Source organism: Coregonus lavaretus (assembly GCF_964263955.1).
Source record: "Coregonus lavaretus genome assembly, contig: HAP1_SCAFFOLD_409, whole genome shotgun sequence".
NCBI classification, from domain to species: domain Eukaryota; kingdom Metazoa; phylum Chordata; class Actinopteri; order Salmoniformes; family Salmonidae; genus Coregonus; species Coregonus lavaretus.
Genome location: NW_028156998.1, coordinates 155,671 through 299,849, shown reverse-complemented (window position 1 = coordinate 299,849; position 144,179 = coordinate 155,671). Strand labels below are relative to the sequence as shown.

The window sequence follows — 144,179 nt, the reverse complement described above, 5'->3', positions numbered from 1 at the left end:
AGAGTGAGTGACACATTGACTTTATATAGTGTACCAAGAGTTGTTCCCTCGCTTACGGCCATACCAGCCTGAATACGCCCGATCTCGTCTGATCTTGGAAGCTAAGCAGGGTCGGGCCTGGTTAGTACTTGGATGGGAGACTGCCTGGGAATACTAGGTGCTGTAAGCTTTTTGTCCCAGTAGAGCGTGCTCTTGTGTCATGGAGAAACTGCTTTTTATTTATCACCCTAATAATATCATGGATTGTTATTGGACTAAATGCAGTTTGTGTGCTGCCCTGCCCTGATCAAATCAAATCAAATAATGGACAGTGCGTTTCCCTCAAAATATAGGCAGTACATGCAGCCTTTGTTTTTAGTCTAGGAGACAGTCAATGTCTGTAGTCCATTAGGGCACTATACAATCCCTTCAATGTTTTGCCTGATTCCGTTAATTCCCAAGTTCCCTTTTCTCCGTTTAGATTTCCCCGTTGACCGTTTGTCCCTGTTTTGGCAGGTTTTCGCTCTCAAAAGTACACCTTTTTAATAGCAAAACAGCACAATTGGATGTTCTATGTCCACAACAATGTTTAAACCCTATCAGGTGACCATTTGTGAGGTCTGGGAAAAATGTAAGACATTTAGATGTTGGGGTGTAGTTACCCTTAAATGCAAGCATGCACCAGGAAGAGACCTTTGTTTGGTTAAGCGGTGTTGCTGTAGAACAAATGGCAACTGGAGTGATGCAAATGATCACGGTATAATTCTGCCATGCAGGCATAGGCTACTTTGTAGTTAACATTTACTTGCGAAGGTTTTGGGGAAAGCCATTCCTTCCCTACCAGAAGAAGGTTATCATTAGCATCATCGCTAACGGCTACACAAAGTGTAGACATACGCGCGCACCGCACACATGCACACAGACAGGGGCATTCCTGTGCCGTTTCAGAAAGTTCATGGAAATACGAATCACTGATGCATTTTGTTCATGTCTTATGATTGACTTGGACAAATGAATGCGTTTTCTAACAAGTTGAATAGATTTAGTTGATTTCTTACTAAGTTCAATAAATGTTTGAATATTGTTGAATTTCGGTTTCATGTCTGGATTCCGTGATTCGGTCCGCAACGCCTATTTTATAGGGCCCTAGTCAATGAACTTGTCATAAATCAACATAGGATATGCCCTCTTCCCCCCCCCCCCAACAAGACTCAAATATATATATATATATATTGGAAATGTAAGCAGGGGTTGAGCTTCTTCAGTTTGTGTCACAAAGTGGATACGTTTCTGTGTCCCTTTCAGAGTGAGTGACACATTGACTTTATATAGTGTACCAAGAGTTGTTCCCTCGCTTACGGCCATACCAGCCTGAATACGCCCGATCTCGTCCGATCTCGGAAGCTAAGCAGGGTCGGGCCTGGTTAGTACTTGGATGGGAGACCGCCTGGGAATACCAGGTGCTGTAAGCTTTTTGTCCCAGTAGAGCGTGCTCTTGTGTCATGGAGCAACTGCTTTTTATATATCACCCTAATAATATCATGGATTGTTATTGGACTAAATGCAGTTTGTGTGCTGCCCTGCCCTGATCAAATCAAATCAAATAATGGACAGTGCGTTTCCCTCAAAATATAGGCAGTACATGCAGCCTTTGTTTTTAGTCTAGGAGACAGTCAATGTCTGTAGTCCATTAGGGCACTATACAATCCCTTCAATGTTTTGCCTGATTCCGTTAATTCCCAAGTTCCCTTTTCTCCGTTTAGATTTCCCCGTTGACCGTTTGTCCCTGTTTTGGCAGGTTTTCGCTCTCAAAAGTACACCTTTTTAATAGCAAAACAGCACAATTGGATGTTCTATGTCCACAACAATGTTTAAACCCTATCAGGTGACCATTTGTGAGGTCTGGGAAAAATGTAAGACATTTAGATGTTGGGGTGTAGTTACCCTTAAATGCAAGCATGCACCAGGAAGAGACCTTTGTTTGGTTAAGCAGTGTTGCTGTAGAACAAATGGCAACTGGAGTGATGCAAATGATCACGGTATAATTCTGCCATGCAGGCATAGGCTACTTTGTAGTTAACATTTACTTGCGAAGGTTTTGGGGAAAGCCATTCCTTCCCTACCAGAAGAAGGTTATCATAAGCATCATCGCTAACGGCTACACAAAGTGTAGACATACGCGCGCACCGCACACATGCACACAGACAGGGGCATTCCTGTGCCATTTCAGAAAGTTCATGGAAATACGAATCACTGATGCAGTTTTTTCATGTCTTATGATTGACTTGGGCAAATGAATGCGTTTTCTAACAAGTTGAATAGATTTAGTTGATTTCTTACTAAGTTCAATAAATGTTTGAATATTGTTGAATTTCGGTTTAATGTCTGGATTCCGTGATTCGGTCCGCAACGCCTATTTTATAGGGCCCTAGTCAATGAACTTGTCATAAATCAACATAGGATATGCCCTCTTCCCCCCCCCCAACAAGACTCAAATATATATATATATATTGGAAATGTAAGCAGGGGTTGAGCTTCTTCAGTTTGTGTCACAAAGTGGATACGTTTCTGTGTCCCTTTCAGAGTGAGTGACACATTGACTTTATATAGTGTACCAAGAGTTGTTCCCTCGCTTACGGCCATACCATCCTGAATACGCCCGATCTCGTCCGATCTCGGAAGCTAAGCAGGGTCGGGCCTGGTTAGTACTTGGATGGGAGATCGCCTGGGAATAACAGGTGCTGTAAGTTTTTTGTCCCAGTAGAGCTTGCTCTTGTGTCATGGAGCAACTGCTTTTTATTTATCACCCTAATAATATCATTGATTGTTATTGGACTAAATGCAGTTTGTGTGCTGCCCTGCCCTGATCAAATCAAATCAAATAATGGACAGTGCGTTTCCCTAAAAATATAGGCAGTACATGCAGCCTTTGTTTTTAGTCTAGGAGACAGTCAATGTCTGTAGTCCATTAGGGCACTATACAATCCCTTCAATGTTTTGCCTGATTCCGTTAATTCCCAAGTTCCCTTTTCTCCGTTTAGATTTCCCCGTTGACCGTTTGTCCCTGTTTTGGCAGGTTTTCGCTCTCAAAAGTACACCTTTTTAATAGCAAAACAGCACAATTGGATGTTCTATGTCCACAACAATGTTTAAACCCTATCAGGTGACCATTTGTGAGGTCTGGGAAAAATGTAAGACATTTAGATGTTGGGGTGTAGTTACCCTTAAATGCAAGCATGCACCAGGAAGAGACCTTTGTTTGGTTAAGCGGTGTTGCTGTAGAACAAATGGCAACTGGAGTGATGCAAATGATCACGTTATAATTCTGCCATGCAGGCATAGGCTACTTTGTAGTTAACATTTACTTGCGAAGGTTTTGGGGAAAGCCATTCCTTCCCTACCAGAAGAAGGTTATCATTAGCATCATCGCTAACGGCTACACAAAGTGTAGACATACGCGCGCACCACACACATGCACACAGACAGGGGCATTCCTGTGCCGTTTCAGAAAGTTCATGGAAATACGAATCACTGATGCATTTTGTTCATGTCTTATGATTGACTTGGGCAAATGAATGCGTTTTCTAACAAGTTGAATAGATTTAGTTGATTTCTTACTAAGTTCAATAAATGTTTGAATATTGTTGAATTTCGGTTTAATGTCTGGATTCCGTGATTCGGTCCGCAACGCCTATTTTATAGGGCCCTAGTCAATGAACTTGTCATAAATCAACATAGGATATGCCCTCTTCCCCCCCCCCAACAAGACTCAAATATATATATATATATTGGAAATGTAAGCAGGGGTTGAGCTTCTTCAGTTTGTGTCACAAAGTGGATACGTTTCTGTGTCCCTTTCAGAGTGAGTGACACATTGACTTTATATAGTGTACCAAGAGTTGTTCCCTTGCTTAAGGCCATACCAGCCTGAATACGTCCGATCTCGTCCGATCTCGGAAGCTAAGCAGGGTTGGTCCTGGTTAGTACTTGGATGGGAGACCGCCTGGGAATACCAGGTGCTGTAAGCTTTTTGTCCCAGTAGAGCATGCTCTTGTGTCATGGAGCAACTGCTTTTTATTTATCACCCTAATAATATCATGGATTGTTATTGGACTAAATGCAGTTTGTGTGCTGCCCTGCCCTGATCAAATCAAATCAAATAATGGACAGTGCGTTTCCCTCAAAATATAGGCAGTACATGCAGCCTTTGTTTTTAGTCTAGGAGACAGTCAATGTCTGTAGTCCATTAGGGCACTATACAATCCCTTCAATGTTTTGCCTGATTCCGTTAATTCCCAAGTTCCCTTTTCTCCGTTTAGATTTCCCCGTTGACCGTTTGTCCCTGTTTTGGCAGGTTTTCGCTCTCAAAAGTACACCTTTTTAATAGCAAAACAGCACAATTGGATGTTCTATGTCCACAACAATGTTTAAACCCTATCAGGTGACCATTTGTGAGGTCTGGGAAAAATGTAAGACATTTAGATGTTGGGGTGTAGTTACCCTTAAATGCAAGCATGCACCAGGAAGAGACCTTTGTTTGGTTAAGCGGTGTTGCTGTAGAACAAATGGCAACTGGAGTGATGCAAATGATCACGGTATAATTCTGCCATGCAGGCATAGGCTATTTGTAGTTAACATTTACTTGCGAAGGTTTTGGGGAAAGCCATTCCTTCCCTACCAGAAGAAGGTTATCATTAGCATCATCGCTAACGGCTACACAAAGTGTAGACATACGCGCGCACCGCACACATGCACACAGACAGGGGCATTCCTGTGCCGTTTCAGAAAGTTCATGGAAATACGAATCACTGATGCATTTTGTTCATGTCTTATGATTGACTTGGGCAAATGAATGCGTTTTCTAACAAGTTGAATAGATTTAGTTGATTTCTTACTAAGTTCAATAAATGTTTGAATATTGTTGAATTTCGGTTTCATGTCTGGATTCCGTGATTCGGTCCGCAACGCCTATTTTATAGGGCCCTAGTCAATGAACTTGTCATAAATCAACATAGGATATGCCCTCTTCCCCCCCCCCCCAACAAGACTCTAATATATATATATATATATTGGAAATGTAAGCAGGGGTTGAGCTTCTTCAGTTTGTGTCACAAAGTGGATACGTTTCTGTGTCCCTTTCAGAGTGAGTGACACATTGACTTTATATAGTGTACCAAGAGTTGTTCCCTCGCTTACGGCCATACCAGCCTGAATACGTCCGATCTCGTCCGATCTCGGAAGCTAAGCAGGGTCGGGCCTGGTTAGTACTTGGATGGGAGATTGCCTGGGAATACCAGGGGCTGTAAGCTTTTTGTCCCAGTAGAGCGTGCTCTTGTGTCATGGAGCAACTGCTTTTTATTTATCACCCTAATAATATCATGGATTGTTATTGGACTAAATGCAGTTTGTGTGCTGCCCTGCCCTGATCAAATCAAATCAAATAATGGACAGTGCGTTTCCCTCAAAATATAGGCAGTACATGTAGCCTTTGTTTTTAGTCTAGGAGACAGTCAATGTCTGTAGTCCATTAGGGCACTATACAATCCCTTCAATGTTTTGCCTGATTCCGTTAATTCCCAAGTTCCCTTTTCTCCGTTTAGATTTCCCCGTTGACCGTTTGTCCCTGTTTTGGCAGGTTTTCGCTCTCAAAAGTACACCTTTTTAATAGCAAAACAGCACAATTGGATGTTCTATGTCCACAACAATGTTTAAACCCTATCAGGTGACCATTTGTGAGGTCTGGGAAAAATGTAAGACATTTAGATGTTGGGGTGTAGTTACCCTTAAATGCAAGCATGCACCAGGAAGAGACCTTTGTTTGGTTAAGCGGTGTTGCTGTAGAACAAATGGCAACTGGAGTGATGCAAATGATCACGGTATAATTCTGCCATGCAGGCATAGGCTACTTTGTAGTTAACATTTACTTGCGAAGGTTTTGGGGAAAGCCATTCCTTCCCTACCAGAAGAACGTTATCATTAGCATCATCGCTAACGGCTACACAAAGTGTAGACATACGCGCGCACCGCACACATGCACACAGACAGGGGCATTCCTGTGCCGTTTCAGAAAGTTCATGGAAATACGAATCACTGATGCATTTTGTTCATGTCTTATGATTGACTTGGGCAAATGAATGCGTTTTCTAACAAGTTGAATAGATTTAGTTGATTTCTTACTAAGTTCAATAAATGTTTGAATATTGTTGAATTTCGGTTTCATGTCTGGATTCCGTGATTCGGTCCGCAACGCCTATTTTATAGGGCCCTAGTCAATGAACTTGTCATAAATCAACATAGGATATGCCCTCTTCCCCCCCCCCCCAACAAGACTCTAATATATATATATATATATTGGAAATGTAAGCAGGGGTTGAGCTTCTTCAGTTTGTGTCACAAAGTGGATACGTTTCTGTGTCCCTTTCAGAGTGAGTGACACATTGACTTTATATAGTGTACCAAGAGTTGTTCCCTCGCTTACGGCCATACCAGCCTGAATACGTCCGATCTCGTCCGATCTCGGAAGCTAAGCAGGGTCGGGCCTGGTTAGTACTTGGATGGGAGATTGCCTGGGAATACCAGGGGCTGTAAGCTTTTTGTCCCAGTAGAGCGTGCTCTTGTGTCATGGAGCAACTGCTTTTTATTTATCACCCTAATAATATCATGGATTGTTATTGGACTAAATGCAGTTTGTGTGCTGCCCTGCCCTGATCAAATCAAATCAAATAATGGACAGTGCGTTTCCCTCAAAATATAGGCAGTACATGTAGCCTTTGTTTTTAGTCTAGGAGACAGTCAATGTCTGTAGTCCATTAGGGCACTATACAATCCCTTCAATGTTTTGCCTGATTCCGTTAATTCCCAAGTTCCCTTTTCTCCGTTTAGATTTCCCCGTTGACCGTTTGTCCCTGTTTTGGCAGGTTTTCGCTCTCAAAAGTACACCTTTTTAATAGCAAAACAGCACAATTGGATGTTCTATGTCCACAACAATGTTTAAACCCTATCAGGTGACCATTTGTGAGGTCTGGGAAAAATGTAAGACATTTAGATGTTGGGGTGTAGTTACCCTTAAATGCAAGCATGCACCAGGAAGAGACCTTTGTTTGGTTAAGCGGTGTTGCTGTAGAACAAATGGCAACTGGAGTGATGCAAATGATCACGGTATAATTCTGCCATGCAGGCATAGGCTACTTTGTAGTTAACATTTACTTGCGAAGGTTTTGGGGAAAGCCATTCCTTCCCTACCAGAAGAACGTTATCATTAGCATCATCGCTAACGGCTACACAAAGTGTAGACATACGCGCGCACCGCACACATGCACACAGACAGGGGCATTCCTGTGCCGTTTCAGAAAGTTCATGGAAATACGAATCACTGATGCATTTTGTTCATGTCTTATGATTGACTTGGGCAAATGAATGCGTTTTCTAACAAGTTGAATAGATTTAGTTGATTTCTTACTAAGTTCAATAAATGTTTGAATATTGTTGAATTTCGGTTTAATGTCTGGATTCCGTGATTCGGTCCGCAACGCCTATTTTATAGGGCCCTAGTCAATGAACTTGTCATAAATCAACATAGGATATGCCCTCTTCCCCCCCCCCCCAACAAGACTCAAATATATATATATATATATTGGAAATGTAAGCAGGGGTTGAGCTTCTTCAGTTTGTGTCACAAAGTGGATACGTTTCTGTGTCCCTTTCAGAGTGAGTGACACATTGACTTTATATAGTGTACCAAGAGTTGTTCCCTCGCTTACGGCCATACCAGCCTGAATACGCCCGATCTCGTCCGATCTCGGAAGCTAAGCAGGGTCGGGCCTGGTTAGTACTTGGATGGGAGACCGCCTGGGAATACCAGGTGCTGTAAGCTTTTTGTCCCAGTAGAGCGTGCTCTTGTGTCATGGAGCAACTGCTTTTTATATATCACCCTAATAATATCATGGATTGTTATTGGACTAAATGCAGTTTGTGTGCTGCCCTGCCCTGATCAAATCAAATCAAATAATGGACAGTGCGTTTCCCTCAAAATATAGGCAGTACATGCAGCCTTTGTTTTTAGTCTAGGAGACAGTCAATGTCTGTAGTCCATTAGGGCACTATACAATCCCTTCAATGTTTTGCCTGATTCCGTTAATTCCCAAGTTCCCTTTTCTCCGTTTAGATTTCCCCGTTGACCGTTTGTCCCTGTTTTGGCAGGTTTTCGCTCTCAAAAGTACACCTTTTTAATAGCAAAACAGCACAATTGGATGTTCTATGTCCACAACAATGTTTAAACCCTATCAGGTGACCATTTGTGAGGTCTGGGAAAAATGTAAGACATTTAGATGTTGGGGTGTAGTTACCCTTAAATGCAAGCATGCACCAGGAAGAGACCTTTGTTTGGTTAAGCAGTGTTGCTGTAGAACAAATGGCAACTGGAGTGATGCAAATGATCACGGTATAATTCTGCCATGCAGGCATAGGCTACTTTGTAGTTAACATTTACTTGCAAAGGTTTTGGGAAAGCCATTCCTTCCCTACCAGAAGAAGGTTATCATAAGCATCATCGCTAACGGCTACACAAAGTGTAGACATACGCGCGCACCGCACACATGCACACAGACAGGGGCATTCCTGTGCCATTTCAGAAAGTTCATGGAAATACGAATCACTGATGCAGTTTTTTCATGTCTTATGATTGACTTGGGCAAATGAATGCGTTTTCTAACAAGTTGAATAGATTTAGTTGATTTCTTACTAAGTTCAATAAATGTTTGAATATTGTTGAATTTCGGTTTAATGTCTGGATTCCGTGATTCGGTCCGCAACGCCTATTTTATAGGGCCCTAGTCAATGAACTTGTCATAAATCAACATAGGATATGCCCTCTTCCCCCCCCCCCAACAAGACTCAAATATATATATATATATTGGAAATGTAAGCAGGGGTTGAGCTTCTTCAGTTTGTGTCACAAAGTGGATACGTTTCTGTGTCCCTTTCAGAGTGAGTGACACATTGACTTTATATAGTGTACCAAGAGTTGTTCCCTCGCTTACGGCCATACCATCCTGAATACGCCCGATCTCGTCCGATCTCGGAAGCTAAGCAGGGTCGGGCCTGGTTAGTACTTGGATGGGAGATCGCCTGGGAATAACAGGTGCTGTAAGTTTTTTGTCCCAGTAGAGCTTGCTCTTGTGTCATGGAGCAACTGCTTTTTATTTATCACCCTAATAATATCATTGATTGTTATTGGACTAAATGCAGTTTGTGTGCTGCCCTGCCCTGATCAAATCAAATCAAATAATGGACAGTGCGTTTCCCTAAAAATATAGGCAGTACATGCAGCCTTTGTTTTTAGTCTAGGAGACAGTCAATGTCTGTAGTCCATTAGGGCACTATACAATCCCTTCAATGTTTTGCCTGATTCCGTTAATTCCCAAGTTCCCTTTTCTCCGTTTAGATTTCCCCGTTGACCGTTTGTCCCTGTTTTGGCAGGTTTTCGCTCTCAAAAGTACACCTTTTTAATAGCAAAACAGCACAATTGGATGTTCTATGTCCACAACAATGTTTAAACCCTATCAGGTGACCATTTGTGAGGTCTGGGAAAAATGTAAGACATTTAGATGTTGGGGTGTAGTTACCCTTAAATGCAAGCATGCACCAGGAAGAGACCTTTGTTTGGTTAAGCGGTGTTGCTGTAGAACAAATGGCAACTGGAGTGATGCAAATGATCACGTTATAATTCTGCCATGCAGGCATAGGCTACTTTGTAGTTAACATTTACTTGCGAAGGTTTTGGGGAAAGCCATTCCTTCCCTACCAGAAGAAGGTTATCATTAGCATCATCGCTAACGGCTACACAAAGTGTAGACATACGCGCGCACCACACACATGCACACAGACAGGGGCATTCCTGTGCCGTTTCAGAAAGTTCATGGAAATACGAATCACTGATGCATTTTGTTCATGTCTTATGATTGACTTGGGCAAATGAATGCGTTTTCTAACAAGTTGAATAGATTTAGTTGATTTCTTACTAAGTTCAATAAATGTTTGAATATTGTTGAATTTCGGTTTAATGTCTGGATTCCGTGATTCGGTCCGCAACGCCTATTTTATAGGGCCCTAGTCAATGAACTTGTCATAAATCAACATAGGATATGCCCTCTTCCCCCCCCCCAACAAGACTCAAATATATATATATATATTGGAAATGTAAGCAGGGGTTGAGCTTCTTCAGTTTGTGTCACAAAGTGGATACGTTTCTGTGTCCCTTTCAGAGTGAGTGACACATTGACTTTATATAGTGTACCAAGAGTTGTTCCCTTGCTTACGGCCATACCAGCCTGAATACGCCCGATCTCGTCAGATCTCGGAAGCTAAGCAGGTTTAGGGCTGGTTAGTACTTGGATGGGGGACCACCTTGGAATACCAGTTGCTGTAAAAGCATGTAAGAAGCTATGGCGTGGACTGATAATCTGCGTTATAGGCTGAGATGTGAAGATGTGAAATATGAAGCTATGATATGTAAAAAAATAAGCTGTGAAGATGTGATGTGAAATATGAAGCTATGATATGTAAAAAAAATAAGCTGTGAAGCTATGAGATGTGAAGATGTGATGTGAAATATGAAGCTATGATATGTAAAAATAAGCTGTGAAGCTATGAGATGTGAAATATGAAGCTATGATATGTAAAAATAAGCTGTGAAGCTATGAGATGTGAAGATGTGATGTGAAATATGAAGCTATGATATGTAAAAAAATATAAGCTGTAAAAAGCTATGATGGGTTAATTCTAAAAAAAAAAAAAAAAAAAAAAAAAATACGTCCGATCTCGTCCGATCTCGGAAGCTAAGCAGGGTTGGTCCTGGTTAGTACTTGGATGGGAGACCGCCTGGGAATACCAGGTGCTGTAAGCTTTTTGTCCCAGTAGAGCATGCTCTTGTGTCATGGAGCAACTGCTTTTTATTTATCACTCTAATAATATCATGGATTGTTATTGGACTAAATGCAGTTTGTGTGCTGCCCTGCCCTGATCAAATCAAATCAAATAATGGACAGTGCGTTTCCCTCAAAATATAGGCAGTACATGCAGCCTTTGTTTTTAGTCTAGGAGACAGTCAATGTCTGTAGTCCATTAGGGCACTATACAATCCCTTCAATGTTTTGCCTGATTCCGTTAATTCCCAAGTTCCCTTTTCTCCGTTTAGATTTCCCCGTTGACCGTTTGTCCCTGTTTTGGCAGGTTTTCGCTCTCAAAAGTACACCTTTTTAATAGCAAAACAGCACAATTGGATGTTCTATGTCCACAACAATGTTTAAACCCTATCAGGTGACCATTTGTGAGGTCTGGGAAAAATGTAAGACATTTAGATGTTGGGGTGTAGTTACCCTTAAATGCAAGCATGCACCAGGAAGAGACCTTTGTTTGGTTAAGCGGTGTTGCTGTAGAACAAATGGCAACTGGAGTGATGCAAATGATCACGGTATAATTCTGCCATGCAGGCATAGGCTATTTGTAGTTAACATTTACTTGCGAAGGTTTTGGGGAAAGCCATTCCTTCCCTACCAGAAGAAGGTTATCATTAGCATCATCGCTAACGGCTACACAAAGTGTAGACATACGCGCGCACCGCACACATGCACACAGACAGGGGCATTCCTGTGCCGTTTCAGAAAGTTCATGGAAATACGAATCACTGATGCATTTTGTTCATGTCTTATGATTGACTTGGGCAAATGAATGCGTTTTCTAACAAGTTGAATAGATTTAGTTGATTTCTTACTAAGTTCAATAAATGTTTGAATATTGTTGAATTTCGGTTTCATGTCTGGATTCCGTGATTCGGTCCGCAACGCCTATTTTATAGGGCCCTAGTCAATGAACTTGTCATAAATCAACATAGGATATGCCCTCTTCCCCCCCCCCCCAACAAGACTCTAATATATATGTATATATATTGGAAATGTAAGCAGGGGTTGAGCTTCTTCAGTTTGTGTCACAAAGTGGATACGTTTCTGTGTCCCTTTCAGAGTGAGTGACACATTGACTTTATATAGTGTACCAAGAGTTGTTCCCTCGCTTACGGCCATACCAGCCTGAATACGTCCGATCTCGTCCGATCTCGGAAGCTAAGCAGGGTCGGGCCTGGTTAGTACTTGGATGGGAGATTGCCTGGGAATACCAGGGGCTGTAAGCTTTTTGTCCCAGTAGAGCGTGCTCTTGTGTCATGGAGCAACTGCTTTTTATTTATCACCCTAATAATATCATGGATTGTTATTGGACTAAATGCAGTTTGTGTGCTGCCCTGCCCTGTTCAAATCAAATCAAATAATGGACAGTGCGTTTCCCTCAAAATATAGGCAGTACATGCAGCCTTTGTTTTTAGTCTAGGAGACAGTCAATGTCTGTAGTCCATTAGGGCACTATACAATCCCTTCAATGTTTTGCCTGATTCCGTTAATTCCCAAGTTCCCTTTTCTCCTTTTAGATTTCCCCGTTGACCGTTTGTCCCTGTTTTGGCAGGTTTTCGCTCTCAAAAGTACACCTTTTTAATAGCAAAACAGCACAATTGGATGTTCTATGTCCACAACAATGTTTAAACCCTATCAGGTGACCATTTGTGAGGTCTGGGAAAAATGTAAGACATTTAGATGTTGGGGTGTAGTTACCCTTAAATGCAAGCATGCACCAGGAAGAGACCTTTGTTTGGTTAAGCGGTGTTGCTGTAGAACAAATGGCAACTGGAGTGATGCAAATGATCACGGTATAATTCTGCCATGCAGGCATAGGCTACTTTGTAGTTAACATTTACTTGCGAAGGTTTTGGGGAAAGCCATTCCTTCCCTACCAGAAGAAGGTTATCATTAGCATCATCGCTAACGGCTACACAAAGTGTAGACATACGCGCGCACCGCACACATGCACACAGACAGGGGCATTCCTGTGCCGTTTCAGAAAGTTCATGGAAATACGAATCACTGATGCATTTTGTTCATGTCTTATGATTGACTTGGGCAAATGAATGCGTTTTCTAACAAGTTGAATAGATTTAGTTGATTTCTTACTAAGTTCAATAAATGTTTGAATATTGTTGAATTTCGGTTTAATGTCTGGATTCCGTGATTCGGTCCGCAACGCCTATTTTATAGGGCCCTAGTCAATGAACTTGTCATAAATCAACATAGGATATGCCCTCCCCCCCCCCCCCCCCAACAAGACTCAAATATATATATATATATATATTGGAAATGTAAGCAGGGGTTGAGCTTCTTCAGTTTGTGTCACAAAGTGGATACGTTTCTGTGTCCCTTTCAGAGTGAGTGACACATTGACTTTATATAGTGTACCAAGAGTTGCTCCCTCGCTTACGGCCATACCAGCCTGAATATGCCCGATCTCGTCCGATCTCGGAAGCTAAGCAGTGTCGGGCCTGGTTAGTACTTGGATGGGAGACCGCCTGGGAATACCAGGTGCTGTAGGCTTTTTGTCCCAGTAGAGCGTGCTCTTGTGTCATGGAGCAACTGCTTTTTATTTATCACCCTAATAATATCATGGATTGTTATTGGACTAAATGCAGTTTGTGTGCTGCCCTGCCCTGATCAAATCAAATCAAATAATGGACAGTGCGTTTCCCTCAAAATATAGGCAGTACATGCAGCCTTTGTTTTTAGTCTAGGAGACAGTCAATGTCTGTAGTCCATTAGGGCACTATACAATCCCTTCAATGTTTTGCCTGATTCCGTTAATTCCCAAGTTCCCTTTTCTCCGTTTAGATTTCCCCGTTGACCGTTTGTCCCTGTTTTGGCAGGTTTTCGCTCTCAAAAGTACACCTTTTTAATAGCAAAACAGCACAATTGGATGTTCTATGTCCACAACAATGTTTAAACCCTATCAGGTGACCATTTGTGAGGTCTGGGAAAAATGTAAGACATTTAGATGTTGGGGTGTAGTTACCCTTAAATGCAAGCATGCACCAGGAAGAGACCTTTGTTTGGTTAAGCGGTGTTGCTGTAGAACAAATGGCAACTGGAGTGATGCAAATGATCACGGTATAATTCTGCCAGGCAGGCATAGGCTACTTTGTAGTTAACATTTACTTGCGAAGGTTTTGGGGAAAGCCATTCCTTCCCTACCAGAAGAAGGTTATCATTAGCATCATCGCTAACGGCTACACAAAGTGTAGACATACGCGCGCACCGCACACATGCACACAGACAGGGGCATTCCTGTGCCGTTTCAGAAAGTTCATGGAAATACGAATCACTGATGCATTTTGTTCATGTCTTATGATTGACTTGGGCAAATGAATGCGTTTTCTAACAAGTTGAATAGATTTAGTTGATTTCTTACTAAGTTCAATAAATGTTTGAATATTGTTGAATTTCGGTTTAATGTCTGGATTCCGTGATTCGGTCCACAACGCCTATTTTATAGGGCCCTAGTCAATGAACTTGTCATAAATCAACATAGGATATGCCCTCTTCCCCCCCCCCCCAACAAGACTCAAATATATATATATATATATTGGAAATGTAAGCAGGGGTTGAGCTTCTTCAGTTTGTGTCACAAAGTGGATACGTTTCTGTGTCCCTTTCAGAGTGAGTGACACATTGACTTTATATAGTGTACCAAGAGTTGTTCCCTCGCTTACGGCCATACCAGCCTGAATACGCCCCTTTTTGGAATTTCAGGAAGTGGATGAGCGGCAGGTGTCTGAGTGCTTGAGAGAGGATATCGTTTTTTGGAGGTTTATTTGATTTATAAGTTTGAAAGTTTGTGTGTGATTGTAGTTGATTTTCTTTGAAACTTTTTTGTTATTATCCCCCATCGGCGTGAGCTGTTTGGGGGATAGTGATTAAAATAACCGGATGGACAACATGGCGTCAACATCAAGAATACAAACGACGACGAGAAAGGACAACAGTGAAATCAGAATTTCAAATGAAGAACTGAAGAAAAGAAAGTATGAGAAGGAACTGACGGTGAACGTGGAAATAATTGGAGAAGGGAAAATAACAACGATGGAATTGCTGAGAGGAATAAGGGAAGTTTGTGGAACAATACTTGGATGTAGAATGAGAGACGGAAATAAGTATGAAATAACAATGTCTCATGTAAAGGGAAAAGAAAGACTAATGGACGGGCTAAAGATAAAGAACTGTCAAATCATGGCTAAAGAGCTAGGGAACGATGAGCTTGTGGTGTCCTTTTTGAACTTGCCTGCATACATTACAGATGGGGAGATATATGAGAAACTAAGAGGCTGGAAAGTGAAGTGAAGTGGCCAGGAACAGACATTGTGGACGGGACGAGATTTTGCAAGGTGAAGTTCACAGACAATGTGCAATCCTTGCCATATTCTACCAAATTTAACACTGTCGAGGGATTTGAATATTTTCGTGTAATCCATGACAATCAAGTGAAGGTATGTAGACTATGTATTCAGCCGGGGCACATACTTAAGGAATGTCCAGAATTCACTTGCCATAAATGTAGTGAACAAGGGCATTATGCCAGAGAATGTTTGAACATAGGTAATGTGTGTGAAATGTGTGACAGACCGAAAGTTAGATGTAGCTGTAAGAAGGGAAAAGATCACTTACTTTTGCAAACAATGGACCTCACTTCTGAGGAAGAGGAGGGGAGTGTGTTTATGGAAGGAGAAAAAGAGAGTGACATGGGGAGTGTGACTTCAGAGACAGTGGCAGATATGCCTGAAGAGCCTGTAATGTCTTCTGGCAAAACACGAGACGCAGTTTTGGTCTCTGCTGCTGACAAGGTGGAACAGCAGCACATGATGGGTGAAATACATACACAGGTAGAGATGGTGCAAGGTGCTTCTCAGGTGCCTGAGCCAGTTTCAAGCGTGTGTAAAAATGACACCAAAGAGCGAGCTGGGTCCACTGAAGTCACTGGCACTGTTAAAGCGCACTTTTCAAAAGGCTTCCCTGCCGCTCCAAATCAGGAGACGGAGGATGAAATAGATAGTGAGGATCATCAGTTGTTTGCAAAAAATAAGAGGTCATTGTCGAAAACTAGGGAGATGATGGGATTTGGAAAAAAGAAAAAGTAGGTTTTGAAAGGACTTGTTTTGCTCTGATTATACCTCTGCACACATTACTAATGATTACAGTCGCATCCCTAAATGGTAACAGTTTGAGAAACATGAGCAAATTTGAGCAGGTTTTAGTGTCTGTTAAGGCAGACATGTTGTGTTTTCAAGAGACCAATTGGACAGATTCCAAAATACAGGAGATTAAGAGTAAATGGTCTGATTTAATTTTTTGTAGTCATGGAAGTGATAAAACATGTGGTGTGGCTATTTTGATAAAAAACGATGTGGTTCAAAATGTAAAACAAATATATGCTGACAATGATGGCAGACTTATTGCAATTGAATTTGAAGTGCAAAATGTAGTTTTTCGTTTAATCAATGTTTATGCTTCAAACATTGAATCTGAAAGGAGAGAAATGTTTCACAACTTAAAAACACTGTGCTCAGAAAACTGTATATTGATAGGAGACTTTAATGTGAGGTGTAGTAGAATGGATGCCTCTAGTTGTGCTAGATTCAGATATGACTCTTCTAGAAATGCATTATGGAAACTTATGAATGAGGAGAATCTAGTAGATATATGGAGGGCTGAAAATCCAAACAGAAGAGTGTTTTCTAGAAGGCAGGTGGTGCTAAAGGAATTAAAACAAAGCAGAATTGATTTATGTCTAGCAAAACAAGAATTGGTGCAGCATGTTAAGAAGATGTCATATAACTTTACAGCATATAGTGATCACGCAGTAATGTCATTTCAAATGGGTTTTGGTGTGGAGAGGAGAGGGGGAGGTGTCTGGTGTTTAAATGCCAGTCTGTTAAAGGAGGAAGGATATAGAAATGAAATTGTTGAATGTATTAATGATGAAATGTCTAATGTACTGTTAAAAGAGAATGTGTGTTTATGGTGGGAGGAAGTGAAAGGAAAAGTAAAAAACAGGAGTATTAGGTATGCTAGAAATCACAACCGGTTAGATAAGCAGAAAGAAACAATGCTTAGAAATAGGATGTTGCATGAACTTGAAAAGGCTGATACTGATCCAGACTATGATGTTGTGAATTATTTGAAAATCCATGCAGAGCTGGGTCGTTATGAAAAAAAGAAATGTTTGGGTGCTATTGTTAGGAGTAGGGCACAGTACGCTTTGGAGGGAGAGAAATGTACATCCTTTTTTTTGGGGCTTGAAAAAAGAAAACAAACTAAGAGTTACATTGTAGAGTTGGAAAATGAAAAAGGTGTAAAGGTAAACGATTTTGTTGAGATCTTAGATACAGTTGAATCCTTTTACAGAAATCTTTACAAAAAGAATGATGTAGATAAAGTATGTGTTGAAAAAGTGCTGGATACAATTAGTGCCAAAGTATCTCAGGTAGATAGAATGATGTGTGATGAAGAGATTTCGATTATGGAAATCAAGGAAGCAATTGTTAACACTCAAGGCAATAAAAGTCCGGGTTTGGATGGTTTAACAAACGAGTTCTATAAAGTCTTTGTAGATATTTTGGCACCCATTTTAGGGAAGGTGTTTCATTATATGGAAGAGAATAAGGAAATCCCTGAGTCTATGTCAACTGGTATGTTAACGATTTTATTCAAGAATAGGGGCAGTAGATTCAAGTTAGAAAATTATAGGCCTATTAGTCTTCTAAATTCCGATTATAAGATATTGACTAAAGTGTTAGCGAATAGGATGAAAAAGGTGATTGGGAGTATTATTGCATCAACACAAGCCTACGGTATACCTGGAAGAGATGTTGCAGATGTAATTTGTACAATTAGAGATGTTGTTAATCAAATGAAAAATGAAGGCGGTATAGTATTAAGTTTGGATTTTAACAAAGCCTTTGATAGAGTGGAGCATAGCTTCCTATTACAGACTATGGAGAGGTTTGGTTTTGGGCCAAAGTTTGTAGCTTGGATCAACCTGTTGTACAGCGGGGCTAAAAGTTGTGTCAAATGTAACGGAGTGGTAACAGATACTTTTCCTGTAGAGAGGTCAGTAAGGCAGGGCTGTCCTTTGTCAGCTCTGTTGTACAGTATTTCTACAGAACCGTTAGCTACTTTAATAAATAGTAATAAAGAGGTAAGGGGTGTCGGAATCCCAGGTGGTGGTATCAGTGTTGTACATCAGTACGCTGATGACACTACTTGCACTGTGAAAGATATAGGAAGCATTGGAAGCATTATGAGAATCATAGATATATATGGTAAGGCATCGGGCGCTAAAGTTAATATAGAGAAGACTGAAATAATGTATAAAAATAGAAAATTAAGGTTAAAAGGTAAAGTAATTGTTGCAAATGCTTTGGTATTATCTAAATTTGTGTATGTTTTGGGAGTCCTGGACATGCCTGAGTGGGTGCTAAATGAATTAAATAAGGTGGTGTCTAATTTTATATGGGATGGTAAAGGTGTTAGAATATCTCAGAAAACATTGATAGCTGACTATGTGGATGGAGGTTTAAAACTTGTAGATTTAGATGTCAAAAGAAAAGCTATTAGGATAAAAACAGTAAAGAAATATTTGTATGACAGTGAAGATTATGGCTGGAAACACTTCTTTAAGGTCTACTTAGAGGAGAGTGGTGGATGTGGAGATAATGGTTTATTGATGGGGCTTAAAAGGAAAATGTTTGAAAAGGTACCAGATTTTTATAAAGAGGTGCTAAATGCATGGGCAGAGTTGTTGCCTAATGTATATTATGAATGTGGTCATATTGACCTGATTATGAATCAACCTATATTTCTGAATGAGAAAATCAAGAACAAAGAACAAGTTTTGTATAATAAAGTATTTAGGAGTGCAGGTCTACGACAAATAAAAGATTATACCTATGAGGTAATTCCAGGGTTTTTACCTGAAGAAGCTATTTTTGATATTATCAAGGAATGGGATGAAGAGGTGGGAAGGGGAACAGTGAATAATATGTATGACAAAATAAAGAATAGCATACCAAGCGCATGGGTGGATTTAATAAATAGTGAGGTTGAAAGAGAAAATCTGTTTGTATTTCCTAATTTGTTCATTGGTACCAGTGAGAAGAAAGTACATTTATCTACTATACCAGTGAAAATATTGTATAGAATAATGGTAGGAAAATGTTATAGAAGGCCGGCTGCTGAAAAATTTTGGAAAACAGTTTTTCCAGAATTGGATGAAAAAAAGATATGGGAAAATTTAAATGTAAAATATAATAGTAAGGAGTGTGAAAATAATGATTTTAAGTTAAGACACAATAGAATATTTACAAAGGTGGTGTTACATCAAATTAATTGTGAAGTAAAAAGGGAATGCGATATATGTGGATGTTTCCCAGAAACGCTTATGCATTTGTTTATAGAATGTGAGGAATTAAAAGATATGTTTTGTAAAGTTAAGGAAATGTTAAGTAAAAACTGGGGGGGTGATTTCTTGAAAAAGTATGTGTGGGAGGAACTTGTGTTATTTGGAGTGTCTGGTAAATGTGATGGCGTTAATGTGTGCTTGTTGAATATTGTTTTGAGTTTTGTGAGGTATGCTATTTTTTGTAGGAGGAATTATGGTTTTTTTGACAGGAAGAGGGTGAAGGTGTGGGGTATTTTTATATCACTGTTTAGTAAACACATGGATATGTTGTTTAATTATGGGATGGAAGATTTTGATGAACATTTTGTTGAGGGGTGTGGGTTGATTGCAAAGGTGGATGGTGGAGGAATCACTTATAATTTTTGAAATAATTATTTTGAATATTTTCTTTGTTTATTTTTATTTGATAGGGGGTGGCTTTTATCTGCCTATTTTGTGGGTGGATTTTGTTATGTCTTAGTCATGTCTGGTTTTTTTTGTATAATAGTTTTTTTTGTATTTTTATTTCTTTGGGTTCTTTGATTTGATAGGGGGTGAATTGTTCACCTGCCTATGTTAGGCTAGTGTCTTCTGTATTGTTCTTTGTAATATTGTACTGTAAATATTGTAAAAAATTGAATTTTTTGATAATAAAAAAAAAAAAAAAATAAATAAATAAATACGCCCGATCTCGTCCGATCTCGGAAGCTAAGCAGGGTAGGGCCTGGTTATTACTTGGATGGGAGACAGCCTGGGAATACCAGGTGCTGTAAGCTTTTTGTCCCAGTAGAGCGTGCTCTTGTGTCATGGAGCAACTGCTTTTTATTTATCACCCTAATAATATCATGGATTGTTATTGGACTAAATGCAGTTTGTGTGCTGCCCTGCCCTGCCCTAATCAAATCAAATAATGGACAGTGCGTTTCCCTCAAAATATAGGCAGTACATGCAGCCTTTGTTTTTAGTCTAGGAGACAGTCAATGTCTGTAGTCCATTAGGGCACTATACAATCCCTTCAATGTTTTGCCTGATTCCGTTAATTCCCAAGTTCCCTTTTCTCCATTTAGATTTCCCCGTTGACCGTTTGTCCCTGTTTTGGCAGGTTTTCGCTCTCAAAAGTACACCTTTTTAATAGCAAAACAGCACAATTGGATGTTCTATGTCCACAACAATGTTTAAACCCTATCAGGTGACCATTTGTGAGGTCTGGGAAAAATGTAAGACATTTAGATGTTGGGGTGTAGTTACCCTTAAATGCAAGCATGCACCAGGAAGAGACCTTTGTTTGGTTAAGCGGTGTTGCTGTAGAACAAATGGCAACTGGAGTGATGCAAATGATCACGGTATAATTCTGCCATGCAGGCATAGGCTACTTTGTAGTTAACATTTACTTGCGAAGGTTTTGGGAAAAGCCATTCCTTCCCTACCAGAAGAAGGTTATCATTAGCATCATCGCTAACGGCTACACAAAGTGTAGACATACGCGCGCACCGCACACATGCACACAGACAGGGGCTTTCCTGTGCCGTTTCAGAATGTTCATGGAAATACGAATCACTGATGCATTTTGTTCATGTCTTATGATTGACTTGGGCAAATGAATGCATTTTCTAACAAGTTTAATAGATTTAGTTGATTTCTTACTAAGTTCAATAAATGTTTGAATATTGTTAAATTTCGGTTTAATGTCTGGATTCCTTGATTCGGTCCGCAACGCCTATTTTATAGGGCCCTAGTCAATGAACTTGTCATAAATCAACATAGGATATGCCCCCAATCAAATATTGTGATTGTGGAGGCCAGGTCATCTAATGTATTACTCCATCACTCTCCTTCTTGGTAAAATAGCCCTTACACAGCCTGGAGGTGTGTTGGGTCATTGTCCTGTTGAAAGACAAATAATAATCCCACTAAGCCCAAACCTGATGGGATGGTGTATCGCTGTAGAATGCTGTGGTAGCCATGCTGGTTAAGTGTGCCTTGAATTCTAAATAAATCACAGACAGTGTCACCAGCAAATCACCCCCACACCATAACACCTCCTCCTCCATGCTTTACGGTGGGAACCACACAGCGGAGATCATCCATTCACCTACTCTGCGTCTCACAAAGACACGGTGGTTGGAACCAAAAATCTCCAATGTCCATTGGTCGTGTTACTTTGCCCAAGCAGGTCTCTTCTTCTTATTGGTGTCCTTTAGTAGTGGTTTCTTTGCAGCAATTTGACCATGAAGACCTAATTCACACAGCCCCTCTGAAAAGTTGATGTTGAGACGTCTGTGACTTGAACTGTGAAGCATTTATTTGGGATGCAATTTCTGAGGCTGGTAACTCTAATGAACTTTTCCTCTGCAGCAGAGGTAACTCTGGGTCTTCCTTTCCTATGGCGGTCCTCATGACAGCCAGTTTCATCATAGCGCATGAAGGTTTTTGTGACTGCACTTGAAGAAACGTTAAAAGTTCTTGGGGCGGCAGGTAGCTTAGTGGTTAAGAGTGTTGTGCCAGTAACCGAAAGGTCGCTGGTTCTAATCCCCGAGCCGATTAGGTGAAAAATCTGTCGATGTGCCCTTGAGCAAGGTACTTAACCCTAATTGCTCCTGTAAGTCGCTCTGGATAAGAGCGTCTGCTAAAATGTAAAAATGTTCTTGACATATTCCGTATTGACTGACCTTAAAGTAATGATGGACTGTCTTTGCTTATTTGAGCTGTTCTTGCCATAATATGGACTTGGTATTTTACCAAATAGGGCTATCAACTGATTGGCTCAAACACATTAAGAAGGAAAGAAATCCCACAAATTAGCTTTTAAGAAGGCGCAACTGTTAATTGAAATGCATTCCAGGTGACTACCTCATGAAGCTGGTTGAGAGAATGCCAAGAGTGTGCAAAGTTGTCATCAAGGCAAAGGGTGGCTATTTGAAGAATTTTAAATCTATAATATATTTTGATTTGTTTAACACTTTTTTGGTTAACACATGATTCCATATGTGTTATTTCATAGTTTGGCATCTTCACTATTATTGTACAATGTAAAAAATAGTAAAAATAAAGAAAAACCCTGGAATGAGCAGGTGTGTCCAAACATTTGACTGGTACTGTATATGGAAATACCAAAAAGATTAAAGAACATATAACGGATAAATGCAGTGAAATGTGTTGTTATCTGCCTTGGTCATGGACACATTGACACATTTTTCAGCTTCGGTATTCAAACCAGCGACCTTTCAGTTACTGGCCCAGCGCTCCAACCTCTAGGCTACCTGCCATGAGCCAAGCATGTTTACATGTAGAATGGAATAGGTTATATGACCACTATGATTAATGTCATTGTCAGTTCTACCACCTCAACATTGTCCATTTTAAACAGGGTTAAATATCTAGTTAGGGGGGGCACTGTGTAACTGTCAGAAGATATGTGCTTCAGTCAGAAAATGTTTCTCTCATCTCTTCGGTCTCAGCTAGCTAGCCAGCCAGTAGCTACCGAAACAGCTAGCCAGCCAAGCTAGCTGCAGAAATGAAAACCATCAAATACACTTTTCCTAATATTATGACTTACATCAACATCCTTAGCTTGCCCATTCACTAAATATACTGTTAAATAACTCTGACTGACACCCAATAGCTTAAGGATGCTGAGCTATTTAACGTTATAATGAGAAAGATGTTGTTATTATGAAATAATCTGGTTGCAAGTTATTATGAGAAATAGCTTTATTATGCCGAAACATTAGCATAGGCTACTCGGCAAGCTTGGCTTCCTCTCATGCACAGGTTGACATTATGGCCGGTTTGCTTGAGTTGATCAACTTTTATTTTTGAGGCATTGGGAAATATTAGTGTCATTGAGCAATATAGATGGTGTTGTCAATACTTTACATACATTGCAGAGAATTCTGAGTTCTCTAAGGCTCTACAGACGGAAAAAACAATTGGACCTCCTTGACATAGCATTACTCCTTCTTGATCTAGGCTGACATGGGAAGCTTTATGGATACAAATTAATCTTAAACGCATCCAAGTGGGATATGTGGTGACTCATAACACAGTCAGGTGTTTACTTCATATTCAAGTCCCCAATGGAGTGCGCATTTGTGTGGAAGTCTCTGGGAATGACATTAGCCAGCTAGCTACCTTACCTTCACAAACAAGAAAGACGACATAGAGGAACAGCTTAGCTAGCTAAGTGTCCTTTTTGTCTTGTAATTTCACATTTGGAAGGTGCACTGAAACAAAATTATTATTTCATTTCTAGCACAGCCAACAACTAGCAAGCAAAATATATGAATAATGCGCTGAAATTAGCGACTGAGGGGTCACTATGGTAGTTAGCAATGGCTATTCTCAGGAACAAGCAAGCCCCTATCTGAGAAGCATGTTCGACTGATCGAGTATTCTATTCAATGCATTGTCAATGAACACATGATTTCATAAAAAGTGCATTAGAGTGGCTTGGAAATACAATGACATTGCAAAATGAGGCAAATAATTAGTAGGAAAACATATTTTCATCATTTTGATGTCATCAGATTGACTTTAGGTGCAGTATAACGTTAGCTAGCTAGATAGCTAAGATTTAGGGGAGACCACCGATTTTAGCTAGCTAGCTAACATTAGCATTGATAGCTATTTTTGATTAACTTTGTTAGCTAATGACAACGTTGCCATCCATTTGACGACATGATAATGATGGCAAAGTTGTTTCCTACTAAACATTTGCCTACTTTAGCAATGCCATCATATTTCCAGGCCACTATAGTGTTATTTAGACTAAACAGCCATTAGCTTCCATTTATCACACCACTAAGGCGCCAGTGGGCGGCTTGAGAACGTTCATAACAATGGCATGATGTAACCCAGTGACGGAGGTGCAACCTATGAATAGCAACATTTGTTTTTGCGTTATTCTATTTTACCCAGCTCTCACACTGTGTGTGTATGTGTGTGTGTGTCTATCTGTCCGTCTTGGAGTTCCAGATGTGGCGGCCACTGGAGGGCAACTTTAATACTGGAGCACATGTAGGAGCTCATCGTCATGAAATTAATCTATAACAGCTGATACAAGTATCCTATATTAGATGCCACTACAGTGCTAGCTAACTAGTAAATGTACACCGCAGGCGCATTGGCAACATTTCGTAAGTCCAGCTTGGTGAAGACCCGGGCTCCCTGCAATGACTCGAATGCCGTCAGGGGGAGTGGGTAGCGGTTCTTAACCGTGATGTCATTGAGCGCCTGGTAATCAATGCACGGCCGCTGCCCACCGTCCTTTTTGCCCACGAAGAAGAAGCCCGCGCCCGCGGTGAGGTAGAGGGGGCAGATGAGACCCTTGACGAGTGCCTCGTCGATATACTCCCTCATTGCCAGTGTCTCCGGCAGGGACAAGGAAAACAATTGCACTCGTGTGGGCATGGCGCCCCATGTAAATCCATTACATTAGGATTTCATGTAATGGACATACACAAAATAGTCAAAATTGGTGAAGGGAAATGAAAAAAATTACTTGTTTCAAAAAATTCAACAAAATAAATAACGGAAAAGTTGTGCGTGCATATGTATTCACCCCCTTTGCTATGAAGCCCCTAAATAAGATCTGATGCAACCAATTACCTTCAGAAGTCACATAATTTGTTAAATAAAGTCCACCTGTGTGCAATCTAAGTGTCACATGATCTCAGTATATACAGTTGAAGTCGGAAGATTACATACACTTAGGTTGGAGTCATTAAAACTTGTTTTTCAACCACTCCACACATTTCTTGTTAACAAACTATAGTTTTGGCAAGTCGGTTAGGACATCTTCTATGTGCATGACACAAGTACATTTTCCAACAATTGTTTACAGACAGATTATTTCACTTATAATTCACTGTATCACAATTCCAGTGGGTCAGAAGTTTCCATACACTAAGTTGACTGTGCCTTTAAACAGCTTGGAAAATTCTGTAGCTCAGCTGGTAGAGCACGGCGCTTGTAACGCCAAGGTAGTGGGTTCGATCCCCGGGACCACCCATACACAAAAATGTATGCACGCATGACTGTAAGTCGCTTTGGATAAAAGGGTCTGCTAAATGGCATATTATTATTATTATGTTATCATGGCTTTAGAAGCTTCTGATAGGCTAATTGACATCATTTGAGTCAATTGGAGGTGTAACTGTAATGTATTTCAAGGCATACCTTCAAACTCAGTGCCTCTTTGTTTGACATCATGGGAAAATCAAAAGAAATCAGCCATGACCTCAGAAACAAAATGGTAGACCTCCACAAGTCTGGTTCATCCTTGGGAGCAATTTCCAAATGCCTGAAGGTACCACGTTCATCTGTACAAACAATTGTACACAAGTATAAACACCATGGGACCACACAGCTGTCATACAGCTCAGGAAGGAGATGCGTTCTGTCTCCCAGAGATGAACGTACTTTGGTTCAAAAAGTGCAAATCAATCCCAGAACAACAGCAAAGGACCCTGTGAAGATGCTGGAGGAAACATGTACAAAAGTATCTATATCAACAGTAAAACTAGTCCTATATCGACATAACCTGAAAGGCCGCTCAGCAAGGAAGAAGCCACTGCTCCAAAACAACCATAGAAAAGCCAGACTATGGTTTGCAACTGCACATGGGGACAAAGATCATACTTTTTGGAGAAATGTCCTCTGGTTTGATGAAACAAAAATAGAACTGTTTGACCATAATGACCATCGTTATGTTTGGAGGAAAAAGGGGGTAAATTGCAAGCCGAAGAACACCATCCCAACCGTGAAGCACGGGGGTGGCAGCATCATGCTGTGTGGGTGCTTTGCTGCAGGAGGGACTGGTGCACTTCACAAAATAGATGGCATCATGAGGAAGGAAAATTATGTGGATATATTGAAGCAACATCTCAAGACATCAGTCAGGAAGTTAAAGCTTGGTCGCAAATGGGTCTTCCAAATGGACAATGACCCCAACCATACTTCCAAAGTTGTGGCAAAATGGCTTAAGGAGAACAAAGTCAAGGTATTGGAGTGGCCATCACAAAGCCCTGACCTCAATCCTATAGAAAATGTGTGGGCAGAACTGAAAAAGCGTGTGCGACCAAGGAGGCCTACAAACCTGACTCAGTTACACCAGCTCTGTCAGGAGGAATGGGCCAAAATTCACCCAACTTATTGTGGGAAGCTTGTGGAAGGCTACCAGAAACGTTTGAGCCAAGTTAAACAACTGAAAGGCAATGCTACCAAATACTAAATGAGTGTATGTAAACTTCTGACCCACTGGGAATGTGATGAAATAAATAAAATCTGAAATAAATCATTCTTTCTACTATTATTCTGACATTTCACATTCTTAAAATAAAGTGGTGATCCTAACTGACCTAAGACAGGGATTTTTTACTAGGATTAAATGTCAGGAATTGTGAAAAACTGAGTTTAAATGTATTTGGCTAAGGTGTATGTAAACTTCCGACTTCAACTGTATACACCTGTACCTATGATGAAAACTACAGGCCTCTCTCATCTTTTTAAGTGGGAGAACTTGCACAATTGGTGGCTGACTAAATACTGTTTTTCCCCACTGTAGATGCCCAGGCAGGAGAGGTGAAACGGCGCCAACCGTGCCAACGACGGAGACCCGAGAGGCAACCCCAATAAAAAAAATTGGGGGGGGCACACAGGGTGGATGACGAGGCTACAGGAGGCTAAAAGGGAGAAGAAAAGTGTAGAGGCACGGCGAGAGGAGCTGGTTAGGCAGCAGAAGGAGCGGGGGTTAATAAAGGAACCCAGTCCCGCTCCTCGCACCAAGAAAGTGGTGCATGTCGCTAGTCCGGTCCGGCCCGTTCCTGCTCCCCTCACCAAGCAAGTGGTGCGCGTCGCCAGCCCGGTCCGGCCTGTTCCTGTCCCTCGCACCAAGCCAGTGGTGCGCGTCGCCAGCCCGGTCCGGCCTGTTCCTGCCCCTCGCACCAAGCCAGGGGCGCAACAGGGAGGCGGAGAATCGGTGGTTGTCACGCCCGGAGCCGGATCCGCCTCCGAGGCGGAATGCCCACCCGGCCCCTACCCTCTTATGTTTATGCTGTGCGGTCGGAGTCCGCACCTTTGGGGGGGGGGGGTACTGTCACGCCCTGACTCAGGGGACGCTTATATGTTGATTCAGGCTGTGTGTATTCTTTGTTGTGTTAGTTCTTGTTGTAGAATCTAGTATGTCTATTTCTATGTTGGCCGGTGTGGTTCCCAATCAGAGGCAGCTGTCGCTCGTTGTCTCTGATTGGGGACCATACTTAGGCAGCCTATTGGCACTAGTGGGTTGTGGGATCTTGTTTTGTGTGAGGTATGTTGTTTGTGTACCTTGGACTTCACGTTTCGTTTCTTGTTTTGTCGTTGTGTTTATAAGTCAAATAAACATGTTTGCATATCACACTGCACCTTGGTCTGACCCATTCATCAACGTACGTGACACAGTTGTAAATGAGAACTTGTTCTCAACTGGTTTACCTGGTTAAATAAAGGTGAATGAAAAATAAAAAATAAATACACCAGATTCTCAATTAGATTGAGGTCTGGGATTTGACTAGGCCATTCCAAGACATTTTAATGTTTCCCCTTAAACCACTCGAGTGTTACTTTAGCAGTATGCTTAGGGTCATTGTCCTGCTGGAATGTGAACCTCCATCCCAGTCTCAAATCTCTGGAAGGCTTAAACAGGTTTCCCTCAAGAATTTCCCTGTCTTTAGCGCCATCCATCATTCCTTCAATTCTGACCAGATTCCCAGTCCCTGCCGATGAAAACCATCCCCACAGCATGAATCTGCCACCACCATGCTTCACTGTGGGGATGGTGTTCTCGGGGTGATGAGAAGTGTTGGGTTTGCGCCAGACATAGTGTTTTCCTTGATGGACAAAACCTCGATTTTAGTCTCATCTGATCAGAGTACCTTCTTCCATATGTTTGGGGAGTCTCCCACATGCCTTTTGGCAACCACAAAATGTGTTTGCTTATTTCTTTCTTGAAGCAACTGCTTTTTTCTGGCCACTCTTCCGTAAAGCCCAGCTCTTTGGAGTGTACGGCTTATAGTGGTCCTATGGACATGTACTCCAATCTCCGCTGTGGAGCTTTGCAGCTCCTTCAGGGTTATCGTTGGTCTCTTTGTTGCCTCTATGATTAATGCCCTCCTTGCTTGGTCCGTGAGTTTTGGTGGGCGGCCCTCTCTTGGCAGGTTTGTTGTGGTGCCATATTCTTTCCATTTTTTTATAATGGATTTAATGGTGCTCCGTGGGATGTTCAAAGTTTCTGATATTTTTTTATAACCCAACCCTGATCTGTACATCTCCACAACTTTGTCCCTGACCTGTTTGGAGAGCCACTTGGTTTTAATGGTGCGGCTTGCTTGGTGGTGCCCCTTGCTTGGTGGAGTTGCAGACACTGGGGCCTTTCAGAACAGGTGTATATACATACTGAGATCATGTGACACTTAGATTGCACACAGGTGGACTTTATTTAACTTATTATGTGACTTCTGAAGGTAATTGGTTTCACCTGATGTTATTTAGGGGCTTCATAGCAAAGGGGGTGAATATATATGCACGCACCACTTTTCCGTTATTAATTTTTTAGAATTCTTTGAATCAACATCTTTTTTTTCATTTCACTTCACCAATTTTGACTATTTTGTGTATGTCCATTACATGAAATCCAAATAAAAATTCATTTAAATTACAGGTTGTAAAATAGGAAAAACGCCAAGGGGGATGAATACTTTTGCAAGGCACTGAAAGTAAATCTCTGTATTTCATACTACTGTAATCTACTGTAATATAATCTAGTTATGGTATCAAAGCAAGTACATTTATTGTATTATACTGTACAAAAGTAAATGCCACCATAATCTGAATGAATGAAATTCATTGAGGGGAGGGGGTTTGTATTTCACAGTATTTTACTGTAATTACAAGAGATTGGTGCAAGCAGGGTGGCTGTTAGATAATGTGTTTACACATTACAGCATATCAATGAATATTTGGTGTTATATATCACTTGCACTTGTAGAGTAGGGGTTCCCAACCTTTCTTCCCCAGGGCCCCCTTTTTCACATTTGAAAAATGCCACGAAACACAACAATTCTTTCCCTGCCCACAATATTTTCCCACAATGCGCCATAACTTACAGTATGCTGCAATAAAAAATGTCAGAGTATTTTACTGTTAATATCCAAATTACCGTATAAATTACAGTTTTCCATTACAGTGTGGGCACCAGAGGATTCCAATGCTGCAGATACAACTTGCCTCACGAATGGAACCCTAGGGCTCTGGTCAAAAGTAGTGCACTATCTAGGTAATAGGGTGTCATTTGGGATTCAGGTACAGTCACTTTCAATAGCCATGTAAAAATTCAGCACAGCAGTCTCACATCATCATACCCCTCAGACTCTAAGCAGCAGCACTTCTAACACGTTATAAATATAGCCCGTCTTGAGGTTTCCCCTGACAGTGCCATCTAGCATCTGGGATGTTCACAGACATGTTTCTGGTTTCATTATCACTAACCTTAACCCCTAACTCCTAGCCTAGCTAAAATTAGCCACCTAGCTAACGTTAGCCACAACATATTGTAATTCATAACATATTGTACGAATTGTAATTCATAACATATTGTACGAATTGTAATTCATAACATATTGTACGAATATTGTAATTCATAACATATAATTAGAAATGGATGATGGACATCCATAAATGAATACTGTACATACCATAAGAAACTTAACATATCATACTAATTGGAGTGTCCTGGATTTACGTTTACAATGTTACGTCTACCCTACCCAGAGACATTTTGATTTCTATATAGGCTATTGTTAAAAAAGAGGAGTCTAAGTTTGTAACATTGCTAAAGTTGTTTATCAACTAAAAAATGTGAGCGCAACTGAGCTAGTTAAAATCAAATCAAATTTGGCACATTTTTATTTTACCAGGCAAGTCAGTTATGAACAAATTCTTATTTACAATGACAGCCTACACCGGCCAAACCCGGACGACGCTTGGCCAATTGTGCACTGCCCTATGGGACTCCCAATCATGGCCGGTTGTGATACAGCCTGGAATCAAACCAGGGGGTCTGTAATGACGCCTCAAGCACTGAGATGCAGTGCCTTAGACCGCTGCGTCACTCGGTAGCCCATGCTTCGAATACAACAGGTGTAGCCCTTACAGTGAAATGCTTACTTACAAGCCCTTAACCAACAATGCAAAAAAAAAATGTTTTGTTACAACTGAAGTATCTGATCATCAATAGATTAGAGAAAAAGCTATTAGTTTTTTAACACAGCAGCCGCATTTCATCAGTTAGGTCCTTGTTTAATAGCCTATGACATGTTGTTGTAATGTTGAAACTTCTTACGACAATAGAGTGTCATTGCGGCTCGCAATTCGCCGTTCCTGCATGTGGGCATTCCCGCGGGAAAACAGTGCTCGACAGGCGAAGGCGAAGGACACTGTCTACCATTGACATATCAAGCTCTTCTTCTGTGGGGTTTATCGGCGGTTGGCATCCAATGTTATGGTGCATTACCGCCACCTACTGTACTGGACTGCCCCTGCCTCCTGCCTGTGTAGCGGAGTCCTAGTTTAAAAATGGCCAATAGAAGTATAAAGAGGGGTTCCTGCAGATTGAGGAATGCCCATATGCAATAACGCCCCAAATTGCAGGCCACAAATTCACCCTTCTCTCTTACAATAGCCTACTTCAAAACCAAATGGTACATAGTCACAAAAATAGATAGGGTGTTTGTTAAATTATCTTATATTTTAATATTTTATGAATGGAGTGAATTTGGAGCGGCAGTTGTTTTTCCTGTGAGTGCTGAGCGTTTTTTAGCGGAATGGGGGAAAGGACATTGAGCGCTGGTGCTGTCCGTGAGCAATGAGTGGGATTTCCAACTGTTCAACTCTGATCACATACTCTGGAAGCAATCTCAGACCTGTTGCTTAGATAAACTGTCACGGAATCTGCCGAGGCTGCTCCTCCTCCTTGCTCGGGCAGGTTTCGGCGGTCGTCGTCCCCCGGAGTACTAGCTGCCATCGTTGTATGTTTCATGTTCGTTTGGTTTTGTCTTGATGTTGTACACCTGTTTCTAGTTAGTGCTCATTAGTGTCCTATTTAGTTCTCGTTGTGTGTGTCAGATGTTGTGTGTGATTACGCTTCTGTTTGGTGTTCTGTGCTACGTGTTTCCCTCCGTTGTTTTGGAGAGGTTTTCGCACATGTTAGTGCGCCTTTTGTTTGATGCCTGTGTGCGCCTTTATTTCGCCTCCGGGCCTGTTGTGCTCGTGTACTACGTGAATATTTCACTAAAGTCTTTTGGACTTTGTTTCTGCGTCCTGCGCTTGATTCCTGCACCACACCCACCTTCAGCACTCGTGACATAAACCAAATACTAGTGTACATGCCTCTCTGCTCTAATGCTCTTATTGTTGTTGAATGAAACAGTGTTATCAAAGTGAAAGTATATATCAATGTCCCCGTTTTTTTCTCAGCCAACCATTAACATAATTCACAATAAACAATAAATTGTGTGATTCCTAGGGCCGCTTCAGGATGATATGTCTGGGTGGGCAGCCAGACATTTTCTGTCTGTTTCAAAGCTTTCTTACTGCTATTTTAACCGTTTAACATGATTCTGGCATAATCAATTGGGTGGGCAACATAGGATTTTGGGTTGGCAATGCCCAAGCCACAGTTATGTTTTCTCATTCCCCGGATGCACTCCACCACACTCATTAATATAATATTCTGCCCTGTTTATCAAAAGTGTTGGAAAAACTTGTCAATAATCAACTGACTGGCTTTCTTGATGTCTAAAATATTCTCTCTGGTATGCAATCTGGTTTCCACTCAGGTTATGGATGTGTCACTGCAACCTTAAAGGTCCTTAATGATGTCACCAGTGCCCTCTAAGCAATGTTGTGCTGCTATTGATACGGTAGACAATTCCAATCTTGTGGGCCAACTAAGGAGTATTGGTGTCTCTTAGGGGTCTTTGGCCTGGTTTGCTAACTACGTCTCTCAAAGAGTGGAGTGTATAAAGTCAGAACATCTGCTGTCTCAGCCACTGCCTGTCACCAAGAGAGTACCCCAAGGCTCGATCCTAGGCCCCACGCTCTTCTCAATTTACATCAACAACATAGCTCAGGTAGTAGGATGCTCTCTCATCCATTTACATGAAGATGATACAGTCTTATACTCAGCTGGCCCCTCCCCGGATTTTGTGTTAAATGCTCTACTACAAAGCTTTCTAAGTGTCCAACAAGCTTTCTCTGCCCTTAACCTTGTTCTGAATACCTCCAAAACAAAGGTAATGCGGTTTGGTAAGAAGAATGCCCCTCTCCCTACCGGTGTGATTACTACCTCTGAGGGTTTAGAGCTTGAGGTATTCAACTCATACAAGTACTTGGGAGTATGGCTAGATGGTACACTATCCTTCTCTCAGCACATATCAAAGCTGCAGGCTAACGTTAAATCTAGACTTGGTTTCCTCTGTCGTAATCACTCCTCTTTCACCCCAGCTGCCAAACTAACCCTGATTCAGATGACCATCCTTCCAATGCTAGATTACGGGCACGTAATTTATAGATAAGCAGGTTAGGGTGCTCTCGAGTGGCTAGATGTTCTTTACCATTCGGCCATCAGATTTGCCACCAATGCTCCTTATAGGACACATCACTGCACTCTACACTCCTCTGTAAACTGGTCATATCTGTATACCCATCACAAGACCCACTGGTTGATGCTTATTTAGAAAACCCTCTTAGGCCTCACTCCCCCTTATCTGAGACACATACTGCAGCCCTCAGCCTCCACATACAACACCCATTCTGTCAGTCACATTCTGTTAAAGTTCCCCAAAGCACACACATCCCTGGGTCGCTCCTCTTTTCAGTTTGCTGCAGCTAGCAACTGGATTGAGCTTCAAAAAACATTCAAACTGGACAGCTTTATCTCCATATCTTCATTCAAAGACTCAATCAAGAACACTCTTACTGACAGTTGTGGCTGCTTTGCGTGATGAATTTTTACCTCTACCTTCTTGCCTTCGTGGGGTTGTCTGTGCCCAATAATGTTTGTACCATGTTTTGTGCTGCTACCATGTTGTGCTGCTGCCATGTTGTGTCGCCATGTGGTATTGCTACCATGCTGTGTTTCTGTTATTTTATTTTTTATTTTTTATTTTTGGGGGTAGATCAGCTTTAATATTGCAGATAGATTGTAACTTCCATCAATGTAATTGCCTGCATCACTTCCAATCCCCCATATGTATTTTTTCCTCGCAAATATATATATACACACACTACCGTTCAAAAGTTTGGGGTCACTTAGAAATGTCCTTGTTTTCCATGAAAACATACATGAAATGAGTTTGAATAGGAAATATAGCAAAATGAATAGGAAATGTAGTCATTGACAAGGTTAGAAATAATGATCTTTAATTGAAATAATAATTGTGTCCTTCAAACTTTGCTTTTGTCAAAGAATCCTCCATTTGCAGCAATTACAGCCTTGCAGACCTTTGGCATTCTAGTTGTCAATTTGTTGAGGTAATCTGAAGAGATTTCACCCCATGCTTCCTGAAGCACCTCCCACAAGTATGTCAACTTCTGAAGCTGAAATAAATCAGTGTACATATACAGTATCTACATTTTTGTAAATATTTGAGTATATCTTTTCACTGAAGAAATGACACTTTGCTACAATGTAAAGTAGTGAGTGTACAGCTTGTATAACAGTGTACATTTGCTGTCCCCTCAAAATAACACAGCACACAGCCATTAATGTCTAAACCGCTGGCAACAAAAGTGAGTACACCCCTAAGTGAAAATGTCCAAATTGGGCCCAAAGTGTCAATATTTTGTGTGGCCACCATCATTTTCCAGCACTGCCTTAACCCTCTTGGGCATGGAGTTCGCCAGAGCTTCACAGGTTGCCACTGGAGTCCTCTTCCACTCCTCCATGACGACATCACGGAGCTGGTGGATGTTAGAGACCTTGCACTCTTCCACCTTCCGTTTGAGGATGCCCCACAGATGCTCAATAGGGTTTAGGTCTGGAGACATGCTTGGCCAGTCCATCATCTTTACCCTCAGCTTCTTTAGCAAGGCAGTGGTAGTCTTGGAGGTGTGTTTGGGGTCGTTATCATGTTGGAATATTGCCCTGCGGACCAGTCTCCGAAGGGAAGGGATCATGCCCTGCTTCAGTATGTCACAGTACATGTTGGCATTCATGGTTCCCTCAATGAACTGTAACTCCCCAGTGCCGGCAGCACTCATGCAGCCCCAGACCATGACACTCCCACCACCATGCTTGTACTCCTCACCTAGTTGCCGCCACACACGCTTGACACCATCTGAACCAAATAAGTTTATCTTGGTCTCATCAGACCACAGGACATGGTTCCAGTAATCCATGTCCTTAGTCTGCTTGTCTTCAGCAAACTGTTTGCGGGCTTTCTTGTGCATCATCTTTAGAAGAGGCTTCCTTCTGGGACGACAGCCATGCAGACCAATTTGATGCAGTGTGCGGCGTATGGTCTGAGCACTGACAGGCTGACCCCCCACCCCTTCAACCTCTGCAGCAATGCTGGCAGCACTCATATGTCTATTTCCCAAAGACATCCTCTGGATATGACGCTGAGCACGTGCACTCAACTTCTTTGGTCGACCATGGTGAGGCCTGTTCTGAGTGGAACCTGTCCTGTTAAAGCTGTAATGCATCCTGATGTCTTTGCTTGCTGGGTCAGTAGGGCACCTCAGAGACAACTACAGGTCTTGACAGGTGGTCATGTAGTCAGCAACCATCTTCTGGTAGACAGACTGCTCACTTTGAACAAGCAGGAGATGCTGCACTTGTTTTTTCAGATTGGCAGATCTGAAGACCTGATAGTTGTTCCTCTTGCACTGCCAGCACAGGTCTGTCCTGGGCTTAGTGCTTGAGACGTGGGGTAGCAATTGTCACCACAGAGTCTTGAAGGAAGACAGCCCGACTGCACGTACCTCTGGAAAATACACAAATAATGTAAGATCAATAAAAATAGTGCCAATCATGTTGCCGGTAAATGCAATAATAAAAAAGGGTTTGTTTATGCTTTACATACTTTACAAGTGTTGTCATTGATTCCTTGTAGAGACGCCACACCGCTATTTTTGTCACATGAGATGGCAGCAGCTTTCCACCAAAGTGTTTGTGTCCTGGGTGGCGTCCTGGTAATACTATTGCATTATCCTCTGCATAGTTGTTGATGAAGTTCATAACTCGCTGCAAGTCCTCATGCTTCAGGTGTAACCTGCGCTTGCTTGGGCCATCTATTTTTGAATTAGACCATTCTTCTTGTATGACTTGTGGAGGAGAGTCAGGCGTGTTCTATTGATGCTGAAAAACAAATTCCAGTTACAAATATTTTAGCAATAAAAGATGAGGCTTACCCAGACACAATTCTCTAAATTGACATCTAGCTAAGTGGATGGGTCTCTATTGTCTAGACCTGTTCACATGTTCATGAAATACAATAGATGGGCGTAATCACCCCCAGACACACCTGGCTAACTTGATGGGTCATGTAATCATTGGGTAAAGTGAAGTATTTTGTTTAGATATGTAAATTAGCTAGATAGCTAGCTAGCAAAACAATGAACCATTATCCCAATCTATACAGTACTAGGAATACAAACCAATTGCCATAGCTAGCCACGACGCATGAAATGCTGTAGTATGAATCTGCAGGTAGCTAAAGCTAACCAACTAGGTTCCATTTTAGCTATCTAGCTAACATTAGGCTATAACTAGCAATGCAAATGATTTTTTTAGATATATATAATATTACTAAGCAGATCATGTAATCATCTGGCGAAGTGGAGTCTTTTGTTTAGACATGTAAATTAGCTAGCTAGCTAGTTAAACAATGAAAAATTATCCCAACCAATACAGTACTAGCAATACAAACCGATTGTCATAGCTAGCCACCATGCATGAAATGCTGTAGTATGCTGAAATAATAGATCCCAGAAATGACTATATGCACAAAACGCTTATTTCTCTCAAATGTTTTGCACAAATATGTTTACATCGCTGTTAGTGAGCATTTCACCTTTGCCAAGATGATCCATCCACCTGACGGGTTTAATCCGGCCCGCGAGATGATTTAAAAAATACAAATATTTTTTTATTTTTTATTTTTATTTTTTAAGTATAAAAATGCGCTGCAATTTTTCAATAAAATAAACTGCTGTTCCAATTTCGTCCACTGGATGGCGCAATAGCAATTGTGTTAAGCAAGCAAACTGTTTATACCGGGGCAGAGCAAGTAGGTCAAGCACGTGCAGCCAATGAGCTACTTTGTTTTGCCCGCGATATTTATTACGGCTTCTACAACACAATGCTACAGATGTCTCAAGTTTTAAGGGAGAGTGCAATTGGCATGTTGACTGCAGGAATGTCCACCAGAGCTGTTGCCAGAGAATTTAATGTTCATTTCTCTACCATAAGCCACCTCACCAGGGTCTTGATCTGACTGTAGTTCGGCATCGTAACCGACTTCAGTGGACAAATGCTCACCTTCGATGGCCATTGGCACGCTGGAGAAGTGTGCTTTTCACAGATTAATCCCGGTTTACACTGTACCGGGCAGATGGCAGACAGCGTGTATGAGGTTGTGTGGGTGAGCGGTTTGCTGATGTCAACGTTGTGAACACCCCATGGTGGTGGTGGGGTTATGGTATGAGCAGGCATAAGCTACGGACAACGAACACGATTGCATTTTATTGATGGCAATTTCAATGCACATAGTTACCGTGACGAGATCCTGAGGGCCATTGTCGTGCCATTCATCCGCCGCCCTCACCTCATGTTTCAGCATGATAATGCACAGCCCCATGTCGCGAGGATCTGTACACAATTCCTGGAAGCTGAAAATGTCCCAGTTCTTCCATTGCCTGCAAACTCACCATAAATGTCATCCATTGAGCATGTTTGGGATGCTCTGGATCGACGTGTACGACAGTGTGTTCCAGTACCTGCCAATATCCAGCAACTTCGCACAGCCATTGAAGAGGAGTGGGACAACATTCTACAGGCCACAATCAACAGCCTGATCAACAGCCTGATGCAAGAGGCAAATGGTGTTCACACCAGATACTGACTGGTTTTCTGATCCACGCCTCTATCTTTTTTTAAAGGTATCTGTGACCAACAGATGCATTTCTGTATTTCCAGTCATGTGAAATCCATAGATTAGGGCCTAATTATTTTATTCAATTAACTGATTTCTTTATTTGAACTGTAACTCAGTAAAATTGTTGAAATTGTTGCATATGGCGTTTATATTTTGTTCAATATTATCAGTTGAACATCATCATTGTCATCAACCCCGTATCCATCTTCCTTTCCTCCCTTCTCCCGCATTTTGAGAAAGGGGAAAGCAGAGATGACATGAGGAATCACCCAATTACAATTGAGGGTCACCCAGGGTTCGCAATCGGCATTCCTGATGCTGCTTTGAGATGGAACAATGTAGTAGTGTCACCTGTCATGTGTACTGTAGCTAACTGCCTTTATGGAAATTCGAAGTAAGCTTTATTTAAAAATGGCTTTTCAATGGCTGTATTGTTAAGTGGGTTATTTTGTAAAAAAAAACATATACATATTATTAGTGTAATCATGTATTATTATTATTATGAAAGAATATGAAATGATGTCAACACCAGGTTATGAAGGTTTTTCATTCCACATTCACAAATGTTTCCAAATTACCATGACTCTCTGTTGCTATGTATGGAGGCATATAGCTGTCGATGTAATTTGCATGTCATTGTCTTCACGCAGTCAGAAGCGCTGTTCACAAGTGTCACCGCAGTGAACAAGTCCATATCTTTGGCCTGTAGTAGTCTGTTAGGCGGCTCGAAAAGTGACAACAGTTTCATAACAAGGTGCGCAATGAAAAGAAAACTGCGCTGCGTAATGGCACGAAGCAGCCCGGTAGCCTCGACGCGCACCTCCGCTCCAAGGCCTCGTGTGTTTTCCACCTCGGTCAGTAATGTGGATATGTCGTGAAAACTCTTCACCACAACTTTGACCGTTGTCAAGTGGCCAGTCCATCTCTGGTTCAAGAGACGTTTCAGGGTATCGCCTTTGTACAGAATAGCCACGGTTGGCTTCCTGATGAAGTTGTACAGCATGTTGCATACTCCAAAAAAATAATCGACAGCTGCTTCACTGGACATGGCATGAATCACAACCAGATGAAGTTGGTGATTAAAGCAGTGAATATATGGTATGTTATGATCCAGCTTGTTTTGGAGCAATTTCTGCACACCACCATGCCTGCCAGACATGAGTGATGCGCCATCATAAACTTGACTCAGGATTTTGTCCGTGCTGAGTCCGGCGCTGGTGAGCTCATCAATGATGACACCTGTCAGAGCCTCTGCATCACTTTTCTCAGATGTGGCCATTACCAAGAGGCGCTCACACAGACCATAGTGTTTGTCAACAAAACGCACAACTACAGATATGTTTTCTTGGCTTAAAGGATCCCGTGTGACATCCACTTTAATACCAGCTATCGCCGACTTGTCTCACTATCTCCTCTGTCACGAGATTGCTCATCATTTCGAGAATCTCGTTTTGTATCTGTGGGCTGGTATAGCGTGCATTCTGTGGGATTGTTTTTGTAATCCGTGTCAGTTCAGGATCTTTGCGCATGGTGTACTCAAAGAGAGACAAAAACAGCCCCATTGAGCTATTATCATCTAGCACACTGGCAAAACCAGCATTATCTCCACGTAACGGCAATTGATTCACCACTAAAAACTCCAGCATATCAATTACAGCTGACATGTAGTATCTGTTGCGAGCCAGTTGCTCTAAATTTAAGAGTGGAAATCTCTTTTCCTGTCTCTCTACGTTTTTCTGAATCTCTCCACATTGCTTCACAGGCTAACTGTTCTTTTGAAGCTGCATGCTTATTTAAGCCCTTGCCTGTTCCAATTGCATGCTTCCAATCATTACATCCCTTAATGGAGAAGTTCGCGTCCGATGATACAGATTTGAATTTCCTGCACGCATAACAAAATGCGGAGTCCTTTTCCACCGAGTACTCAAGCCAGTCCCTGTTCAAATACCAGCTAGAGCAGGGGTGTCAAACGTACAGCCCGCGGGCCGGATCAGGCCCGCAAACGGGTTTAATCCGGCCCGCGAGATGATTTAAAAAATAAAAATATTTATATTTTTTTATTTTTTAAGTATAAAAATGCGCTGCAATTTTTCAATAAAATAAACTGCTGTTCCAATTTCGTCCACTGGATGGCGCAATAGCAATTGTGTTAAGCAAGCAAACTGTTTATACCGGGGCAGAGCAAGTAGGTCAAGCACGTGCAGCCAATGAGCTACTTTGTTTTGCCCGCGATATTTATTACGGCTTCTACTTTTAACATTATGTGCTTTGGCACCCTCATTGCCCCAATATGTCTCTGTCAAAAAAGAGAAAAGTGGACGCAGAGTGCAGAGTGTTCCAAGAAAAATGGTCATCCTATTTAATCACGGAATTGAATGGGAAAGCTGTATGTTTGGTGTGTTCAGAGCATGTTGCAGTGCTGAAAGAATATAACCTTCGTCGCCACTATGTGAGTCTTCATGCCGACAAATATGACAACTTTCAAGGACAGCGGAGATGAGAGAAGGTGAATGAACTGTTGGCGGGTCTGAAGAAACAGCAGTCTGTGTTTACTCACAGCCGAGACATCAGTGACGCTGCAGTGAAAGCTAGCTACCTCATTGCTAATGAAATCGCAGTGGCTTCAAAACCATTTAGTGAGGGTGAATTTGTAAAAACATGCATGATGAAGGCAGCTGAGATTTGGTGCCCTGAAAAGCGGCAGGCTTTTGCAAATATCAGCCTGACAAGAAACACAGTTGCAGACAGGATTTCCGATCTTTCAGTGGATTTGGACAGCCAGTTGAAGCAAAAAGTAAAGTCATTTATTGCGTTTTCGGTTGCAATTGATGAAAGCACGGACATTACAGATGTTGCACAACTGGCCATTTTTTCATCCGCGGAGTTGATGACACATTGACCGTCACCGAGGAGTTCGTGGAGTTGGTGCCGATGACAGATACAACGACAGCAGCTGATATTTTTACCGCACTGGTCGGCGCGCTGATCAGGGTCGGAGTGGACTGGTCCCGATCCCGTCAGCCTGGCTACAGAAGGTGCGCCCTCAATGATCGGGAAAAAAGCAGGCGTTGTGACAAAGTTCAGAGAGAAAGTGCAATCTGCAAATGGAGGACGTGATTTTTTGACTTTTCACTGTATTTTGCACCAGGAGGCTTTGTGTTGCAAGTCATTAAAGATGGATAACGTCATGAAGGTGGTCATCCAAACTGTTAATTTCATCCGATCCAGAAGCCTGAATCACCGTCAGTTTGACAGCCTTCTCAGAGAGAAAGACCACATATATGGCCTGCCATACCACACTGAGGTAAGATGGTTAAGCCGAGGTGCTGTGCTGAGGCGTTTCTTTGATTTACGAGAAGAAATTGAACAGTTCATGGAAGAAAATGGCAAACCAGTGTTAGAATTTCATTCCGCAGAATGGATGCCGGACCTTGCATTTATGGTGGATGTTACAGAGCACCTGAATAACTTGAACAAACAGCTGCAAGGGCGCAACAAAGTTGTCACGCAGTATTATGACAGCATACGTTCTTTCAAGTTGAAGCTGTCATTGTGGGAGACGCAACTTGCCGGTGGTGATGCAGCTCACTTCCCCTGTCTGAAAAATGTGTGCGCGACCCAACATGTGGCAGACATGAAGCGGTTCAAAGATAAAATAACTGGACTGTTACGGGAGTTTGAGCAACGCTTTCAGATTTATGTTTATATGTTTTTATGTTGATGTGCTATTGTTTTTAATTGATTTTATTTTATTTGTATATTTAACCTATTCTTGACTCTGTGGTTCTTGCACTTGTTTGGGGAACAGGATTTCATTATTTTTATCTACATTTCTGCCTGAGAAATGACACCCTGATATAGTTCTGTGATCTGTGAAACAGTTCTGTTAATCACTGAGGCATTGTGTGTTTGTGTGTTCTTTTTCTTTAAAATTTTCAAATAAACTTGACGTGTTTTATGATTAATAGTGATGTTGTGCTTGTACTATTTTGGACACACTGTCCTCAGGCTCCAGCTTTATGTTGTATGTTGATCGTATTAAAACAAAGAAAACAATCTGAAGTTGTTGTTTTTAAGTTATATATACCATGATTTTTCCGGTCCGGCCCACTTGGGAATAGATTATCCTCCATGTGGCCCCTGATCTAAAATGAGTTTGACACCCCTGAGCTAGAGGAAAATGATCGTTTTTTTTAACCAAACATTTTGACTGAATATTTCCTCAACACAACCTGTTTGGGTTTGTCCATGCCGAGGTCACTCATACCCACTGATTCAACAGGCAGTTGTGGCCCAAATGCTGCCCCGGACTCCACGGAGCTACTAGCATCAGGCTCAGACTGTCGTCCAGGGTCTCCTTCTCCAACTACAACATCAGGAAGCGTCGGTGTCGTATCCAATTTGGCAGAGGAGACTGTTGGTGGGCTTTTCAACCACTTACGGATATATATGACGAACTGAAGCGAGTAAGCCGGCGAAAACTCATCCAGCTTTCAAAAATGCGCGGTAACTGTTGAGCGGCTACACTGACGTAGGCTACGTCACGTACGTAGCCTAACTTTCTTTTTATTAAGGCCGTGATAGGCTGTTGCAGTGTAGATTCCCATCAATCAAACAAAATCACACCATTGTTTCTTTATATTTTTTATGTTTTAATGATAAAGAATGCAACATTAATGCAACACAAAATTAGCAACTATTATAATATATATATATATATATATTTTTTTTTTTTACATTTACATTTACATTTACGTCATTTAGCAGACGCTCTTATCCAGAGCGACTTACAAAATTGGTGCATTCACCTTACAGCCAGTGGATAACCACTATCCAACCATTTTATTTTTTATTTCTTTTGTGGGGTGAGGTAAGGGGGGGGTAGAAGGATTACTTTATCCTAACCCAGGTATTCTTTAAAGAGGTGGGGTTTCAAGTGTTGTTCCACCATTGGGGTGCGAGAGCAGCGAACAGTTTTGACTGGGCTGAGCGGGAACTGTGCTTCCACAGAGGTAGGGGGGCCAGCAGGCCAGAGGTGGATGAACGCAATGCCCTCGTTTGGGTGTAGGGACTGATCAGAGCCTGAAGGTACGGAGGTGCCTTCACAGCTCCGTAGGCAAGCACCATGGTCTTGTAGCAGATGCGAGCTTCAACTGGAAGCCAGTGGAGTGTGCGGAGGAGCGGGGTGACGTGAGAGAACTTGGGAAGGTTGAACACCAGACGGGCTGCGGCATTCTGGATGAGTTGTAGGGGTTTAATGGCACAGGCAGGGAGCCCAGCCAACAGCGAGTTGCAGTAATCCAGACGGGAGATGACAAGTGCCTGGATTAGGACCTGTGCCGCTTCCTGTGTAAGGCAGGGTCGTACTCTCCAAATGTAGTAGAGCATGAACCTACAGGATCTGGTCACCGCCTTGATGTTAGCGGAGAACGACAGGGTGTTGTCCAGGGTCACGCCAAGGCTTTTTGCACTCTGGGAGGAGGACACAACAGAGTTGTCAACCGTGATGGCGAGATCATGGAACAGGCAGTCCTTCCCCGGGAGGTTCAGCTTGACGTGGTGATCCGTCATCCACACTGATATGTCTGCCAAACATGCAGAGATGCGATTCGCAACCTGGTTATCAGAAGGGGGAAAGGAGAAGATTAGTTTTGTTTCGTCTGCGTAGCAATGATAGGAGAGGCCATGTGAGGATATGACAGAGCCAAGTGACTTGGTGTATAGCGAGAATAGAAGGGGGCCTAGAACTGAGCCCTGGGGGACACCAGTGGTGAGAGCACGTGGTGCGGAGACAGATTCTTGCCACACCACTTGGTAGGAGCGACCTGTCAGGTAGGACGCAATCCAAGAGTGAGCCGCGCCGGAGATGCCCAACTCGGAGAGGGTGGAGAGGAGGATCTGATGGTTCACAGTATCAAAGGCAGCAGACAGGTCTAGAAGGACAAGAGCAGAGGAAAGAGAGTTAGCTTTGGCAGTGCGGAGAGCCTCCGTGACACAGAGAAGAGCAGTCTCAGTTGAATGACCAGTCTTGAAACCTGACTGGTTTGGATCAAGAAGGTCATTCTGAGAGAGATAGCAAGAGAGTTGGCTAAAGACGGCACGCTCAAGAGTTTTGGAGAGAAAAGAAAGAAGGGAGACTAGTCTGTAGTTGTTGACATCGGAGGGATCGAGTGTAGGTTTTTTGAGAAGGGGTGCAACTCTCGCTCTCTTGAAGACGGAAGGGACATAGCCAGCGGTCAAGGATGAGTTGATGAGCGAGGTGAGGTAAGGGAGAAGGTCTCCGGAAATGGTCTGGAGAAGAGAGGAGGGGATAGGGTCAAGCGGGCAGGTTGTAGGGCGGCCGGCCATCACAAGTCGCAAGATTTCATCTGGAGAGAGAGGGGAGAAAGAAGTCAAAGCATAGGGTAGGGCAGTGTGAGCAGGACCAGCAGTGTCATTTGACTTAACAAACGAGGATCGGATTTCGTCAACCTTTTTTCAAAATGGATTCAGCAGGGAGGTGAAGGTGGTAAAGAGCTTCCTAGGGTTAGAGGCAGATGCTTGGAATTTAGAGTAGTAGAAAGTGGCTTTAGCAGCAGAAACAGAGGAAGAAAATGTAGAGAGGAGGGAGTGAAAAGATGCCAAACCCGCAGGGAGTCTAGTTTTCCTCCATTTCCGCTCGGCTGCCCGGAGCCCTGTTCTGTGAGCTCGCAATAAGTCGTCATGCCATGGAGCAGGAGGGGAGGACCGAGCCGGCCGGGAGGATAGGGGACATAGAGAGTCAAAGGATGCAGAAAGGGAGGAGAGGAGGGTTGAGGAGGCAGAATCAGGAGATTGGAGGGAGAAGGATTGAGCAGAGGGAAGAGATGATAGGATGGAGGAGGAGAGAGTAGTGGGAGAGAGAGAGGGAAGGTTGCGACGACGCATTACCATCTGAGTAGGGACAGAGTGAGTAGTGTTGGAGGAGAGCGAGAGAGAAAAGGATACAAAGTAGTGGTCGGAGACATGGAGGGGAGTTGCAGTGAGATTAGTAGAAGAACAGCATCTAGTAAAGATGAGGTCAAGCGTATTGCCTGCCTTGTGAGTAGGGGGGGACGGTGAGAGGGTGAGGTCAAAAGAGGAGAGGAGTGGAAAGAAGGAGGCAGAGAGAAATGCATCAAAGGTTGACGTAGGGAGGTTAAAGTCACCCAGAACTGTGAGGGGTGAGCCATCCTCAGGAAAGGAACTTATCAAGGCGTCAAGCTCATTGATGAACTCTCCAAGGGAACCTGGAGGGCGATAAATGATAAGGATGTTAAGCTTGAATGGGCTAGTGACTGTGACAGCATGAAATTCAAATGAGGAGATAGACAGATGGGTCAGGGGAAAAAGAGAGAATGTCCACTTGGGAGAGATGAGGATTCCTGTGCCACCACCCCTCTGACCAGATGCTCTCGGGGTATGCAAGAACACATGGTCAGACGAGGAGAGAGCAGTAGGAGTAGCAGTGTTTTCAGTGGTAATCCATGTTTCCGTCAGCGCCAAGAAGTCGAGGGACTGGAGGGTAGCATAGGCTGAGATGAACTCTGCCCTATTGGCCGCAGAACGGCAGTTCCAGATGCTGCCGGAGACCTGGAACTCCATGTGGGTCGTGCGCGCAGGAACCACCAGGTTAGAGTGGCAGCAGCCACGCGGTGTGAGGCGTTTGTATAGCCTGTGCGGAGAGGAGAGAACAGGGATAGACAGACGCATAGTTGACAGGCTACAGAAAATGGCTATAATAATGCAAAGGAGATCGGAATGAAATGAACTAAACATCTGGGAAAGCGAGAGAGCGGGGCCTCCTTCACTTACGTTTCACTGAAATATAACTCTCCCAACTTCCACCTCAGAAAGATCCACCTCACTTTTTAAGAGATCTGTGCCTCAAGTGGGGGTTGCCAAGCATTTTTGGGGGCGGGCCCGGCCCCCTATGGCCCGCCCATAGCGACGGGTGTGGTCCTCTTAAGCACATTATTTCAATATTTCCTAGCTCTGAATTGACGCAGGTTACACTTTTGCAAAACTACTCGGTTAAAAATAAGAGCATGAATGACAATAAAGGTATGACTTTAATTATATGCATAATGATGTAGTAAACAACATCGCTCAGCGTGGGAACTTTTGGTGGGGGGGAAGTAGCCTTTATAAGTCTCCATGGTGGGTAAAGACCATCACTTCGTTGTCTTGTTGGGAATAGTAATAATTTGTGACAGTACGCATTGTATTAGTCTAAGAGTTGTTTTTCATTTTATTTCTCACATTAAAAAGACATTTGAGAAGGATTTGAGAAGCGAATTGCTTGCAGTTGTACATATGACGCACAGACACACTAAAGCTGTACAGTGTAGTTAGAAAAGACAGTTTACATTATTTGCAGATGTGTTCCCTTTTATTTACAAATCGAAAAATTTAACATTTGAAATGAATGTGGCAGAACAGTTAAGCCAAGAGTTCCTGTGGGAGTCTTCTCCTTCAGTCTTTTTGCCTCCTATGCCTCGTTTCCCATTAGATGGGATTTTCCCAATGCCAACTTCACCTGAGACAGCCGCTATCCAGTGTCATGTGTTGCTGAATTACAGATCTCGCTATCCCAATGTCGCTGCTGTCCATGGTACTGAAATATCCAATCTCGGCTATTTGCATACATAGGACCATTCACACTTGACACCACACACACAAGTTAATGCTTTTTCTCTCACACACTTTTGAACATTGTACAACCTGCAACAAGACACTGAAACAACACTTAATTTCAAGTTTGTTTCTTTCTGAATAAAGATTAAATCAATGTGTGGAAGGAGATTGGATAATGTATAGGCATTCCCTATAGCTGTTTTTGACTGGAGCATGATCCGATTGCTTTGTTTGAGCCAGAATGGAAATTTGGTCTGAGAAACGACGCCCATTATAGCATGACTATTTCAGAGAGAATTAACTTTATGTTATATGTAAAAATATAAATAAGGCAGTGTTTATATGACCCCCTTTCAAACAGTCACTTATTTATCACTTTCTTGCAGATATACAGTGCATTCAGAAAGTATTCATACCCCTTAACTTATTCCACATGTTGTTTTCTTACAGCCTGAATTCAAAATGGATTCAATTATAATATTTTCTCTCACGCAGCTACACACAATACCCCATAATGACAAAGTGAAAACACGCTTTTTAAATTTCTGCAAATGTATTGGAAATTACATACAGAAATATCTCATTTACATAAGTATTCCCACCCCTGAGTCGATTAAAGCTGTGTCTTTCTGGGTAAATCTCCAAGAGCTTTGCACAACTGGATTGTAAAATATATGCAATATACATTATATAGACAGCCATTTTTTTTTTGCCATAGGTTTTCAAGCCGAATTAAGTCAAAACTGTAACTAAGCCACTCAGAAACATTCAATGTCGTCTTGGTAAGCAACTCCAGTGAATATTTGGCATTGTGTTTTAGGTTATTGTCCTGCTGAAGAGGGAATTTGTCTCCCAGTGTTTGTTGGAAAGCAGACTGAACCAGGTTTTCCTCTAGGAATCTGCCTGTACTTAGCTCTATGCCGTTTATTTTTATCCTAAAAAAGTATCTAGTCCTTGCCAATGACATGCATACCCATAACATGATGCAGCCACCACCATGCTTGGAAATATGAAGAGTGGTACTCAGTGATGTGTTGTGTTGGATTTGCCCAAAACATTACGCTTTGTATTCAGGGCATGAAGTTCATTTCTTTGCCACATTATTTGCAGTTTTACTTTAGTGCCTGATTGCAAACACAATGCATGTACAGGTTTCCTTCTTTTACATTTACATTTTAGTCATTTAGCAGACGCTCTTATCCAGAGCGACTTACAGTTAGTGAGTGCATACTCTGTCAATTAGGTTAGTATTGTGGAGTAACTACAATGTTGATGATTCATCCTCAGTTTTCTCCTATCAAAGCATTAAACTTTCTTACTGTTTTAAAGTCACCATTGGCCTCATGGTGAAATCCCTGAGCGTTTTCCTTCCTCTCTGGCAGCTGAGTTAGGATGGACACCTGTATTTATGTGGTGACTGGGTGTATTGATACACCATCCAAAGCGTAATTAATACCTTCACCATGCTCAAAGGAATATTCAATGTCTGCTTTTTTTGTACCCATCTACCAAAAGGTGCCCTTTTTTGCGAGGCATTGGAAAACCTCCCTGGTCTTCATGGTTGAATCTATGTTTGAAATTCACTGCTCGACTGAGGGACCTAATAGATAATTGCATGTGTGGGGTACAGAGATTGTGTAGTCGTTCAAAAATCACTATTATTGCACACATAGTGAGTCCATCTAACTGATTATGTGACTTGTTAAGCACATTTTTACTCCTGAGCTTATTTAGGCTTGCCATAACAAAGGGTTGAAAACTAATTGATTAGATTACTAGATACTAGACTCTGTCAATATGTTTTTGGAAGTGGCTCTGCATTTCTTGCATACATATCATATTTATTTAAGGATTATGACGACTTTCTAAAAGGACAAAGCTGTTTCTGTGTGCTCCCTTGTCTCCACTGTCACTCACCACATCCCTCGATGCGTGCAAACAGAGCATCTATATTAGGGATGGGCAACTCCAGTCCTCGGGACCTGATTGGTGTTAAACTTTTTCCCCAGCCCCAGCTAACACGTTTGACTCTAATAATCAAGTACTCATGGGTTTCAGTTTAGAATGCAATAAGTTTAATCATCTGTGTTTGCTAGGGATGGGGAAAAAGTGTGACACCCCTCCGACCCCCAAGGACTGGAATTGTCCATCCCTGATCTATATGGTAGGACCAGTACCAGACCTGAATGAATGTGTCTGTTTTGAATATTCACGGAGACAGAATGATGTGGTTGATAGCAGAGACGTCATGCCAAAAGGGGGCACAGGGTCACTTGCCCCCTCAGATTTGTGATGTTTAAATTTGTCTTGTTATATTTTCTCTGTCATACTACTAACCATGAAGTTGGCTTTAGCTAGCCCAGATAGGATCCCAATCTCCCAACCTAATAACTACACTGAACAAAAATATAAACGCAACATGTAAAGTGTTGGTCCCATGTTTCATGAACTGAAATAAAAATCCCAGAAATGTTCCATTCACACAAAAAGCTTATTTTTCTCAAATTGTGTACACAAATTTGTTTACATCCCTGTAAGCGAGCATTTCTCCTTTGCCAAGATAATCCATCCACCTGACAAATATGGCATATCAAGAAGCTGATTAAACAGCATGATAATTACACAGGTGCACCTTGTGCTGAGGACAATAAAATGCCACTCTAAAATGTGCAGTTTTGTCACATAACACAATGCACAGATGTTTCAAGTTTTGAGGCAGCGTGCAATTGGCTTACGGACTGCAGGAATGTCCACCAGAGCTGTTGCCAGATACGTTTATGTTTATTTCTCAACCATAAGCCAAGGCGGCTTTAGAGAATTTGGCAGTACTTCTAACTGGCCTCACGACTTCAGACCACTTGTAAAGCAGCGTATGGGCGAGCTGTTGGCTGATGTCAACGTTGTGAATGCTCCATGGTGGCAGTGGGGTTATGGTATGGGCAGGCATAAGCTACGGACAATGAATACAATTGCATTTTATCGATGACAATTTGAATGCACAGAGATACCGTGGGATAGTGTACGTGCACAAAGTGAATTTGTAACATGTATATCATTCTTACTTGTTGTTCTTTATATTTACTACCATTGCCTATTGTAAGTTGCCTCTCTGTGTTTTACTGTGTTGTGTAATACTCCGCAGGTAGCATTATGCCATTAATACAGCCCTTCCTTTGTTAATAGCGTTGTTGCTCTACTTGTGCTATCAGTTATTGGGCATATTCATTACCCCTGTTATCTGTCCATTACAGGACCACTATCATTCCACTACCTTTCCATGTCCATTTCATCCGTGTGTGTCAATAAAGTATCCTTGAATGTAACTCTGAGGTTGCCTTATTCCCCTCTTACCAGGGGAGGTGAAAGCGCAACCTGGTCTCAGAACATTTCGTATTATTCTGTATGTACAAAGCTGTGATCAAGGCAAAGGGTGGCTACTTTGAAGAATCTCACATCTCAAACATATTTTGATATGTGTAACACGTTTTTGGTTACTACATGATGCCATATGTGTTATTTAATAGTTTTGATGTCTTCACTATTATTCTACAATGTAGAAAATACACAAGACACAGAGGAGGAGAAACTATCCAACACCCTGGGAGAGAGAACGAGTGACCTCAGTCGAACTCACAGCCAGAAAGATGGGTTAGATACAGGAGAGGAGGAGGTTACCCCGGATGCCATCACCCCTGCTCCTGTGAGCAAGGAATGAGAGGGGAAGCCTTCTAATCAGGCCAACGGGCAGGCGGAGCGAGAGGTCATAGTGATAGTGATTCACACCCAGAGAGAGACAGACAACCCATACAACCTCTTGGCTGAGATTAACCACACAGAGGTAGAGGCAGAGGGCCTTCAGGGCAAGCCAGTCAGCCTGCCTGCTCTGATCCTCAAGTCAATTGTATTTAAATTCATATTCATTAAAGATTTTTAGTCAAGACTTGAAAAGTGCCATTTATTTCAAATGATAATTATTCAGTGTCTGCAACCCTCAAGAACCAGGGTGAGTCTGGGTCGCCCTTTAACTGGGCAAACACAACTTGCATATCGTCATAGACTAGACCGAAACGTTAATCTTTTAACCTTGCTTAAATAAAACAATGCATTTTTAATAGTGAGCAAGAGTTTTCTATGATGATTAAAGTTTTTTTTGTCGCGCCCTCCACTTTTTTGTCAAATAATACATCTAAAAAAAATTTAATAAGTTAATTATTAAAAGCATTAAAATTGCGATTGGGATGTTTCCCACTTATTTATACAACCTACTCCACAAAGTTTAGAGAAATGTTCTGAAATTAATTAAGAATTAAACAGAAGAAAATCAGAATTGAAGGCAACTATAATGCAAAGAATTTAATGGTCTATGGTTCAATCCTGTTTCTGGTCTAATGAATAGTTAATATTGTTCCTCCTCTTCCTTGTGGCAAGCGCAGCAGCACACTGCCCTCCAAAGCCTGCAAAAAAAACGCTGGACTGCCCCTTTCCTCGCCCTGCATGGAACATCCAGGGTCACGTCCTTGGTGACGTGTGGGGTGACGTCCAGGGTGACCACAGCAACATCCTCTGGAAAGGGACAAAAGCAGGACAGAATGTAAATAAATGCAAACCGTAGGTTCTAAACACTGGCCAGTTGAATGGGATCTTTTATTTCAGCTCATGAAACATGGGACCAACACTTGACATGTTATCATGATGAACGGCACCTGTCAGAGTGCTTTCTATAAGTCTTACTCACCTGCTTGGATGTCAGATGGCAGAGTGGCGTAGACGGCCACCATGAGAGGCTTTTCTTCAGGTGTGACGTCCACAACCTCCAAGAGTGAAGAAGCAGGGTATGCATCTGTGTTAGGGGTGAGGTCCACAAGCTCCAGGTGGGAAGAAGCAGGATCTGCCTCTGTGTTTGGGGTGATGTCCACAACCTCCAGGTGGGAAGATGCCAGGTGTGCCTCTTTGTTAGAATTGATGTCCGCAATCTCTAGGTGGGAAGAAGCCGGGTCTGCCTCTGTGTTTGGGGTGATGTCCACAAGCTCCAGGTGGGAAGAAGCCGGGTCTGTCTCTGTGTTAGGGGTGGTTTCCACAACCTCCTGATAGGAAGAAGCCGGGTCTAACTCTGTGTTAGGGGTGATGACCACAAACTTCAGGTGGGTAGAAGCCGTCTCAGCCTCTGTGTTAGGGGTGATGTCCACAAGCTCCTTGTGGGAAGAAGCCAGGTGTGCCTCTTTGTTAGGGGTGATGTCCACAACCTCCAGGTGGGAAGAAGCAAGGTGTGCCTCTTTGTTAGGGGTGATGTCCACAACCTCCAGGTGAGAAGAAGCCGGGTCTGCCTCTGTGTTAGGGGTGATGTCCACAACCTCCAGGTGGGAAGATGCTGGGTCTGCCTCTGAGTTATGGGTGATGTCAACAACCATACGGTGGGAAGAAGCAGGGTCTGACTCTGTGTTAGGGGTGATGTCCACAAACTTCAGGTGGGTAGAAGCCGTCTCAGCCTCTGTGTTAGGGGTGACGTTCACAACCTCCATGTGGGAAGAAGCCAGGTGTGCCTCTTTGTTAGGGTTGATGACCGCAATCTCTAGGTGGGAAGAACCCGGGTCTGCCTCTGTGTTTGGGGTGATGTCCACAAGCTCCTGATGGGAAGAAGCCAGGTGTGCCTCTGTGTTAGGGGTGATGTCCTCAACTTCCAGGTGGTAAGATACTGGGTCTGCCTCTGTGCTACGGGTTTTGTCAGCAACCTCCAGGTGGGAAGAAGCCAGGTGTGCCTCTGTGTTAGGGGTGATGTCCAAAACCACTATGTGGGAAGAAGCCGGGTCTTCCTCTCTGCTACGGGTGATGTCAACAACATCTAGGTGGGGAGAAGCTGGGTCAAACTCTGTGTTAGGGGTGAATCCCTCAACCTCCAGGTGGGCAGAAGCCGGGTCTTTCTCTGTGTTAGGGGTGATGTCCACAACCTCCGGGTGGGAAGAAGCTGGGTCTGCCTCTGTGTTATGGGGGATTTCCACAACCTCCAGGTGGGAAGAAGCCTGGTCTGCATCTGTGTTAGGGGTGACAATTAAAATCCTGATTGGCTCTACTACTACAAGGCACCAGGATGTCATGACAAAAGGCATCTGTCAGAGTGCTTTCTATGAGTGCTACTCACCTGCTTGGATATCAGCTGGTAGTGTGGCGGAGAAGGCCACCACTAGGACAGGGGGAACTCGCAGGGTGTCTGCAGTAGGCTGGAAGTAGCTTTTCACCTCGTCCGCCACAAAGGCACAGACAGAGCTCATAAAAAAAGGGGTCTTGAGGTCATCCAGGGAGAAGGACTGGCTGATTCTCCCGAGGATCGACCTCACAGAGTCAAAAGCAGCAGCCCGGGAGAAAGGGGTGTAAGGAGAAGAGGCCTTCAACGTGTTGGAGAGCTTCTCCCCTACGGCCACCACCAAACTCACAGCCATCCCGCTTAGGAGGATGGGGTGATCTGAATGGCCTTCCTCTGGCTGAAGCCACAGGGCCAGGAGGATCCTGGGCACCAGCTCCACCACCACCTGGGATGGGCTGAGCAGGTTGCTACAGGGCTTATTGGACAGCTTGTCCAGAATGCTCCTCACAGCTCTCTCCACGATGATGTGGACCTTGGGGTCGCTGAAATCAACAAAAAGCAGCAGAGAACGCTAAATGATGTGCAATGTTCACACAGAGAACACTGCCCTAGTTATTTTCTGCATAGCTCCAGATGTGTAGATGAATGGAGCAAGCTGTATGCAGGGCAATACATGGAACTCACATGTCAGCGCCAGCTGGAGAGGTGGTGTGCATAGAGCGGCGGAGCTTGCAGACAGCCTTGTGCTCCATGTCAATCATTTTTAGGCAGGTGTTTACTTCCCAGGTCTGCCGTAGGAAACAGGAAGTCCCATTAGTGTAATTTCACAACAGATATATTCTGCTGTACTGACTAGTTGTTGAAAGGCTAGAAAGGAGCTCACTGACTAATAGTCTAAGTCTCTAACTCTCATTCTCTTACCAGCCGAGCGAGTTCGTTCCCCTCCTCCAGGGTTTCCTTCCACACCCTTCAAATAAAACACAAAGCATTTCAACTTTCCTGGCTTCCTATTGATCTGTTGTTTATTTTACCCACACCTCCTGGAGTGCTGCTGGTGACAGAGAATGGCAGTGAAGGTGAGAGCTGACGTGGTACTCACCTCTCCCTAAGGGATTTTTTGCCCTGAGACACCAGCCAGTCGCTCATGTGCTCCATGGTGACATGGGGCGAGACCTGGCCTCGACTCTGGAGCAGCAGATAGTGGACCATGAACTTCTTCTGCAAGATGAGGTAAGGTGTGAGACCGTGCCACTAAAGACCATATAATGTGCTTTCAGAAGGGCCTCATTTCACAACTGCTCATGTCTCACAATTTGCAAGTGATATTAAAAACTCTTATGACCATCTTCTCTAAACTGTCTTGAAATAAAACTCTTGTTTTGGGATTAAATCTATCTCTTTTTTTCTGTGGTTACTTTTTTTGTGGGATGAATCTTACCTGTTTATTGTAATATGCTTCCTCCCAGCAGGCCTGCAGAGTCTGAAAATAAAGGCTGCTTCTACAGAATTCCTTTGAAGATAATTAAAACAATTATGCTTTATTAGGTACATTATGCACAGGCATTTACAGTATGCCAAAAGGAATATCTCCTAAGATTACCTTAGTGGGACCATAAGTGAACTCAGGAATGCTCCCAACCCTATCCATGGTCAGAGGGGGACGAAATGCAGCGCTATAAATATACGGGATGCTCTAGAGATAACAGGAATGACTTAAAGTCGCGAATGATCAATGCCTGTGGAGTCGTCCAATATGCTGCGCTGAGAATTGAGTTGTAGGCGATATTTGGATATGTTTGGCGCAATTTACATGTTTACATTCTATTGCCATGGAGAAATTGAGCTTCTAGAACCTGTTTTCTTCTATGTCTTTATTTCGTGAAATATTAAGATCTTTATTTTGTCATAATGTGTATATGAGGACGTTGGAGCCCGTTCCGATTCATGACGCGGTTATCCAGGTGCATGTTGCATAGACCTACTAATCCAACCTTGGCTTACAAGTTAAATTAAATTAGTATATATGCCTATACAAATCTATTGACCACATCCATTTAAATCAATGATTGTCAATTGAAAATGTGGTAGTTGTGTTATCCTGTTGTGCGTGTCAGGGCTCCTCTTAAGCACGTTATTCCAATATTTCCTAGAATTGACGCAGGTTACACTTTTGCAAAACTACTAGGTTAAAAATAAGAGCATGAATGACAATAAAGGTATGACTTGAATTATATGTGTAGTAGTGTGATGTTGTTCCCCTAGATTATGCACCAAATTGCACACAAGGACAGTTCAAGTAGGCCAGGTCAAGAGGGGATGTTAATAAGTTAATAATAATAATAATTCAATGTGGTTTCTTAATTTAATTAAAGCTGCATAGCTAATGTTATTTTTTGTGGTGTGCAAACATTTTTATGTATCTATATTGCAAATACACCTAATTGTAAAAGTTGTGTATATTTTGGTTTGGTCCATCGCGGGTTATCTCTATTTATGTACCCTCTTATTGTTCTCTTTTGCCTGACCTTCAACTAGCAAGGTATGTTGTCCTTGGCGCCGTAATTTGTCGATATAAAACTGTGGTAAAGTTACACAAAGTGCTGTTACGCAACTACAGGTTTTGTTACAATGTGGACAATATAACGATGTATGTTAACAACTTTCACCGAGCTCGCTAATTAGGGTACCTATTGTAACTCGGGAGTATTTGGGTCAGTGTTTGAGTGAGTTTCTATGTGCTCACGCAGGTGCCCGAGAGCTGTGGCTGCACCAAGGGCTAAGCTATTGTGTGTTGTCTCTTCGTGTACAGGTATGTCATTTATTTTTGTCAGAATTATGTTGTATATCATTTTACTTGTATTGTATAGTGTGTTGTTAGGCACTGAATGTGTGCATGCAGCACCTGTTCATTTTTGCCTGACCTTCAACTAGCAAGGTGCCCGAGAGCTGTGGCTGCACCAAGAGCTAACATATTGTGTGTTGTCTCTTCGTGTGCAGGTCGAATAAAAATTATCCAACCATCAGAATTCCAGTTGTGGCAGTGTCCTGTGGCAAGCCGACCGCCGGAGCTGTGCATGTGGATGAGGTGCACGACCTGCGCATGTGAATTTGTTGATGGCTTACTGTAAGTGAATATATACTGTAAACAGTGAAAGTGAATCTAGCATATTCATTAGATACAGGTATTCGTGCTTATTTGTATGTTTTGGATGAATTTGTTTATTGCATAAATTTTTTTTGGTATTTGAATGCACTAAATTACATTGTATTTTAGTGCTCTGTTGAGCCATGGAAGATTCTCAAATCCATAAGACGTGTTATGCTGTGGATTTTAGTGTGGGTAGAGGGAGGGGTGTCCTTCCATTTACACCAATTGTACATTCAGCTCCTGGGAGTAGAGCGTTTGCTAGTCCTGAGTTTGCAAACACTGGAAGGGGTAGGCTGTTTGTTCCACCTGACCAGGGTATCCCACCTCTGTCTTTTGATGTACCATCATCCACAGTACTCGGTGATAATGGGACGCCTCCGAGTCAGCTTAGTGACCTTATTAAGCAGATTGGTTCAGAGATAGGAGAATCTATCAGAGCGAGTTTACTGCAGCCTGGGGTTTCAAGTCTTTCTCCTGCCCGTCCCCCTCACCAACCCCAGCAGTTTCCCCTGCCTGAGCAGTGTGGGTCAACCTTTATTGATGCGTCCAAGCTGAATCTGGTTGTGAAGTCAGATGTTAGTGCTCCACCTCTTTTTAGGGGTGATGGCTCAGATAAGTACTCTGTCCTGGAGTGGGAGGAGTTAATGGAAGTCTACCTAGAGAAGAGGGGTTACACTGGGTCTGGGAATGTTGGGGAGGTGATGTCTAGGCTCATGGGGAGGGCACGTGATGTGACCAAAGTCTGGAAGCGTAACAACCTTGTTGTCACAGATGTTAAGGCGGTGTTCAGTGTTTTCAAGCAACACTTTGGGGATACTGTCTGCTCAGGTATGCCATTAGCTGATTTCTATTCAATCAAACCATATGCTAATGAGGGTCCAATAGATTTCTGGATTAGGCTTAACAAAGCTGCAGAGGCAGCCGAACAGTACCTTGTGAGTGAGGGCAGGACCTTACCCAATCAGTGCTCAGAGTTGGCAGTCATGTTTGTACGCAACTGTCCTGATAAAGAGTTGGCCCAAGTGTTCAAGAGCAAACCCATTCGTGACTGGACAGCCAGTGAGGTACAGGATCGGTTGGATGAACTGTTAAGGGAACGTAAAGCATGTAGAACACAACTTTCACAGCAGGTTGCTGCTGTTTTTGACTGCCCTCAGGAGGGAGTGGGTCCTGTGAAAAGACCTAATGTGTCATCTTTTTCTCAATGTGGCCGTGAACCAGACCAGGCATCATCTGTATCTGAGGGTGGGACATTAAATAAAATTTTGACTTTGTTAGAGAAGGCTCTGGTCAGCAATACTCAGCAATACTCAGTCTGTGAGTGGCACAGTGGTCTAAGGCACTACATCGCAGTGCTAGCTGTGCCACTAGAGATCCTGGTTTGAATCCAGGCTCTGTCGTAGCCGGCCGCGACCGGGAGACCCATGGGGCGGCGCACAATTGGACCAGCGTCGCCTAGGGTAGTGGAGGGAATGGCCGGCTCAGTTCGTAGTGCATGGTGTTTGCAACGCCAGGGTTGTGGGTTCGATTCCCACGGGGGGTATGAAAAAATAAAAATAACGTATGCACTAACTGTAAGTCGCTCTGGATAAAAGCGTCTGCTAAATGACTTAAACATGTTAAATGTAGAGGGCCCCGTAAACAGTTCCACAAACGTCAGCATGAGTGCGCTGACTGTGGAAGCACTAATCACTGGACCAAAGCTCACTGTCAGATGCACCAGCTGTGCGTCAAGTGCTTTTCTCCGGGCCACATGAGCTTTGACTGTAGTGAGGCTGGGCAGCGACAGAACCCTGGATGTGGACAGACTGGCAGGTCTCAGGAAAACTAGAAAGCCTCCGTTCTGAGGAGGGCAATGTGGGGCATTCTTATTTTTCCTCCACTGATGATGATATCCAATCTGTTTATTCTTACTTTTGTGAGTCAGTACCCAAGAACAACACATTCATTTTTCAGAACACAATGAGAATTACTCAGAATGACAGTTTGTTTTACACCACTGTGCTAGTACAGGATAAAGTTGAGCTGAAGGGGATGTTAGATAGTGGGTCCATGGCTACTACTCTGCGCGCAGATATTGTACCCCGGTTGAGGGAGGCAGGAGTGGTAGAGGGGAACTTTCTAGCTCCTTCAGACATCATCCTGGTGGGTTGTGGTGGGAACAAACTAGCCCAGTGGGCATGTGTGACTTAAAAATGCAACTTTATGGCTTCTGTTATGTAGTCCCAGTGCTTATTGTTGATGGGCAGGTTGATGAACTCATTGTGGGAACTAATGTGTTGAAGTCTCTGATTAGACAGTGAGTTTCTATGTGCTCACGCAGGTGCCCGAGAGCTGTGGCTGCACCAAGGGCTAAGCTATTGTGTGTTGTCTCTTCGTGTACAGGTATGTCATTTATTTTGTCAGAATTATGTTGTATATCATTTTACTTGTATTGTATAGTGTGTTGTTAGGCACTGAATGTGTCCCCTGTCGGTCTGTCCCCCTGTCGGTCTGTCACCTGTTTTTCTGTCTGTGTCCCAGGAGCCAGAGTAAATGCCAAAGACAACAAGTGGCTCACTCCTCTGCACCGGGCCTTGGCTTCCTGCAGTAAGGTACGTGTACTGATACTGTCAGCCCTCACACACACTCCTGTGCATATGTGTTTGACTGTTAAGTGTGTTGTGATTTTTAAATGCACTTTAAACAAAGTTGAACATGATTTGTTCAACTTTGGACTGTGGTCCTCTGTAGCTCAGCTGGTAGAGCACGGCGCTTGTAACGCCAAGGTAGTGGGTTCGATCCCCGGGACCACCCATACACAAAAATGTATGCACGCACGACTGTAAGTCGCTTTGGATAAAAGCGTCTGTTAATGGCATATTATTATTATTATTTGAACTGTGTTCCTGTAGGAGGCTGTCCAGGTGTTATTGAAACACTCTGCTGATGTGAACGCCAGGGACAAGAACTGGCAAACGCCGCTCCACATCGCTGCGGCCAATAAGGCAGTCCGCTGGGCCGAGGCCCTGGTCCCTCTCCTCAGCAACGTGAACGTGTCAGACCGGGCCGGGCGCACGGCGCTGCACCATGCAGCCTTCAGTGGACACCAGGAGGTTAGCAATTAGCATGGACATGATTACACACTGTAGTCTACACTTTATACCTGTCCTATCCCCATGTTGAGCTTACTGTGCATCCGATTACTTACAATGGTTGAATGTAGGGCTGTGACGGTAATTGGATAACCGTGACATTGACGGTTTTGGATGAAGAACACCATGAAAATAAAATTACCGTCAAAACCAAAAAGAAGTATGATTTTCTCTCCATAAAATGTTTTATCACCTTTATTTTAATGTAGATATACTTTATCCATAGCGGGAGTGTTAACTATTGATTATATGGTATTGTTTTGCTGACTTAGTTGGAGGAGATATAGACAGTTTAATAGATGGACTATCTTTTGATGCACCGCAATCACCAAATCTGCTCTATGCGCGAATAGGAGAGAATCTTTGAAGGTCAATTCAGGTTAATTGAAAAGGGGGGGGGGGGGTGAGGTGAAAAGTGGGGACCGGGGGTAACTATAGTACCTCTAGATCTATAACCTACAGGCTGGGGGTGGGTGGGTAGCCTCTGACCTCTGACCTTCACCTCTGACCTTTTTCATTGTTACAGTAGATCAGAGGAGTGAGGTGAAAAAGATGGCTCTCATAGCAAAAAAAAAAACATAACAACCTGTTTGGGCACATTTCAGTTTCACACCTAACGACGATGGAGAACCAGATGACTTGGCCAGCCTGTTTGCAGAATATGCGCAAAACCCATAGGCTACCTACTAAGAATTCCAGCACCACAAACGGGACACCGATAAGTGGCGAGCACTGCCAGACACTGGAACTCGTTATTTAGTCATAGGAATGGTGCCTTTACGAACGGTGGAGAAACCCGCCTTCAAATAAATGCTCTGGAAATTTGACAGACTATACGAGTTACCGGGGAGAAAGTATTTGTCTCAAACAGCGGTCCCTACCTTGTTCAACAAGGTGAAGGGGGAGGTTCAGGCATGTCACGGTTTCGGCCGAGGCGGCTCCTCCTCCTTGTTCGGGCAGGTTTCGCCGGTCGTCGTCTCCGGAGTTCTAGCTGCCACCGCTCGATGTTTCTTGTTTGTTTGGTTTTGTCTGTTAGTCACACCTGTTTTGTGTTAGGTCTCATTTAGCACCCTATTTAGTTTCCTTGTTGTTAGGTTTGTGTTGTGTGTGATTGTTCGTGTCGTGGTTGCGCTACCCGTGTCGGTACGCTATTTTTCCTGAGCTTCCTCCTCGTTTTGTGAGGAGAGATTTACGCACCTGTGTGTGCGCTTGTATTTTACGCCTGTGTGCGTCTTTTGCCTCCGGGCTGTTTTGGATTAATTTTCGTGCTCAGTAAAGTCTTGTTGGACTTACCCTCTGCTGCCTGCGCCTGATTCTACACCACACCCATACACAGCACCGTGACAAGGCAGAGCTAAAGGACGTAGATTTGTTTATTTTTGCACTGAATATGGACATGTGGTCAAGTGTAAATATGACTCCTTACATGAACCTAACAGTGCACTATCTGACGAAAGACTGGACACTGAAATCCAACTGTTTGGAAACAACCTACATTCCGGAATTCCTTGACTGGGCCCTTGACGAAAATCTAATGTCCTGTATCGCCACAGACAACAGGGCCAACATTGTGGCTGAAGTGAGGCAACTGAACTGGCCTTGGCTAAATTGCTTTGGCCACAATCTCCATCTCGCTGTCACCATCAATGTGAAGCCAGAGCACAGGCCGTGTTCTAGGCCTATGTAGAACTCTGGTGGGCACTTTTTAGCAGAGCTGGCGATTTAAAAGAGGGACCTAGTAAGGCCCAGACCGAGCTGAACCTCCCAATTCACAACCTCATTCTTGTGAGAAATTAAGTTTTAATAACTAAGCTGTAATAACCATTTATAGGCTATTCAATGTTAAAAGAATAAGCTATGCAAAATTATTGTTCATGAATAATTGTAATTCAGATGCCCGAGCAAATAAACAAACAAAATAGGCTAGTTTCCTTGAATCACTTAATGTTGCATTACCATAGGCCCATTGTTTTATTTAGCCAATCATACTCTAATTAAACCACTGATTATAATGAGTTAATAATGAGAATATAGAACATATTCTGGGAATCCTACATGTTACGTGTGTATACTATACCAGAAAGCATGATCATTAGCTTCTTCTGGATTGTTTTAAATCGCGTAGCCTGTCGGAAGGCAGCGGGTGCGGCGAATAGGCTTCCAAATAGATGACTGTTGAGTTGTGAATGTCAGTGAAAGAGAGGCTCAACCAGGCATATCGCAATTTTTCAAAATACAATGGAGGGAAAACAGTTTGGAAAGCAATTGGCTTATTGCTTCAAAGAGAAGAAGATGAAAATACTAATGTCTTTTTAATGATCAAAATCCTCAACTTAATTGAGGGAACAGTATTATTGGCATCGGCTATATCCCCGGTGAGTGTGCATATTCACTGTCTTTATCACTGGGTCAGTGCCACTTGAAAGTCGTGTTGAAAAAGATTCTGCTAATCTCTCTAGTCATATAAAGTGTAGTAGAATTGCGTGATTTTAAAATAATAAAAGGCCACATTTTTCCAGTGAAAAGAAACCTACTCCACCACCCGCTGCATTGAACAGCCTGTGATTGAGTTATATTATTAGCCTAAATTATGACTATCCAATTTACTAATCACATTAGGAATAGTCAGCTATTTTACATAAGTTCCGAGCTGGTCATGGGTGCACTTCAGCCACGCTCAAGGTCCTAAACGATATTATAACCGCAATTGATAATAGACAGTACTGTGCAGCCGTCTTCATCGACCTGGCCAAGGCTTTCGACTCTGTCAACCACCGCATTCTTATTGGCAGACTAAATAGCCTTGGTTTCTCAAATGACTGCCTCGCCTGGTTCACCAACTACTTCTCAGATAGAGTTCAGTGTGTCAAATCGGAGGGCCTGTTGTCTGGACCTATGGCAGTCTCTATGGGGGTGCCACAGGGTTCAATTCTTGGGCCGACACTTTTCTCCGTGTATATCAATGATGTCGCTCTTGCTGCTGGTGACTCTCAGATCCACCTCTACGCAGACGACACCATTTTGTATACATCTGGCCCTTCATTGGACACTGTGTTAACAAACCTCCAAACGAGCTTCAATGCCATACAACACTCCTTCAGTAGCCTCCAACTGCTCTTAAACACTAGTAAAACTAAATGTATGCTTTTCAATCGAACGCTGCTGGCACCCGCCCACCCGACTAGAATCACCACTCTCGACGGGTATGACCTAGAGTATGTGGACAACTACAAATACCTAGGTGTCTGTTTAGACTGTAAACTCTCCTTCCAGACTCACATAAAGAATCTCCAATCCAAAGTTAAATCTAGAATCGGCTTCCTATTTCGCAAACAAAGCCTCCTTCACTCATGCTGCCAAACATGCCCTCGTAAAACTGACTATCCTACCGATCCTTGACTTCGGCGATGTCATTTACAAAATAGCCTCCAACACTCTACTCAGCAAACTGGATGTAGTCTATCACAGTGCCATCCGTTTTGTCTCCAAAGCCCCATACACTACCCACCACTGTGACCTGTACGCTCTTGTTGGCTGTTCCTCACTACATGTTCGTCGTCAAACCCACTGGCTCCAGGCCATCTATAAATCACTGCTAGGCAAATCCCCGCCTTATCTTAGCTCATTGGTCACCATAGCAGCACCCACCCGTAGTCTGCGCTCCAGCAGGTATATCTCACTGGTCATTCCCAAAGCCAACACCTCCTTTGGCCGCCATTCCTTCCAGTTCTCTGCTGCCAATGACTGGAACGAATTGCAAAAATCTCTGAAGCTGGAGACTCTTATCTCCCTCACTAACTTTAAGCATCAGTTGTCAGAGCACCTTACCGATCACTGCACCTGTACACAGCCCATCTGAAATTAGCCCACCCAACTACCTCATCCCTATATTGTTATTTATTTTGCTCTTTTGCACCCCGGTATCTCTATTTGCACATAATCTCTTGCACATCTAGCATTCCAGTGTTAATACTATTGTAATTATTTTGCACTATAGCCTATTTATTGCCTTACCTCCATAACTTGCTACATTTGCACACACTGTATATATATTTTCTGTTGTATTTTTGACTTTATGTTTTTTTACCCCAAATGTAACTCTGTGTTGTTTTTATCGCACTGCTTTGCTTTATCTTGGCCAGGTCGCAGTTGTAAATGAGAACTTGTTCTCAACTGGCTTACCTGGTTAAATAAAGGTGAACAAATTTTTTTTTTTTAAATAAGTTTGCAAATGTGATGATGCATGGAATGCTTGATATTTTTCATGGAGAAAATTAGCTTCCCCAAACTTGAGAGCAAGACTGGCCTAAACGCGCTAATGTTTTCCTTTGCTAATGTCCGTCCCGCCCCCCTGTCAGCTGTCAGTTTTGTCGATGACCACGTACATAAGACACGCCAATCACCGACACCTGAAGTTCCATGACCATCACAGCCCTAGTTGTATGCTTGAGTTTGTTCAGAGGAGGCTTTTAATAAAATCCGATCTGAGTGTGAAATGCCTTACTGAGGGTAAATGGAAGCTCCTCTTGTGCCCGGCTCAGCCTTATACAGTTTAAGGTACTTTACCGTATCCATTTCAGTAAGGCCAGATTGTCCAAATTCTACCCAAATATTGATGGTACATGTGACAGGTGTAAAAGCTCCTTGGCGGACTTGACCCACATGTTCTGGTCCTGTCCCCGTCTGGCAGATTATTTGTCCACTATTTAAAACCCTTTCTGAAGCATTTGATATAAAGTTGCAGCCTAGTGCAGAAATTGCTATTTTTGGAGTACCAAACAACAATCCTTCTCTGACCAATAGACAGCTAGATGCCATTGCCTTTGCCTCCATGTTAGCCCGCAGAAGGATTTTATTGGATTGGAAATCTATCAATCCTCCCTTAGCCTCTCTTTGGCTCAAAGATCTGAAGCTGTTCCTAAAATGAGAAAAAATGAAGTTACCATTCGAGGGTCAACCAACTCATTTTATTCCTCCTGGGACCCGATGATATCCTATTTTGAACAGCTCCAAACACTTCCTCCAGATTAGTACTCTTGGCCCCACCTTGAGATTACTGCTATATAGGCCTATAAAATCACTTAATCACCTGAAATTGTTAGGCTATTACATTTTAGCTTGAAGTAACGTTGTTGTATACTTTTGTTTTGTTTTCTGACATGTAACTCAATTACTTTCCCTTGCTTTTTAAATGTGTTTGGAGGCATTCTGGGGGGAGGGGGAGGTCAAAGGGGGACTAAAAGGGGAGAAATGTACCATGTCGTTACATGTTATCTTTCATTCATTGTGAATACAAAATATATAATTTTAAAGGGAAGGCTTTGAAGCCAGATTTAGCGGATTTTGCTGTTTAGTTTTCCTCAACCTGTGTTTTGTTTCTCTCTCCTCTCCCTGTTAGATGGTGAGGCTGCTTCTCTCCAGAGGAGCCAACATTAATGCCTTTGACAAGAAGGATCGCCGAGCAATCCACTGGGCTGCTTACATGGGTGATGAGTTTACCACATCATTTACATTCTGACTAATGTCCTTTATACCAATGAATGAATGAATGAATGGACTGTGTGTTAGTCTCACAGCTCAGCTGTATGAGCCACGTCTAGTGTGTTATTATGTCAGAATCATGTACTAAGTAGGTTGATTAGATGTTTTCAGTTGTACTAACATGATGTAGGTGTTGCTTATGGTGCTGTGTACCACAGTAAACTAATCTATCTCTCCCTCTCTCTGCCTATCTCTCTGTGTTTGTATCTCTGTTTCTCTCTTAACCCCCTTACTATCTCCCTCCCCTCTCTCTCTCTCTCTCTCTCTCTCTCTCTCTCTCTCTCTCTCTCTCTCTCTCTCTCTCTCTCTCTCTCTCTCTCTCTCTCTCTCTCTCTCTCTCTCTCTCTCTCTCTCTCTCTCTCTCTCTCTCTCTCTCTCTCTCTCTCTCTCTCTCTATTTATCCCTCCCCCTCTCTCTCTACCATAGGGCACATTGAGGTGGTGAAACTGCTGGCCTCTCATGGATCAGAGGTGTCCTGTAAAAACAAGAAGGCCTACACCCCTCTCCACTCTGCAGCCTCCAGTGGAATGATCAGTGTGGTCAAGTACCTCCTGGACCTTGGTGTGGATGTGAGTCAACAAGCATTCAAATGTGTAGGGGGTTTTCATAATAGTAATGAAGAGAGAGAGGTTAGAGCCAGTGATTTGGACCAGGGGGTTTTCATAACCAAGTAATGAAGAGAGAGAGGTTGGACCAGGGGGTTTTCATAACCAAGTAATGAAGAGAGAGAGGTTGGACCAGGGGGTTTTCATAACCAAGTAATGAAGAGAGAGAGGTTGGACCAGGGGGTTTTCAGAACCAAGTAATGAAGAGAGAGAGGTTGGACCAGGGGGTTTTCATAACCAGGTAATGAAGAGAGAGAGGTTGGACCAGGGGGTTTTCATAACCAAGTAATGAAGAGAGAGAGGTTGGACCAGGGGGTTTTCATAACCAAGTAATGAAGAGAGAGAGGTTGGACCAGGGGGTTTTCAGAACCAAGTAATGAAGAGAGAGAGGTTGGACCAGGGGTTTTTCATAACCAAGTAATTTACATTTACATTTTAGTCATTTAGCAGACGCTCTTATCCAGAGCGACTTACAGGAGCAATTAGGGTTAAGTGCCTTGCTCAAGGGCACATTTACGTCATTTAGCAGATGCTCTTATCCAGAGCGACTACAAACACCCTATAGCCAGTGGGATAACCACTTTACAATTATACTTTTTTTTTTTTTTTTTTTTTGGGGAGGGGGGGGGGGGGGGGGTAGAAGGATTACTTTATCCTATCCCAGGTGTTCCTTAAAGAGGTGGGGTTTCAAATGTCTCCGGAAGGTGGTGAGTGACTCCGCTGTCCTGGCGTCGTGAGGGAGCTTGTTCCACCATTGGGGTGCCAGAGCAGCGAACAGCTTTGACTGGGCTGAGCGGGAACTATGCTTCCGCAGAGGAAGGGGAGCCAGCAGGCCAGAGGTGGATGAACGCAATGCCCTCGCCTGGGTGTAAGGACTGATCAGAGCCTGAAGGTACGGAGGTGCCGTTCCCCTCACTGCTCCATAGGCAAGCACCATGGTCTTGTAACGGATGCGAGCTTCAACTGGAAGCCAGTGGAGTGTGCGGAGGAGGGGGGTGACGTGAGAGAACTTGGGAAGGTTGAACACCAGACGGGCTGCGGCATTCTGGATGAGTTGTAGGGGTTTAATGGCACAGGCAGGGAGCCCAGCCAACAGCGAGTTGCAGTAATCCAGACGGGAGATGACAAGTGCCTGGATTAGGACCTGTGCCGCTTCCTGTGTAAGGCAGGGTCGTACTCTCCGAATGTTGTAGAGCATGAACCTGCAGGATCGGGTCACCGCCTTGATGTTGGCGGAGAACGACAGGGTGTTGTCCAGGGTCACACCAAGGCTCTTCGCACTCTGGGAGGAGGACACAACGGAGTTGTCAACCGTGAATGCGAGATCATGGAACGGGCAGTCCTTCCCCGGGAGGAAGAGCAGCTCCGTCTTGCCAGGGTTCAGCTTGAGGTGGTGATCCGTCATCCATACTGATATGTCGGCCAGACATGCAGAGATGCGATTCGCCACCTGGTTATCAGAAGGGGGAAAGGAGAAGATTAGTTGTGTATCGTCAGCGTAGCAATGATAGGAGAGGCCATGTGAGGATATGACAGAGCCAAGTGACTTGGTGTATAGGGAGAAAAGGAGAGGGCCTAGAACTGAGCCCTGGGGGACACCAGTGGTGAGAGCACGTGGTGCGGAGACAGCTTCTCGCCACGCCACTTGGTAGGAGCGACCGGTCAGGTAGGACGCAATCCAGGAGTGAGCCGCGCCGGAGATGCCCAGCTCGGAGAGGGTGGAGAGGAGGATCTGATGGTTCACTGTATCAAAGGCAGCAGACAGGTCTAGAAGGACAAGAGCAGAGGAGAGAGAGTTAGCTTTAGCAGTACGGAGAGCCTCCGTGACACAGAGAAGAGCAGTCTCAGTTGAATGACCAGTCCTGAAACCTGACTGGTTTGGATCAAGAAGGTCATTCTGAGAGAGATAGCAAGAGAGTTGGCTAAAGACGGCACGCTCAATAGTTTTGGAAAGAAAAGAAAGAAGGGATACTGGTCTGTAGTTGTTGACATCAGTGGGATCGAGTGTTGGTTTTTTGAGAAGGGGTGCAACTCTCGCTCTCTTGAAGACGGAAGGGACATGGCCAGCGGTCAAGGATGAGTTGATCAGCGAGGTGAGGTAGGGGAGAAGGTCACCGGAGATGGTCTGGAGAAGAGAGGAGGGGATGGGGTCAAGCGGGCAGGTTGTTGGGCGGCCTGCAGTCACTAGTCGCAAGATTTTATCTGGAGAGAGAGGGGAGAAAGAAGTCAAAGCATAGGGTAGGGCAGTGTGAGCAGGACCAGCAGTGTCATTAGACTTAACAAACGAGGATCGGATGTCGTCAACCTTTTTTTCAAAGTGGTTGACAAAGTCATCCACAGAGAGGGGGGGATTCAGCAGTGAGGAGAATGTGGCAAAGAGCTTCCTAGGGTTAGAGGCAGATGCTTGGAATTTAGAGTGGTAGAAAGTGGCCTTAGCAGCAGAAACAGATGAAGAAAATGTAGAGAGGAGGGAGTGAAAAGATGCCAGGTCGGCAGGGAGTCTAGTTTTCTTCCATTTCCGCTCAGCTGCCCGGAGCTCTGTTCTGTGAGCTCGCAATGAGTCATCAAGGCACAGAGCTGGGGGGGAGGACCGAGCCGGCCGGGAGGATAGGGGACACAGGGAGTCAAAGGATGCAGAAAGGGAGGAGAGGAGGGTTGAGGAGGCAGAATCAGGAGATTGGAGGGAGAAGGATTGAGCAGAGGGAAGAGATGATAGGATGGAAGAGGAGAGAGTAGTGGGAGAGAGAGAGCGAAGGTTGCGGCGGCGCGTTACCATCTGTGTAGGGGCAGAGTGAGTAGTGTTGGAGGAGAGCGAGAGAGAAAAGGATACAAAGTAGTGGTCGGAGACATGGAGGGGAGTTGCAGTGAGATTAGTAGAAGAGCAACATCTAGTAAAGATGAAGTCAAGCGTATTGCCTGCCTTGTGAGTGGGGGGGGATGGTGAGAGGGTGAGGTCAAAAGAGGAGAGGAGTGGAAAGAAGGAGGCAGAGAGAAATGAGTCAAATTTAGACGTGGGGAGGTTGAAATCCCCCAAAACTGTGAAGGGTGAGCCATTCTCAGGAAAGGAACTTATCAAGGCGTCAAGCTCATTGATGAACTCTCCAAGGGAACCTGGAGGGCGATAGATGACAAGGATATTAAGCTTAAATGGGCTAGTGACTGTGACAGCGTGGAATTCAAATGAGGAGATAGACAGATGGGTTAGGGGAAAAATTGAGAATGACCACTTAGGAGAGATGAGGATTCCTGTTCCACCACCCCTCTGACCAGATGCTCTCGGGGTATGCGAGAACACATGGTCAGACGAGGAGAGGGCAGTAGGAGTAGCAGTGTTTTCAGTGGTAATCCATGTTTCCGTCAGTGCCAGGAAGTCGAGGGACTGGAGGGTGGCATAGGCTGGGATGAAGTCAGCCTTGTTGGCGGCAGAACGGCAGTTCCAGAGGCTGCCTGAGGTGTGTGGTGCGTGCAGGGACCACCAGGTTAGAGAGGCAGCAGCCACGCGGTGTGGGGCGTTTGTGTAGCCTGTGCGGAGAGGAGAGAACAGGGATAGGCAGAGGCATAGTTGACAGGCTGCAGCAGATGGCTACAATAATGCAGAGGAGATCGGGATGAAATGAACTAAACATCAGGGAAAGGAGAGAGCAGGCCTCCCTCACCAAAAAAAAAAATATATATATAACTCTCCCAACTTCCACCTCAGAAACTATAATTGTTTCACTGAACCACCCGAGTAAAACTCTCCCAACTTCCACTTTAGAAATTAGAATTGTTGTAAACTACAGCAGACTGTTATCAGTAGCTATAATTAAGTACAGCAGCTACCAACCACCTAACGTTAATGCCTCGGATGAGGTTAGAAAAACAGCTGAATGGTAGCAGCTAGCTGGCTCAATCACAGGTACTCTTAACCATGAAATAACATTGGAAACAATTAACCATAGTTGCAAAGAGTTACCAGTAGCTACCCGCTAGCTAGCTAGCTAGCTTTGTTGGTCCAAGTAGTGGGTAGGCTAGCCTCGTGCTTCGCCGGAGTCCGCCGAATACAGTCCTTACCTACAATAATTACCTACAATAACCTTCAATAACTACCTGAGTAAGCTACCTATAATACCAAACTACAATACCTACCTACAATCTAAATACATGGTTTAAGCTTAACTCAACACCATATAAGAAGCCAAGCTTACCTTTCATAACGCAGCAACGATTAAACGTTGGGTAGCTAGCACAAAGATATTGTATTTAGCTACCACAGCCTGCTGGTAGTGTTGGCTGGCTAGCAATGGCTACTGTGTTGACTTTGTTTGAAAAACGGCGTCGCTGCGAACGAATGTAGCTGGCTAAAAGGATATTGTTTTTAGTTGCAACCGTTGCTATTAGCAACTCACCAGCTAATCCAGGAGGTGAGTTAGCTAGCTAGCTTAGTAATGAAGAGAGAGAGGTTGGACCAAGGGGTTTTCATAACCAAGTGATGAAGAGAGAGAGGTTGGACCAGGGGGTTTTCAGAACCAAGTAATGAAGAGAGAGAGGTTGGACCAGGGGGTTTTCATAACCAAGTAATGAAGAGAGAGAGGTTGGACCAGGGGGTTTTCATAACCAAGTAATGAAGAGAGAGAGGTTGGACCAGGGGGGTTTCAGAACCAAGTAATGAAGAGAGAGAGGTTGGACCAGGGGGTTTTCATAACCAAGTAATGAAGAGAGAGAGGTTGGACCAGGGGGTTTTCAGAACCAAGTAATGAAGAGAGAGAGGATGGACCAGGGGGTTTTCATAACCAAGTAATGAAGAGAGAGAGGTTGGACCAGGGGTTTTTCAGAACCAAGTAATGAAGAGAGAGAGGTTGGACCAGGGGGTTTTCATAACCAAGTAATGAAGAGAGAGAGGTTGGACCAGGGGTTTTTCAGAACCAAGTAATGAAGAGAGAGAGGTTGGACCAGGGGGTTTTCAGAACCAAGTAATGAAGAGAGAGAGGTTGGACCAGGGGGTTTTCATAACCAAGTAATGAAGAGAGAGAGGTTGGACCAGGGGGTTTTCAGAACCAAGTAATGAAGAGAGAGAGGTTGGACCAGGGGTTTTTCAGAACCAAGTAATGAAGAGAGAGAGGTTGGACCAGGGGTTTTTCATAACCAAGTAATGAAGAGAGAGAGGTTGGACCAGGGGTTTTTCAGAACCAAGTAATGAAGAGAGAGAGGTTGGACCAGGGTGTTTTCAGAACCAAGTAATGAAGAGAGAGAGGTTGGACCAGGGGGTTTTCATAACCAAGCAATGAAGAGAGAGAGGTTGGACCAGGGTTTTTTCAGAACCAAGTAATGAAGAGAGAGAGGTTGGACCAGGGGGTTTTCATAACCAAGTAATGAAGAGAGAGAGGTTGGACCAGGGGGTTTTCATAACCAAGTAGTGAAGAGAGAGAGGTTGGACCAGGGGGTTTTCATAACCAAGTAATGAAGAGAGAGAGGTTGGACCAGGGGGTTTTCATAACCAAGTAATGAAGAGAGAGAGGTTGGACCAGGGGGTTTTCAGAACCAAGTAATGAAGAGAGAGAGGTTGGACCAGGGGGTTTTCATAACCAAGTAATGAAGAGAGAGAGGTTGGACCAGGGGGTTTTCAGAACCAAGTAATGAAGAGAGAGAGGTTGGACCAGGGGGTTTTCATAACCAAGTAATGAAGAGAGAGAGGTTGGACCAGGGGGTTTTCAGAACCAAGTAATGAAGAGAGAGAGGTTGGACCAGGGGGTTTTCAGAACCAAGTGACCTGATCAGGAATGTATTGTTCTGTTCTCTCCCCCCCCCCCTCTCTCTCTCTCCACTCTTTTCCCTCCCTTGCTCCCTCCAGATAAATTAGCCCAATGGGTACGGTAACACCCCCCTCCACGTGGCATGCTACAACGGGCATGATGTGGTGGTGAATGAGCTGATCGAGTGTGGCGCCAACGTGAACCAGGTGTACGAGAAGGGTTTCGCCCCACTCCACTTCACGGCCGCCTCGCGCCATGGGGCGCTCTGCCTGGAGCTGCTGGTGGGCAACGGGGCCCTCGTCAACATCAAGGTGAGGAGACCGGATGACCAACACTGTGTCTGAACTAAATAACACCCTATTCCCTATGTAGTGCACTACTTTTGACCAGGGGCCCATAGAGCAAGGAGCCGTGATGACACTGTCTATGTCCCAAATGGCACCCTGTTCCCTTTATAAGTACACTACTTTGGTTCAAAAAGTAGTGTACTTATAAATAGGGTGCCATTTGGGACGCACACACTGACGCAGCACATGGCTTAGTATTTGGCCCTGGTCTACATTCAAATACCAATGGAATAGGCCTAACAATGCAAACTAAATGCCATCAAGCGCTCCTCCAATACGTGTTTGATTTTGCCTGTGGTCAGCAGCACAGACTGCCGTGTGAACCATCTTTGTCTTTCTATCTGCAGAGTAAAGATGGAAAGACCCCCCTCCACATGACGGCCATCCACGGACGCTTCTCCAGATCTCAAGCCATCATCCAGAATGGTGAGTCGCTGTGAATGCTCTCAACTGAATATATATGAACCAGTAGGCTCTTCAGCATTGTCTTTTGTCTTCAAACCATGATTCACTGGCACAGAGCAATGTTACTTGCAATGTGGTTGAACATGAAGCTTCATGAGGCCTCTAGGGTCAAGTGGTTGACGTGTGTGTGTGTGTCTGTGTGTGTGTATGTGTGTGTGTCTGTGTGTGTCTGTGTGTGTGTGTGTGTGTGTGTGTTCTGTAGGTGCTGAGATCGACTGTGAAGAAAAGAATGGAAACACACCTCTGCACATCTCTGCTCGCTACGGCCATGAGTTACTCATCAATACACTCATCACGAACGGAGCTGACACAGCCAAGTGAGAACACACACAGTTTCCAGCAAAAATGCAACATGCATCTGCAATTCTGTCATTGACCGAATTCCCGCTTGGAGACTATGCTCAACACATTGTGGTGTGTGGGGGGTTGATAGACAGGGCATTGCAGCATGCTGATGTGTTGATCTGCTGTGGGGTTTAATGAGGACTGTGATGTGGTGCTGTTTCCAATCTTAGCTGAATCAACTGTAAGTCGCTCTGGATAAGAGTGTCTGCTTAAAGTCTAAAATGTAAAAATGTGTTGCAGGCGAGGCGTCCATGGGATGTTCCGCCTCCACCTGTCTGCTCTCAGTGGGTTCTCTGACTGCTGTCGGAAGCTCCTCTCATCAGGCTTTGATATAGACACCCCTGACGACTTTGGAAGGACCTGTTTACATGCTGCAGCAGCTGTTGGGTGAGTGGACTGGTCCAGGCTTTACACCAAGGAATATTTAGTTCATGAACTGGAAAGCCACCAGAAAGAACAAACACATATTCACACTCTTACATTTCACATTGTTTAGCAGTATAAAAAAATCGTATAGATCATTAGTGCAGTATAATTTCTGTATAATGTGGTTCCATGCCATGGTGGTATTGACTTGCGCTCTGGTCTAAATTGTCTTTATATCTTCTTGAAAGAGAAGAGAAACCTGCAAACTGCTCTTGCTAGTATCACTTTTTATTATTGCTTTTATTAGCATTATAAAAACAGTGATACTAGCAAGAGCAGTGTACGGGTTTCTCTTTTCTTTAAGGTTCTCATTGTTACCATCCACCTGATAGCTCAGATGTGAAAGGGCCTTTCTGAACTTGATATCTTGTTACCATCCACCTGATAGCTCAGATGTACGAGAGCCTTTCTGAACTTGATATCTTGTTACCATCCACCTGATAGCTCAGATGTACGAGAGCCTTTCTGAACTTGATATCTTGTTACCATTCACCTGATAGCTCAGATGTACGAGGGCCTTTCTGAACTTGATATCTTGTTACCAGGAACCTGGACTGTCTGAATCTGCTGCTCAACACAGGGGCAGACTTCAACAGAAAGGACAGCTTCGGAAGGTCTGTCTGTGGCATCAAATAACTTTCATATGTGATCTTTATGATAATGGGGAATATAGTATAGGGGCATATAGGAATTATTATGGGAAATATTGTGCGGCAGGTAGCCTAGCGGTTAAGAGCGTTGGGTCAGTAACCGAAAGGTTGCTGGTTCAAATCCCCTAGCTGACTAGGTGAAAAATGTGTCTATGTGCACTGCAGCAAGGCACTTAACCCTAATTGCTCCTGTAAGTCGCACTGGATAAGAGTGTCTGCTAAATGACGTAAATGTAAAATGTAAATGTTTTACAGCTCCAATAAGTTGTTTCTGTTGTTGATGTTGAATGGTTTCTGTGCGTTCTTCTAGGAGTCCTCTGCATTATGCGGCAGCCAATTGTAACTACCAGTGTCTGTTTGCCTTGGTGGGGTCTGGGGCCAGTGTGAACGATCTGGATAAAAGGGGTTGCACCCCGCTCCACTACGCTGCTGCCTCCGACACAGACGGAAAGTACGTCTCACACCTCTCTTACTGTTGTGTGTGTTGTGGTGCCATGACCTTTCACATTTCACTGTAGTCTGGAGAGTATGTTGTGGTGCCATGACCTTTCACATTTCACTGTAGTCTGGAGAGTATGTTGTGGTGCCATGACCTTTCACATTTCACTGTAGTCTGGAGAGTATGTTGTGGTGCCATGACCTTTCACATTTCACTGTAGTCTGGAGAGTATGTTGTGGTGCCATGACCTTTCACATTTCACTGTAGTCTGGAGAGTATGTTGTGGTGCCATGACCTTTCACATTTCACTGTAGTCTGGAGAGTATGTTGTGGTGCCATGACCTTTCACATTTCACTGTAGTCTGGAGAGTATGTTGTGGTGCCATGACCTTTCACATTTCACTGTAGTCTGGAGAGTATGTTGTGGTGCCATGACCTTTCACATTTCACTGTAGTCTGGAGAGTATGTTGTGGTGCCATGACCTTTCACATTTCACTGTAGTCTGGAGAGTATGTTGTGGTGCCATGACCTTTCACATTTCACTGTAGTCTGGAGAGTATGTTGTGGTGCCATGACCTTTCACATTTCACTGTAGTCTGGAGAGTATGTTGTGGTGCCATGACCTTTCACATTTCACTGTAGTCTGGAGAGTATGTTGTGGTGCCATGACCTTTCACATTTCACTGTAGTCTAGAGTATGTTGTTGGCCGTGTTTGAATACATACTAGTGTTAAATCTGCAGTGTGAAAGCTTGGCCACGTCTCCTTTGGGAAAGTGTCTCTGCTTGCTTATCTGTCTGTCTTGATGTTGGTATAATGATTAGTGAACTCTTGACCTCTGACCTCTAGGTGTCTGGAATATTTGCTGCGAAACGACGCTAACCCAGGGATCAGGGACAATCAGGGCTACAACGCAGTCCATTACGCGTCTGCGTACGGACACCGCCTCTGTCTGGAGCTGGTGAGTCAGAACCACAGGGGACTAGACGCCCTGCATTCACAGACCATTTTGTCTGCGTCCCAAATGGATGTAGGGCCCATAGGGCTCTGGTCAAAAGTAATGCACTATATAGGGAATAGGGTGCCATTTGGGACAGACGTTGATATTCAGTAGGTTTTAAGGTGTGGTTGCATGTTTGTCGTGGCCGCATCGTCACTCTTGATGTTCTTTTTCCAGATTGCAAGTGAAACACCTTTAGATGTGGTAAGTACCAGTTGGTTACTTTTCCTCACACTAGCTTGTTTAAGATACGAATGCAACACCCCAGTATGTCTGCAGGGGCTGGTCACTGAGATTTACAACATGAAACATGCTACTAGACTAACCTTCAAAGTAAATATGTTACAAGTCTAAACTGGCCCGTCCTTGTCTTTCCCCAGCTAATGGAAACCTCAGGGACAGACATCCTGAACGACTCTGATGTCAGAGCTCCCATCAGCCCCCTACACTTAGCTGTGAGTAAAGCCTACCTGCTCCTGTAGGGGTCTCGCCACATGACAAATGGCACCCTATTCCCTATTTAGTGCACTACTTTTGACCAGAACCTTATGGGCCCAGATCAAAAGTACTGCACTACATGGGAAATAGGGTGCTATCTGGGATGCAGGCATGGTGTTGTTTTTCCACGAAAAGTTGATTGTCCAGACACTCACACACCATGTTCCTATCTGTTCCTGATTAGTGTAAAATACATGCATATTTTGACACGGTGATGATGAGGATGATTTCCTTATTTTGCCATTTGAGTTAATCAACCTCCAACAGAGGAGTAGTAGTGTGTTTGTTTCTAAATCTCACGCTTGGCAGGGACCTTCGATGTTGATGCTGGGCGGGAGAAAAAATGGGCACCCGATTTGAGAGACACTGGTCTACTTTAGAGGTCTAGGACTGTTTCTGTTCAGGCATACCACTGGTCTACTATAGGACATTGATTATATTAAGAGTGTATATCTGTTCAGGCATACCACTGGTCTACTATAGGACATTGATTATATTAGGAGTGTATTTCTGTTCAGGCGCACCACTGGTCTACTATAGGACATTGATTATATTAGGAGTGTATATCTGTTCTGGCATACCACTGGTCTACTATAGGACATTGATTATATTAGGAGTGTATATCTGTTCTGGCATACCACTGGTCTACTATAGGACATTGATTATATTAGGAGTGTATATCTGTTCAGGCGCACCACTGGTCTACTATAGGACATTGATTATATTAGGAGTGTATTTCTGTTCAAGCGCACCACTGGTCTACTATAGGACATTGATTATATTAGGAGTGTATATCTGTTCTGGCATACCACTGGTCTACTATAGGACATTGATTATATTAGGAGTGTATATCTGTTCTGGCATACCACTGGTGTACTATAGGACATTGATTATATTAGGAGTGTATATCTGTTCTGGCATACCACTGGTCTACTATAGGACATTGATTATATTAGGAGTGTATATCTGTTCTGGCATACCACTGGTCTACTATAGGACATTGATTATATTAGGAGTGTATATCTGTTCTGGCATACCACTGGTCTACTATAGGACATTGATTATATTAGGAGTGTATATCTGTTCTGGCATACCACTGGTCTACTATAGGACATTGATTATATTAGGTGTGTATATCTGTTCTGGCATACCACTGGTCTACTATAGGACATTGATTATATTAGGAGTGTATATCTGTTCTGGCATACCACTGGTCTACTATAGGACATTGATTATATTAGGAGTGTATATCTGTTCAGGCATACCACTGGTCTACTATAGGACATTGATTATATTAGGAGTGTATATCTGTTCTGGCATACCACTGGTCTACTATAGGACATTGATTATATTAGGAGTGTATATCTGTTCTGGCATACCACTGGTCTACTATAGGACATTGATTATATTAGGAGTGTATATCTGTTCTGGCATACCACTGGTCTACTATAGGACATTGATTATATTAGGAGTGTATATCTGTTCAGGCATACCACTGGTCTACTATAGGACATTGATTATATTAGGAGTGTATATCTGTTCTGGCATACCACTGGTCTACTATAGGACATTGATTATATTAGGAGTGTATATCTGTTCTGGCATACCACTGGTCTACTATAGGACATTGATTATATTAGGAGTGTATATCTGTTCAGGCATACCACTGGTCTACTATAGGACATTGATTATATTAGGAGTGTATATCTGTTCAGGCATACCACTGGTCTACTATAGGACATTGATTATATTAGGAGTGTATATCTGTTCAGGCATACCACTGGACTTTGCTTCAGACTGTGTGTTTGTTTCCATTCAGGCGTACCACGGCCACCACCATGCTATGGAGGTCCTGGTTCAGTCTCTGCTGGATCTAGACGTGAGGAACAGCCAGGGGCGCACCCCTCTGGACCTGAATGCCTTTAAAGGCCATGTGGAGTGTGTTGACGTCCTCATCAACCAGGGAGCCTCCATCCTGGTTAAAGACTTCACCCTGAAGAGGACCCCCATCCACGCTGCAGGTACGCATAGGATATCACGTAAGACCTAGAGATTCTGTAATTCAAAAGTTTTCCTTACCAAGATGGACATTTGTTTGGTCATGTTGCTAGGACGCCAATGTCCACTCTAGGGATATTATATAGCATAGTGTGAAAATGCCCACTACACACTGATCTAAGGTCATTTTTTGTCATTATTGCTGAGGATCTGGGGAGGGTAAGCTGATCCTAGATCAGTGCACAGGGGGACTTCTATCCAGAGCCAGGTACACAGCTAGCAGGTGACAGGCTTCGAGGGCCTCAGCCCCAAAATGTTTTATTATCTGCTGTGTTAACATCATGAGGATGTCATCTACCAATACCACTGTTCTAGAAATCTGTCTGTTCATGTGAAGGTAATAGTCGTCCAGCAATCAGCTTATATCCTCTCTGTTTAGCCTCCTCTAGCTACCAACGGTCAATCATCTCACATTCTTATATCCTCTCTGTTTAGCCTCCTCTAGCTACCAACGGTCAATCATCTCACATTCTTATATCCTCTCTGTTTATCCTCCTCTAGCTACCAACGGTCATTCGGAGTGTTTGCGTTTGCTGATTGGAAATGCTGACCTCCAGAGTGCAGTGGACGTTCAAGACGGGAATGGACAGTAAGTCAATTGGGTTTTGGATACAATTCCTGAAATAAAGAGATTTTGACACTAGGTCTACGTCCCAAATGGCACCCTATGCCCTACTTGGTGCACTACTTTAAACCAGAACCCTATGGGCTCGGGTCAAAAGTAGTGTACCATATAGGGAATAGGTTGCCATTTGGGACTCAGCCTGGTTATTACCAGTTTGTAATATGACCTTGTTGTCTTGTGTATCAGAACCCCTCTGATGCTGTCGGTGCTGAGCGGACACACAGACTGTGTGTACTCACTGCTCAACAAGGGAGCCAGCGTAGAAGCCAAAGACAAGTGGGGCAGAACAGCGCTACACAGAGGGGTGAGGAGGAGAGCTGGCTGTATACGCTCACACACAGAAAGAGACGGGGAGGCTCAAATATACATATTATCTTCAGAAAAGTAGTTGTCCATGGGTAGTGGTGTATTCATCCCTGTAGGGGGACCTGCCTCCAGACATCATTTGTAATAATTGATGATTCATTATTATATCATTGATTATTAGTTATTCAAATCCATTCTTGTCTCCCCGCCCTTCCTCCCAGGCGTTGACGGGTCATGAGGAGTGTGTGGAGGCCCTGCTGCAGCACAGCGCCAGCTTCCTGGTTCGGGACTGTAAGGGGCGGACCCCTGTCCACCTGGCGGCGGCATCCAGACACATCGGGGTGCTGGGGGGGCTCCTACACGCCGCCCAGTCAGTGGAGACCCTCCCCGTCATCACAGACAACCAGGGCTACACGCCACTACACTGGGCCTGCTACAACGGTACGTACTGGACTAACGGAACACTAGATCTTTTCTGATTTTCTCTCTTCAGCACCGTAAACATGTCCCTGAATTAGGCAGGCCATACAACTAGGGGTGTAACGATTCGATTTGTATCACGATTCGTGGTTGTCGATACGATTCAAGGACGATATTGGTTCATTTAGAACGATACGATCCGAAACGATTCAGTGACTTGAAATCGATTCAGTAACCTTTTAGCCAAAAATTCAACCAGTGTGACTGAAATAAATACCTGGATACTGGACAGTGCAGGTGAAGTTTCCTAGATTCCTGTTCCTTGTAAGGACCGCAATGGTGGCTTGATAATTTCTCGCTCGTCGGCTTCTCCTCTGTCGTCCGCCATGCTATGTTTTGTTGTCTTTGCGCCTTTGCGCTGCTGCTGGCGTGGGGCGATGACGTCACGGATAGGCAGACTGAATCGAGTAATGTTTAAAGCCTTTATCATTAAAAGTGCTAAGAAAAAACATCCATATAAAGTCTGACGTGCTTAAATCCAATGGGTTATTTCCTAGTATCGATACAATCGATTTATTACATTTTAAAACGATGTTAGAGTGATATATGTTGTCCAAAAGGCCAACTCGCCGAGCACAGATCGATGTAGTTGGATCATAGGAATATAAATCGATACATCGATGTAGTAGATGGATCGTTACACCCCTACATACAACGGTACGTACTGACTAACTGGACTGTAGCTCTGTTCTCTCCTCCATGAAGTGTACACTCATTCACTCCCTCTTGTGGCTTGAAAAGCATTCGATTGGTGTGGACGGAGCCATGTGGGGGAATGAACAAGACTACAACAGAATTAGGGGGTTATGACTCTCAGTGGAGGACCTTACACTGAAACAGGACTTTGTCAGGGATTGACATAGCATATGTTGTAGCTAAAACATATTTTGTGACTTCCCCATTGTCAGATGTGTAGCTTTCTCTGAGAGTATTGTTGTGGTCTGCAGCGACGTCATCTTTTTCCGGTATGAATCAATCTTCCACTAGGCCATGACACGTGTGTAGAGGTGCTGCTGGAACAGGAGGTTTTCCACAAGACCGAGGGCAACTCGTTCAGCCCCCTCCACTGAGCTGTGATCAATGACAACGAGGGGGCTGCAGAGATGCTGATTGACACTCTGGGGCCGGCCATTGTCAACGCCACTGACACCAAGAACCGGTAACTACAGCACATGACAAAGTCCTTTTCTTCTGGAGAATAATGTTGTCTTGGGAATAAAATGACCTCTGGGGTTGGATGAGGGATTGTAGATTACTTTTAATACATCTATTAGTGATTTTATATTTCTATGGTATAAACAGGGTTAATTGAACAAACTTGTTTACAACAGTCCTACATGATATCGGTGAAATAAGTTTCCTCTCTCTCCAGGACCCCCCTGCATGCGGCGGCTTTCACGGACCACGTGGAGTGTCTTCAGCTGCTGCTAGGCCACAACGCCCAGGTCAACTCCCCCGATGCCTCCGGGAAGACCTCCCTCATGATGGCTGCTGAGAACGGACAAACCAACGCTGTCGGTACGCAGCCCCCTCTCCTCCGCTTTGCCTCGCCCAGCCGGCTTAAGTTCAACATGTCTGTTTTACATTTTAATAAGTCGCTTAATTTCCTAATTGAGTTTCTTTATGTTTCTCTGTCTGTGTCAGAGCTGTTGGTGAGCAGTGCCAAAGCAGAGCTCACCCTGCAGGATGCAGTCAAGAACACTGCTCTTCATCTGGCCTGCAGTAAGGTGAGCATCCCCACATGAAGATGACGTTCATCTGAACAGTTGGCTCTCTCTGGTTGAAATTTTGGTCTGACATGTTTGACTCTGGTTTTTAAAGGGGCATGAAACCAGTGCTTTGTTGATATTGGAGAAGATTACAGACAGGAACCTCATCAACTTGACTAACGCAGCCTTACAGACGTACGTATGGTTCAGCTGTATTAATTGGGCCAGAAGAATTAGAAGAAGTGCACTATATAGGGAATAGTCTGGCATTTGGGAGGTATCCTCATTTGCTGCTGGCTAATCTAACGGGACTTTCTCCTCAGGCCGTTACACGTTGCAGCCAGAAATGGTCTGACGGTGGTGGTTCAGGAGCTACTAGTGTGCTCGCAGTCGATGAGAATGGTAAGATCCATAACGCTAACACCGTTTTCTTCTGTACTTCTCTTCTCAATGTGTCCACAAATGTTTCTCTCTAGTCCACTGCTTGGTTATTGTCTTAACTTTGTATCTCCTAGCCTGGTGTTATTTCATGTTTTTCACCAAAAGTGTTATAGTAAACGGTGATGCTCCTGAAGTGACCCTCTGCTGTTCTGTTTGAACCCCTCAGGTTACACACCTGCCTTGGCCTGCGCCCCCAACAAAGACGTGGCGGACTGCCTGGCGCTGATCCTGGCCACCATGATGCCCGTGTCCCCCTGCAACCCGGCGCCCAGCCTGTCCTTCAGTGCCATTAACCACTACACCACCAGCCCCTCCAAGAGTGTGACCTTCGACAGCCTGCCCGTGCTGCGCAGCGAGCACAGCTCCTACTGCAGCTTCAACAACATCGGCCACCGCGACCACGATGGAGGCTTCTACAAGGATGAGGAACTCAACGACTCAGACTCAAAGACATACTGAGGGGGGTGGTGGTCGCTGCCCAGGAGGGGAGCCAAGGGCAGGCGGATGGACAGTGAAGTGGGGCAGAGGCCACAAACAAATCCACACATACACACCGTGTCTTAAATCACCACAGCCAGCTTTGGGAGGGCACGAGCCGAGACAGTCCGCACAGGAGCCTTAAGAGTCCCGCAGTTGGAGAGAGAGAAATGGAGGGAGGGAGGGAGGGAGAGGGGGAGGCACAACAGGCTGGCTGGCCACACTCATCCTCTCATACCACCAGGTGTCCTTCCAGCAGATACTGGACTTCAGAGGAACTGCTGCTGCTATACCCCACCTTTACCTTTACCCACAAAGGTCCTAAACGGTAGAAACTGTCCAGCCAACAGACAGACGGACACCTTATGACGGCAATAACCTGTAGTCCAAGGGGATAGTAGCACTTCACTGAGTGAAAAACAGACATGGACCAAAAGATGTGGAAGAAGCCTTTTCAAAACCTGTTTTGACAGTAGAAATGGGATTGAGCGTTTTGGCCTGAGAAAAAACATAAGGAGTGATGTTTCATTTAAGTTTTATGAGAGTGATGGTCATGTTTATCTGCACACTAAGACAGTCAGAACGCACCTAGCCTCTTGTCTGTAATCCATGTGGGAGGAGGGGAAATCATTTATTTTTTATGAACAAACATTTTAATAAAATCATTAATGTCTTAAGCTCCTGACCCTCTGTGGGAACCAAAGAATCGTAGTATTTGCTCTCATGAGTAATTTCAAAGAATGTCCATCCCCAATGGCACCCTATTCCCTTTATAGTACACTACTTTTGACCAGGGCCATAGGGTTCTGGTCAAAAGTAGTGTACTCTATAAAGAATAGGGTGCCATTTAGATTTTGCATTTGTATGTGAGCGACAGGACTTTTTACATTTGCGTTATTAAACCTACCTGTCCTTTGCCCTCTAGAAAATATTTTAGAAAGTAAATTATTAATTCATGTATTCTTTCTTGTGATATTTATGTCATCATTTTGTGCCTTCTTTAGTTACTGAGGGGAGGTTAGGAGAGTAGGGGCAGCTGTATGAGCGAAAACAATGATGCACACTAAGTACTACAACGTTTGTGAAAAGCACTGATACTATTCCGAGGCATACGAGGGGGAAAACATGCCTCCCTTGGAGAGGAGAAACACTGTAAACCAATGGTAGGACAGCAGCATTTAGATTTTCTTCTGTTGAAAAAAATATATATATATTATTTGTCTTGGTCTTATAATCAATGTATTTTGACAGGTTTTGCTTGCTTAACTTCTTCAAAAAAATGAAACCACTCAATCCTTTTATGTGATTGCTTGTTCAAACCCCCGTTTTTGTCTCTTTTTGAAAATAATTTTAACTGGAAATATGTACAATACATATGCTATGTTCGTCAAATCAGGATCAGGAGGTTCACAGGTTTTTTCGTGTCCTTTTTTTTCTTTAAAAGGATGAAACTAGCATGTACATATGAAATAGTGACTGAATTCGAAACTCCCATGAATTATTTCAGTATCTGAAGATTGCTGTATATTTTATGAGTAATAAAATAAAGAAATGAGTTATGTTATTTAATAATGAACTATGGGTTATCTGTTTTATGTGACAACCGCAGTATCAATTTCTAGGTGACAGTGGTGCTAATCCCAAAAGAAAGGCTACATACAACAAGGAACAAGAAGTCTATTGGCAAAGTGATGAATATTGCATGTACCTTGGCCTAACGGTGTGGGTTATGTATTTTATTTTTCATGGCGTCCTCAACATTACAGTTTTAAGGGCAACAATAGCCTACATTTGTTTACAACTCGCAGGATTTCCATACATGAGCTTTCAACAACACAGAGTGTTGCATCAGCACGAGATCGAAAGTGCGTCAAATCTGTACAGGTCATTGTTACGTCATCACTGATAAATGTTGAAACTGATCAAAAACCGCTGGAGCAGTTCAGTCTAATCCTCCCTAGTGCTGGAGGATTGCGTTTGTTTTCGCTCTGGATGCGCGTTCATTTTGGCAAGGAAATGTGCTGATTTTGCAAGGAGATGGAGAATAAAGAGTTCAAGGTAGACATGTTATTTATTTTTAAATCTTCAATTATATTAATTACTGTGGATTAAATATTGTTTAACAAATGAAATAATGTGCTATTCATGCTGTAATATCAAACTAGAAAGTATATGGCCGGGGAGTCATGAGAGTTGGCTAAAGGTACAGTAGGGTCAAATGGGGGTCAAAGGTTATGACAGCACCTTCATAAATTCGTCCAAAATGGCACCCTATTCCCTATGTAGGCTAGTGTACTACTTTTGACCAGGAGCCATAGAAGGGTTGGCTGACGTCACGAAAATGATGCTCGCGCATCGATGGCCGGAAGTCGTGTATCTTGTTATGATTCTGTACCTCAGCTAACAACAAGCTGCCATGTGGGGAATCGTAGCTCTATGGCATGTTTCAGCTCGTTGTATGGTGTTATTGATACCATGTCTTGTTTTGAGGTGTTTTGACTGATATCATGTCTATGCAATGACTAAAATTCGCTACCTAGCTAACCAACAACAACTGTAACAATGTATTTGAGACGAGTTCATTGTTCAAATGTATTTATGTTTGCATTAAACATTTAGAGACTAAATATAGTTTACATGTTGTCTAAGTCAAACCCTGTCTATTTTGCCCCATAGTTGCATGCCAGTTTTGTTGCTAAACAACCAACCCCTCTATAGAGTGTTACAGTGGAGGTGTGATAATACCCATAAATCCTAGCGGTCAAACAGGGAAATGGTTCCAATCGTTTTTCCACCATTAATTTTTCCCATAGGCGATTTTAGAAACACATAAAATAAGGGCTGTATTTCGTGTAGGCTTTTATTTTTATTTTATTTTTATTTATTTCACCTTTATTTAACCAGGTAAGCCAGTTGAGAACAGGTTCTCATTTACAACTGCGACCTGGCCAAGATAAAGCAAAGTAGTGCAATAAAAACAACACAGAGTTACATATGGGGTAAAAAAACATAAAGTCAGAAATACAACAGAAAATATATATACAGTGTGTGCAAATGTAGCAAGTTATGGAGGTAAGGCAATAAATAGGCTATAGTGCAGAATAATTACAATAGTATTAACACTGGAATGCTAGATGTGCAAGAGATTATGTGCAAATAGAGATACTGGGGTGCAAAAGAGCAAAATAAATAACAATATAGGGATGAGGTAGTTGGGTGGGCTAATTTCAGATGGGCTGTGTACAGGTGCAGTGATCGGTAAGGTGCTCTGACAACTGATGCTTAAAGTTATTGAGGGAGATAAGAGTCTCCAGCTTCAGAGATTTTTGCAATTCGTTCCAGTCATTGGCAGCAGAGAACTGGAAGGAATGGCGGCCAAAGGAGGTGTTGGCTTTGGGAATGACCAGTGAGATATACCTGCTGGAGCGCAGACTACGGGTGGGTGCTGCTATGGTGACCAATGAGCTAAGATAAGGCGGGGATTTGCCTAGCAGTGATTTATAGATGGCCTGGAGCCAGTGGGTTTGACGACGAACATGTAGTGAGGACCAGCCAACAAGAGCGTACAGGTCACAGTGGTGGGTAGTGTATGGGGCTTTGGAGACAAAACGGATGGCACTGTGATAGACTACATCCAGTTTGCTGAGTAGAGTGTTGGAGGCTATTTTGTAAATGACATCGCCGAAGTCAAGGATCGGTAGGATAGTCAGTTTTACGAGGGCATGTTTGGCAGCATGAGTGAAGGAGGCTTTGTTGCGAAATAGGAAGCCGATTCTAGATTTAACTTTGGATTGGAGATTCTTTATGTGAGTCTGGAAGTTGAGTTTACAGTCTAACCAGACACCTAGATATTTGTAGTTGTCCACATACTCTAGGTCAGACCCGTCGAGAGTGGTGATTCTAGTTGGGTGGGCGGGTGCTAGCAGCGTTCGATTGAAAAGCATGCATTTAGTTTTACTAGTGTTTAAGAGCAGTTGAAGGCTACTGAAGGATTGTTGTATGGCATTGAAGCTCGTTTGGAGGTTTGTTAACACAGTGTCCAATGGAGGGCCAGATGTATACAAAATGGTGTCGTCTGCATAGAGGTGGATCTGAGAGTCACCAGCAGCAAGAGCGACATCATTGATATACACGGAGAAAAGTGTCGGCCCAAGAATTGAACCCTGTGGCACCCCCATAGAGACTGCCATAGGTCCAGACAACAGGCCCTCCGATTTGACACACTGAACTCTATCTGAGAAGTAGTTGGTGAACCAGGCGAGGCAGTCATTTGAGAAACCAAGGCTATTTAGTCTGCCAATAAGAATGCGGTGGTTGACAGAGTCGAAAGCCTTGGCCAGGTCGATGAAGACGGCTGCACAGTACTGTCTATTATCAATCGCGGTTATAATATCGTTTAGGACCTTGAGCGTGGCTGACGTGCACCCGTGACCAGCTCGGAAACCGGATTGCATAGCGGAGAAGGTACGGTGGTATTCGAAATGGTCGATGATCTGTTTGTTAACTTGGCTTTCGAATACTTTCGAAAGGCAGGGCAGGATGGATATAGGTCTGTAGCAGTTTGGATCTAGAGTGTCACCCCCTTTGAAGAGGGGGATGACCACGGCAGCTTTCCAATCTCTGGGGATCTCAGACGTTATGAAAGAGAGGTTGAACAGACTAGTAATTGGGGTTGCGACAATTTTGGCGGCTAGTTTTAGAAAGAAAGGGTCCAGATTGTCTAGCCCAGCTGATTTGTAGGGGTCCAGATTTTGCAGCGCTTTCAAAACATCAGCTGTCTGAATTTGTGTGAAGGAGAAGCGGGGGGGGCATGGGCAAGTTGCAGCAGAGGGTGCAGAGTTGGTGGCCGGGTTAGTGGTAGCCAGATGGAAAGCATGGCCAGCTGTAGCAAAATGCTTGTTGAAATTCTCGATTATTGTAGATTTATCGGTGGTGATAGTGTTTCCTAGCCTCAGTGCAGTGGGCAGCTGGGAGGAAGTGCTCTTATTCTCCATGGACTTTACAGTGTCCCAAAACTTTTTGGAGTTAGTGCTACAGGATGCAAATTTCTGTTTGAAAAAGTTAGCCTTTGCTTTCCTGACTGCTTGTGTATATTGGTTCCTAACTTCCCTGAAAAGTTGCATATCGCGGGGGCTATTTGATGCTAATGCTGTACGCCACAGGATGTTTTTGTGCTGGTCAAGGGCAGTCAAGTCTGAGGAGAACCAGGGGCTATATCGGTTCTTAGTTCTGTATTTTTTGAATGGGGCATGTTTATTTAAGATTGAGAGGAAATTACTTTTAAGGAACAACCAGGCATCCTCTACTGACGGAATGAGATCTATATCCATCCAGGATACCTGGGCCAGGTCAATTAGGAAGGCCTCCTCGCTAAAGTGTTTTAGGGAGCGTTTGACAGTGATGAGGGGTGGCCGTTTGACCGCGGACCCGTTACGGACGCAGGCAATAAGGCAGTGATCGCTGAGATCCTGGTTGAAGACAGCTGAGGTGTATTTAGAGGGTATGTTAGTCAGGATGATATCTATGAGGGTACCCATGTTTACGGATTTAGGGTTGTACCTGGTAGGTTCGTTGATAATTTGCGTGAGGTTGAGGGCATCTAGCTTGGATTGTAGGATGGCTGGGGTATTAAGCATATCCCAATTTAGGTCACCAAGCAGTACAAACTCTGAGGATAAATGGGGGGCAATCAATTCACATATGGTGTCCAGGGCACAGCTGGGGGCTGAGGGGGGTCTGTAGCAAGCGGCAACAGTGAGAGACTTATTTCTGGAAAGGTGGATTTTTAGAAGTAGAAGCTCAAACTGTTTGGGCACAGACCTGGATAGTATGATAGAGCTCTGCAGGCTATCTCTACAGTAGATTGCAACTCCACCCCCTTTGGCAGTTCTATCTAGACGGAAAATGTTATAGTTGGGGATGGACATTTCAGAATTTTTGGTGGCCTTCCTGAGCCAGGATTCAGACACTGCTAGAACATCAGGGTTGGCAGAGTGTGCTAACGCAGTGAATAACTCAAACTTAGGAAGTAGACTTCTGATATTTATGTGCAAGAAACCAAGACTTTTGCGATTACAGAAGTCATCAAATGATAGCGCCTGGGGAGTAGGAGCGATACTGAGGGCTGCAGGGCCTGGGTTAGCCTCTACATCACCAGAGGAACAGAGGAGGACTAGAATAAGGATACGGCTAAAGGCTTTAAGAACTGGTCTTCTAGTGCGTTGGGTACATAGAATAAAGGGGGCAGATTTCCGGGTGTTATAGAAAAGATTCAGGGCATTATGTACAGACAAGGATATGGAAGGATATGAGTAAAGTGGAGGTAAACCTAAGCGTTGGGTAACAATGAAAGAGATAGCATCGCTGGAGTCATCAATTGAGTCGGTCTCCGCGTGTATAGGGGAAGGTGCAAAGGAGCTATCTAAGGCAGGTTTAGCTAGGCTGGGGGGTCTACAGTGATATAGTACAATTAGAAATAACCGAAACAACAATAAACTAACCATGTTTGGGCTGAGGCTAAACTTAAACAGGATGTAGTACCGTAAAAAGGAACAGTCCAGCAGATATCAGCTGTATATCTGAGTTATCATAAGGTCCGGTGGTGAAGCACTAGTAAGAGGCCACGGCTAGCGTGTGCTAGCGGGCCAGGGCTAGCAGATGGATGGAATCTTCGTGGTTAACGTCGTAACCACATCAGACGATTTCGTCGGCAGACCAGTCGTGTAGGATCGGCGGGGCTCCGTGTCAACACTAGGTGGTCCCGTCCGGTTGACAGAGAGGTAGATAGCCGGGAGATGGGCGATGGGCCTAGCTCAGGATGATTAGCCAGACCACAGCGTCCGTTTTGTTGTAGCTGGCTGGTGGTAGCTAGCTGGTAGCGATGAATCCGGAGTTAAAGGTCCAGTGATTCAGTGATTCCGGCGGAAAAACTGATATGTTCTGGGTCGATAACGCGCTGTGCAGACTGGCCGAATATCCGGTGATCAATGTCCAGTGATTAAAATTAATCCCGCGGAAAAAAATCCAATGTTCTGGGTGAAACACCGCTAGCTGTGGCTAATAGCAAGTAGCTAGTTAGCTGGCTAGCTAGTTTCAACTGGAGATTCTAGATTCTAGATAAAGGTAAGTCGATAATAGAATCCGTTCCACATTGAGTGAGGCGGGTTGCAGGAAAGTATATTTTGTAGAAGGATGAAAAGTCTGATAGGGAAATATGTACGAAAAATACAAAAAACTGGGTATTTACAGGCTATTTACAGACACACGACAGAAACAGGACTGCACTACTTCGCCATCTTGGAAAAAAGTGGCGTGACGTTTTTGTAACCATGTAAATCTCTCTCGGACAAGTTGATGTATTTGATGTATTTTTCTATTACATGTATGACATTTCATTGAGATATTTTGTGTTTTAATGACGCAAAATTGAATTACAGCCTAACTCTGCTTTCTGTTGTCGCCATCAGGCTGCAGTGGTGACCTTCACTACCGTGACCCACAAGGATGAAACTTCCCAGACCAGCCTCACCCTCAGCAGGGGAAAGAGAAGCTACCCAGACCTACACACCTTTGTGCAGGACATGAAGGACGAGTAAGTTGCTCTTTGGCTTCCCCATGCATCCCCTAGATATGTTCCCTATCTCAATTGCATACTCCTCGTGTCCTCTCTTCTCAAAACCCATTGGATGAGAAAGCCAGAGGTCCCGCCCTTCTGACCTTCTCATCCAATGGGTTTTGAGAAGGAGGCGAGGAGATTGAGAGTCTCCCATAGTCTCGGGCCAATACAAAGGACTCAACGGACCAAATAACCAATCAGGGATGTCTGGGTGTGGCCTAGTTCCATAGAGGTCCATCCATAACGTAGTCTAAGATAATAGAGGTAATGTCCATCCATAACGTAATCTAAGATAATAGAGGTAATGTCCATCCATAACGTAATCTAAAATAATAGAGGTAATGTCCATCCATAACGTAATCTAAAATAATAGAGGTAATGTCCATCCATAACGTAATCTAAAATAATAGAGGTAATGTCCATCCATAACGTAATCTAAAATCATAGAGGTAATGTCCATCCATAACGTAATCTAAAATAATAGAGGTAATGTCCATCCATAACATAGTCTAAGATAATAGAGGTAATGTCATGTAGTTCATTGTGTACTTGCATTTATTTACTTTTCAGCCATTGGAATCTGCTGAGTGAGAATATGCGTGCCGGGGTGAGTTATAGTCACCTCTAAAGTAGTTAATGTTGGTAAAATGGACCAAACATTCATTTGTGGAAATCCTGCAGGACCTTTAATCCTGAACCACTGCTTTAATTGACTAGCTTGAGTAAATGGTTCTACATTTTATATCAGTGCAGCCCCTTTAACAAACTAACTCTGTATGGTCTTTTAACATTGCAGATGAGCAGACATGAGTTTAGTGCCAAGTGCATGGATATTGTAGCATGGGTGATGGAGTCTACATCCACTGTGGTTGTTCCCGCCCTTGACCTCACCATGCAGATAGAGCTCTCTGATTCGCCAAGCTCTTCTGGATCAGGAAGTAATGAGGCAGGAGAGGTGACCTCTCTTGGCCGCAGCGTCAGATTCAGCTGTAGTGGAGGACCCAGCAGGTGCACCAGCGCCAGAACTGCCTGCAGCACACGCACTCCCACGCCTTTCCCCTCCTCTCACAGGTACCTAGCCCTATCCCCTCCTCTCACAGATACCTAGCCCTATCCACGCATCTCACAGGTACCTAGCCTTATCCACGCCTCTCACAGGTACCTAGCCCTATCCATGCCTCTAACAGGTACCTAGCCCTATCCATGCCTCTCACAGGTACCTAGCCCTATCCGCTCCTCTCAAAGGTACCTAGCCCTATCCTCTCCTCGCACAGGTACCTAGCCCTATCCCCTCCTCTCAAAGGTACCTACCCCTATCCCCTCCTCTCACAGGTACCTACCCCTATCCACGCCTCTCAAAGGTACCTAGCCCTATCCCCTCCTCTCACAGGTACCTACCCCTATCCACGCCTCTCAAAGGTACCTAGCCCTATCCCCTCATTTCACAGGTACCTAGCCCTATCCCCTCCTCTCACAGGTACCTACCCCTATCCACGCCTCTCACAGGTACCTAGCCCTATCCCCTCCTCTCACAGGTACCTAGCCCTATCCCCTCCTCTCACAGGTACCTAGCCCTATCCCCTCCTCTCACAGGTACCTACCCCTATCCCCTCCTCTCACAGGTACCTACCCCTATCCACGCCTCTCACAGGTACCTAGCCCTATCCCCTCCTCTCACAGGTACCTACCCCTATCCACGCCTCTCACAGGTACCTAGCCCTATCCCCTCCTCTCACAGGTACCTAGCCCTATCCCCTCCTCTCACAGGTACCTAGCCCTATCCATGCCTCTAACAGGTACCTAGCCCTATCACCTCCTCTCACAGGTACCTAGCCCTATCCACGCCTCTCACAGGTACCTAGCCTTATCCATGCCTCTCACAGGTACCTAGCCCTATCCATGCCTCTAACAGGTACCTAGCCCTATCCATGCCTCTCACAGGTACCTAGCCCTATCCCCTCCTCTCAAAGGTACCTAGCCCTATCCTCTCCTCTCACAGGTACCTAGCCCTATCCCCTCCTCTCAAAGGTACCTAGCCCTATCCTCACCTCTCACAGGTACCTACCCCTATCCCCTCCTCTCACAGGTACCTACCCCTATCCACGCCTCTCAAAGGTACCTAGCCCTATCCCCTCCTCTCACAGGTACCTACCCCTATCCACGCCTCTCAAAGGTACCTAGCCCTATCCCCTCCTTTCACAGGTACCTAGCCCTTTCCCCTCCTCTCACAGGTACCTACCCCTATCCACGCCTCTCACAGGTACCTAGCCCTATCCCCTCCTCTCACAGGTACCTAGCCCTATCCCCTCCTCTCACAGGTACCTAGCCCTATCCCCTCCTCTCACAGGTATCTAGCCCTATCCCCTCCTCTCACAGATACCTAGCTCTATCCCCTCCTCTTTTTGCAGGTATTTCCTGTTATAGGTACAAATATCCATTCCAGATCCACTTAGTGAGAAATACTACTTAGATACTACACAACCACTCTAAAACGTTTACTCTGAATGTTAATGTTTGCTCTGAGTGTGGTTTGAGATGGTTCACAATGCTTCCTTTGAATAATAATAACAAGGTTGAGTTTGTGTCCCAAATTCTTGGATCATATTTTTTATTTTGTTACCATATACTATTCATTTATGTTGTGCATTCTGCAGGTCCATGACCTCTTTGCTAAGTGAGAACGAAGAGCGATATGTCTCCTCACCTGAGGGTGGCGATAGAGAGATGAGACACAGACAACACTCAGCACCACTGAGATCTGTGTTTGGCATCTCTGAGGACTCTGTCTTCGACATGGTCCAGAGCGGCCAGTCGCAGGGTGACATCGTACCGCTGCCCAAACGGAGTAGACAGGAGAAATACAGACCTAGCAAAATGTCAACGGACGGCAAGTTTATGATGGGTATTGTCGAGTTGGTTATAAACCTTCTCAACTCCAGATTGGCTGAGCTAATGCGAAGTGTCAGTCAGGGAACTCTAGTTCTGCTGACTGGAAGTATCTCAGCAAGTCAACAGTTTGCCCAAGAGATGCTAAGCATGGCGACTTCTAAGATGTATTCCCATGCCATAGAGCATATTGCGCTCGGCCACAAGTCTCCCCTTGAGTTAGAGAGGGAGCTTGAGGCCATCTTGGGTCCTCTGGCTGGACAGGTCATAGTCATCATCATAGATAGCATCATCAAGGCTAAAGCCAACGGAGGAAATGAGGGGAGAGCGTCCAGCCCCTTGACCTATTTTCTAACTGCCATTTCGGCAGAAATACAAAGCCTAGTGGTTCACAGATCGGCTAGCAGACCATCCACCAGACTGTCCAACAACGACCCACTGCTGAACATTTCCAAGTCAAAGGTCTTAAGATCAGTTCTGCTCAAAATGGCAGAGCTCTTTGGCCAAGGTCCAAGTGAAACCTGTCTAGTTCCACTAGTCCAGAGTCAGTCCAACAACTCCATTTGCGACTGGACTGTGAATGCAGGCACCATTCATCCAAGTACATTTCTGTCCGACAACAGAGTGACAGAAGTGTCATCCGATGTTGTGGATCTTGTACTTGAGGTTTTTTGGATAACAGGATTTTTGGATAACAGGAACCCGTCAAGGCCACAGAGTGCCTGCTCCCACAACTCAGCTAGTGGAGCAATAGATATGAGAGCTCTTGCTGGGGACTTGGTCAGACAGGTGTCTGTCAAACTCAGCCCATTTGTCTCTGAGAGTCAACTCTCCACCATGTCCATGACAGATCTGTCATCATCTTTTTCTGACTCCACCTTGAAGCAGTTGTGTTCTCGCTCTGTTGTTGCTCTGGCAACTGCCTGTCAAGCAATCAAAACAGAGCTTGAGAACCAGAGACCTACCAACCTGGCAGCCAGAGACCTACTATCGTCTCTGGTAGAGACCATTGAGGACATGGATATCTCTGACATCCTCCAGGGCCCGTCGGCCATTTTGGAGGAGGCTGCTGTGATAAAGCACCCAGAGATGTCCACCTCGACAATATACAGATCTCTGCTTCTCGACTCATCTCTCGCCTCCTCTAAGATGGTCACTGAGAGCATTATCTTCAACAACCCATGCCCATCAGAGGAGAATGTGAGTATTCAGAAGGAGCTCCCTGCTGATAAAGTTGACATCCTCCATGGTCAACCAGTGGAGGAGTATATTGTCAAAGCTGAGCAATGCATCACTCAGGTCATTCAGGATGCAGCTGTGACATATACTGCTGCGCTGGATAAAACCGACACTTGTGGGAAACTGTCGGAAATCCTATCTGTCCATGTTTCCTCAGAGAATATTGAGGAGGCATCCTCTGATCTCTTTGGTGGAATTATTTCCGACCTGCATGAGGTATCTGAGGTCAATAAGGCCTCCATGCGTACGAAATCAGGTCGCAAAATGTTCTGGGTGGAAGTGAGTTCAGGTTCCCAGAAGATTTATACCAAAACCCTGGACAAACTAAGGAAGCTGTTCACCTCCCACCATCTCACTGAGGGAAAAAATACTCCTGTGCAAATCGAGCTTTCTGCAACTGGACTACTTGTAACTGAGGCCACTGTGCAGGAATCTCCTGTAACTGAGGCCACTTTGGCAGTGTCTCCTGTACAGAAGACAGACAGTAAGACCTTTCTAAGTCCCCAGCCTCAGCCTACCAGCTCACCCTCGACACCTGCACTAAAGGGGTAATCAAACAGGTGATCTCGGTGCTGAGGGTGGACACTTCAAAGGAAGACTGCTCCGCTTCCGTTGGGGAGAGCACGTCAAATTCATCCTTCGACTTCAACCAGAAGTTGGACTCGATAATTTCGAAATTGGAGGACCTCACCATTTCGAGTGATGTGACATCAGCCGAGATTGCCACACTCACGCGATCTCTTAGTGCAGCCAGCAGAACCTCTAACATTTCCATCCAGAGCTTTCACAGTGCTGAGTTCCGAGCTAAGGCCAAACACATTGTGAGTGAGACCATTCTCAGAGCTGCTAGCAAAGCCAGCCATTCTTTGCTACAGAGCATGCCTAGCACCACCTTCTCACACCATGCGGTTTCTACAGCCGAAGATATAGTAAATATTATCATGCAAGACCTTGAAAGTGTATCCCAGTACACTGTGGACGACGCAGACTCCTTCCCACTAGGAGAGAAAAAGCTGGAGTTCCAGCTCAAACCCAGAGTTGTCTTTGACAACTTATTGGATGCTGCTCAAACCATGTACCACAGAGTAAAGGATAGACTGAACATCTTTTTCTCTTTTCCACCAGTGTCAGTCACCACAGCCAAATATGTGCTGGACTCCGCCCCTGTGGAGACACTCAGACATTCTAAGTCCGCTGACACTGCTCTTGTTGAGGACAGGAGCCGCCCTCCGTCTGTGAGAAGTGAGAAGCCTTTGTCAAAAGTCTGTTTGGCTAAAAGGTCTAAAGCCCTTGTGTCTTCGAGTGGCTCTTCAACAGACCACCATATAATTGACACATGCAGTGAGGATGTCACTCTGCCCACCAGGAGTATGTCAGTTGTGAGCAACAACAGTTTGAAGAGAGCCTCTCCTCTCCACGGCAGTGGATTGAGTGAAAGTTGCAAACCTCTTGTGGCTCTAAAAGACGTAACAGTGGCAGTCAGCCAAGAAGGCTTTAGCAAAACTGCAAAGAAGACGCTCAGCTTGATCCTAAATGTGATCAAGTGTAGAGTGGCCAACTCTGAGAGTTCATCTGTTGGGCAGATTGCAAGTGAGGAGTGTCTGATAGCCACTAACATGTTAGACTCGACCAGTTGCCTGACATGAGCGCTGCCGATGAAATCACAAGGACAGAATCCCATACCTCTATCGCAATGGACGAGACAGGTTCACGGTCAACGCTTGTGAGCCAACAAGAAATAAACATATCTGACACCAATATCATAGTGAAAACTATAATGGACACATTGAAGACGGACGACCCAGAGATGACTTCAGCAGAAGAACATCTGGATAGGCTCCTGTCAGTTGAAGCCCTTCAAGGTGCATCTGGCAACCTGATCGCAAAGGTCCATGGTCTCATTCAGGAGATAACCATAAACCGCCAGCTTCAATCCATGGTTGGCCACAGAAGCCTCTCTCAACCAGCGCTGCCTAAACCAGCCCTGAGGAAGCTGTCAAAGGACGATGCCTCAGAGCTCATTTACAACTTTGCCCAGACTTCTGTTAGGAGACTCCTGGGGCAGTGTATGGGAAGGCCTATGCCACCATCGGCTGAAATGGTTTTGGATCAGGTCATCAAGTTGATGACAGACGTGGTGATGGACAGCCTGACTTATGTGTCCAAGTCTACAATGGAGGATGGTAAGTGAAAGTACCTATTTTCATCTGCATAGGACTTAATTGTAACATGATGCTCAATACATTGCGTTTTATGATGTGAAATTCACTGGTTGTGTCCAAAATGGCACCTTCTTCCATATTTAGTGCACTACTTTTGACCAGACCCTATGGGCCCTGGTCAAAAGTAGTGCACTATAAAGTGAAGAGAATGCCATTTGGGATGCAGTGACTGACTTCAATGGCTGCGTCCTCTTCTCCCAGTTATTGTACACAGGTCGGTCACACTAGCGTGCTCTTCTCACTCAGACACCAGCAATGCCACAAGTGACATCACTCATGGTGTTGTAGCTGACCTTAATGCTACTGAGGAATTCCCTGCCAGGAGCCTTAGCCCGGCTGATGTAAAGGCTGACGGCATGGCCCGTCTTCCCTCTGCCAGAGGGGAAGAGACTAAGAAGAACAGGAAGTGGCGTTTCCTACCGAAAATGCATAAGTTTCCAAAGATCATGATTAAGGTAGGGTGCTCTGTGTTTTGAGATTACCTCTGTAAGGCAGGGCTGAAATTTACCCTACAGATTCACTACACCCCTATTGTCTCTCAGCATTAGAACAAAACTGTTGTCATTGTCTTTAGGAGGTTGAGTGAGGACGCTGTAATGCAATCCTAATACACATGGGAGAGTCCCAAATGGCACCCTATTCCCTATATAGTGCACGACTTTTTACCAGAGCTCTCTGGGCCCTTGTCAAAAGTAGTGCCTTACGTAGCGAATAGGGTGCCTTTTAGGATGCACACTCTGTATTTTACACAGGCTCAGTTGTCCTGATGTGTTTTGTCAACAGCTGTTCAAGACAAAAGGGGAACCGAAGAGACACCCTGAACAGGATGCGCTGCCTACCAAACATCTCATACCAAACATAAAAGTACCGTTTATGATTATTGATTGTGGAAATACACATAATACAGAAAAGTTGTTGTCACATATAAAGACAGACATAAAGGAGAACTCCGTAGACCAGTCACATTCTCAAGCCATAACTAAATCCATGAATGGATCTCCTATAAGATGACAGGAGAACATTTGTAACACTTTCTATGAAGCCTATATCTATAATGCATACACTCAAGTCATTTACATTTTACATTTTAGTCATTTAGCAGAAGCTCTTATCCAGAGCGACTTACAGTTAGTGAGTGCATACATTTTTTTTTTCATACTGTCATACACTCATAATGACTTAACTGAGTTAAGTGTTAAGTAAAGTGCAGTTATAAACACATAATGAGGGCTTATTATGTATTTCTTGCAATAAAAAAAGAAAAATGCTACTAGTTTATTAAATATTCATGACTGCTATTGCACGGCTCATGTCCACACTTCTGTACAATAGGGGGCAGTAATGCACCATAACGTTGGATGCCAACTGCCTATAAACCCCACTGAAGAAGAAAAAGCTACTCATGTAATGCATGCTGGAAAGCAGACAAAACTAATGATTTGCAAGAGATCTAAACACGATTTATAAGCTACTGAACAACAAGTCCAAGAAATCATTGCTAACCGCGTTTGCACTTTGAACAGATTTCTCGACAATAATAATGGAAGATGTGACTGGGGCTCAGCTCATTGCAGAGGCACTAAAAGCTCAGGTGAAGTGTGTGCAATATATATAAAACAGTGTTATACTGTGTAACCGTGTTGCTAATAATATATTAGTCACTGATCATGTCCTTGGCAGTGAGAATGTAACACTATGAGTTGTGAAAGTGTGCCATAGGTCATTGCACTGGTATAGCTAACTATTAATATTGTTGTAGAAAAACATTTAGATGTTTATGTGGAATAGTATATGTTAACACCCTTGTTGATGCATGCCAATGTGTGTGTCAATGCAAAGAAAATCTAAACTACATTGTAACAATTCATATACAATTCAGTATGAAAATGTATGCACTCACTAACTGTAAATCGCTCTGGATAAGAGCGTCTGCTAAATGACTAAAAATGTTTAAAAAAAGGTAAATATACTGTATCTACATGTAACTCTCTACAGAATGTAGAATATATGTTTGGAATAGTTGGTGTTCCAGTCATTGAAGTAGCTAAGGCAGCTCAAGCCTCAGGAATCAAGTATGTGGGAATGCGCAATGAACAAGCCATAAGCCACCTTTTTATTACTAAACCAGCTCTCCCCAAATCATGTGATATTAACTACCCGTACATAGACTACAGGAGCGTGTAGTGTGTGAGGGTCAGTTTCATAGCTTTTTTGCATTGCTAATTATGTCTGCCTGTCTGTCTGACCCTTTGTGTGTCTGTCTGCCTGTCTTCCTGTCTGTCCCTCTGTCTGTCTGTTCCTCTCCAGTCCAGGTGCGTGTCTGGTTGTGTCTGGACCGGGACTCATCCATGCACTTGGTGGAATGGCCAACGCTAACATGAACTGCTGGTATGCTAGAACTCCACAAACAGAAGACCCTACTACTCATACCTCTCTCTCTGTAGGCCTGTGATTGTTATTGGAGGCTCCTCCGATCAAAACCAAGAGACCACTGGGGCGTTTCAAGAGTTTCCACAGGTACCGATTGAACCATGATATTTATGACTTTTGAACATTAGGGGGTTGTTTCCCAGGACACAGATTAAGCCTAGTCATGGCCTAAAAAGCAAACTCAATAGAGAATCTCTGTCTGGGAAACTGGCCCTAGCAGTTTAATTGCTGAAAGAGGAAATAATTTGTTATTTGTGGTCCTCTTTCTCTGTCAGGTGGAGGCATGCAGATTGTACAGTAAGTTCTCTGCTAGGTCTAGCAGTCTGGATATGATCTCCTCAGTCGTAGAGAAGGTATACAGTCTACTCTGACTCCCTCTGTGTAGTCCTCTTCATATCATTTGGTATCACCTGCAATTGTCTTTTTTCTGACCTCTAATTTTCCAGCTTAGCAAGGTACCTTAACTGCTTCATAAGAGCACAGCACAGCCTTAATTGATCTGAATTTAAGGGTGTTTGGTATGTCTAAGGCAGCACGCACTAGCATGTATGGACGTCCAGGTGCTGTATACGTAGACATATCTGGGGACATGGTCAATGCTAAATTGGACAGGAGCAGAGCCAGGTTAGTGGCCATCACTGTCTTTCATCCATTTAAAATGTATACTAATGTGTTACTGTTGAATATGTATACCTCTGAATTCACATCACCGTAGTCATTTTTATTTTATCTTGTTATACCTTTTAACGTCTGAAGTGAACCAGAAATTAAATTACTTAGAAAATATAGCACTATACCAAAATATTCTCATCAGAGAATAGCAATAAGCCTCGATAGACCTTCATGGTTTATTTACATATGCAATAAAGTTGCTAGGTAACATGTTTAATGTTTGACCTATTATTTATTATTTCCTTTGTCAGAGAGGTGCCCTGTAGTCCACCTCCTCCTGTGAGTATGGCTGACCATATGGTGATCACAGAAGCACTGGCGGTCCTGAAAGGAGCCAAACGGACTTTACTCATCATTGGCAAAGGTAGGCATTGCTTTTTTAATAGCCAGATAATCTGGGGGAAACAGAACTAAAATCTTGCATAATTGCGTCAGATACTTGGATAAGGTCTGGGGAGATGTTAAGAGAAAGATACTAACGCCACTTGCGAACTCTCCACCCCCCTAAACGGAAACTCTCTGCAAGTTTCCGGCAAGTTTATGGGCCAAATGTCCCCTCCCGTTCTGAAATTGAAAAGATGCGAGCACCTGCGAAATCGGGATTTGTCCAAATGATTAGTGGTGAAAAATCAGCGTACCGGAACAAAGTTGTCACATCCCATTCTGTTGACAGACGCTACTTCCAGTTATGTTACGTGCGTCTGTCCAAGAGAGATCAATAGCCAGCTGAGACGCACTGTAACACATATAGCACTGTACCACGGTTCAGTTGAAAACTGGGCCACGTTCAGTCGACAAATGTTGTTGACATGATTTCTCATTCTACCTGTCTGAGAGGCACGTTCGTTCTACATGCTATATTTCTATCTGAACGTTGCACAACGTTTTGCTCAGCTGAATGCATCCCAGTTGTGAAGACCAGTCTGTTGAAATCCGTGTGGCAGTGCCCTCTGTCTGTGTCCCTCTGCAGGTGCAGCCCATTGAAGAGCAGAGGGGGCTCTGAAGGAGCTGGTGGAGGGGTGTGACCTGCCCTTCCTGCCCACCCCCATGGGTAAAGGGGTGCTGCCTGACGATCACCCCAACTGTGTTGCTGCTGCCCGCTCCAGGTCAGCCTCTCCTTCTCTCAGCTGGCATCATATTCATGTACAGACCATTGACTGTATAAGTAGGACCAAAGAATTTCCCTGACCATTTGAACGGACCACGAAACTCCTGAAATCCCTATCTATAACTAGTCTCTCCTGGCCAGGTCATGTCAATGTAAACTGGTGTCAATCAAACAACTACACTACTCCTATAACTAGCCTCTTTTCATTACATTTTGTTTTGTCCCTGCTCTCCTCCTCCTCTCTTCCTATCCTCCTCCTCCTCTCTTCCTATCCTCCTCCTCCTCTCTTCCTCCTCCTCCTCCTCTTCCTATCCTCCTGGTTCTATGGTCTTGGTGGGGACTGCAGAGCTCTGCTCCAGTCTGATGTTGTGGTCCTACTTGGTGCCAGACTCAACTGGATCCTGCACTTTGGCCTTCCCCCCAGGTTTGACACCCAAGTAAAGGTCATCCAGCTAGGTCAAAGGTCACCAGTAGGGTTTCTTTTTTTTCCTTCTTTTTTTCGGATTCCAGATTTTCTGCTTATTCCGTTCTGATTTCTGGCATCTTCCAACAGGGATTTCTGGGAATTTGGGGAAAGTAACTGTAATTTTGCAACCCTAGTCACAGGTCATTTCATAGTGAACTACATTTCATTGTAACCAGGTATAAAGGTATTTGACTCAGTCTATTGGATTTAGTCTATCAATTATATAGCTTCTCTATAAGTCTTTGTGGTCTCTCCAAATAATGTCATGGCTGTCTTAGTGCTGTACAGTACATCTATATTTAAGCAATAAGGCCCGAGGGGGTGTGGTATATGGCCAATATACCACGTCTAGGGGCTGTTCTTAAGCACGATGCAACGCAGAGTGCCTCGACGATACAGCCCTTAGCCGTGGTATATTGGCCCTATACCACAAACCCCAGAGGTGCCTTATTGCTATTATAAACTGGTTACCAACGTAATTCGAACAGTCAAAATAAATTTCAAATCAAATCAAATCAAATTTTATTGGCCACATGCGCCGTAATACAACAGGTGCAGACATTACAGTGAAATGCTTACTTACAGCCCTTAACCAACAGTGCATTTATTTTAAACAAAAAAGTAAAAATAAAACAACAACAAAAAAAGTGTTGAGAAAAAAAGAGCAGAAGTAAAATAAAATAACAGTAGGGAGGCTATATATACAGGGGTACCGGTGCAGAGTCAATGTGCGGGGGCACCGGCTAGTTGAGGTAGTTGAAGTAATATGTACATGTGGGTAGAGTTAAAGTGACTATGCATAAATAATTAACAGAGTAGCAGCAGCGTAAAAGGATGGGGTGGGGGGGCAGTGCAAATAGTCCGGGTAGCCATGATTAGCTGTTCAGGAGTCTTAAGGCTTGGGGGTAGAAGCTGTTGAGAAGTCTTTTGGACCTAGACTTGGCACTCCGGTACCGCTTGCCGTGCGGTAGCAGAGAGAACAGTCTATGACTAGGGTGGCTGGAGTCTTTGACAATTTTGAGGGCCTTCCTCTGACACCGCCTGGTATAGAGGTCCTGGATGGCAGGAAACTTGGCCCCAGTGATGTACTGGGCCGTACACACTACCCTCTGTAGTGCCTTGCGGTCGGAGGCCAAGCAGTTGCCATACCAGGCGGTGATGCAACCAGTCAGGATGCTCTCGATGGTGCAGCTGTATAATTTTTTGAGGATCTGAGGACCCATGCCAAATCTTTTCAATCTCCTGAGGGGGAATAGGCTTTGTCGTGCCCTCTTCACGACTGTCTTGGTGTGTTTGGACCATGATAGTTCGTTGGTGATGTGGACACCAAGGAACTTGAAGCTCTCAACCTGTTCGACTACAGCCCCGTCGATGAGAATGGGGGCGTGCTCAGTCCTCTTTTTTTTCCTGTAGTCCACAATCATCTCCTTTGTCTTGGTCACGTTGAGGGAGAGGTTGTTATCCTGGCACAACACGGCCAGGTCTCTGACCTCCTCCCTCAACGTGACCCATGTTATACGGTCAGATATACCACAGCTTTCAGCCAATCAGCATTCAGGGCTCGAGTCACCCGGTTTATAAAAGGGAACGTGTGTGTGTCAGCCTTAGCATTATGTGGTGGTGCCTGGTTATTTCTGTTGTGTTTAGCTTGAGGTTTGGCCACTCCTCCAGCTGCTGTTACATGTGTCACGCATGGCGCTCTTCCTGTCGTGTCGTTGCTGGTATGTTGTAGTAACGTTCCACATACGTTATTTATGTCAAGGTCAATGTCAAGGTTGATCTGTGTGCTGAGGAGATGGGGAACAACGTGCAACCTGCTGCTGCTCTCCTGGGGGACATCAATACTATTGTCAAGCAGGTAACACAACACAGTCCTGGGGGACTGGAGATCCTGGTTTGAATCCAGGCTCTGTCGTAGCCGGCCGCGACCGGGAGACCCATGGGGCGGCGCACAATTGGACCAGCGTCGCCTAGGGTAGTGGAGGGAATGGCCGGCTCAGTTCGTAGAGCATGGTGTTTGCAACGCCAGGGTTGTGGGTTCGATTCCCACGGGGGGTATGAAAAAAAAAAGTTACGTATGCACTAACTGTAAGTCGCTCTGGATAAGAGCGTCTGCTAAATGACTTAAACATGTTAAATGTAGAGGGCCCCGTAAACAGTTCCACAAACGTCAGCATGAGTGCGCTGACTGTGGAAGCACTAATCACTGGACCAAAGCTCACTGTCACATGCACCAGCTGTGTGTCAAGTGCTTTTCTCCGGGCCACATGAGCTTTGACTGTAGTGAGGCTGGGCAGCGACAGAACCCTGGATGTGGACAGACTGGCAGGTCTCAGGAAAACTAGAAAGCCTCCGTTCTGAGGAGGGCAATGTGGGGCATTCTTATTTTTCCTCCACTGATGATGATATCCAATCTGTTTATTCTTACTTTTGTGAGTCAGTACCCAAGAACAACACAGTCATTTTTCAGAACACAATGAGAATTAATCAGAAAGACAGTTTGTTTTACACCACTGTGCTAGTACAGGATAAAGTTGAGCTGAAGGGGATGTTAGATAGTGGGTCCATGGCTACTACTCTGCGCGCAGATATTGTACCTCGGTTGAGGGAGGCAGGAGTGGTAGAGGGGAACTTTCTAGCTCCTTCAGACATTATCCTGGTGGATTGTGGTGGGAACAAACTAGCCCAGTGGGCATGTGTGACTTAAAAATGCAACTTTATGGCTTCTGTTATGTAGTCCCAGTGCTTATTGTTGATGGGCAGGTTGATGAACTCATTGTGGGAACTAATGTGTTGAAGTCTCTGATTAGACAGTGAGTTTCTATGTGCTCACGCAGGTGCCCGAGAGCTGTGGCTGCACCAAGGGCTAAGCTATTGTGTGTTGTCTCTTCGTGTACAGGTATGTCATTTATTTTGTCAGAATTATGTTGTATATCATTTTACTTGTATTGTATAGTGTGTTGTTAGGCACGGAATGTGTGCATGCAGCACCTGTTCTCTTTTGCCTGACCTTCAACTAGCAAGGTGCCCGAGAGCTGTGGCTGCACCAAGAGCTAACATATTGTGTGTTGTCTCTTCGTGTGCAGGTCGAATAAAAATTATCCAACCATCAGAATTCCAGTTGTGGCAGTGTCCTAATTACGTGACCTGCCGACTGGTCAGCTCAAGCCGACCGCCGGAGCTGTGCATGTGGATGAGGTGCACGACCTGCGCATGTGAATTTGTTGATGGCTTACTGTAAGTGAATATATACTGTAAACAGTGAAAGTGAATGTAGCATATTCATTAGATACAGGTATTCGTGCTTATTTGTATGTTTTGGATGAATTTGTTTATTGCATTAATTTTTTGGGGTATTTAAATGCACTAAATTACATTGTATTTTAGTGCTCTGTTGAGCCATGGAAGATTCTCAAATCCATAAGACGTGTTATGCTGGGGATTTTAGTGTGGGTAGAGGGAGGGGTGTCCTTCCATTTACACCAATTGTACAGTCAGCTCCTGGGAGTAGAGCGTTTGCTAGTCCTGAGTTTGCAAGCACTGGGAGGGGTAGGCTGTTTGTTCCACCTGACCAGGGTATCCCACCTCTGTCTTTTGAAGTACCATCATCCACAGTACTCGGTGATAATGGGATGCCTCCGAGTCAGCTTAGTGACCTTATTAAGCAGATTGGTTCAGAGATAGGAGAATCTATCAGAGCGAGTTTACTGCAGCCTGGGGTTTCAAGTCTTTCTCCTGCCCGTCCCCCTCACCAACCCCAGCAGTTTCCCCTGCCTGAGCAGTGTGGGTCAACCTTTATTGATGCGTCCAAGCTGAATCTGGTTGTGAAGTCAGATGTTAGTGCTCCACCTCTTTTTAGGGGTGATGGCTCAGATAAGTACTCTGTCCTGGAGTGGGAGGAGTTAATGGAAGTCTACCTAGAGAAGAGGGGTTACACTGGGTCTGGGAATGTTGGGGAGGTGATGTCTAGGCTCATGGGGAGGGCACGGGATGTGACCAAAGTCTGGAAGCGTAACAACCTTGTTGTCACAGATGTTAAGGCGGTGTTCAGTGTTTTCAAGCAACACTTTGGGGATACTGTCTGCTCAGGTATGCCATTAGCTGATTTCTATTCAATCAAACCATAAGCTAATGAGGGTCCAATAGATTTCTGGATTAGGCTTAACAAAGCTGCAGAGGCAGCCGAACAGTACCTTGTGAGTGAGGGCAGGACCTTACCCAATCAGTGCTCAGAGTTGGCAGTCATGTTTGTACGCAACTGTCCTGATAAAGAGTTGGCCCAAGTGTTCAAGAGCAAACCCATTCGTGACTGGACAGCCAGTGAGGTACAGGATCAGTTGGATGAACTGTTAAGGGAACGTAAAGCATGTAGAACACAACTTTCACAGCAGGTTGCTGCTGTTTTTGACTGCCCTCAGGAGGGAGTGGGTCCTGTGAAAAGACCTAATGTGTCATCTTTTTCTCAATGTGGCCGTGAACCAGACCTGGCACCATCTGTATCTGAGGGTGGGACATTAAAGAAAGTTTTGACTTTGTTAGAGAAGGCTCTGGTCAGCAATACTCAGTCTGTGAGTGGCGCAGTGGTCTAAGGCACTACATCGCAGTGCTAGCTGTGCCACTAGAGATCCTGGTTCGAATCCAGGCTCTGTCGTAGCCGGCCGCGACCGGGAGACCCATGGGGCGGCGCACAATTGGACCAGCGTCGTGGAGGGAATGGCCGGCTCAGTTCGTAGAGCATGGTGTTTGCGACGCCAGGGTTGTGGGTTTGATTCCCACGGGGGGTATGAAAAAATTTAATAACGTATGCACTAACTGTAAGTCGCTCTGGATATGAGGGCAATGTGGGGCATTCTTATTTTTCCTCCACTGATGATGATATCCAATCTGTTTATTCTTACTTTTGTGAGTCAGTACCCAAGAACAACACAGTCATTCTTCAGAACACAATCAGAATGACAGTTTGTTTTACACCACTGTACTAGTACAGGATAAAGTTGAGCTGAAGGGGATGTTAGATAGTGGGTCCATGGCTACTACTCTGCACGCAGATATTGTTCCTCGGTTGAGGGAGGCAGGAGTGGTAGAGGGGAACTTTCTAGCTCCTTCAGACATCATCCTGGTGGGTTGTGGTGGGAACAAACTAGCCCAGTGGGCATGTGTGACTTAAAAATTCAACTTTATGGCTTCTGTTATGTAGTCCCAGTGCTTATTGTTGATGGGCAGGTTGATGAACTCATTGTGGGAACTAATGTGTTGAAGTCTCTGATTAGACAGTTCAAATCAAATGACAGCTACTGGCGGGTGGCGGGTACACCAGGTTCCTCTAGCCAGTGTGATGTCAAATCTGGAGAGATGGAGAGGAGACTCCATCCCAGATAAAGTGGGCACCATTAAGTTGAAGATAGCAGTAACGCTCCAACCCATGAGTGAGCATCTGGTGTGGGGCCGCCTACCGCCAAAGACAAAACTCTCTGTGGGCAGTACTGTTGTTGTCGAGCCCAGCACGTCTCGTTGTGTGAATCGACACATACTAGTGGGGAGAGTAGTTACGCCTCTGTGGGGGGATGGATGGCTCCCTGTGAAGATTGTGAATCCAACAACATCGGCAGTTACCCTGAGACGAAATGCTAAAGTGGCGGATGTGTACCCTTGCATTGCATTGGAGTATTTTAATGATGTCAAGCAGCAAGCAGCTCATCAGAATGTGGCAAAGGCTCAATGTGACAGATCACATGGCAGTCTGACAGCTAAGAGTTCAGTTGGTGGCAGTGTAGATAATGGCAACAGTACACTGAGGAATCTTGGACTTCAAGGCCTGTCTGTTGAGGAGTGTCCAGTTTCACAGTTCTGGAAAGATAAACTTGTCAACTTAATTGGGAAGTATGACACAGTGTTCTCTAGACATAGCCTAGATTGTGGCGAGGCAAAGGAGTTCTGCCTTCGCATACGGCTGACTGATGACCGCCCATTTCGATGACCTTATCGTAGGCTGTCTCCAGCTCATTACCAAAAACTCAGGGAAACACTGGATGATATGGAGGAAAAGGAAATCGTCAGAAAATCCAGCAGCGAGTATGCCTCACCATTGGTGCTGGTATGGAAAAAGAATGGGGACTTGCGCCTATGTACTGACTTCAGGTGGTTAAATGCCCGCACAGTAAAGGATGCTCATCCCCTGCCTCATCAGGCTGATGTACTGGCCGCGCTGGGAGGTAATGCCTTCTTCAGCACAATGGATTTGACGTCAGGGTATTACAACGTGCCACTGCATGAAGAGGACAAGAAATACACTGCCTTTTCCTCCCCTTTAGGTCTGCACGAGTACAATCGGTTACCTCAGGGCCTCTGCAACAGCCCGGCTACTTTTATGAGAATGATGCTGACCATCTTTGGTGACCAAAACGTTCTAAGTCTCCTTTGTTACTTGGATGATCTGATGGTTTTTGCTAAGACGGAGGAAGAGAGTCTGCAGAGACTTGAGATGGTTTTTCAGCGGTTGCAGGTGCACAACCTTAAACTGTCTCCGTCTAAGTGCAAGTTTCTGAGGAGGTCTGTAAAGTTTTTGGGCCACATCATTTCTCAGGAGGGTGTAGCCACTGACCCTGCTAAAGTTCAAACCATTTTGAATGTGACTGAGAGTGAAGCTGAGAGTGAAGCTGATGGTGTCACACCGTCTCCTATCAAAATAGGTTCTTTCCTTGGTATGGTAGTATACTATTAGCACTACATTGAGAATTGTTCCATGGTTGCTAGGCCATTGTTTCAGCTAACTACAGGTCAGAAGAAGCCTAGGAGAGGCAAGGGTAGGAAGAGGCCTGGTCCCCCTCGCAGGCTCACTGCTGCAGACTGGACTGCCGAATGTCGACTCGCTTTTGAAGCTTTGAAATCAGCACTAGTTGACCAGGCACTGCTGGTTCATCCAGATTTTTCTCAGCCATTTCTACTTTCCGTGGATGCATCTACTAGTGTTTTGGGAGCTGTACTATCACAAGTGCAAGATGGGAAGGACATAGCCAGGCCGATAGCTTTTGCTAGTAAATCTCTTAATCATGCACAATCCAAGTATCCTGCTCACCGGCTGGAATTTCTAGCCATGAAATGGGCCATTCATGATAAATTCAGCCATTGGCTGCGAGGGCATAAGTTTACTGTGTGGACCGACAACGATCCACTCAAATATATTCTTACAAAGCCGAGACGATGCATGCGAGCAGAGATGGGTTGCAAAGCTGGCACCCTTTGAGTGGCGCAGTGGTCTAAGGCACTGCATCGCAGTGCTAGCTGTGCCACTAGAGATTCTGGTTCGAATCCAGGCTCTGTCGTAGCCGGCTGCGACCGGGAGACCCATGGGGCGCCGCACAATTGGCCCAGCGTTGTCCAGGGTAGGGGAGGGAATGGCCGGCAGGGATGTTGCTCAGTTGGTAGAGCATGGCGTTTGCAACGCCAGGGTTGTGGGTTCGTTTCCCACGGGGGGCCAGTATGAAAAATAAAAATGATGTATGCACTCACTAACTGTAAGTCGCTCTGGATAAGAGCGTCTGCTAAATGACTAAAAATGTAAAATAAAAATGATATCCAGTACATACAGTGGGGAGAACAAGTATTTGATACACTGCCGATTTTGCAGGTTTTCCTACTTACAAAGCATGTAGAGGTCTGTAATTTTTATCATACATACACTTCAACTGTGAGAGACGGAATGTAAAACAAAAATCCAGAAAATCACATTGTATGATTTTTAAGTAATTAATTTGCATTTTATTGCATGACATAAGTATTTGATACATCAGAAAAGCAGAACTTATTATTTGGTACAGAAACCTTTGTTTGCAATTACAGAGATCATACGTTTCCTGTAGGTCTTGACCAGGTTTGCACACACTGCAGCAGGGATTTTGGCCCACTCCTCCATACAGACCTTCTCCAGATCCTTCAGGTTTCGGGGCTGAGATCCCCAAAGCCTACAAGAATTCTGATAGTGAAACTCCACTCAGCTGGGATGGTGCTGTGCCTGATGTTGTTAACTTGGTTGCAGATGCTTTGTCAGTCTGGTCTGTGACAATCTACCAGGATTCTGATCAGTCGTCTGACACTACTAGTGTTGAGTCGGAAATTGAAAGTGTGCTGGCTCCGGATATGCTGATCTGTAGTACTCCCCAACCTGAGGTTAGACCTTTGAGCACGGTTGGTGCTGTCCGTGACATTCCTGCTAGGTTTTTGGGTGAGGGTGTTCGGACTAGACTAGGTAGATTTATTAATCCAGTGAATAGGCTAATCCAAACTATGTCTACACAGGAAATGAAACAATTCTTGGTTTCTCAGTGACGGTAGGATATTGCCTACCTTTTCTTTGTTGTGTGTATGTGGTAATCTAAGTGGGTCTTAGAGTGATTTGTGGGTTTGTCTAATATTTTTGACAATTCATGTAACTTTGTGTGTAGTTCATCAGCATAAAATGTATTTGGCATTTTTTGTATAGGGTTGAATAAGGGATTAGCTACCTCTTATTTTTCCTAATCCTTCACGGGATAGCTTTCCAGCTGATCGACCATTTGTGGGTCTAGAATTAAGGGACTACACTGGGTTACTCTGTCGCCCTGTGGGTGTGGAATGTTTTTTTTCTTTCTTTGCTTTGTTACCTTCGAGGTTATGTGTTTTGTTTTGTGTTTATAATATAGTGTAAAACAGTAGGGGTGAATGTAGTAGTGTGATGTTGTTCCCCTAGATTATGCACCAAATTGCACACAAGGACAGTTCAACTAGGCCAGGTCAAGAGGGGATGTTAATAAGTTAATAATAATAATAATATTAATTCAATGTGGTTTTTATTTAATTACAGCTGCATAGCTAATGTAATTTTTTGGTGTACAAACATTTTTATATATCTATATTGTAAATACACCTAATTGTAAAAGTTGTGTATATTTTGGTTTGGTCCATCGCGGGTTATCTGTATTTATGTACCCTCTTATTGTTCTCTTTTGCCTGTCCTTCAACTAGCAAGGTATGTTGTCCTTGGCGCCGTAATTTGTCAATATAAAACTGTGGTAAAGTTACACAAAGTGCTGTTACGCAACTATAGGTTTTGTTACAATGTGGACAATATAAAGATTTATGTTAACAACTTTCACCAAGCTCGCTAATTTGGGTACCTATTGTAACTCGGGAGTATTTGGGTCAGTGTTTGAGTGAGTTTCTATGTGCTCACGCAGGTGCCCGAGAGCTGTGGCTGCACCAAGGGCTAACCTATTATGTGTTGTCTCTTCGTGTACAGGTATGTCATTTATTTTGTCAGAATTATGTTGAATATCATTTTACTTGTATTGTATAGTGTGTTGTTAGGCACTGAATGTGTTTATGCAGCACCTGTTCTCTTTTGCCTGACCTTCAACTAGCAAGGTGCCCGAGAGCTGTGGCTGCACCAAGGGCTAACATCATTTTTTTGTCTCTTCGTGTGCAGGTCGAATAAAACTTATCCAACCATCAGAATTCCAGTTGTGGCAGTGTCCTAATTAAAAGTACACAACGCAGAACGAACCACGCTGCATATGCATAATGATGTAGTAAACAACATCGCTCTGCGTGGGAACTTTTGGTGGGGGGGAAGTAGACTTTATAAGTCTCCATGGTGGGTAAAGACCATCACTTCGTTGTCTTGTTGGGAATAGTAATAATTTGTGACAGTACGCATTGTATTAGTCTAACGGTTGTTTTTAATTTAGTTTCTCACATTAAACAGACATTTGAGAAGGATTTGAGAAGCGAATTGCTTGCAGTTGTACCTATGACACACAGACACACTAAAGCTGTACAGTGTAGTTAGAAAAGTCAATTTACATTATTTGCAGATGTGTTCCCTTTTATTTACAAATCGAAAAATGTAACATTTGAAATGAATGTGGCAGAACAGTTAAGCATAGAGTTCCTGTGGGAGTCTTCTCCTTCAGTCTTTTTGCCTCCTATGCCTCGTTTCTTATTAGATGGGATTTTCCCAATGCCAAGTTCACCTGAGACAGCCGCTATCCAGTGTCATGTGTTGCTGAATTACAGATCTCGCTATCCCAATGTCGCTGCTGTCCATGGTGCTGAAATATCCAATCTCGGCTATTTGCATACATAGGACCATCCACACTTGACACCACACACACAAGTTAATGCTAATATCACACACACTTTTGAACATTGCACAACCTGCAACAAGACACTGAAACAGCACTTAATTTCAAGTTTGTTTGTTTCTGAATAAAGATGCGAAGAATGAAATCAATGTGTGGAAGGAGATTGGACAATGTATAGGCATTCCCTATAGCTATATTTGACTGGAGCATGATCAGATTGCTTTGTTTCAGCCAGAATGGAAATTTGGTCTGAGAAACTATGCCCATTATAGCATGACTATTTCAGACAGAATTCACTTAATATTGTCTGTAAAAATATAAATAAGGCAATGTTTATATGACCCCCTTTCAAACATTCACATATTTATCATTTTCTTGCAGATATACAGTACATTCAGAAAGTATTCATACCCCTTAACTTATTCCACATGTTGTTTTCTTACAGCCTGAATTCAAAATGGATTCAATTATAATATTTTCTCTCACGCAGCTACATACAATACCCCATAATGACAAAGTGAAAACACGTTTTTGAAATTTTTGCAAATGTATTGGAAATGAAATACAGAAATATCTCATTTATATAAGTATTCACACCCCTGAGTCGATTAAAGCTGTGTCTTTCTGGGTAAGTCTCCAAGAGCTTTGCACAACTGGATTGTAATATATATGCAATATACATTATATAGACAGCCATTTTTTTTTTGTTGCCATAAGTTTTCAAGCCAAATTAAGTCAAAACTGTAACTAAGCCACTCAGGAACATTCAATGTCATCTTGGTAAGCAACTCCAGTGAATATTTGGCCTTGTGTTTTAGGTTATTGTCCTGCTGAAGAGGGAATTTGTCTCCCAGTGTCTGTTGGAAAGCAGACTGAACCAGGTTTTCCTCTAGGATTCTGACTGTACTTAGCTCTATTCTGTTTCTTTTTATCCTAAAAAAGTCTCTAGTCCTTGCCAATGACATGCATACCCATAACATGATGCAGCCACCACCATGCTTGGAAATATGAAGAGTGGTACTCAGTGATGTGTTGTGTTGGATTTGCCCCAAACATTACACTTTGTATTCAGGACATAAAGTTAATTTCTTTGCCACATTATTTGCAGTTTTACTTTAGTGCCTTATTGCAAACACAATGCATGTAAGGTTTCCTTCTTTTACATTTACATTTTAGTCATTTAGCAGACGCTCTTATCCAGAGCGACTTACAGTTAGTGAGTGCATACTCTGTCAATTAGGTTAGTATTGTGGAGTAACTACAATGTTGATGATTCATCCTCAGTTTTCTCCTATCAAAGCCATTAAACTTTCTAACTGTTTTAAAGCCACCATTGGCCTCATGGTGAAATCCCTGATAGTTTTCCTTCCTCTCCTGCAGCTGAGTTAGGAAGGACGCCTGTATTTTTGTAGTGACTGGGTGTATTAATACACCATCCAAAGCGTAATTAATACCTTCACCATGCTCAAAGGAATATTCAATGTCTGCTTTAATTGTACCCATCTACCAAAAGGTGCCCTACTTTGCGAGGCATTGGAAAACCTCCCTGGTCTTTGTGGTTGAATCTATGTTTCAAATTCACTGCTGGACTGAGGGACCTTATAGATAATTGTATGTGTGGGGTACAGAGATTATGTAGTCATTTGAAAATCACTATTATTGCACACATAGTGAGTCCATCTAACTGATTATGTGACTTGTTAAGCACATTTTTACTCCTGAGATTATTTAGGCTTGCCATAACAAAGGGGTTGAAAACTAATTGATTAGATTACTAGATACTAGACTCTGTCAATATGTTTTTGGAAGTGGCTCTGCATTTCTTGCATACACATCATATTTATGTAAGGATTATGACGACCTTCTAAAAGGACAAAGCTGTTTATGTGTGTTCCCTTGTCTCCACTGTCACCACATCCCTCGATGTGTGCAAACAGAGCATCTATATCAGGGATGGGCAACTCCAGTCCTCGGGACCTGATTGGTGTTACACTTGTTCCCCAGCCCCAGCTAACACATTTGACCAGTGGCGGCTCCTGAAAAAATTCTCAGGAGGGGCAATTTTTCTGATGATTTAGGTGACCTACACACATTTAAAAAAAGATATGTCCAGCAACAACATGAAGACAGGGGCAGCATATAAGTCAATACCAGAAGCATTTATTGACTGATCTGGGGAGATGGATTCCAGTTTCTGTGACAGATTATAAATAATCTCTGATGCCTTTGTTATATTAGCTTTTGGTTGAATGTACTGTCGTAGTAAATATATAATGTTATAGCTTGGTCTGACTAAAATCTTGTGCATGACCCATTTTGTGTTGGGCCTTTGTATTCAATACAATGAACAAGAGTCCTATCTTGTCAGCCTTGTCAGCAGGTGGCTAAGGATAACACCCACGCCATAGGTCTCTCAGTTCTTCCAACTCACGAGTTCTTGCCCTGAGGACACACACACACACACCCACACACACACACACACACACACACACACACACACACATCATCACTGATAAACACACACACACACACACACACACACACATCATCACTGATAACAAACACACACACACACACACACACACACACACACACTGATAACAAACACACACACACACACACACAAATCCTCTTCTCTTAGGCTGAACATCTGAAGACAGAGAACCCGACTCAGAGCCAATGCAACAGTGACACTAGCCTGGAGGTGACCTCTCCCAACTCATCAGGACCAATCAGAAGATCAGAACTACTAGATTCAACCTACTTCATTTTATTGTATAAAATGTCAGCACACAATGTTTAGGGGCTCTTCTGATAAACTCCCTACGAGTTTGACGAACGGGTCCGTGCACGCGATTCCAGATATCTTTACCTCTGAATAAACTGCCTTATATTATACAATTATCCACCTTGTCCAAAAGTCTCTACTTGGTCTCCGTTCTCCAGTAAACTTGTTTTATCAACAATAGTAAGGTTCAATGACACAGAAAGCAGTTCAATGTCGGGGTACAGAGTCGCTCTCTTACCAGGATCGCGGTCCGCTCTGACCAGGGTGAAGGTGGCCGGCTCCACTTCTCTGTCCGGGACTCTGTCATCCAGCCAAGTCTCCCAGCTGTATTGGGATTCAGCTGCCAGCAGCGTTTTCATTATTTAGTCCGTTCGTAGCGGGTATGTACACGATCAACAAGATCAGTCCAAAACCGAAGATCAGTCCAAAGCAGAATGTTTGCAGAATGTTTGTAAACTAAGTCTACAAATTAAAAACATAAAATAACGCCACACTGCAGGTCGCAATAGAGACGCTGCTAGCCGCCATTGTCTTAGTTACGTTCAACGTTACGTCACGTATGACGAAAGCGCGTAAGTGCAAGCCCACAGACACCCATAGAGAATGTATTGAAAGCTTTGAAATGTGAAAAAAATAGATTTTACATGACAGGCTATGAGAGACTTCTGGGCGATTTTCAACCTGACTGAAATCGCCCAAAAAACGGGCGGGGCCATTTGAAGCACGACTTTAGCCTGATTTGACATTTAGTGGCTGGCAGATCAGACGTGAACACTGATAACTGCTGTTGCCGTGATATAATTGATTAGAAAAAAAATCCCTTCCTTTTCCCGTTTGGCAGTGCGTCGCCCATATCGCCCTATTGAACAAGCCGTCCCTGCATTTGACTCTAATAATCAATTACTCATGGGCTTCAGTTTAGAATGCAATAAGTTTAATCAGCTGTGTTTGCTAGGGATGGGGAAAAAGTGTGACACCACTCCGACCCCCAAGGACTGGAATTGTCCATGCCTGATCTATATGGTAGGACCAGTACCAGATTAATATGGAGGCGAAAGAAACGCACACCTATTTAGGCGAGGTGCTGGCTATCGGAGTAGAACACTTGAAAAAGAAAAGGAGAGCCGCACACTCTAGGAGCTCAGATGCAATAATTTAATAACTTAATAACCAACGTCAGGATACCCTGATGAAGACAGCTTGTCTGTCGAAACTTTGGTTATTAGGTTATTAAATTATTGCATCTGAGCTCCTAGAGTGTGCGGAAAAAGTGTGACACCACTCCGGCCCCCAAGGACAGGAATTGTCCATCCCTGATCTATATGGTAGGAACTGTACCAGACCTGAATGAATGTGTCTGTTTTGAATATTCACGGAGACAGAATGATGTGGTTGATAGCAGAGACGTCATGCCCAAAGGGGGCACAGGGTCACCTGCCCCCTCAGATTTGTGATGTTTAAATTTGTCTTGTTATTTTTTCTCTGTCATACTACTAACCATGAAGTTGGCTTTAGCTAGCCCAGATAGGATCCCATTCTCCCAACCTAATAACTACACTGAACAAAAATATTAACGCAATATGTAAAGTGTTGGTCCCATGTTTCATGAGCTGAAATAAAAGCGTGAAATATTTTGTTCGCACAAAAAGCTTATTTTTCTCAAATTGTGTGCACAAATTTGTTTTCATCCCTGTAAGCGAGCATTTCTCCTTTGCCAAGATAATCCATCCACCTGACAAATATGGCATATCAAGAAGCTGATTAAACAGCATGATAATTACACAGGTGCACCTTGTGCTGAGGATAATAAAATGCCACTCTAAAATGTGCAGTTTTGTCACACAACACAATGCACAGATGTTTCAAGTTTTGAGGCAGCGTGCAATTGGCTTACGGACTGCAGGAATGTCCACCAGAGCTGTTAACAGATATGTTTATGTTAATTTCTCAACCATAAGCCAAGGCGGCTTTAGAGAATTTGGCAGTACTTCTAACTGGCCTCACGACTTTAGACCACTTGTAAAGCAGCGTATGGGCGAGCTGTTGGCTGATGTCAACGTTGTGAATGCTCCATGGTGGCAGTGGGGTTATGGTATGGGCAGGCATAAGCTACAGACAATGAACACAATTGCATTTATCGATGACAATTTGAATGCACAGATATACCGTGGGATAGTGTACGTGCACAAAGTGAGTTTGTAACATGTATATCATTCTTACTTGTTGTTCTTTATATTTACTACCATTGCCTATTGTAAGTTGCCTCTCTGTGTTTTACTGTGTTGTGTAATACTCCGCAGGTAGCATTATGCCATTAATACAGCCCTTCCTTTGTTAATAGCGTTGTTGCTCTACTTGTGCTATCAGATATTGTGCATATTCATTACCCCTGTTATCTGTCCATTACAGGACCACTATCATTCCACTACCTTTCCATGTCCATTTCATCCGTGTGTGTCAATAAAGTATCCTTGAATGTAACCCTGAGGTTGCCTTATTCCCCTCTTACCGGGGGAGGTGAAAGCGCAACCTGGTCTCAGAACATTTCGTATTATTCTGTATGTACAAAGCTGTGATCAGGGCAAAGGGTGGCTACTTTGAAGAATCTCAAATCTGAAATATATTTTGATATGTGTAACACATTTTGGGTTACTACATGATGCCATATGTGTTATTTAATAGTTTTGATGTCTTCACTATTATTCTACAATGTAGAAAATACACAAGACACAGAGGAGGAGAAACTATCCAACACCCTGGGAGAGAGAACGAGTGACCTCAGTCGAACTCACAGCCAGAAAGATGGGTTAGATACAGGAGAGGAGGAGGTTACCCCGGATGCCATCACCCCTGCTCCTGTGAACAAGGAATGAGAGGGGAAGCCTTCTAATCAGGCCAACGGGCAGGCGGAGCGAGAGGTCATAGTGATAGTGATTCACACCCAGAGAGAGACAGACAACCCATACAACCTCTTGGCTGAGATTAACCACACAGAGGTAGAGGCAGAGGGCCTTCAGGGCAAGCCAGTCAGCCTGCCTGCTCTGATCCTCAAGTCAATTGTATTTAAATTCATATTCATTAAAGATTTTTAGTCAAGACTTGAAAAGTGCCATTTATTTCAAATGATAATTATTCAGTGTCTGCAACCCTCAAGAACCAGGGTGAGTCTGGGTCCCCCTTTAACTGGGCAAACACAACTTGCATATTGTCATAGACTAGGCCGAAACGTTAATCTTTTAACCTTGCTTAAATAAAACAATGCATTTTTAATAGTGAGCAAGAGTTTTCTATGATGATTAAAGTTTTTTTGTCGCGCCCTCCACTTTTTTGTCAAATAATACATCTAAAAAAAATGTAATAAGTTAATTATTAAAAGCATTAAAATTGGGATTGGGATGTTTCCCACCTATTTATACAACCTACTCCACAAAGTTTAGAGAAATGTTCTGAAATTAATTAAGAATTAAACAGAAGAAAATCAGAATTGAAGGCAACTATAATGCAAAGAATTTAATGGTATATGGTTCAATCCTGTTTCTGGTCTAATGAATAGTTAATATTGTTCCTCCTCTTCCTTGTGGCAAGCGCAGCAGCACACTGCCCTCCAAAGCCTGCAAAAAAAACGCTGGACTGCCCCTTTCCTCGCCCTGGATGGAACATCCAGGGTCACGTCCTTGGTGACGTGTGGGGTGACGTCCAGGGTGACAACAGCATCATCCTCTGGAAAGGGACAAAAGCGGGACAGAATGTAAATAAATGCAAACCGTAGGTTCTAAACACTGGCCAGTTGAATGGGATCTTTTATTTCAGCTCATGAAACATGGGACCAACACTTTACATGTTATCATGATGAACGGCACCTGTCAGAGTGCTTTCTATAAGTCTTACTCACCTGCTTGGATGTCAGATGGCAGAGTGGCGTAGACGGCCACCATGAGAGGCTTTTCTTCAGGTGTGACGTCCACAACCTCCAAGAGTGAAGAAGCAGGGTATGCATCTGTGTTAGGGGTGAGGTCCACAAGCTCCAGGTGGGAAGAAGCAGGATCTGCCTCTGTGTTTGGGGTGATGTCCACAACCTCTAGGTGGTAAGAAGCCGGGTCTGCATCTGTGTTAGGGGTGATGTCCACAAACTCCAGGTGGGAAGAAGCAGGATCTGCCTCTGTGTTAGGGTTGATGTCCACAACCTTCAGGTGGGAAGAAGCCGGGTCTGCCTCTTTGTTAGGGGTGATGTTCACAACCTCCAGGTGGGAAGAAGCCAGGTGTGCCTCTTTGTTAGAATTGATGTCCGCAATCTCTAGGTGGGAAGAAGCCGGGTCTGCCTCTGTGTTTGGGGTGATGTCCACAAGGTCCAGGTGGGAAGAAGCCGGGTCTGTCTCTGTGTTAGGGGTGGTTTCCACAACCTCCTGATAGGAAGAAGCCGGGTCTAACTCTGTGTTAGGGGTGATGACCACAAACTTCAGGTGGGTAGAAGCCGTCTCAGCCTCTGTGTTAGGGGTGATGTCCACAAGCTCCTTGTGGGAAGAAGCCAGGTGTGCCTCTTTGTTAGGGGTGATGTCCACAACCTCCAGGTGGGAAGAAGCAAGGTGTGCCTCTTTGTTAGGGGTGATGTCCACAACCTCCAGGTGAGAAGAAGCCGGGTCTGCCTCTGTGTTAGGGGTGATGTCCACAACCTCCAGGTGGGAAGATGCTGGGTCTGCCTCTGAGTTATGGGTGATGTCAACAACCATACGGTGGGAAGAAGCAGGGTCTGACTCTGTGTTAGGGGTGATGTCCACAAACTTCAGGTGGGTAGAAACCGTCTCAGCCTCTGTGTTAGGGGTGACGTTCACAACCTCCAGGTGGAAAGAAGCCAGGTGTATCTCTTTGTTAGGGTTGATGACCGCAATCTCTAGGTGGGAAGAACCCGGGTCTGCCTCTGTGTTTGGGGTGATGTCCACAAGCTCCTGATGGGAAGAAGCCAGGTGTGCCTCTGTGTTAGGGGTGATGTCCTCAACTTCCAGGTGGTAAGATACCGGGTCTGCCTCTGTGCTACGGGTTTTGTCAGCAACCTCCAGGTGGGAAGAAGCCAGGTGTGCCTCTGTGTTAGGGGTGATGTCCAAAACCACTATGTGGGAAGAAGCCGGGTCTTCCTCTCTGCTACAGGTGATGTCAACAACATCTAGGTGGGGAGAAGCTGGGTCAAACTCTGTGTTAGGGGTGAATCCCTCAACCTCCAGGTGGGCAGAAGCCGGGTCTTTCTCTGTGTTAGGGGTGATGTCCACAACCTCCGGGTGGGAAGAAGCTGGGTCTGCCTCTGTGTTATGTGGGATTTCCACAACCTCCAGGTGGGAAGAAGCCTGGTCTGCATCTGTGTTAGGGGTGACAATTAAAATCCTGATTGGCTCTACTACTACAAGGCACCAGGATGTCATGACAAAAGGCATCTGTCAGAGTGCTTTCTATGAGTGCTACTCACCTGCTTGGATATCAGCTGGTAGTGTGGCGGAGAAGGCCACCACTAGGACAGGGGGAACTCGAAGGGTGTCTGCAGTAGGCTGGAAGTAGCTTTTCACCTCGTCCGCCACAAAGGCACAGACAGAGCTCATAAAAAAAGGGGTCTTGAGGTCATCCAGGGAGAAGGACTGGCTGATTCTCCCGAGGATCGACCTCACAGAGTCAAAAGCAGCAGCCCGGGAGAAAGGGGTGTGAGGAGAAGAGGCCTTCAACGTGTTGGAGAGCTTCTCCCCTACGGCCACCACCATACTCACAGCCATCCCGCTTAGGAGGATGGGGTGATCTGAATGGCCTTCCTCTGGCTGAAGCCACAGGGCCAGGAGGATCCTAGGCACCAGCTCCACCACCACCTGGGATGGGCTGAGCAGGTTGCTACAGGGCTTATTGGACAGCTTGTCCAGAATGCTCCTCACAGCTCTCTCCACGATGATGTGGACCTTGGGGTCGCTGAAATCAACAAAAAGCAGCAGAGAAAGCTAAACGATGTGCAATGTTCACACAGAGAACACTGCCCTAGTTATTTTCTGCATAGCTCCAGATGTGTAGATGAATGGAGCAAGCTGTATGCAGGGCAATACATGGAACTCACATGTCAGCGCCAGCTGGAGAGGTGGTGTGCATAGAGCGGCGGAGCTTGCAGACAGCCTTGTGCTCCATGTCAATCATTTTTAGGCAGGTGTTTACTTCCCAGGTCTGCCGTAGGAAACAGGAAGTCCCATTAGTGTAATTTCACAACAGATATATTCTGCTGTACTGACTAGTTGTTGAAAGGCTAGAAAGGAGCTCACTGACTGATAGTCTAAGTCTCTAACTCTCATTCTCTTACCAGCCGAGCGAGTTCGTTCCCCTCCTCCAGGGTTTCCTTCCACACCCTTCAAATAAAACACAAAGCATTTCAACTTTCCTGGCTTCCTATTTATCTGTTGTTTATTTTACCCACACCTCCTGGAGTGCTGCTGGTGACAGAGAATGGCAGTGAAGGTGAGAGCTGACGTGGTACTCACCTCTCCCTAAGGGATTTTTTGCCCTGAGACACCAGCCAGTCGCTCATGTGCTCCATGGTGACATGGGGCGAGACCTGGCCTCGACTCTGGAGCAGCAGATAGTGGACCATGAACTTCTTCTGCAAGATGAGGTAAGGTGTGAGACCGTGCCACTAAAGACCATATAATGTGCTTTCAGAAGGGCCTCATTTCACAACTGCTCATGTCTCACAATTTGCAAGTGATATTAAAAACTCTTATGACCATCTTCTCTAAACTGTCTTGAAATAAAACTCTTGTTTTGGGATTAAATCTATCTCTTTTTTTCTGTGGTTACTTTTTTTGTGGGATGAATCTTACCTGTTTATTGTAATATGCTTCCTCCCAGCAGGCCTGCAGAGTCTGAAAATAAAGGCTGCTTCTACAGAATTCCTTTGAAGATAATTAAAACAATTATGCTTTATTAGGTACATTATGCACAGGCATTTACAGTATGCCAAAAGGAATATCTCCTAAGATTACCTTAGTGGGACCATAAGTGAACTCAGGAATGCTCCCAACCCTATCCATGGTCAGAGGGGGACGAAATGCAGCGCTATAAATATACGGGATGCTCTAGAGATAACAGGAATGACTTAAAGTCGCGAATGATCAATGCCTGTGGAGTCGTCCAATATGCTGCGCTGAGAATTGAGTTGTAGGCGATATTTGGATATGTTTGGCGCAATTTACATGTTTACATTCTATTGCCATGGAGAAATTGAGCTTCTAGAACCTGTTTTCTTCTATGTCTTTATTTCGTGAAATATTAAGATCTTTATTTTGTCATAATGTGTATATGAGGACGTTGGAGCCCGTTCCGATTCATGACGCGGTTATCCAGGTGCATGTTGCATAGACCTACTAATCCAACCTTGGTTTACAAGTTAAATTAAATTAGTATATATGCCTATACAAATCTATTGACCACATCCATTTAAATCAATGATTGTCAATTGAAAATGTGGTAGTTGTGTTATCCTGTTGTGCGTGTCAGGGCTCCTCTTAAGCACGTTATTCCAATATTTCCTAGAATTGACGCAGGTTACACTTTTGCAAAACTACTAGGTTAAAAATAAGAGCATGAATGACAATAAAGGTATGACTTGAATTATATGTGTAGTAGTGTGATGTTGTTCCCCTAGATTATGCACCAAATTGCACACAAGGACAGTTCAAGTAGGCCAGGTCAAGAGGGGATGTTAATAAGTTAATAATAATAATAATTCAATGTGGTTTCTTAATTTAATTAAAGCTGCATAGCTAATGTTATTTTTTGTGGTGTGCAAACATTTTTATGTATCTATATTGCAAATACACCTAATTGTAAAAGTTGTGTATATTTTGGTTTGGTCCATCGCGGGTTATCTGTATTTATGTACCCTCTTATTGTTCTCTTTTGCCTGACCTTCAACTAGCAAGGTATGTTGTCCTTGGCGCCGTAATTTGTCGATATAAAACTGTGGTAAAGTTACACAAAGTGCTGTTACGCAACTACAGGTTTTGTTACAATGTGGACAATATAACGATGTATGTTAACAACTTTCACCGAGCTCGCTAATTAGGGTACCTATTGTAACTCGGGAGTATTTGGGTCAGTGTTTGAGTGAGTTTCTATGTGCTCACGCAGGTGCCCGAGAGCTGTGGCTGCACCAAGGGCTAAGCTATTGTGTGTTGTCTCTTCGTGTACAGGTATGTCATTTATTTTGTCAGAATTATGTTGTATATCATTTTACTTGTATTGTATAGTGTGTTGTTAGGCACTGAATGTGTGCATGCAGCACCTGTTCATTTTTGCCTGACCTTCAACTAGCAAGGTGCCCGAGAGCTGTGGCTGCACCAAGAGCTAACATATTGTGTGTTGTCTCTTCGTGTGCAGGTCGAATAAAAATTATCCAACCATCAGCATTCCAGTTGTGGCAGTGTCCTAATTACGTGACCTGCCGACTGGTCAGCTCAAGCCGACCGCCGGAGCTGTGCATGTGGATGAGGTGCACGACATGCGCATGTGAATTTGTTGATGGCTTACTGTAAGTGAATATATACTGTAAACAGTGAAAGTGAATGTAGCATATTCATTAGATACAGGTATTCGTGCTTATTTGTATGTTTTGGATGAATTTGTTTATTGCATTAATTTTTTTTGGTATTTGAATGCACTAAATTACATTGTATTTTAGTGCTCTGTTGAGCCATGGAAGATTCTCAAATCCATAAGACGTGTTATGCTGTGGATTTTAGTGTGGGTAGAGGGAGGGGTGTCCTTCCATTTACACCAATTGTACATTCAGCTCCTGGGAGTAGAGCGTTTGCTAGTCCTGAGTTTGCAAACACTGGGAGGGGTAGGCTGTTTGTTCCACCTGACCAGGGTATCCCACCTCTGTCTTTTGATGTACCATCATCCACAGTACTCGGTGATAATGGGACGCCTCCGAGTCAGCTTAGTGACCTTATTAAGCAGATTGGTTCAGAGATAGGAGAATCTATCAGAGCGAGTTTACTGCAGCCTGGGGTTTCAAGTCTTTCTCCTGCCCGTCCCCCTCACCAACCCCAGCAGTTTCCCCTGCCTGAGCAGTGTGGGTCAACCTTTATTGATGCGTCCAAGCTGAATCTGGTTGTGAAGTCAGATGTTAGTGCTCCACCTCTTTTTAGGGGTGATGGCTCAGATAAGTACTCTGTCCTGGAGTGGGAGGAGTTAATGGAAGTCTACCTAGAGAAGAGGGGTTACACTGGGTCTGGGAATGTTGGGGAGGTGATGTCTAGGCTCATGGGGAGGGCACGTGATGTGACCAAAGTCTGGAAGCGTAACAACCTTGTTGTCACAGATGTTAAGGCGGTGTTCAGTGTTTTCAAGCAACACTTTGGGGATACTGTCTGCTCAGGTATGCCATTAGCTGATTTCTATTCAATCAAACCATATGCTAATGAGGGTCCAATAGATTTCTGGATTAGGCTTAACAAAGCTGCAGAGGCAGCCGAACAGTACCTTGTGAGTGAGGGCAGGACCTTACCCAATCAGTGCTCAGAGTTGGCAGTCATGTTTGTACGCAACTGTCCTGATAAAGAGTTGGCCCAAGTGTTCAAGAGCAAACCCATTCGTGACTGGACAGCCAGTGAGGTACAGGATCGGTTGGATGAACTGTTAAGGGAACGTAAAGCATGTAGAACACAACTTTCACAGCAGGTTGCTGCTGTTTTTGACTGCCCTCAGGAGGGAGTGGGTCCTGTGAAAAGACCTAATGTGTCATCTTTTTCTCAATGTGGCCGTGAACCAGACCAGGCATCATCTGTATCTGAGGGTGGGACATTAAATAAAATGTTGACTTTGTTAGAGAAGGCTCTGGTCAGCAATACTCAGCAATACTCAGTCTGTGAGTGGCACAGTGGTCTAAGGCACTACATCGCAGTGCTAGCTGTGCCACTAGAGATCCTGGTTTGAATCCAGGCTCTGTCGTAGCCGGCCGCGACCGGGAGACCCATGGGGCGGCGCACAATTGGACCAGCGTCGCCTAGGGTAGTGGCGGGAATGGCCGGCTCAGTTCGTAGTGCATGGTGTTTGCAACGCCAGGGTTGTGGGTTCGATTCCCACGGGGGGTATGAAAAAATAAAAATAACGTATGCACTAACTGTAAGTCGCTCTGGATAAAAGCGTCTGCTAAATGACTTAAACATGTTAAATGTAGAGGGCCCCGTAAACAGTTCCACAAACGTCAGCATGAGTGCGCTGACTGTGGAAGCACTAATCACTGGACCAAAGCTCACTGTCAGATGCACCAGCTGTGCGTCAAGTGCTTTTCTCCGGGCCACATGAGCTTTGACTGTAGTGAGGCTGGGCAGCGACAGAACCCTGGATGTGGACAGACTGGCAGGTCTCAGGAAAACTAGAAAGCCTCCGTTCTGAGGAGGGCAATGTGGGGCATTCTTATTTTTCCTCCACTGATGATGATATCCAATCTGTTTATTCTTACTTTTGTGAGTCAGTACCCAAGAACAACACAGTCATTTTTCAGAACACAATGAGAATTACTCAGAATGACAGTTTGTTTTACACCACTGTGCTAGTACAGGATAAAGTTGAGCTGAAGGGGATGTTAGATAGTGGGTCCATGGCTACTACTCTGCGCGCAGATATTGTACCTCGGTTGAGGGAGGCAGGAGTGGTAGAGGGGAACTTTCTAGCTCCTTCAGACATCATCCTGGTGGGTTGTGGTGGGAACAAACTAGCCCAGTGGGCATGTGTGACTTAAAAATGCAACTTTATGGCTTCTGTTATGTAGTCCCTTTGCTTATTGTTGATGGGCAGGTTGATGAACTCATTGTGGGAACTAATGTGTTGAAGTCTCTGATTAGACAGTGAGTTTCTATGTGCTCACGCAGGTGCCCGAGAGCTGTGGCTGCACCAAGGGCTAAGCTATTGTGTGTTGTCTCTTCGTGTACAGGTATGTCATTTATTTTGTCAGAATTATGTTGTATATCATTTTACTTGTATTGTATAGTGTGTTGTTAGGCACTGAATGTGTCCCCTGTCGGTCTGTCCCCCTGTCGGTCTGTCACCTGTTTTTCTGTCTGTGTCTCAGGAGCCAGAGTAAATGCCAAAGACAACAAGTGGCTCACTCCTCTGCACCGGGCCTTGGCTTCCTGCAGTGAGGTACGTGTACTGATACTGTCAGCCCTCACACACACTCCTGTGCATATGTGTTTGACTGTTAAGTGTGTTGTGATTTTTAAATGCACTTTAAACAAAGTTGAACATGATTTGTTCAACTTTGGACTGTGGTCCTCTGTAGCTCAGCTGGTAGAGCACGGCGCTTGTAACGCCAAGGTAGTGGGTTCGATCCCCGGGACCACCCATACACAAAAATGTATGCACGCACGACTGTAAGTCGCTTTGGATAAAAGCGTCTGTTAATGGCATATTATTATTATTATTTGAACTGTGTTCCTGTAGGAGGCTGTCCAGGTGTTATTGAAACACTCTGCTGATGTGAACGCCAGGGACAAGAACTGGCAAACGCCGCTCCACATCGCTGCGGCCAATAAGGCAGTCCGCTGTGCCGAGGCCCTGGTCCCTCTCCTCAGCAACGTGAACGTGTCAGACCGGGCCGGGCGCACGGCGCTGCACCATGCAGCCTTCAGTGGACACCAGGAGGTTAGCAATTAGCATGGACATGATTACACACTGTAGTCTACACTTTATACCTGTCCTATCCCCATGTTGAGCTTACTGTGCATCCGATTACTTACAATGGTTGAATGTAGGGCTGTGACAACCGTGACATTGACGGTTTTGGATGAAGAACACCATGAAAATAAAATTACCGTCAAAACCAAAAAGAAGTATGATTTTCTCTCCATAAAATGTTTTATCACCTTTATTTTAATGTAGATATACTTTATCCATAGCGGGAGTGTTAACTATTGATTATATGGTATTGTTTTGCTGACTTAGTTGGAGGAGATATAGACAGTTTAATAGATGGACTATCTTTTGATGCACCGCAATCACCAAATCTGCTCTATGCGCGAATAGGAGAGAATCTTTGAAGGTCAATTCAGGTTAATTGAAGGGGGGGGGTGAGGTGAAAAGTGGGGACCGGGGGTAACTATAGTACCTCTAGATCTATAGCCTACAGGCTGGGGGTGGGTGGGTAGCCTCTGACCTCTGACCTTCACCTCTGACCTTTTTCATTGTTACAGTAGATCAGAGGAGTGAGGTGAAAAAGATGGCTCTCATAGCAAAAAAAAAAACATAACAACCTGTTTGGGCACATTTCAGTTTCACACCTAACGACGATGGAGAACCAGATGACTTGGCCAGCCTGTTTGCAGAATATGCGCAAAACCCATAGGCTACCTACTAAGAATTCCAGCACCACAAACGGGACACCGATAAGTGGCGAGCACTGCCAGACACTGGAACTCGTTATTTAGTCATAGGAATGGTGCCTTTACGAACGGTGGAGAAACCCGCCTTCAAATAAATGCTCTGGAAATTTGACAGACTATACGAGTTACCGGGGAGAAAGTATTTGTCTCAAACAGCGGTCCCTACCTTGTTCAACAAGGTGAAGGGGGAGGTTCAGGCATGTCACGGTTTCGGCCGAGGCGGCTCCTCCTCCTTGTTCGGGCAGGTTTCGCCGGTCGTCGTCTCCGGAGTTCTAGCTGCCACCGCTCGATGTTTCTTGTTTGTTTGGTTTTGTCTGTTAGTCACACCTGTTTTGTGTTAGGTCTCATTTAGCACCCTATTTAGTTTCCTTGTTGTTAGGTTTGTGTTGTGTGTGATTGTTCGTGTCGTGGTTGCGCTACCCGTGTCGGTACGCTATTTTTCCTGAGCTTCCTCCTCGTTTTGTGAGGAGAGATTTACGCACCTGTGTGTGCGCTTGTATTTTACGCCTGTGTGCGTCTTTTGCCTCCGGGCTGTTTTGGATTAATTTTCGTGCTCAGTAAAGTCTTGTTGGACTTACCCTCTGCTGCCTGCGCCTGATTCTACACCACACCCATACACAGCACCGTGACAAGGCAGAGCTAAAGGACGTAGATTTGTTTATTTTTGCACTGAATATGGACATGTGGTCAAGTGTAAATATGACTCCTTACATGAACCTAACAGTGCACTATCTGACGAAAGACTGGACACTGAAATCCAACTGTTTGGAAACAACCTACATTCCGGAATTCCTTGACTGGGCCCTTGACGAAAATCTAATGTCCTGTATCGCCACAGACAACAGGGCCAACATTGTGGCTGAAGTGAGGCAACTGAACTGGCCTTGGCTAAATTGCTTTGGCCACAATCTCCATCTCGCTGTCACCATCAATGTGAAGCCAGAGCACAGGCCGTGTTCTAGGCCTATGTAGAACTCTGGTGGGCACTTTTTAGCAGAGCTGGCGATTTAAAAGAGGGACCTAGTAAGGCCCAGACCGAGCTGAACCTCCCAATTCACAACCTCATTCTTGTGAGAAATTAAGTTTTAATAACTAAGCTGTAATAACCATTTATAGGCTATTCAATGTTAAAAGAATAAGCTATGCAAAATTATTGTTCATGAATAATTGTAATTCAGATGCCCGAGCAAATAAACAAACAAAATAGGCTAGTTTCCTTGAATCACTTAATGTTGCATTACCATAGGCCCATTGTTTTATTTAGCCAATCATACTCTAATTAAACCACTGATTATAATGAGTTAATAATGAGAATATAGAACATATTCTGGGAATCCTACATGTTACGTGTGTATACTATACCAGAAAGCATGATCATTAGCTTCTTCTGGATTGTTTTAAATCGCGTAGCCTGTCGGAAGGCAGCGGGTGCGGCGAATAGGCTTCCAAATAGATGACTGTTGAGTTGTGAATGTCAGTGAAAGAGAGGCTCAACCAGGCATATCGCAATTTTTCAAAATACAATGGAGGGAAAACAGTTTGGAAAGCAATTGGCTTATTGCTTCAAAGAGAAGAAGATGAAAATACTAATGTCTTTTTAATGATCAAAATCCTCAACTTAATTGAGGGAACAGTATTATTGGCATCGGCTATATCCCCGGTGAGTGTGCATATTCACTGTCTTTATCACTGGGTCAGTGCCACTTGAAAGTCGTGTTGAAAAAGATTCTGCTAATCTCTCTAGTCATATAAAGTGTAGTAGAATTGCGTGATTTTAAAATAATAAAAGGCCACATTTTTCCAGTGAAAAGAAACCTACTCCACCACCCGCTGCATTGAACAGCCTGTGATTGAGTTATATTATTAGCCTAAATTATGACTATCCAATTTACTAATCACATTAGGAATAGTCAGCTATTTTACATAAGTTCCGAGCTGGTCATGGGTGCACTTCAGCCACGCTCAAGGTCCTAAACGATATTATAACCGCAATTGATAATAGACAGTACTGTGCAGCCGTCTTCATCGACCTGGCCAAGGCTTTCGACTCTGTCAACCACCGCATTCTTATTGGCAGACTAAATAGCCTTGGTTTCTCAAATGACTGCCTCGCCTGGTTCACCAACTACTTCTCAGATAGAGTTCAGTGTGTCAAATCGGAGGGCCTGTTGTCTGGACCTATGGCAGTCTCTATGGGGGTGCCACAGGGTTCAATTCTTGGGCCGACACTTTTCTCCGTGTATATCAATGATGTCGCTCTTGCTGCTGGTGACTCTCAGATCCACCTCTACGCAGACGACACCATTTTGTATACATCTGGCCCTTCATTGGACACTGTGTTAACAAACCTCCAAACGAGCTTCAATGCCATACAACACTCCTTCAGTAGCCTCCAACTGCTCTTAAACACTAGTAAAACTAAATGTATGCTTTTCAATCGAACGCTGCTGGCACCCGCCCACCCGACTAGAATCACCACTCTCGACGGGTATGACCTAGAGTATGTGGACAACTACAAATACCTAGGTGTCTGTTTAGACTGTAAACTCTCCTTCCAGACTCACATAAAGAATCTCCAATCCAAAGTTAAATCTAGAATCGGCTTCCTATTTCGCAAACAAAGCCTCCTTCACTCATGCTGCCAAACATGCCCTCGTAAAACTGACTATCCTACCGATCCTTGACTTCGGCGATGTCATTTACAAAATAGCCTCCAACACTCTACTCAGCAAACTGGATGTAGTCTATCACAGTGCCATCCGTTTTGTCTCCAAAGCCCCATACACTACCCACCACTGTGACCTGTACGCTCTTGTTGGCTGGTCCTCACTACATGTTCGTCGTCAAACCCACTGGCTCCAGGCCATCTATAAATCACTGCTAGGCAAATCCCCGCCTTATCTTAGCTCATTGGTCACCATAGCAGCACCCACCCGTAGTCTGCGCTCCAGCAGGTATATCTCACTGGTCATTCCCAAAGCCAACACCTCCTTTGGCCGCCATTCCTTCCAGTTCTCTGCTGCCAATGACTGGAACGAATTGCAAAAATCTCTGAAGCTGGAGACTCTTATCTCCCTCACTAACTTTAAGCATCAGTTGTCAGAGCACCTTACCGATCACTGCACCTGTACACAGCCCATCTGAAATTAGCCCACCCAACTACCTCATCCCTATATTGTTATTTATTTTGCTCTTTTGCACCCCGGTATCTCTATTTGCACATAATCTCTTGCACATCTAGCATTCCAGTGTTAATACTATTGTAATTATTTTGCACTATAGCCTATTTATTGCCTTACCTCCATAACTTGCTACATTTGCACACACTGTATATATATTTTCTGTTGTATTTTTGACTTTATGTTTTTTTACCCCAAATGTAACTCTGTGTTGTTTTTATCGCACTGCTTTGCTTTATCTTGGCCAGGTCGCAGTTGTAAATGAGAACTTGTTCTCAACTGGCTTACCTGGTTAAATAAAGGTGAACAATTTTTTTTTTTTTAAATAAGTTTGCAAATGTGATGATGCATGGAATGCTTGATATTTTTCATGGAGAAAATTAGCTTCCCCAAACTTGAGAGCAAGACTGGCCTAAACGCGCTAATGTTTTCCTTTGCTAATGTCCGTCCCGCCCCCCTGTCAGCTGTCAGTTTTGTCGATGACCACGTACATAAGACACGCCAATCACCGACACCTGAAGTTCCATGACCATCACAGCCCTAGTTGTATGCTTGAGTTTGTTCAGAGGAGGCTTTTAATAAAATCCGATCTGAGTGTGAAATGCCTTACTGAGGGTAAATGGAAGCTCCTCTTGTGCCCGGCTCAGCCTTATACAGTTTAAGGTACTTTACCGTATCCATTTCAGTAAGGCCAGATTGTCCAAATTCTACCCAAATATTGATGGTACATGTGACAGGTGTAAAAGCTCCTTGGCGGACTTGACCCACATGTTCTGGTCCTGTCCCCGTCTGGCAGATTATTTGTCCACTATTTAAAACCCTTTCTGAAGCATTTGATATAAAGTTGCAGCCTAGTGCAGAAATTGCTATTTTTGGAGTACCAAACAACAATCCTTCTCTGACCAATAGACAGCTAGATGCCATTGCCTTTGCCTCCATGTTAGCCCGCAGAAGGATTTTATTGGATTGGAAATCTATCAATCCTCCCTTAGCCTCTCTTTGGCTCAAAGATCTGAAGCTGTTCCTAAAATGAGAAAAAATGAAGTTACCATTCGAGGGTCAACCAACTCATTTTATTCCTCCTGGGACCCGATGATATCCTATTTTGAACAGCTCCAAACACTTCCTCCAGATTAGTACTCTTGGCCCCACCTTGAGATTACTGCTATATAGGCCTATAAAATCACTTAATCACCTGAAATTGTTAGGCTATTACATTTTTGCTTGAAGTAACGTTGTTGTATACTTTTGTTTTGTTTTCTGACATGTAACTCAATTACTTTCCCTTTCTTTTTAAATGTGTTTGGAGGCATTCTGGGGGGAGGGGGAGGTCAAAGGGGGACTAAAAGGGGAGAAATGTACCATGTCTTTACATGTTATCTTTCATTCATTGTGAATACAAAATATATAATTTTAAAGGGAAGGCTTTGAAGCCAGATTTAGCGGATTTTGCTGTTTAGTTTTCCTCAACCTGTGTTTTGTTTCTCTCTCCTCTCCCTGTTAGATGGTGAGGCTGCTTCTCTCCAGAGGAGCCAACATTAATGCCTTTGACAAGAAGGATCGCCGAGCAATCCACTGGGCTGCTTACATGGGTGATGAGTTTACCACATCATTTACATTCTGACTAATGTCCTTTATACCAATGAATGAATGAATGAATGGACTGTGTGTTAGTCTCACAGCTCAGCTGTATGAGCCACGTCTAGTGTGTTATTATGTCAGAATCATGTACTAAGTAGGTTGATTAGATGTTTTCAGTTGTACTAACATGATGTAGGTGTTGCTTATGGTGCTGTGTACCACTGTAAACTAATCTATCTCTCCCTCTCTCTGCCTATCTCTCTGTGTTTGTATCTCTGTTTCTCTCTTAACCCCCTTACTCTCTCTCTCTCTCTCTCTCTCTCTCTCTCTCTCTCTCTCTCTCTCTCTCTCTCTCTCTCTCTCTCTCTCTCTCTCTCTCTCTCTCTCTCTCTCTCTCTCTCTCTCTATTTATCCCTCCCCCTCTCTCTCTACCATAGGGCACATTGAGGTGGTGAAACTGCTGGCCTCTCATGGATCAGAGGTGTCCTGTAAAAACAAGAAGGCCTACACCCCTCTCCACTCTGCAGCCTCCAGTGGAATGATCAGTGTGGTCAAGTACCTCCTGGACCTTGGTGTGGATGTGAGTCAACACGCATTCAAATGTGTAGGGGGTTTTCATAATAGTAATGAAGAGAGAGAGGTTAGAGCCAGTGATTTGGACCAGGGGGTTTTCATAACCAAGTAATGAAGAGAGAGAGGTTGGACCAGGGGGTTTTCATAACCAAGTAATGAAGAGAGAGAGGTTGGACCAGGGGGTTTTCATAACCAAGTAATGAAGAGAGAGAGGTTGGACCAGGGGGTTTTCAGAACCAAGTAATGAAGAGAGAGAGGTTGGACCAGGGGGTTTTCATAACCAGGTAATGAAGAGAGAGAGGTTGGACCAGGGGGTTTTCATAACCAAGTAATGAAGAGAGAGAGGTTGGACCAGGGGGTTTTCATAACCAAGTAATGAAGAGAGAGAGGTTGGACCAGGGGGTTTTCAGAACCAAGTAATTTACATTTACATTTTAGTCATTTAGCAGACGCTCTTATCCAGAGCGACTACAAACACCCTATAGCCAGTGGGATAACCACTTTACAATTATACTTGTTTTTTTTATTGTTTTTTTGGGGGGGGGGGGTAGAAGGATTACTTTATCCTATCCCAGGTGTTCCTTAAAGAGGTGGGGTTTCAAATGTCTCCGGAAGGTGGTGAGTGACTCCGCTGTCCTGGCGTCGTGAGGGAGCTTGTTCCACCATTGGGGTGCCAGAGCAGCGAACAGCTTTGACTGGGCTGAGCGGGAACTATGCTTCCGCAGAGGAAGGGGAGCCAGCAGGCCAGAGGTGGATGAACGCAATGCCCTCGCCTGGGTGTAAGGACTGATCAGAGCCTGAAGGTACGGAGGTGCCGTTCCCCTCACTGCTCCATAGGCAAGCACCATGGTCTTGTAACGGATGCGAGCTTCAACTGGAAGCCAGTGGAGTGTGCGGAGGAGGGGGGTGACGTGAGAGAACTTGGGAAGGTTGAACACCAGACGGGCTGCGGCATTCTGGATGAGTTGTAGGGGTTTAATGGCACAGGCAGGGAGCCCAGCCAACAGCGAGTTGCAGTAATCCAGACGGGAGATGACAAGTGCCTGGATTAGGACCTGTGCCGCTTCCTGTGTAAGGCAGGGTCGTACTCTCCGAATGTTGTAGAGCATGAACCTGCAGGATCGGGTCACCGCCTTGATGTTGGCGGAGAACGACAGGGTGTTGTCCAGGGTCACGCCAAGGCTCTTCGCACTCTGGGAGGAGGACACAACGGAGTTGTCAACCGTGAATGCGAGATCATGGAACGGGCAGTCCTTCCCCGGGAGGAAGAGCAGCTCCGTCTTGCCAGGGTTCAGCTTGAGGTGGTGATCCGTCATCCATACTGATATGTCGGCCAGACATGCAGAGATGCGATTCGCCACCTGGTTATCAGAAGGGGGAAAGGAGAAGATTAGTTTGTATCGTCAGCGTAGCAATGATAGGAGAGGCCATGTGAGGATATGACAGAGCCAAGTGACTTGGTGTATAGGGAGAAAAGGAGAGGGCCTAGAACTGAGCCCTGGGGGACACCAGTGGTGAGAGCACGTGGTGCGGAGACAGCTTCTCGCCACGCCACTTGGTAGGAGCGACCGGTCAGGTAGGACGCAATCCAGGAGTGAGCCGCGCCGGAGATGCCCAGCTCGGAGAGGGTGGAGAGGAGGATCTGAGAAGGACCTAGACCTAGGATCTAGAAGGACAAGAGCAGAGGAGAGAGAGTTAGCTTTAGCAGTGCGGAGAGCCTCCGTGACACAGAGAAGAGCAGTCTCAGTTGAATGACCAGTCCTGAAACCTGACTGGTTTGGATCAAGAAGGTCATTCTGAGAGAGATAGCAAGAGAGTTGGCTAAAGACGCCACGCTCAATAGTTTTGGAAAGAAAAGAAAGAAGGGATACTGGTCTGTAGTTGTTGACATCAGTGGGATCGAGTGTTGGTTTTTTGAGAAGGGGTGCAACTCTCGCTCTCTTGAAGACGGAAGGGACATGGCCAGCGGTCAAGGATGAGTTGATCAGCGAGGTGAGGTAGGGGAGAAGGTCACCGGAGATGGTCTGGAGAAGAGAGGAGGGGATGGGGTCAAGCGGGCAGGTTGTTGGGCGGCCTGCAGTCACTAGTTGCAAGATTTTATCTGGAGAGAGAGGGGAGAAAGAAGTCAAAGCATAGGGTAGGGCAGTGTGAGCAGGACCAGCAGTGTCATTAGACTTAACAAACGAGGATCGGATGTCGTCAACCTTTTTTTCAAAGTGGTTGACAAAGTCATCCACAGAGAGAGAGGAGGGGGGGGGGGGGGGAGGATTCAGGAGGGAGGAAAATGTGGCAAAGAGCTTCCTAGGGTTAGAGGCAGATGCTTGGAATTTAGAGTGGTAGAAAGTGGCCTTAGCAGCAGAAACAGATGAAGAAAATGTAGAGAGGAGGGAGTGAAAAGATGCCAGGTCGGCAGGGAGTCTAGTTTTCTTCCATTTCCGCTCAGCTGCCCGGAGCTCTGTTCTGTGAGCTCGCAATGAGTCATCAAGCCACAGAGCTGGAGGGGAGGACCGAGCCGGCCGGGAGGATAGGGGACACAGGGAGTCAAAGGATGCAGAAAGGGAGGAGAGGAGGGTTGAGGAGGCAGAATCAGGAGATTGGAGGGAGAAGGATTGAGCAGAGGGAAGAGATGATAGGATGGAAGAGGAGAGAGTAGTGGGAGAGAGAGAGTGAAGGTTGCGGCGGCGCGTTACCATCTGTGTAGGGGCAGAGTGAGTAGTGTTGGAGGAGAGCGAGAGAGAAAAGGATACAAAGTAGTGGTCGGAGACATGGAGGGGAGTTGCAGTGAGATTAGTAGAAGAGCAACATCTAGTAAAGATGAAGTCAAGCGTATTGCCTGCCTTGTGAGTGGGGGGGATGGTGAGAGGGTGAGGTCAAAAGAGGAGAGGAGTGGAAAGAAGGAGGCAGAGAGAAATGAGTCAAATGTAGACGTGGGGAGGTTGAAATCCCCCAAAACTGTGAAGGGTGAGCCATCCTCAGGAAAGGAACTTATCAAGGCGTCAAGCTCATTGATGAACTCTCCAAGGGAACCTGGAGGGCGATAGATGACAAGGATATTAAGCTTAAATGGGCTAGTGACTGTGACAGCGTGGAATTCAAATGAGGAGATAGACAGATGGGTTAGGGGAAAAATTGAGAATGACCACTTGGGAGAGATGAGGATTCCTGTGCCACCACCCCTCTGACCAGATGCTCTCGGGGTATGCGAGAACACATGGTCAGACGAGGAGAGGGCAGTAGGAGTAGCAGTGTTTTCAGTGGTAATCCATGTTTCCGTCAGTGCCAGGAAGTCGAGGGACTGGAGGGTGGCATAGGCTGGGATGAAGTCAGCCTTGTTGGCGGCAGAACGGCAGTTCCAGAGGCTGCCTGAGGTGTGTGGTGCGTGCAGGGACCACCAGGTTAGAGAGGCAGCAGCCACGCGGTGTGGGGCGTTTGTGTAGCCTGTGCGGAGAGGAGAGAACAGGGATAGGCAGAGGCATAGTTGACAGGCTGCAGCAGATGGCTACAATAATGCAGAGGAGATCGGGATGAAATGAACTAAACATCAGGGAAAGGAGAGAGCAGGCCTCCCTCACCAAAAAAAAATATATATATATATAACTCTCCCAACTTCCACCTCAGAAACTATAATTGTTTCACTGAACCACCCGAGTAAAACTCTCCCAACTTCCACTTTAGAAATTAGAATTGTTGTAAACTACAGCAGACTGTTATCAGTAGCTATAATTAAGTACAGCAGCTACCAACCACCTAACGTTAATGCCTCGGATGAGGTTAGAAAAACAGCTGAATGGTAGCAGCTAGCTGGCTCAATCACAGGTACTCTTAACCATGAAATAACATTGGAAACAATTAACCATAGTTGCAAAGAGTTACCAGTAGCTACCCGCTAGCTAGCTAGCTAGCTTTGTTGGTCCAAGTAGTGGGTAGGCTAGCCTCGTGCTTCGCCGGAGTCCGCCGAATACAGTCCTTACCTACAATAATTACCTACAATAACCTTCAATAACTACCTGAGTAAGCTACCTATAATACCAAATTACAATACCTACCTACAATCTAAATACATGGTTTAAGCTTAACTCAACACCATATAAGAAGCCAAGCTTACCTTTCATAACGCAGCAACGATTAAACGTTGGGTAGCTAGCACAAAGATATTGTATTTAGCTACCACAGCCTGCTGGTAGTGTTGGCTGGCTAGCAATGGCTACTGTGTTGACTTTGTTTGAAAAACGGCGTCGCTGCGAACGAATGTAGCTGGCTAAAAGGATATTGTTTTTAGTTGCAACCGTTGCTATTAGCAACTCACCAGCTAATCCAGGAGGTGAGTTAGCTAGCTAGCTTAGTAATGAAGAGAGAGAGGTTGGACCAAGGGGTTTTCATAACCAAGTGATGAAGAGAGAGAGGTTGGACCAGGGGGTTTTCATAACCAAGTAATGAAGAGAGAGAGGTTGGACCAGGGGGTTTTCAGAACCAAGTAATGAAGAGAGAGAGGTTGGACCAGGGGGTTTTCATAACCAAGTAATGAAGAGAGAGAGGTTGGACCAGGGGTTTTTCAGAACCAAGTAATGAAGAGAGAGAGGTTGGACCAGGGGGTTTTCATAACCAAGTAATGAAGAGAGAGAGGTTGGACCAGGGGTTTTTCAGAACCAAGTAATGAAGAGAGAGAGGTTGGACCAGGGGGTTTTCATAACCAAGTAATGAAGAGAGAGAGGTTGGACCAGGGGGTTTTCATAACCAAGTAATGAAGAGAGAGAGGTTGGACCAGGGGGTTTTCATAACCAAGTAATGAAGAGAGAGAGGTTGGACCAGGGGGTTTTCAGAACCAAGTAATGAAGAGAGAGAGGTTGGACCAGGGGGTTTTCAGAACCAAGTAATGAAGAGAGAGAGGTTGGACCAGGGGGTTTTCATAACCAAGTAATGAAGAGAGAGAGGTTGGACCAGGGGTTTTTCAGAACCAAGTAATGAAGAGAGAGAGGTTGGACCAGGGGGTTTTCAGAACCAAGTAATGAAGAGAGAGAGGTTGGACCAGGGGTTTTTCATAACCAAGTAATGAAGAGAGAGAGGTTGGACCAGGGTTTTTTCAGAACCAAGTAATGAAGAGAGAGAGGTTGGACCAGGGTGTTTTCAGAACCAAGTAATGAAGAGAGAGAGGTTGGACCAGGGGTTTTTCAGAACCAAGTAATGAAGAGAGAGAGGTTGGACCAGGGGGTTTTCATAACCAAGTAATGAAGAGAGAGAGGTTGGACCAGGGGGTTTTCATAACCAAGTAATGAAGAGAGAGAGGTTGGACCAGGGTGTTTTCAGAACCAAGTAATGAAGAGAGAGAGGTTGGACCAGGGGTTTTTCAGAACCAAGTAATGAAGAGAGAGAGGTTGGACCAGGGGGTTTTCATAACCAAGTAATGAAGAGAGAGAGGTTGGACCAGGGGTTTTTCAGAACCAAGTAATGAAGAGAGAGAGGTTGGACCAGGGGGTTTTCATAACCAAGTAATGAAGAGAGAGAGGTTGGACCAGGGGGTTTTCATAACCAAGTAATGAAGAGAGAGAGGTTGGACCAGGGGGTTTTCATAACCAAGTAATGAAGAGAGAGAGGTTGGACCAGGGGGTTTTCAGAACCAAGTAATGAAGAGAGAGAGGTTGGACCAGGGGGTTTTCATAACCAAGTAATGAAGAGAGAGAGGTTGGACCAGGGGTTTTTCAGAACCAAGTAATGAAGAGAGAGAGGTTGGACCAGGGGGTTTTCAGAACCAAGTAATGAAGAGAGAGAGGTTGGACCAGGGGTTTTTCATAACCAAGTAATGAAGAGAGAGAGGTTGGACCAGGGTTTTTTCAGAACCAAGTAATGAAGAGAGAGAGGTTGGACCAGGGTGTTTTCAGAACCAAGTAATGAAGAGAGAGAGGTTGGACCAGGGGTTTTTCAGAACCAAGTAATGAAGAGAGAGAGGTTGGACCAGGGGGTTTTCATAACCAAGTAATGAAGAGAGAGAGGTTGGACCAGGGGGTTTTCATAACCAAGTAATGAAGAGAGAGAGGTTGGACCAGGGTGTTTTCAGAACCAAGTAATGAAGAGAGAGAGGTTGGACCAGGGGGATTTCATAACCAAGTAATGAAGAGAGAGAGGTTGGACCAGGGGGTTTTCATAACCAAGTAATGAAGAGAGAGAGGTTGGACCAGGGGGTTTTCATAACCAAGTAATGAAGAGAGAGAGGTTGGACCAGGGGGTTTTCATAACCAAGTAATGAAGAGAGAGAGGTTGGACCAGGGGGTTTTCATAACCAAGCAATGAAGAGAGAGAGGTTGGACCAGGGTTTTTTCAGAACCAAGTAATGAAGAAAGAGAGGTTGGACCAGGGGGTTTTCATAACCAAGTAATGAAGAGAGAGAGGTTGGACCAGGGGTTTTTCAGAACCAAGTAATGAAGAGAGAGAGGTTGGACCAGGGGGTTTTCAGAACCAAGTAATGAAGAGAGAGAGGTTGGACCAGGGGGTTTTCAGAACCAAGTGACCTGATCAGGAATGTATTGTTTTGTTCTCTCCCCCCCCCCCCCCTCTCTCTCTCTCTCCACTCTTTTCCCTCCCTTGCTCCCTCCAGATAAATTAGCCCAATGGGTACGGTAACACCCCCCTCCACGTGGCATGCTACAACGGGCATGATGTGGTGGTGAATGAGCTGATCGAGTGTGGCGCCAACGTGAACCAGGTGTACGAGAAGGGTTTCGCCCCACTCCACTTCACGGCCGCCTCGCGCCATGGGGCGCTCTGCCTGGAGCTGCTGGTGGGCAACAGGGCCCTGGTCAACATCAAGGTGAGGAGACCGGATGACCAACACTGTGTCTGAACTAAATAACACCCTATTCCCTATGTAGTGCACTACTTTTGACCAGGGGCCCATAGAGCAAGGAGCCGTGATGACACTGCCTGTGTCCCAAATGGCACCCTGTTCCCTTTATTAGTACACTACTTTGGTTCAAAAAGTAGTGTACTTATAAATAGGGTGCCATTTGGGACGCACACACTGACGCAGCACATGGCTTAGTATTTGGCCCTGGTCTACATTCAAATACCAATGGAATAGGCCTAACAATGCAAACTAAATGCCATCAAGCGCTCCTCCAATACGTGTTTGATTTTGCCTGTGGTCAGCAGCACAGACTGCCGTGTGAACCATCTTTGTCTTTCTATCTGCCGAGTAAAGATGGAAAGACCCCCCTCCACATGACGGCCATCCACGGACGCTTCTCCAGATCTCAAGCCATCATCCAGAATGGTGAGTCGCTGTGAATGCTCTCAACTGAATATATATGAACCAGTAGGCTCTTCAGCATTGTCTTTTGTCTTCAAACCATGATTCACTGGCACAGAGCAATGTTACTTGCAATGTGGTTGAACATGAAGCTTCATGAGGCCTCTAGGGTCAAGTGGTTGACGTGTGTGTGTGTCTGTGTGTGTGTATGTGTGTGTGTCTGTGTGTGTCTGTGTGTGTCTGTGTGTGTCTGTGTGTGTGTGTGTGTGTGTTCTGTAGGTGCTGAGATCGACTGTGAAGAAAAGAATGGAAACACACCTCTGCACATCTCTGCTCGCTACGGCCATGAGTTACTCATCAATACACTCATCACGAACGGAGCTGACACAGCCAAGTGAGAACACACACAGTTTCCAGCAAAAATGCAACATGCATCTGCAATTCTGTCATTGACCGAATTCCCGCTTGGAGACTATGCTCAACACATTGTGGTGTGTGGGGGGTTGATAGACAGGGCATTGCAGCATGCTGATGTGTTGATCTGCTGTGGGGTTTAATGAGGACTGTGATGTGGTGCTGTTTCCAATCTTAGCTGAATCAACTGTAAGTCGCTCTGGATAAGAGTGTCTGCTTAAAGTCTAAAATGTAAAAATGTGTTGCAGGCGAGGCGTCCATGGGATGTTCCGCCTCCACCTGTCTGCTCTCAGTGGGTTCTCTGACTGCTGTCGGAAGCTCCTCTCATCAGGCTTTGATATAGACACCCCTGACGACTTTGGAAGGACCTGTTTACATGCTGCAGCAGCTGTTGGGTGAGTGGACTGGTCCAGGCTTTACACCAAGGAATATTTAGTTCATGAACTGGAAAGCCACCAGAAAGAACAAACACATATTCACACTCTTACATTTCACATTGTTTAGCAGTATAAAAAAATCGTATAGATCATTAGTGCAGTATAATTTCTGTATAATGTGGTTCCATGCCATGGTGGTATTGACTTGCGCTCTGGTCTAAATTGTCTTTATATCTTCTTGAAAGAGAAGAGAAACCTGCAAACTGCTCTTGCTAGTATCACTTTTTATTATTGCTTTTATTAGCATTATAAAAACAGTGATACTAGCAAGAGCAGTGTACGGGTTTCTCTTTTCTTTAAGGTTCTCATTGTTACCATCCACCTGATAGCTCAGATGTGAAAGGGCCTTTCTGAACTTGATATCTTGTTACCATCCACCTGATAGCTCAGATGTACGAGAGCCTTTCTGAACTTGATATCTTGTTACCATCCACCTGATAGCTCAGATGTACGAGAGCCTTTCTGAACTTGATATCTTGTTACCATTCACCTGATAGCTCAGATGTACGAGGGCCTTTCTGAACTTGATATCTTGTTACCAGGAACCTGGACTGTCTGAATCTGCTGCTCAACACAGGGGCAGACTTCAACAGAAAGGACAGCTTCGGAAGGTCTGTCTGTGGCATCAAATAACTTTCATATGTGATCTTTATGATAATGGGGAATATAGTATAGGGGCATATAGGAATTATTATGGGAAATATTGTGCGGCAGGTAGCCTAGCGGTTAAGAGCGTTGGGTCAGTAACCGAAAGGTTGCTGGTTCAAATCCCCTAGCTGACTAGGTGAAAAATGTGTCTATGTGCACTGCAGCAAGGCACTTAACCCTAATTGCTCCTGTAAGTCGCACTGGATAAGAGTGTCTGCTAAATGATGTAAATGTAAATGTTTTACAGCTCCAATAAGTTGTTTCTGTTGTTGATGTTGAATGGTTTCTGTGCGTTCTTCTAGGAGTCCTCTGCATTATGCGGCAGCCAATTGTAACTACCAGTGTCTGTTTGCCTTGGTGGGGTCTGGGGCCAGTGTGAACGATCTGGATAAAAGGGGTTGCACCCCGCTCCACTACGCTGCTGCCTCCGACACAGACGGAAAGTACGTCTCACACCTCTCTTACTGTTGTGTGTGTTGTGGTGCCATGACCTTTCACATTTCACTGTAGTCTGGAGAGTATGTTGTGGTGCCATGACCTTTCACATTTCACTGTAGTCTGGAGAGTATGTTGTGGTGCCATGACCTTTCACATTTCACTGTAGTCTGGAGAGTATGTTGTGGTGCCATGACCTTTCACATTTCACTGTAGTCTGGAGAGTATGTTGTGGTGCCATGACCTTTCACATTTCACTGTAGTCTGGAGAGTATGTTGTGGTGCCATGACCTTTCACATTTCACTGTAGTCTGGAGAGTATGTTGTGGTGCCATGACCTTTCACATTTCACTGTAGTCTGGAGAGTATGTTGTGGTGCCATGACCTTTCACATTTCACTGTAGTCTAGAGTATGTTGTTGGCCGTGTTTGAATACATACTAGTGTTAAATCTGCAGTGTGAAAGCTTGGCCACGTCTCCTTTGGGAAAGTGTCTCTGCTTGCTTATCTGTCTGTCTTGATGTTGGTATAATGATTAGTGAACTCTTGACCTCTGACCTCTAGGTGTCTGGAATATTTGCTGCGAAACGACGCTAACCCAGGGATCAGGGACAATCAGGGCTACAACGCAGTCCATTACGCGTCTGCGTACGGACACCGCCTCTGTCTGGAGCTGGTGAGTCAGAACCACAGGGGACTAGACGCCCTGCATTCACAGACCATTTTGTCTGCGTCCCAAATGGATGTAGGGCCCATAGGGCTCTGGTCAAAAGTAATGCACTATATAGGGAATAGGGTGCCATTTGGGACAGACGTTGATATTCAGTAGGTTTTAAGGTGTGGTTGCATGTTTGTCGTGGCCGCATCGTCACTCTTGATGTTCTTTTTCCAGATTGCAAGTGAAACACCTTTAGATGTGGTAAGTACCAGTTGGTTACTTTTCCTCACACTAGCTTGTTTAAGATACGAATGCAACACCCCAGTATGTCTGCAGGGGCTGGTCACTGAGATTTACAACATGAAACATGCTACTAGACTAACCTTCAAAGTAAATATGTTACAAGTCTAAACTGGCCCGTCCTTGTCTTTCCCCAGCTAATGGAAACCTCAGGGACAGACATCCTGAACGACTCTGATGTCAGAGCTCCCATCAGCCCCCTACACTTAGCTGTGAGTAAAGCCTACCTGCTCCTGTAGGGGTCTCGCCACATGACAAATGGCACCCTATTCCCTATTTAGTGCACTACTTTTGACCAGAACCTTATGGGCCCAGATCAAAAGTACTGCACTACATGGGAAATAGGGTGCTATCTGGGATGCAGGCATGGTGTTGTTTTTCCACGAAAAGTTGATTGTCCAGACACTCACACACCATGTTCCTATCTGTTCCTGATTAGTGTAAAATACATGCATATTTTGACACGGTGATGATGAGGATGATTTCCTTATTTTGCCATTTGAGTTAATCAACCTCCAACAGAGGAGTAGTAGTGTGTTTGTTTCTAAATCTCACGCTTGGCAGGGACCTTCGATGTTGATGCTGGGCGGGAGAAAAAATGGGCACCCGATTTGAGAGACACTGGTCTACTTTAGAGGTCTAGGACTGTTTCTGTTCAGGCATACCACTGGTCTACTATAGGACATTGATTATATTAAGAGTGTATATCTGTTCAGGCATACCACTGGTCTACTATAGGACATTGATTATATTAGGAGTGTATTTCTGTTCAGGCGCACCACTGGTCTACTATAGGACATTGATTATATTAGGAGTGTATATCTGTTCTGGCATACCACTGGTCTACTATAGGACATTGATTATATTAGGAGTGTATATCTGTTCTGGCATACCACTGGTCTACTATAGGACATTGATTATATTAGGAGTGTATATCTGTTCTGGCATACCACTGGTCTACTATAGGACATTGATTATATTAGGAGTGTATATCTGTTCTGGCATACCACTGGTCTACTATAGGACATTGATTATATTAGGAGTGTATATCTGTTCTGGCATACTACTGGTCTACTATAGGACATTGATTATATTAGGAGTGTATATCTGTTCTGGCATACCACTGGTCTACTATAGGACATTGATTATATTAGGAGTGTATATCTGTTCAGGCATACCACTGGTCTACTATAGGACATTGATTATATTAGGAGTGTATATCTGTTCTGGCATACCACTGGTCTACTATAGGACATTGATTATATTAGGAGTGTATATCTGTTCTGGCATACCACTGGTCTACTATAGGACATTGATTATATTAGGAGTGTATATCTGTTCAGGCATACCACTGGTCTACTATAGGACATTGATTATATTAGGAGTGTATATCTGTTCAGGCATACCACTGGTCTACTATAGGACATTGATTATATTAGGAGTGTATATCTGTTCAGGCATACCACTGGACTTTGCTTCAGACTGTGTGTTTGTTTCCATTCAGGCGTACCACGGCCACCACCATGCTATGGAGGTCCTGGTTCAGTCTCTGCTGGATCTAGACGTGAGGAACAGCCAGGGGCGCACCCCTCTGGACCTGAATGCCTTTAAAGGCCATGTGGAGTGTGTTGACGTCCTCATCAACCAGGGAGCCTCCATCCTGGTTAAAGACTTCACCCTGAAGAGGACCCCCATCCACGCTGCAGGTACGCATAGGATATCACGTAAGACCTAGAGATTCTGTAATTCAAAAGTTTTCCTTACCAAGATGGACATTTGTTTGGTCATGTTGCTAGGACGCCAATGTCCACTCTAGGGATATTATATAGCATAGTGTGAAAATGCCCACTACACACTGATCTAAGGTCATTTTTTGTCATTATTGCTGAGGATCTGGGGAGGGTAAGCTGATCCTAGATCAGTGCACAGGGGGACTTCTATCCAGAGCCAGGTACACAGCTAGCAGGTGACAGGCTTCGAGGGCCTCAGCCCCAAAATGTTTTATTATCTGCTGTGTTAACATCATGAGGATGTCATCTACCAATACCACTGTTCTAGAAATCTGTCTGTTCATGTGAAGGTAATAGTCGTCCAGCAATCAGCTCATATCCTCTCTGTTTAGCCTCCTCTAGCTACCAACGGTCAATCATCTCACATTCTTATATCCTCTCTGTTTATCCTCCTCTAGCTACCAACGGTCATTCGGAGTGTTTGCGTTTGCTGATTGGAAATGCTGACCTCCAGAGTGCAGTGGACGTTCAAGACGGGAATGGACAGTAAGTCAATTGGGTTTTGGATACAATTCCTGAAATAAAGAGATTTTGACACTAGGTCTACGTCCCAAATGGCACCCTATGCCCTACTTGGTGCACTACTTTAAACCAGAACCCTATGGGCTCGGGTCAAAAGTAGTGTACCATATAGGGAATAGGTTGCCATTTGGGACTCAGCCTGGTTATTACCAGTTTGTAATATGACCTTGTTGTCTTGTGTATCAGAACCCCTCTGATGCTGTCGGTGCTGAGCGGACACACAGACTGTGTGTACTCACTGCTCAACAAGGGAGCCAGCGTAGAAGCCAAAGACAAGTGGGGCAGAACAGCGCTACACAGAGGGGTGAGGAGGAGAGCTGGCTGTATACGCTCACACACAGAAAGAGACGGGGAGGCTCAAATATACATATTATCTTCAGAAAAGTAGTTGTCCATGGGTAGTGGTGTATTCATCCCTGTAGGGGGACCTGCCTCCAGACATCATTTGTAATAATTGATGATTCATTATTATATCATTGATTATTAGTTATTCAAATCCATTCTTGTCTCCCCGCCCTTCCTCCCAGGCGTTGACGGGTTATGAGGAGTGTGTGGAGGCCCTGCTGCAGCACAGCGCCAGCTTCCTGGTTCGGGACTGTAAGGGGCGGACCCCTGTCCACCTGGCGGCGGCATCCAGACACATCGGGGTGCTGGGGGGGCTCCTACACGCCGCCCAGTCAGTGGAGACCCTCCCCGTCATCACAGACAACCAGGGCTACACGCCACTACACTGGGCCTGCTACAACGGTACGTACTGGACTAACGGAACACTAGATCTTTTCTGATTTTCTCTCTTCAGCACCGTAAACATGTCCCTGAATTAGGCAGGCCATACAACTAGGGGTGTAACGATTCGATTTGTATCACGATTCGTGGTTGTCGATACGATTCAAGGACGATATTGGTTCATTTAGAACGATACGATCCGAAACGATTCAGTGACTTGAAATCGATTCAGTAACCTTTTAGCCAAAAATTCAACCAGTGTGACTGAAATAAATACCTGGATACTGGACAGTGCAGGTGAAGTTTCCTAGATTCCTGTTCCTTGTAAGGACCGCAATGGTGGCTTGATAATTTCTCGCTCGTCGGCTTCTCCTCTGTCGTCCGCCATGCTATGTTTTGTTGTCTTTGCGCCTTTGCGCTGCTGCTGGCGTGGGGCGATGACGTCACGGATAGGCAGACTGAATCGAGTAATGTTTAAAGCCTTTATCATTAAAAGTGCTAAGAAAAAACATCCATATAAAGTCTGACGTGCTTAAATCCAATGGGTTATTTCCTAGTATCGATACAATCGATTTATTACATTTTAAAACGATGTTAGAGTGATATATGTTGTCCAAAAGGCCAACTCACCGAGCACAGATCGATGTAGTTGGATCATAGGAATATAAATCGATACATCGATGTAGTAGATGGATCGTTACACCCCTACATACAACGGTACGTACTGACTAACTGGACTGTAGCTCTGTTCTCTCCTCCATGAAGTGTACACTCATTCACTCCCTCTTGTGGCTTGAAAAGCATTCGATTGGTGTGGACGGAGCCATGTGGGGGAATGAACAAGACTACAACAGAATTAGGGGTTATGACTCTCAGTGGAGGACCTTACACTGAAACAGGACTTTGTCAGGGATTGACATAGCATATGTTGTAGCTAAAACATATTTTGTGACTTCACCATTGTCAGATGTGTAGCTTTCTCTGAGAGTATTGTTGTGGTCTGCAGCGACGTCATCTTTTTCCGGTATGAATCAATCTTCCACTAGGCCATGACACGT

The 144,179-nt window shown here is 44.3% G+C and overlaps 1 pseudogene across 1 annotated transcript; it reads left to right on the top strand.

Annotated features, from left to right (window-relative positions):
* Window positions 1–35,518: 35,518 nt before the first annotated feature.
* LOC311125940 (2-hydroxyacyl-CoA lyase 1-like) lies at window positions 35,519–101,212 on the top strand (annotated as a pseudogene). The gene is made up of 9 exons: window positions 35,519–35,571; window positions 96,944–97,024; window positions 97,081–97,153; window positions 97,342–97,419; window positions 97,596–97,690; window positions 97,990–98,102; window positions 98,709–98,844; window positions 99,193–99,298; window positions 101,087–101,212. The product of its transcript is annotated as a 2-hydroxyacyl-CoA lyase 1-like (transcript).
* Window positions 101,213–144,179: the final 42,967 nt, after the last annotated feature.